This window comes from Camellia sinensis, chromosome 3 (assembly GCF_055761805.1).
Source record: "Camellia sinensis isolate YWXY chromosome 3, ASM5576180v1, whole genome shotgun sequence".
In the NCBI taxonomy this organism is placed as follows: Eukaryota; Viridiplantae; Streptophyta; class Magnoliopsida; order Ericales; family Theaceae; genus Camellia; species Camellia sinensis.
This window is the reverse complement of record NC_138963.1, coordinates 115,604,991-115,749,169: the sequence shown is the minus strand read 5'-3', so window position 1 is coordinate 115,749,169 and position 144,179 is coordinate 115,604,991. Positions and strand designations below refer to the sequence as shown.

Sequence of the window (144,179 nt, the reverse complement as noted above, 5' to 3'; positions counted from 1 at the left end):
TTGCCCATAATATATATATAAAAATATTAAAGGTTTCAAAAATTTTATCAAAAATTTGACCACATATCTTGTATATGAGATATGTGAAACATTTGATCAAATTTTTTAATAAAATTTTTGATGACCCTAACATAATTCATATATATATATATATATATATATATATATTATCCCATTCCATTTAGACTGCGTCATGCATTTCATTTTCTAAATACTAAGTCCGTATATCATCATGGGTCTAAAAAAAGTATTTTCTTTGTTTGATTTGGGTTTTCTAAGAATATTTTTCAGAAAATTCTATTTTTTTATTTTTCATATTTTTTTGTTTTTTACTGAATTTTTTAAAATTTTAAGCAATTTTTTAATTTTTAGACACACTTAACATAAATACACTTCAAAAGTATAATTTTCGTGAAAAAAATCTTTAAAAATTCACTAAACACCAAAAATACATAAAAAAAAACAAAAATTTAGTATATTTTTCGCATTTATTAATTCTTTGAAATATTTTTTTTACAAATATTTTATTTTTTAGATACATCTAAGTAAGATGGATATAAAAAAGTAAAAAAAATACTTAAAATTTTAAAAATATTCATTAAAAACACAAAAAAAAAAAAAAAAAAAAAACACAAAAACACAAAAAACAGAAAACTCAATTTAAAAAAAACTAAATTCAAAAAACTAAAACCAAATATACTAATTATTATTGTGAGGACTAAAAGGTCAGTGCCTTGGAGCCAAAGATAAAAATAAATACACTCTATTACGTATTTGATGAAGTCTAAAAGAGTATAGAGGAATATTTCAGAAAAGAAAGACAGTTAGACCTCCATTCCCTCATTTGACGACCTGTTGTTTTCTTTGAATTATAGTTTGTTTAAAAACATATGTTTCTTGGTGCCCAATCCACTAGTTTTGATAGCCTTTTTAATGCAACTTTGCTGCTTCTTCTTCAACCAAATACAGTGACACCCATGTTAAGTTTCAACTTTTATTACCTAACCATGAACATGGGTTACCCTAAAAAAGCCATGGATATGTGGAAAGGTTAAACAAGAATCCTGTATCAATAAGCTTGGTGGGTGATAACGAAAAAGAAGAAGAGAGATAGGAGGGAGAGAGAAAGAGAGGCCTTGTTTGGTTTCTTTTTTAGAGACAATTTTAGAGAAAAAATTTGAAAAATTTGTTTGGTTGAATTTTTTTTTTCGAAATTAAAATCATTTTTTTTCTCTATATCAATCAATGTCTTTTTCTCTCTCCTATCTTATTCTTTCATATTGTAGGCATTAATCAATCATTTTTTCTCTTACGCAATTACAAAAAAAAAATAAATTAAATTAAACTATTCCAAATTCCAAAAACTTCAAAATTATTTTCAAAACATGCAACTAAATAAATTATCAAGTTTTGTAAACTCTTTTCTAGGAAATCATTTTTCAAAATTATTTTACAAATACAAGCCAAAGATGGCCAGAATGATCATAAAATAATCATAAGAAAATGTTTGAGACCCACATAAAATTCTTACAATTTGACCCACACTGAGGTAGTATGATAAGTGTTAACTTTTGATTAGTTACATATCTAATAATATAAGGCCTACATTCCTTACCACGTCGTTGTAGGTGAATTTGTCGGTCTAAAATTTGGGTCAATGTGTGTATCATATGCACCCTGTTATGTATTTTTGTAATTTGTATTATGTATTTTTATATTAAATATTATGTATTTTTTTTTTTTTTGGTAAAGTTACAATAAATTGTGGTTCAAAAATAATGTTATGCATTTTGTGATAATATTACGTATTTTTTTATTTAAATCTTTTTAACCAAAAAATATGTAACACTATTACAAAAATGAGTAATATTACCATAAAATGTATAATTTCATTTCTGAGTCATAAACTGTCATAATTCTATCAGAAAAATACGTAATATTTATTACAAAAATATGTAATATGACCATAAAAATACATAACAAAGGTGTGTATGATACACACTTTTTTGAAAAGTGTCTACCATAATATTACCTTTTCTTAATGGTATTATTAATTTAATCAAATTAACACAAAGGTGAATAATAAAAACCAGCTTTTCAATGTCATTAGCATGTTTCGGGTGTTTGACTATAGAGGTGCAGTCCGAGGTATGATGCTGGTCACGTTGATAATTTTTTTAAAATTAATGGTTAAATTTTTTTCGCTTACTTGCAAGCAAAAAAAAAAAATCAGACCTAATATTTAATAGGTTAAATGGTAGATAAAATTTAAAGTTTTAATTTATGAAAAATGCTTAAATGGCACAAATCTGTTACTTTTCTCTTCAATTCAAACTCAGCATTCTCTTACCTAAATAAAAGTAGTGAAATGAAATGAAATGGTAATGAATAGAACAACAAAAAAAAAATTAAAAATAAATAAATAAATGAACACATACTTTAATTGCTTGTTTATATATATATATATATATATATGTATAAATCTCTAATGAACTATCATTTAACTGAGAGCAAGGTTTTGTGAATCAAAATTGAATTTTGAGATGACTAAATTTTTGTTCATGGCTCACTAATGTACTTTTAATCTCACGATTACATTTTTAGATTTTTGTGATTCAAAATGTCACTATAACAAAAACATATTTTCGTGGCACTACACTAGTTACATATTTTTAAAAAATGCCACAAAAAATGATATTTAGTGGCACGTTTTTGAAAAATGCCACAAAACGACAATCATAAAAGGCTCTAGTGACATTTCAATGAACAAGTGTCACAACACTACAACAAAAACATACTTTAGTGGCACTACACTAGTGGCATATTTTTAGAAAATGCCACAAAAATGATATTTAGTGGCACGTTTTTTAAAAATGCCACAAAACGACAAACATAAAAGGCTCTAGTGACATTTTAATGAACAAGTATCACAACACTACAACAAAAACATATTTTAGGGACACCATACAAGTGGCATGTTCTTAAAAAATGTTACAAAAAGAATATTTGGTGGCATTTTTTAGAAAAATGTCATAGAGCCACAAACATACAAGGCTCTAGTGGCATTCCAATTAAAAAAAGTGTCACTTCACTACAACAAAAATGTCACTACAACAAATTTACGTTTTAGTGACACTACACTAGTAGCATGTTTTTAGAAAATGCCACAAAAATAAAAATTGGCATTAAATGTTTTAGAAAAATGCCATAGAACCACAAAACATATAAGGCTCTAGTGGCATTTCAATAAAGAAATGTCACATCAATTTTATGACATTTTATAACATAATGACACAAAAAATTATGTTCGTGACATTTACCAACAGATGCCACTAAACTTTAGTTGCAATGGCATTTTTTAAAAAATTTCAGGACACTAGGTAGGTGCAAATTACTTTTTATGGCACTTAGGTGAAAAATGTCATAAACAAATATTTTATAGCATTTTGAGAAATGCCACTAAGCCAAAAACTTTCCAAGCTTATAATGACATTTTTGAAAAAATAAAAATGCCAATATATTTTCTAAATTTTTAAAATGCAGTAAATGATTAAAAATAAATGAATTAAACTTCATATACACTACAGGAAAAATCATATTCGGCGACTAAATTTCCTGACCAAAAAAATTTGGTCGCTGAAAGTATAGCTTTCAGCGACCAAAACAGCATTAGTTGCCAAAAGTAAAGCTTTTTGGCGACTAAACAATTTTAGTAGCCAAAAGTCTACAATTGGCGACTAAAACTAAGTTTGGTCGCTGATTATATGGGTTTTAGTGACTAAAAAATTTTTAGTAACCCAAAGTAAAGCTTTTTGGCGACTAAAAAAATTTAGTAGCCAAAAGTCTACAATTGGCGACTAAAAATAAGTTTGGTCGCTGATTATATGGGTTTTACCGACTAAAAAAATTTTAGTAGCCAAAAGTAAAGCTTTTTGGTGCCAAAAAAAATTTTAGTAGCCAAAAGTCTACAATTGGCAACCAAAAAATAAGTTTAGTCGCCAAAAGTGGTCATTTTTAGCGCGGGAGAACTAAAATCTTAAGGCGGGAATAAAATTTTTGGTGACCAAAATTTTGGTAGCTAAAAGTGCATCTTCGGCGACCAAATCCGATTTTGGTCGACAAAATTTAAGTTTTTTAGCAACTAAAAAACAATTAGTCGCCAAAAGTGGTCTTTTTTTTTATTTTGGTAGTAAATAATTTATTTTACATAAATTATGTTCAATAAAATAATTATGTTTATACATATACTTTTATATTAATATGGATGTATGCACTATATAAATAATATATGTTGCATATATAATCATGTGGTGGTATAGAGGTGTAGTGGGAAGAGTATGGTGTATAAGGTTTATGGTGCGGAAGGTTGACGGTTCGAGTCTCCGCAAGAGCGGATCAAATTGTTATATAACGAATTATCGTCATGAATGACACTTGATAGCGTCACGAGTAGTGCCTACCATGACATTAAAGTGTCACTGAAAGATTTTAGTCTTGATGGTGTAATGACACTTACAAGTGTCACTAACTCTTTTTTTAATGGCGCTTGATAGTGCCACAAATAATATCTACCATGACATTAAAATGTCATTAAAAGTTTTCAGCCATGATGGTGCAGTGACACTTGCAAGTATCTACCGTGGCACCGATAGAAGTGGCACTTGTTCAAAATGTCACAAGACCAAAAAATATCATTAGAAAAATAATTTTGTGACACTTTTAAATGTCACTAAACTAAAAAAATGTTGTAATGTGTTCACCATATTGCATGTTTAGAAGTGCATTGAGATAGGAATTATGAGAATATAAGATCCTTTGACCTATAAAAATTGATCCAATTTATCTATCTAATATTATGCTGAGTTCTGACTTAACTTGTACAACGATTTTATTCTCTTTTTGGTACATTGAACATCATAACCCATGGCATTGTGTTACCCTAGTATACTGTTAGTAATGGGCGCCCATGTGGCATGACTATTAAATTTGAATTTGAATCCTTATCCAAATAGGTTTTGAATTTGAAATCAAACCTATTTAGGATAACCACTCAAGATACAGATATTATCAGTTTTAACTGATATGGATAGATATAATAATATATTATATATCTGATATATGGTTATGGATAATCAAGTGAGAAACAACGTATAGTCTGTTTCTACCCATATACTGACTCTCTCCCAAAAACACAACGATCAAGTCTTTGCACTGTGATTTTGTGTGGGTGATATTCAATCTGTGATATCACTCCACTGCTGGGTTGATTTATCAATTTTCTGGAAGCACGTGATTTATCCAAGAAGGTTCTATCATCAAGAAGGTATGATCTGATTATTTTATCCACTGCATATTCTGTGTTTTTAGTTTACATTGGTATCAGAGCATGTTAATGGATTTTTTCGTGTTTCCTTTAATCATGTGTATACTTTTATATGTATATGTATACATTATACACATGAATATTTGTAGAAGAAAAAAATTTTTTATCAGATTAGGAGCATAAAAATAATTTTTTTATGTTCATTAATGTCTTTTTTCATATCATAAATAGTTTTATTTTGAAAAAAGGAGTCCGGCAGTACAAAAATCGGACCAGAAAACACCCTGGAAGGCGGCGCGTGGTCTGCACGCGCCACCTGACGCCGTGGGCCGTTTCCACGCGCCCCCACGCGCAGCCACGCGCCCCCACGCGCCAGCTGCTCAACTGACGCGCTTGCACGCGCTCTCACGCACACGTCAGCGGCGCAGCCACGCGCGCGCCCTCCGCGCCACGCACGCGCGCCGTGCTCTGAGCCGCGGGCTGAGCCGCGAGCCGAGCCGCGCGCCGAGCCGCGAGCCGAGCCAAGAGCCGAGCCGCGATCTGGGCCGCGTGCTGAGCCGCGCCGTTTTCCTCGACTGGCTTGGCTGCTGGCGTATTAGGCACTGTTTGTTTTGTTTTTAATTCTGAATTGCGTTAAATGGTCATAATTAATTCATTACATATTTGTTTTATGCGTGGCTTATACTGTTAGACTCAGAATTAATTTTTCTACATTCTGTAAAATTTTGAAAATTTTCAGAAAATATAATTTTTTTTTCCTGTGTTAATAATTCATGTTTTATGCTTTAAACTGCTTCTAGTATTGCATAAATAATTTTCTGGGGCTGAAATATTTATTGTAGACTTCTGAAAGGTTTTATTATTTACTGGTAATATTGTCTCATTTTATCAGTTTCTGGATTTTTTATTTCTAATTTTATGTGTATTTATTAGTCATTTAAAATTCCAGAATATTTCAGAAAAATTTCAGAATATTTCAGAACAATGTACATTTTAATTATGGCATAATCTGAATATTGTTTCTGTTTACTAGTTTTTGGATTTTTTATTTCTAATTTTATGTGTGTTTAATTAGTTATTTAAAATTCCAGAAAATTTCAGAAAATTCCAGAAAATTTCAAAAATGATGTACACTTTAATTATGGCATAATCTGCATATTAAATACAACATTTTTTTTTTTGGGTTTTTTAATATGTTGCAATTAAAGAAGCATGATTAATTATTTATTTGAATTCCATCATTAAATAAATATAGCATGAGTTGTTTGTAAATTTATATTGAGATGCTATTGTATGGAATTTATCATGCTTTGTATATGCCATAAATAGTGGGAGATTGTTTGATTATTTTTTGTGCATGGAATGAAATTAAATTTTGATAATTATCACTAGAGGCGCAAGAGATGATTACGAGCATAGCAAATTTTCGATCTTGAGACATGTGTAAAATTATCATTATTTAATTTAGATTCTTTTTTTGCTGCAAAATATTTTGTTTTGTGTTGCTATCATTAATATCCCCTGCGCATTTATTTACTCTGTATGTAGAAATGGCTGCTAAGACAGTGGTGGCAGACTTAACTAAGGGAGAGAAATTGGATGGCGACAATTATGACATATGGCGCCGTAAGATCCAATACCTCCTCAATGAGCAAGAAGTGTTGACCACACTTGAACAAGTGATGGTTGAGCCAGAGCAGGGCAATACAGCTCAACATCGTCGTGATCTTGAAGCTTTTCAGACTTGGCGTAACAAAGATCGGTGTGCGCGCTTTACTATGTTGAGCAGCATGCACAACGACTTGATTAGTGAGTTTGAGCATTGCCCGACTGCATTTGAGATGTGGGAAGCTCTCAAGCAAAAGTTTGGTATTACCTCTTTGGCAAAGCTACGTGGGCTGACTATGAAGTTTGACTCATATCAGAAAAGGGCGCATCACTCGATGAAGCAGCATTTGAGAGTCATGTCAGCCATGATACGTGAGCTTGCGGCTGCTGGGCATAATTTGACTCAAGAGCAGCAAGTACAGGCTGTGATACGCTCTCTGCCAAATTCTTGGGAGCAGATGAAGCAGAACATGATGTATAATGAGAGTGTGAAAACATTCGAAGACATATCGCGTCATTTGGAGCTAGAGGCTGAGCGCCTTGAGGTGGCTAAGTCTGATGGTTCTGCTATGGTGGTTGAGTCAAGCTCACGTAGGACTTCTCAGTTCAAACGTGGAAAAGCAAAAGGTGCCCCTAAGAAGCAAGCAGCGGCTGCGCTTAAGCCCAATGGCGCTAGAAATTTCAAGCGTAGGGGCAAGAGAGGTGGTAAGAAGGCAAAGGCTAAGATGACATGTTTTAACTGTAACAAAGAAGGACACTTCGCTCGGGATTGCCCTGAGCAAAAGAAGGTACTCCCTTACTTAATTTCTCGCATTCAATGCTTCGTGTCTAGTCAAGCATTAATTGCTCATTCTCCTCATTTTTGGGTTGTAGACTCCGGAGCAACAGACCACATCGCGAGGGACAGAGTAGGGTTCGTTGAGTATCGCCGAGTACCTGCTGGGAGCAGAAAAGTTTACATGGGGAACGAGTCCAGTGTGGAGGTGCTTGGCATTGGCACATTCAAGCTGGAAATGCGACGAGGGCGCACCTTGTATCTTCATGATGTTCTTTATGCTCCGGATATTCGGCGAAACTTAGTTTCAGTTATTAGCATGATGAGCCTTGGTTTTAGTTTTTGTTTTGAGAATAATGGTGTTAGCATTTATTTGGGAACGATTTTTTATGGTTTTGGTTATCTTTCAGATGGTTTTTTAGTTTTGGATGTGGATGATTCTAGTATTAATAAAAATGCCAATGGCTCTATTTCTAATATTGCATCTTTTTGTGATAATGATTCTATGAGATGGCATGCTAGATTAGGCCACATAGGACAAGACAGGATGACTAGATTAGCTAGAGAAGGTCTTTTAGGCCCACTCGCTAGAGTCACTTTGCCTACTTGTGAGCACTGTCTTGCTGGAAAGGCAACAAGAAAACCATTTGGGAAAGCCATAAGGGCATCTATCCCATTGCAACTTATTCATTCTGATATATGTGGACCAATGAATGTGAGGGCAAGGCATGGAGCCCCTTATTTCATCACATTTATAGATGATTGCACACGTTTTGGTCATGTCTATCTGATTTCTCACAAGTTAGAAGCATTGGATTGCTTTAGACGGTATGTTAATGAGGTTGAGAATCAATTAGACAAGAGCATTAAAGCTCTAAGGACTGACCGAGGACGTGAGTATCTATCTGAGCAATTTAAAGTGCTCTGTGAGGAAAAAGGAGTTATCAGGCAATTGACAATTCCTAGGACTCCGCAACAAAATGGTGTAGCGGAGAGAAGGAATCGCACATTGCTTGACATGGTTAGATCAATGATGGCGCAAGTTAATCTTCCAATTTCTTATTAGGGAGATGCTTTGTTGACTGCTGCCTACGTCCTTAACCGTGTGCCCTTCAAATCAGTTCCTTCCACCCCATATGAGATGTGGACTGGCAAAAAGCCTGATTTGGGCAATTTGCGGCCTTGGGGTTCGGCAGCTTACATACACAACGCTTCTCATAAGTTTGGGAAGTTGGGCCCTAGAGGAAAGAAGTGTATCTTCATTCGCTATAGTGAGCATTCTAAGGGCTATGTGTTTGTTGGGGAGCATCCGGATGGAAGTGTGACTGAAATTGAGTCGCGAGATGTGGATTTCCTAGAGGAGGATTTCCCTAGCAGAGGTGAGGTAACTAGAGAAGTAGAATTCTATGAGATGGAGGATCTACTTGAAGGCGCACCTAGTAGCTTAGTAGAGAATGAGGAAATAATTCCTCAAGCTCCTAGGGACAGTGGGAGCGATCTACCTACCCATGGATTAGATCCAATGGATGAGGATTCTCAACTACGTAGAAGCAAACGTGGAGCTATACCCCGTTGTCGTTTTGAGATTTAAGGGGAAGCATTCATGATTGCTCCGAGTGATGAGATGGAGCCTAAGAATCTCAAAGAGGCTCTCTCATCCCCTGCTAGTAAAGAATGGAGTACTGCAATGGAAGAAGAAATAGAGTCTATGAAGAAAAATCATGTCTGGGACTTGGTTGATTTGCCGCTAGGGCGCAAGACTATTGGGAACAAATGGGTTCTCAAAATCAAGCGCAAGGCGGATGGTTCCATAGAAAGGTATAAGGCTCGCCTAGTGGCGAAAGGTTACACCCAACGAGAGGGTGTGGACTATGAGGAAACTTTTTCACCAGTTGTAAGGTTTGCCTCTATTCGCCTAATCCTGGCCATAGTAGCTCAGTTGGACTTAGAGCTATATCAGATGGACGTTAAAACTGCATTTCTCAATGGAGAATTGGATGAAGAGATCTCTATGAATCAACCAGAAGGCTTTGTGGCAGTAGGTCAGGAGCGCAAAGTTTGCAAGCTTCAACGATCTATTTATGGCTTAAAGCAATCATCCAAACAGTGGAATCTGAGATTTCATCGAGCCATTGTTTCAAATGGGTTTACGATGATTGATGAAGATCACTGTGTGTACGTTAAGCGGTCCAAGGACATTTTTCTGATATTGTCATTATATGTAGATGACATATTATTGGCTGGAAATGACAAGGAGATGATTGTCGCCACTAAAATGTGGTTGTTCTCTACATTTGAAATGAAGGACATGGGTGAGGCGAGCTATGTGCTCGGTGTTAAGATCCTTAGGGATCGCTCTAGGAGACTTCTTGGTTTGTCTCAAGAGACTTACATTAAGACTATTCTAGAGCGGTTCCAGATGCAGAGCTGCAAACCCATTGACACTCCTGTTGCAAAAGGCGAGAGCCTAAGCCTTGATATGGGTCCTAAGACTCAAGAAGAAAATGAAAAGATGGCCCGTGTTCCCTATGCAAATGTTGTTGGAAGCTTGATGTATGCTATGATGTGTACACGTCCTGACATTTGTTATGCAGTCGGATTGGTGAGTCGTTACTAATCCAACCCAGGACCAGCTCATTGGAAAGCAGTTAAGAGGATATTACGATATCTTAGAGGGACTGCAGATTACACACTTTGCTACCAGAGTTCAGATCTACATCTAGTTGGCTATTGTGATGCTGACTGGGGAGGAGACCTAGATGAGCGTAAGTCTACTTCAGGATATGCTTTCATGCTTAGCGATGGTGCTATTTCTTGGAGCAGTAAGAAGCAATCCTGTATCGCCTTATCGACTATGGAGGCTGAGTTTGTGGCTTGTTCATCTGCCGTTCAGGAAGCCGTGTGGTTGAGGAGATTCCTTCAGCATTTGGATGTTGTCACACACACTTCAGACCCTGTGACTATCCATTGTGACAGCATGGCTGCACTCGCTTACGCTAAGGATCCTAAATACCATGGCAGAACCAAACACATTGATGTGAGGTTCAACTTTATCAGAGATATTTTGGCGCAGAAAGAAGTGATCCTGGGGCACATCCCTACGAGTCGCATGGTTGCGGACCCTTTGACTAAGCCCATTGCTAGAGATGTTTATCTTACTCATGTTAGGGCTTTAGGACTACGTAGGTGGTGATATTTTTTATGTGTATTCAGTTGAACTCATTTTTGGGGATATCTATGCCATTAGTATTCATACTTGTTTCTATCACACATTTATGTTTACTACTTTTAGTAATGGTTTGTGAATTAGCATACACAAAATAATTAAATTGATGTTAGCAGGCAAGATTGGCTCACTCACACGAGCAATCGCCCTTAGCGCTGGGTAGCGAGTAAGGATGAGACTAGAAGCTAAAATTATCCACTAGCTATGTCGCCTTGGTTGGAGCCAAGATGAGGTCTTGTTAGAGACCAACCATGGATATGAGAGTACCCATTTTTCCATGATATGTCTGTTATGGATAGCCAGATGCGAGATCTCATTTGATGCCTGAGAGGCGAGCAAATAGAGAATTCGAATTAGACGCTAGGAAGCGACTCGTGCGCTTAAGAGCAACTAGACTAAGATCTGTATGGTGTGTGAGTTTAACATCACTCTTTGGAAGAGTAACTCCATTATAACATGCATTCATACCGCATGTGCTTATCGACCCGTTAGCGAGGTGAAAGAATGGATCCCTGCTTCTTCACCGTGTGAGTCCTAAAAGTCATTTTTCCCTAAATGACTTCACTTTGTGCCTTTTGTGACCTTTGACTATGTCATAAGAAGAGGAGTTGATGTTCAGCTACTTTGGTATGTTGCCTGCAGTCATGTATGATTCGGCTTTAAGGGACATTACTGGGAAAGCGGTCAATTTCAAATTGAATGATATGAGGGTGAAGGGAAGATCATCTAGTTCTACATCTCTGCTCTATATTCACTGTCGACAACTCACATCGCTCTTTATAGGATGCTGATTGGGTGTGAATATAATGCGGGACCTAGGAGAGTCAAACATGCTCTTTGAAGGATTAGAGATGTTTTTGGACTGATGTAGCTAGATGGGTCTGGGTACATGAGACACTATTTCTATTCTTTTTGGGTTGATGTCTCTGTGCTGACTCATATTGAGTTTCTAGTATAGAGCTCCCACTTGCAGGTGTTCTCAGCGGTCGCACGGTGCATTGGCTAGTATGAGATTGTTCGTTTTTTGGGGAGATTGAGATAGAGATGTGGCAGTGTCATGCCAACTCACGTGCGAGTGGGAGATGTTAGTAATGGGCACCCATGTGGCATGACCATTAAATTTGAATTTGAATCCTTATCCAAATAGGTTTTGAATTTGAAATCAAACCTATTTAGGATAACTACTCAAGATACAGATATTATTAGTTTTAACTGATATGGATAGATATAATAATATATTATATATCTGATATATGGTTATGGGTAATCAAGTGAGAAACAACGTATAGTCTGTTTCTACCCATATACTGACTCTCTCCCAAAAATACAACGATCAAGTCTTTGCACTGTGATTTTGTGTGGGTGATATTCAATCTGTGATATCACTCCACTGCTGAGTTGATTTATCAGTTTTCTGGAAGCACGTGATTTATCCAAGAAGGTTCTATCATCAAGAAGGTATGATCTGATTATTTTATCCGCTGCATATTCTGTGTTTTTAGTTTACATATACTCTCCAACCCCCAAGTGAAAGTTGTCACGTGTTGAAGGATTGACTCACGGGGTGGTGAGGGTGATTGCTTTTTGTCTTCAACATTCAGCAAGTTAGAAGCTGCTTATGTGTAAACCAAATAATGAAACAAATCAAACAAATAAAATAAATTACTTATCGAATTTATTTTATGGAACCGAATAAATAATCAAAAGATTAAGTCGAGTGTGTGACACTCTGTCCTTAAGACAGATTCGCCCGCTACGGTGCTTAAGAATAAAAGACGTTTATCTCCCAGGATACAATGATCTCTACAAATTGTAATAGCACTCTAAACAATTTGTACGGAGAACCAAACCCGTGTTCTATACTCTCTTAAATATTTCTCCTAAAAATAATATGAAGAATAAATAATGCAAAAAGAGAACAAAAGGGAAGGGAGCAGATTTTCAGAATATTTGTAATTCTCAAAAACCTGCTGGAAAGTCCTTTATTTATAGACAAAATGATGACCAAACAATCTGTCCGAACAGATCTTATTTTCAAATGAATAGGTGCAACATATATAATTCAAACCTGAACAGATCTGTAGCAGTTTCAGATTTGAATCTGTTTGGGAAAAACTATCCAGAACTGCTGGACAGTTTCTGGCAGTTAAAACCTGTTAAAAAATAGTTTATCTGTTAGGAATTTTGGACTGGAAGAGGCACAATTATGGACAGAAAAAAAATTTGAATTCAAATTAAATTTTCACAATAATTTTTGAAAAAAATTCAAACAAACTTTATCCAAAAAATTAATGTTACGATCGATCCGACCCACACCCCACACTCGCGCCTAGTACAGCTTGGCCGATCGAACGGCGGCGGCATGCGCGCATGTGTGGTGGTTTGAGCCAAGGTTTACTTTGTACATAACTCCTCCTTTCTACAAACTTGGGATGCCCCTTGGGGCCCAACCTAAGATTGTACACCTAGAGTTTATATACTCACAAAAACTTACTTAAAGTTTCAATATGGGATAAGCCTTACAAGGAAACCCATATTTAATTCTTTAATTATCCATTCCACAAATCTGAAAATGACGTCAACTTCTCATTCCCTCATAAATGGTTTCCACGAACCGTCTTTACCGTGTGACTTGCCGTGCGGTAATGAACATGTCATCTCTTTGGATCCACCCCAAAAGATATGTGGGACCCACTCAATTTTGGGCTTAAAGTTGGCCCAAAATAAGCCTATAAAAACCAATTTTTCAACAATCCCCCACATGAATGGAATTTGACAGAGAGAAAATGCAACAACATGATCTAATTACAGATAGTACAGATATTGGAAATATTCTGTAAATGATAGGTAGCTTTTGGCTTTAAACCTTCCCTTGTGAGACACTACCGGATTTACTAGCTAACTAGTAAACATGATGCCTTGAACTGTTCAATCATTTGTGTAAACCAAGACAATAGAACTCACACAATATATTACCGAACACAGTTTAGTTCTCGCTATTGTGTTCATTTTAGCCTTGAACAACCTGGTTCTAAAGACTTGTAGCCTTTCACAAATCTCATAGAACAGGCCCAGTTCACACTGATATAGGTGATTCTTATGAAAAGTATCCTGCCATACTCCACTAGGTATACCTAAATATAAGAATCATTAAAAGTATTACTTAACCTAAAACGCTGCATATATCACTATTTCATCACAGAAACGGGTAGGAGTTTGACCCCCCAGTGATTCTTATGAGTCATACATAACTCGGTTGTCCCTTTGAACCTAGAGCTTGGGATCTCCAGTCAACTAGGTTGGGTTGCTGTTGTGGTAACTCTTATTTAATAGGCCTAAGTTTCATTCCCCTCGATGAATTCTCAACTAACTCTCTTGCTAACCATTTGGTCAGTGGATCTGCTATGTTGTCTTTAAACTTCACATATTCAATGGAAATAATTCCATTAGAGAGTAGTTGTCTTACGGTGTTATGTCCACGACGAATGTATCGCGACTTACCGTTATACATATAACTCTGTGCTCTACCTATTGCTGATTGACTATTGCAATGTATGCATATAGCAGGCACCGGTTTTGGCCACATTGGAATATCTTCAAGGAAGTGGCAAAGTCATTCTGCTTCTTCTCCAGCTTTATCTAAAGTTATAAATTCTAATTCCATAGTAGACCTAGCAATGCAAGTCTGTTTGGAAGATTTCTATGATACAGTCGTCCCACCAAGAGTAAAGACATACCCACTGATGGATTTTGAGTCTCTAGTATCTGATATTCAATTTTCATCACAATATCCTTCAAGTACTACTGGATATCTAGTATAATTTAGCCCAAAGTTACGAGTAAATCGGAGATATCTTAGAACCCTTATAATTGTTTTCCAGTGTTCTACTCTTGGATTACTCGTATATCTACTTAATTTACTTACTGCATAAGCTATATCCGGGCGAGGGCAATTCATCAAGTACGTTAAACTTCCAATAATTTGGGCATACTCTAATTGAGAAATACTTTCCTGTACATTCTTAGAAAGAAACAAATTAATAACCACAAGTGTTCTAGCAAAATGATCATCTTCTTTACTAAATTTATCAAGTATTTTCTCAATATAATGAGATTGTGACAAAGCATAACCTTCTGATGTTTTGGTAATTTTCATACCAAGTATTACATTAGCAATCCCCATGTCTTTCATGTCAAAATGTTTATTCAACATTTTCTTGGTAGTTTTAATCATTTCATTATTACTACTGTGTTGTCAATTTCCGACCACACTGCCAACTAAGTACTCAGCTGGAGAACACCGACAGAATAGATTATATAGCGATCCCGGTTGTCCCTTTACTGTTCTGTTGTATTCCGGACTCGGTTCCGTGAAGTTGGTAGTGGTATCCATCTTGTTGCCGTTCTTTAATTCCACTTGATTTAGTTTTAGGATGTTTTGAGCAGGGTTGCTACAGGTTGGTTAGGCCTTGGTTTCAATTCCTTGTTGTCCAGTTTTTAAGCGATCCACTCGAGTGGGTCTTCTTGCACTCGAGCGGGGATTGCACACCTCCAGTATTTCGTGTTCCTGCAAAACTTCTGCAGATGTGATTTTTACGCTCGAGCAGGTTTGTTTACGCTCGAGCGGTAGCGCTCGAGCGGGTTTGGTGGCGCTCGAGCGGGTAGTACTTTCTGGGTATAAGTTCTGGGAGGGGGAAATCTACGCTCGAGCGGAAGTGCTTTATTCTTGTGTCTTGGCGCTCAAGCGGGCCTTATTGCGCTCGAGCGTGTCCAGATTTTTGTTCTTGGCGCTCGAGCGTTGTGTTCTCCGCTCGAGCGGGTCATGCGTATATGAGTTATCCGCTGGGTGATTTTAAATCACTTTTTACTTTCCTTTCTCTCTCCTACTTTTTCTAAAACCCATTTTGAGAGCTCCTCTCTCTAAAACCTTGACTTCTCTCTAGGTATTGATTTAGTAGGAGTGATTTCCTTACCTTTGGCCTTTACAAAAAGGTTGTTGATCGTCGAGGGCTATCTTTTGAGCCGAGAAGTTCGTGGTTTGGAGCATTTTCGTTTCCATCATCTTCTTGGTTAGGTGTCATTCTTTGAGGTAGGGATAACCTACTCCTCACTATGGGCTTTGTCTTTAAATTTTAGTATTTTGAGATGTTGGGGTTGGTTTGGTAATTTGTGAAAGTTTGGGGCTTTTGTGTAAATTTACAAAAGTTGGGGGTTTAGCTATATAAAAACCTAGATGCATGTTTGGCTTGGAAAAGTGAAATAAATGTTAAAACATTAATGAAAATGGAACCTAAGGGTTGTAATGTTAATTATGGAAAATGCCCTAATTACATTGGTTAATTAATTTGCATAATTAATTATGAGAAATGAGGAATTGATTTGGAAAGGTATGGAATTAAAGGGTGTAGTTGGATTATTTATCGCTCACCTAGTTGAAATGTTGATTATATATCCATTGTTGCATTTATTTTCTGTATAGAAATAACCGCTTTGGGCTATCGGTGGAGGATAGTCTTGATTGTTGTAGACAATGCATGATGATTAGGCAAACTGAAACTAATCACTGGAATGCGTCATTGAGTATGACGGTTGAAAGAATACATTAAATTTATGTGTTGTGTGATGATGTGTATATTATTGTTTATATGCATTGTGTCGTGTTGGAGGAGATAGGGGATGTACTCCACGGTTTAGGGGAAGATAGGGGATGGACCTCTAAACCGGATATTGTTGGAAGGAGATAGGGGATGGACTCCATAGATAGAGCTCATATGCATATCTAGTAATGTGTTGAGATAGCTCATATGCTTGTCTTTGGAAGTGTGATAGTGCTCTTATGCATATCTATGGAAGTGATGATATAGCTTGTATGCTTATCTGTTGGTGTGTGATATAGCTAGTATGCTTATCTATTATGAAATGGGAAAGTGCTTAATATGAGTTACTGTCTCATATAAGTTGTTTGGCCAGGTTCTGAGTCATGGTTATAAATTGAGAATTGAAAAGAATTGGAAAATGGATTGTAACATGGACTTGTATGTCATGAAATCGTAAAGTGTGATAAGAAAAAGTATCAGTGTTGGCCATCTATCAACTGTTAATCTTTTAGTCATTGTTCATATTTGGTTTAGTGTATTTCTACTGGGCAGTGGCTCACCCTATATGGGAATATCATTTTCAGGTACAGGTAGCATGCCACCTCCAAGGACGTAGCTTGGGAGGCTTGAGGCGGGCAGACTTTTGTCGTTTAGTTTCTTTGATGTATTACATGTATATTCAAGCCAAGGGCTTAATGTGTAAATGAGTTAGCACTCTTTTGTTGTAATCAAGTGTTAACTTGGAAAGCTTTAAGCCTTTAGGGCATTTGCTTTTGTCGTTAACATGTAATACTTTTTGGTAATGGAACTCTGATGAATAGAAGAATGTGGAGCTTTTAAATATCAATGCATGTCTATATTGATGGGTTTAATGTTATTATTTTGACGGCGTTACAGATTAAGCCTGAACGACCTGCAACAGAAAGAAGAGATTCTGGCGGTAGTTCGTCCACCCGGGGGCACTCCGACGATCAAGTCAGTTAAATATCTCTCAAAGATAACCAATAGTGCTTTACTCACTAGACAGAGCATAAAAAGCATACCTTAGACCCATGGAGGTGCCTCTCTTTTATAGCCAACATAATCCTAGTCCCAATAGAAGCCTAGCTCTAATGGACTTAGGATTACTGCTAATCTTGGACTCCCAGTAGGATTAGGATAAACTCTTTAAGAGTCTTATCTTTACCCAAACTGAAGTCTTCTACCAATCTAGAACTTTTGTCCCTTATCTGCTTATCTCGGATTCCGGTATCCTCGCAGATAACCTCGGCCTAGCCGAGATCATCTCAGCATCATGACCAAGACACGTGACACCTCGGCTGACACTTCGGTGTCACCTCGGCCATGTGTTGTCATTCAAAAATTATGTCCCTACAACTGCCCCCTAGGTTCTATTACCTCGGCACCCTGAGGTGATGTACGTTGGCTAAGCTCGCTTCATTATCTATTGCCGAAGTCATAACTCGTCGGCTCAATATGACCAAGACCTATAGTCTGCTTTTATCAATGCCTTAGAACCAACGACCAAGTTTGTTCAAGTTTCTCAGCCGAAACCGTCCTCCTAGCTGACGTATTTGCTTCATTGAATCAAGAACTCCAAGAGTTCCAGCACGCGTATGAGCTGGCATGCACAGTATTTCAACCGTTTTTACCACGCGTCTTTCCCCTATTGGACCGTACCTGATACGTGCTATCAAGTCGCATTACTTTTGCGTGTGCTGTCTGACAAGCACGTCGTCCAAGGCACCATAATTGCCATTTTGCCTCCATTTCATGCTTTTGATTAACTCTCTCTCCGTCTTTTCACGTCTGCATCTTCGTTCTTGTTCAAACTTTCTCTCTCAAATCTGTCATTGCTGCTTTTGTGAAGTATTTTGCAACCAGTTTCACTCTCTTCCTCTAGTGAGACTTTCATTGCATTTTTTTGCTTACTACCATTGTCTGACACTGGCGAACTTCACACCGCCCTTTTTGTAATCTAAACAATCATTCTTCAATGTTAGGCCGAAGTGCCTTCTTTTCTTTTCTGAATGCATTCTATACTTAAAAAAATTTGCTTGTCTTCAAAATACACCTTAACTGTGCAATCTCCTCGGGGTGTAGCACCTCGATTGTACCCACTAATCGGTTTATCTTAGCCTCAGCTTAATACTTGAAAATATTTTTTACAATATTTTCACAAGTGTTATTTACAACTCGATACTTCACTCTTAGAAAGACTTCTGTTTTCAAATTTCTTCCAAGTCTTGGCAACATGGTAATCTCGGCAAGTATGTAGATATTTCTTTCAACATAACCTTGGCTTAACTTGTAAATTTTTTTCAAAATTTCAACAAGTGTTTAAACCAATCTTCTTTTAACATAACCTCGGTTAACAAGCGTTAAACGTGACCTCGGTTTAACTTCAACTTGTAAACTTAAATTTCAGCAAGCGTTAAACGTGACCTCGGTTTAACTTCAACTTGTAAACTTAAATTTCAACAAGTGTTAAACGTGACATCGGTTTAACTTCAACTTGTAAACTTAAATTTCAACAAGTGTTAAACACGTCCTCGGTTTAACTTCAACTTGTAAATTTTAATTTCAACAAGTGTTAACCACGTCCTCGGTTTAACTTCAACTTGTAAATTTGAATTTCAACAAGTGTTAAACACGTCCTCGGTTTAACTTCAACTTGTAAATTTCAATTTCAACAAGTGTTAAACATATCCTCGGTTTAACTTCAACTTATAAATTTTAATTTCAACAAGTGTTAAACATGTCCTCAGTTTAACTTCAACTTGTAAATTTTTAAAATTTTAACAAGTGTATAAACATGACATCGGTTTAACTTCAACTTGTAAATTTTTAAAATTTCAACAAGTGTTAAACATAACCCCAGTTTAACTTCAACTTGTAAATTTCAATTTCAACAAGTGTTAAACACGTCCTCGGTTTAACTTCAACTTGTAAATTTCAATTTCAATAAGTGTTAAACATGTCCTCGGTTTAAGTTCAACTTGTAAATTTCAATTTCAACAAGTGTTTAAACATATCATCGGTTTAACTTCAACTTGTAAATTTCAATTTCAACAACTGTTAAACATGACCTCAGTTTAACTTCAACTTGTAAATTTCAATTTCAACAAGTGTTAAACATGACCCCGGTTTAACTTCAACTTGTAAATTTCAATTTCAATAAGTGTTAAACATGACCTCGGTTTAATTTCAACTTGTAAATTTCAATTTCAACAAGTGTCTAAACCAATCTTAGCTTGTGAAATTCCAACTCCCAAGCATCATTCTTCAGCCCTTTGCTCCCTAATGTGAACTTAAGTTCTACTTGGGTTCTCATTAGGCACGTGGCTTTGACCTCGTCGCCGATGTAAGATTTGAATAAAGACTGGCCGAGGTTATTAACCTTGGTCTCTTTACTAAGGCACTTAGCTCCAATCTGTGTCTGATTTTGCCGATATGACAAGTCCAGGTTAACCCAACTTAGTTCAACTTTATTATATGCAAGTAAAGTTTCTACTCTGCCATATAATAAGTCTAAGTCATTCGTCATGTTTCAATCAGAAACATCGTCATAGGACTGGTCAATCTTATCGCATAGATTTCAAAAATCAAACTAGCACTTCAGCCGTTATGCCTCATTGCCGGCAACCTTTCGTAGGCTGAGGTCCCTAACTTTGAACTCTCTTGGGCTGACCTTTTTGTTGTAAGCCCTAGCAAGTTGTTGCTGGTATGCCTCAACCGAATTATTGTTCTGTCGCATGTTACAGGTGGATTTCAAAGCTTTTTCACGCTTTTTTACATAGGCTTCAGCTTCCTTTTGCATGTAAGGCCAAAAGAATCCCTACGATATTGCTCTATGGGCAAGGGATCTGCTCTCTGCATGGCTTCCACATACTCCTTTGTGGACCTTATATAAAAATTCTTTAACTTGAGCCAAGCTCTTCTCTTCTTGGACTTAATCATCTAGGCCGAGATCTTGTCTTTTGGGATCTGGGATTTGAGATCTGGAATCCGGGATCTGCTCACTTGGGCTAAGCTCTTGTCTTCTCATATCTAGTGTTATCTCGGCTTCGCTTCGGTGAACCATTTCTCTTCTCTTGTTTGGACGCCTTTGTCCCCGGCGTGTCTTTCTCGGCTCTGGCACACTTTTCTATCTTGGCCATCAGCTCCTCCATGCTTTTCGGCAATTTCTTTGCCAGTGATTTTCGAAGCAGACAGTCATCCTTCAAGCCGTTTTTAAATGACACGACCGCCACCTCTTGGTTGCATCCTGATATTCGGTTGAATATCTCATAATACCTTTTGGCATAGACCTTAAGTCTTTCATCCTCGCCGATCTTCAGGGCCATTAGGGCGTCCACCTTCAATGGCTGTAGCTTGTTTGTCACGAACCTGGCCACAAACATCTCAGCCAGGCCTTCCTAAGTTTTCACAGTTCCTTTCGACAACTTGTGAAACCAGTCCGATGCAATTTCTCCGAAGGATGAGGGGAACACCTTGCAGAGCAACGGCTCGTTCCCAGTGTACAACACCATCAAGTTTAGGTACAAGCCGATGTGAAGGTTGGGGTCCGACTTACTATCGTAAATCTGGAATCTCGGCATGCTAAACCTCTTTGGGGCTTCGAATTTGTCTAATTCTACCGAGAACGGGGTTCTCGACTTGACCGGGGGGGTTCTCGACTTGACCGGGGAGGTTACCTCAGCATCTTGTTGCTTCCTCTGTAGGTGATCCCCCAGATCTTCTTTGGTTCGTCCAGGAGCTCGGCTATCTCCTGACTTCAGCCTTTTCGGTGCACTACTCCCAGTTTTATTATGGGTCCTTTTGGACTTCCCTCTATTGGTTGTGTCGAAGCGCAACTCCTGCCCTTGAACATGCTGATGTTCTTTGGGGTCAGCTTCCATGGTGCGATACGTCCTCCTCGACTCTTCCCTTCTTGACTCTCCTCGCCCGACCTCCCTTGAAGGCCGGTGACAGTGTTTTTGGGTCCTGGTGTGCTGGGGGACTGTAAGGACTGTTTTCTGTCCCTTTTTTCAGGCATTCTCCTTTGCCGATGGAATCGGCATATCTTGTAGTGGAAACGATAGCCGCATGACGTTATTCTGTATCATGAAATTGACCACTGTTTGTAGGTCCGCCAATTTGTACACCCTGGCCTTTACCTCATCGTCCCTCCGTAGGCATTTTTCTTTCCATACCTGGAGGTCGTCCTCGTTGTAATACCCGCTCCGGTCCGTTTTATTTGGTACGTCGCTCTCCTGGCCGACGTCCTTTCCTTCATGATTCTTATCACGAGTCTCTTCGTTGCAGTTGACTTCTTCGATGTCAGAGTTAATACGTTTCCCATTCTCAGTAGGGGTGTCGTCCCTAACCTTCTCCTTCTGTCCGTCGTTGGCCATCTATTCTCCTTTCTTTCCCACAGACGGTGCCAAATTATGTGTGTCAATTTCCGACCACACTGCCAACTAAGTACTCAGCTGGAGAACACCGGCAGAATAGATTAAGCCCGAACGACCTGCAACAGAAAGAAGAGATTTCGGTGGTGGTTCGTCCTCCCGGGGGCACTCCGACAATCAAGTCAGTTAAATATCTCTCAAAGATAATCAATAGTGCTTAACTCACTAGATAGAGTATAAAAAGCATACCTTAGACCCATGGGGGTGCCTCTCTTTTATAGCCAACATAATCTTAGTCACAATAGAAGCCTAGCTCTAATGGACTTAGGATTACTGCTAATCTTGGACTCCTAGTAGGATTAGGATAAACTCTCTAAGAGTCTTATCTTTACCCAAACTGAAGTCTTTTCCCAATCTAGGACTCTTGTCCCTTATCCGCTTATCACGGATTACGGTATCCTCGCAGATAACCTCGGCCTAGCCGAGATCATCTCGGTATCATGACCAGGACACGTGACACCTTGGTTGACACTTCGGTGTCACCTCGACCATGTGTTGTCATTTAAAAATTATGTCCCCACAACTATCTATGATGAACATATCATCCGCATAAAGATATACAATGACATAACATTTGTCTGTATTTTTAATATAAACACATTTGTCACACTCATTAATTTTAAATCCATTTGACTTCATTGCTTTATCAAATTTCTCATGCCATTACTTTGGCGCTTGTTTCAAAACATATAATGATTTAACAAATTTACACACTTTCTTTTCTTTTTCTGGAACAGAAAATCATTCTAGTTGTTCCATGTAAATTTCTTGATCTAACTCACCATTTAAGAAAGCGATTTTCACATCCATTTGATGAATTTCTAGATTATACAAAGATGCAATGGCAATTAGCATTCTAATGGATGTTATTCTGGTAACTGGTGAGTATGTGTCAAAGTAATCAAGACCTTCTTTTTGTCTAAAACCTTTGACCACAAGTCTTGCCTTATATTTATCAATTGATCCATCCGCTTTCATTTTTCTAATAAAAATCCACTTGTACCCAAGAGGTTTACTACCTGGTGGCAAATCCACCAATTCCCAAGTGTGATTTTGCAGGATGGATTCAACTTCTCTGTTTACAGCTTCTTTCCATAAAAGAACCTCAAGACTAGACATAGCCTCTTTAAAAGTTAAAGGCTTATTTTCTAACAAAAATGTTAGAAAATCCAAACCAAAAGATTTTGTGGTTCTAGCACGTTTACTACACTTAGGTTCCTCTTCATCAATTTGATCAATTTCTTGATCTTGTTTTTGATCATGACTAGTAATAGCATCATAAGATCTTTTATTATTACTAGTCTCTTGTACAGTCTTATTTGGAAATACATATTCAAAGAATGATGTATTCCGAGATTCAATAATAGTGTTTACATGCATTTCAGAATGTTCTGATTTATGAATAAAAAATCGATATGCACTACTATTCTTGGCATAACCAATGAAAATACAATCAACGGTTTTAAAACTTATCTTAGTCTTTTTAGGACTAGGAATAACAACTTTAGCCAAATACCCCCACACTTTTAAGTATTTATAGTACTCTCACATGCCACAATTCATAAGGTGTTTGATGCACTTTCTTTCGGGGTACTTTATTTAGTATATAATTAGCAAAAACTATTATTTTTCTCCACAAGTTCTGAGGTAATTCAGAACTTATTAGCATGGCATTCATCATTTCTTTTAAAGTCCTATTTTTCCTTTCGGCAATTCCATTTTGCTGAGGTGAGTAAGGAGTAATGGTTTGATGAATTATTCCATATTCTTTACAAAACTCACCAAAAGGTGATTCATATTCACCACCTCTATCATTTCTAAATTTCTTAATTTTCTTACCAAGTTGATTTTCAACTTCATTCTTGTATTGAATGAAAGTTTTCAAAGTTTCATCTTTGGTTCAAATTAAATAAACAAAACTATGTCTAGTATAGTCATCTATGAAAGTGATAAAATATTTTTTTCCCACATCTAGTTTGAATTGATTTAAAATCACAAATGTCACTATGAATTAATTCAAGTGGGTCAGTACTTCTTTCAATTGAATGAAAATGATGTCCATATAAAATTTTATAATGGATGGATAATCATTTGGTAAAATAATTTCCTAGTTCTTTAATAGATGTCCATATAAAATTTTAATTATTCAACGCATCATTGTTTTCAGAGTACTGAGAAAATTGACGCTTCTATACTGCTGTTGTAGGAACACATTATCAACGTGAAATGTGGAGAATGTTTTTTCAAGTATATCCTTTTTAGTAATTTTTTCTCCATATAATTTTTATTGAGAGATAATTTTAAATAAAGCGGAGTTGTACTCATTAACTGATTTATAATCTTGCAATCTCAGGTGCAACTAATCATAACGAGCTCTTGGGAGGATTACGGTCTTCTGGTGCTTGTATCTCTCATTCAAATTATTCCACAAAATAAGTGGATCTTTTACCGTGAGGTTTTCAATTTTTAATTCTTGTTGGAGAGGGTGGCAAATGAATATCATTGCCTTCGCGATCCTATAGGAATGCTTTATTTTCATTCTTTATGGTATCTCCAAGATTCATTGTCCCAAGGTAAATCTTACCATCCAGAATCCAAGATGAATAATTTTTTTTTCAGAAATATCAAGAGTTGATAATTCCAATTTTGAAAAATTTGACATGTTTATTCACTATATATAAAATAATATATTTAGTATTACGTGAATATATTAAGAAAAATATAGAAGTAGCTTTAGAATTTATTTATACTTACCTTAACCACTTAGTTTTTTTTTCTTCTTCTCACCTGGTCAGAATGTCGTACTGATAACGTGTTATAAAACTAAATAAAGTAAAAATAGAGAGATGGAAATCAAATGAGGAAGATATTTCGCGATTAAGTAAAATTGGATACTTAATACAATCAACAAGTTTGTTTTTATAGGCAAACTGATACATGCATGCTGTAACATGCGCGGGGGGGTACCAGAGGGTGCTAAATAGTTCAGACCCTCAATTTCTTTGATCTAGTCTCACGAGTGCAATGTAAAACATAGATGAGAGTCCAAATCTGACAACTTTTATAGAAAATCCATTTTATTGCAAAACCTTTGCCAGAAATAGACTACGTCATCAGATCTCAGAGTCGCCACCTAATATTTCGGAAAAATTAGAAAACCGGTGACTTGTGTTGTGATAATATAATATAATGATACACCGAGGTTTAACTAGCGAATACATATCATTTTTAAGCACAAAATACAGATAATTACACTAAAAGAAAAAATTAGTTACAGATAAAATTCTTCAAGTCTTTAAATACAGATCAGTTCCTTGATACAAAAAGATTATCCAAAATACAAGAAATATAAAATCTAATCTCTAAGGCATCCGTGGTTCTGCAAAGCTTTTAGGGGTTCTGTTCTTGGTGTAAAACTCGCCTTCATCTGGCATAAAATGCCATGAGCTTGGAATTAGGGGTGTTCGCGGATCGATTTTGTGCAGTTTGCGGTTTGGTTTTGACCTACCTGCATTTATGCGGTTTGGGAAAAAGTCAACCCGCAACCGCTCGCAGTGCAGTTTGCGGTTTGTGCGGATAGGGTTTGCAGATGTGCAGGCGGTTGCGGGTGATTTGCGGTTTACACTTTTTTCTTTAAAAATTGATTTTTGAGTTTTTTTTTCCGTATCGAATTTAGGCATCAGATTCATTTTATATATTTGTGATCATTTGACAATAATTTTCTGATGAGTTTACAAATAAAAATTGAATATCAATGTATTAAATGAAAGTACCCAAAACAAATAGACCCTACACTAGCATTTTTGCCTTGAAAAAAATGTATATCAATGCATTAAAAAAATGTATATCAATGCATTAAAGGTTGTATTCAATTAGAATTGCCAGTTCAGTAATCAATAATCAAACTAGAAGCTCCATCGACCACCAGAAGGAAAATTTTATTAGGAAAAAGTGGATGAGTCACCAATGAAAATCATATAAGAAACCAAGTTTAGAACTTGATAATTCTACGGCATTAAGAAAGTTAAGAAATACTTAAAAATAAGGATCCTAGTATCATAGAGAACATAATGCTGCTCCTGTTAAAGTTACAAAGTTGGTATATAAATAATAATAATAATAATAATTAAAGTGCGGGCGGTTTTTGCGGGTTGCGGGTTTAACCCGCGACCCGCCCGCAACCCACAAATTTGTCATATTTCAAACCGTATCCGCCCGCATTATGTTTGTAAAACCGGCCATTTATATGCGGGTTGGGTGGTTTGAGCGGTTCGGATAAACCGTTGCCCACTCCTACTTGGAATGCCCAGTAAACACACACACCCCGATCCTTTTCCCATTCCAAATACACAAGTAACATAACGGCATGATCATAACATGCAGCGAAAGTAATAATTAAGCAGAGCTTATAATTAAATTTCAGTTCTCATGAATATTAGTCAATTTTAGTTAAAATATAGCACCCAGATTAAGATTTTGACATGAAATTGGACTCAAGATTATTTTTCTGGAATTTTATAAAAATAGAGAAAGTTGACTGTTTTTCTGGTTCTGAGAGTAACAATCTTAGAAAAATTGTTGAGGTTATAAAAATTCATCCTTAGGTCCTACCAAAATTATCACATACTCTAGACATACCAAATATTACACTCTAAAAACAGATTTCGAGTTCATGGAGTTTTGATAGGAAAATAAATTCAAGAGGGGGAAAAGATTTGCTGCTGGAAATTTAAGAAAGAAAAATAAGCATACAATTTCTTGATTAATACACATTTATACAAGAGTATAGGCCTAGACTACAACATATATATACAAACAGCATGTATTAGGAAAGAAAAAACAAGTGATAAAAGAACTTGAGAGAAGAGGTAATGTATGTTTACCGTTGTTGTACAAGACTCAACAAAATTTTTCTTTTTCTTCTTCTTTTCTCTCTCTCTCTCTCTCTCTCTCTCTCTCTCTCTCTCTCTTTTCCAAGATCACTCTCTCTCACTCCTCTAGTGTATGGCTGAAAAATGTGTAAAATGAGGGGGAGAAGTGTGCATATATAGAGAAAGGAATGGAAGGTTTCTTAAGGACTAAGTTTTCTAAATGCAAATTGTCAAAGTTGCTATTATGGCCTTTTCATCCATCACATGGTCAACAACTTGGGCTCCAAGACATATATATATATATATATATAAGATATTTGTATGAGATATTTGTGTTTATAAGCATAATACAATAGGCACAAGTACATTAATTATTAAAATATTACAATTAAGGATTAAAATGAAATAAAATAATATAGGGACCAAGTCTAAATTTATGAAATCTTGATATATGTTATTAATATACTAACATTAGAAAATAGTTAGAATAATAAATTTGGGTCCCGTTAAATTAAAGCGCAAACAAAGGCGAGAAATCAAGCAAAAACGGTATTACTGAAAATTAAGATTTTAAAGTGATTAATCTATAATTATAGGGTCTAATAATTAATAATAGGGTTTTAAACATGATTATTAATTTACGGGATCGATTTGAGTTTACTCGAATTAATTCGTGATACTTCCTGATTCTAGGGCTTAAAACGCAATTAAGTGAAAATTCAAGGGCTTTATTGAAATAAACTCAAGGTTAGGGATTTAATGGTAATTACAAAAATTAGGGTCTCTACACGTGCCAAGGCCACTATTCGTCGTAACCAAAGATGTCTCGATTCGGACCCATAGGTATGAGAATGGAAGATCTTTAAATAAGCACCCATGCTCACTCAATCAAAGATCGGGCTTTACTAAATCATAATATGAATTTTATTTACTTTATATATTCATGTTCTGATTATTTAAAAAAACCTAAAATTTACTATGTGAAACATATAAGCATAAACTATGTCATTCATTTTAGAATAACTTGATGTCATGTATTTAAAAGCGTTTTGAAGATGTACAATTCAAAAAAATTGAGTTTACAAACATAAAAAATGAACATCATTCCAAATTAAGCAACACAACCTCCATCCACTGGCATTCATAGAGTTATATCAAATAAGCAAATAGCCTCATAGTAGAATGCTAAACATAGTAAGGAAAACACACACAAGCGGGATGCTAAAGCATAAAAACTCACATATTTATCGACGTTTCATTAATAACTACAAAACAAAATTAGGAAATATGCATGATCTTATATACAAAATCCTAATGCAATTCACTAATAAAATTCAACTAAAGATCTGGCTATACGACATGTAAATCATCTCAAGATATGAGGTAGCGCATAAAATCACATAATAAACAATTAAATCCATAAATGTAAATTTAGCCGAATCTTAAGGCATGAAATATTAATGCAAAGCATAGATGTGATGAAAATAAAAACATGATGCATATTTACAAATAAGGAAATCGAGTAAAAGAACGGGATAGAAAGAAGCGGGGTGAGTTATTACAACACTTTGAATAATTATATATCCGAATAAGGGAGGACATGAAGAAAATATTACAACAAAATAAAACCTCACAAATCTATCAAATTAAAATAAAAATAGAAACTTCATGTGCTTTAGAGACCACCGGAAACTTCTCTGCTCGTCAACGAAAGACTACATGATTTTGTCTAGAAGAAATTGGTCGGCCGACCAAAAACTTAGTTGACTGGCCAACAAGGCTTGGCAAAATCCTCTTTTGCTGTAACACCAAAAAAGAACAAGCAGGGAATATATGGGTGGCTTAACTAACGACTTCTAGTTAGGTTACAACAAGTTTATAATATAAAATTAAAGCAAGAAAATTGATATAAGAAAGAAAATGAAAATTCACATTTCAAGGAAATGATAAACTTCTTGATTTCCAAACTTCCTTTTGGTCACCCTCAAGGTTGTGAATTATGTTCTTAATCCTCAATTTGAAAACTTCAAATTATTGCTAGAATGGTGACTCGGATTGTTTAACAGTCTGTGTAGGGGAAACTAATTAACTCTCTGATTTTCTTACTTTCAACCACAATCACTCTCTCTTTGATCAAGACTCTAGAATCTGATTATAATGAATTTTTGGATGATTTTGGTAATGAAGAATGAGCTATAACAGTGTATAGCCTCAAGAATGGAAGTTTTGGCCAATTTTTCAATCAAACAAGACTTCGCTCTTTCTCTCTATGTCACAACCCCAAACCGCCCCTAGTAGTTTGGTGCCGTGATGGCCAGTAATCCGAGATTACCGAAGGCCAACTTTCAAAAGTTTAACACAATCAGAGTATAATAAACGGGGCACACAAATGCGGAAGCAATAAATCAAAATATAAGTAGTCCATAAGAGCTGTGCATAAGTCCAATGATATGGCATACATCTTTACAACTTGAATACAACAAAGCAAAAATACGTATTACATCTTGATCAAAAGGCTTCTTGAGCCGACATATACAAAATACAGTGAATACAAGCCAAGAAGCATGATTTTCAAGATTCGCCGACATAAAAGAAATGACATCGCCGACGTGAATACAAAACAAAGCTGACAAGATCATGAATCCAAAACAAGCTTTCAAAAATACATTCTAGGCGTCGCCGACGTCCTGCTCATCACCTACATATATATAGAGAGGGTGAGCTTGGATACTCAATGAATGGTACTAGAAATAAAGGTTTTGCATGAATATAGCCGAGATCCTTCAAAACAAAACATGCCAAAACCATACGAATCTTAGCCGAGATCTTTTCAAAGCAAAAACACATCAAAACTTTATCAAAACAAGGGATGAACCGTATTCATCTATCAAGGTCTTACAAGTCTCAAGGGATGCTTACTAACATCGGCAAAACACAAATCAAGCTTTCGATGAACCGTATTCATCTATTAAGTCTTACAAGTCTCAAGGGATGCTTACTAACATCGGCAAAACACAAATCAAGCTTTCGATGACCGTATTCATCTATTAAGTCTTACAGTCTCAAGGGATGCTTACTAACATCGGCAAAACACAAATCAAGCTTTTGATGAACCGTATTCATCTATTAAGTCTTACAAGTCTCAAGGGATGCATACTAATATCGGCAAAACACAAATCAAGCTTTCTGAACAACAGATCCACGCGGTAAACCGTCAGTGGCAAAACAAAGGCTGTACGATCCGTAATCGATTAGTCAAAGGTACTGCAAAAGTTTATAGTCCTCCAGCACAAGGGACTTGTGTTACTTATGCCCGTAGCCCTTTTTAACACGATGGTCTTGTGTTACTTAGGCCCGTAGCCCGCTTTAACACAAGAGTCTTTCCAAGAAAGGACCGTATCCTTTTATGCTTAGTGCTGCGAAAGTTTAGAGTCCTCCAGCACAAGGGACTTTTATACTTGGTACTGCGAAAGTTTATAGTCCTCCAGTACAAGGGACTTTTCAAGAATGACATCAAAACAAAGCTTATACTTGATACATCAAACAGGCTATTCATTCATGCTTAACAAATACTTTTATCAAAACAAAGCAAAGCAAGATTTAACAAAATAGTATAACATAGCTTTATTAAAAATACCACTCACATAGTTCTTCTCGGGTGTAGGCTCAAAGCAAAGATCAAGGACCTACAATCACATGGCAATCACATTCTCAAAACAAGCTTTACATGCATGCAAATGATCTCGGCATTCTCACCAGATCCAAATCAATGACAAAGCGAAACATGCTGGGAGTTTAAACACTGCTCCCGTCCCATGAAAACACACTGGGTACCAACCAGGTCTTTGCTGAGGTCCCACACTTCCTTGCCGAGGTGTGGTCCCGTTGGCCTCATTCAAAAGCAAAGTCGAGAAAACCTGGGTTTCTCTTTGGAGAACATGAGGAACATGATGAACATGATCATGAGGAAGATAAATGTAAGTTCATAATTTGTTACAAAAATCTGAGATTTCATGCCATGAGTTTAAAACATGGACCTGGGTACCCATACAAGAAGGTCATGCAAGAACAAACACAAAAACATGGTTCTTGTTCCAAACTTTCAGATCAAAACGAGACTTTCTTCAAGAACACATGAAAACCAGTTTCCCTTTCCAAAACCAACTTCAAATCGATGCATGACATGCAAGACAGATTCGATCATGCAATGCAGCTAGATGATCAATGAGAACAACAAGAGTAGGTTAAGATTCTAACCTCAAAACTTGAATCCAACGGTTCAAACCTCGAAGATCAAGCTTGGAAGATCTATTCTCACTCAAGAACTTCTCCTCCTCTCTCCAGAGCTTCTCTCTCTAAAGGCAAAGATTTGAGACAAAATGATTTGTTTCTAGGTTTGCCGGCTGTCTTAACAATCAGCTCGGACACGTGGCGCTACCGGGTTGGTTCAACTCAAAAGGTAATTGATTGACAAGACAAGTCTATGACAAAGCATACGCAGCAAGCTGGGGTAAGACATATCGGCAAGTAATGACATCGGCTCAAGTCAAAGCTTCGTCAACAGGGTAATCAAAGACATCGGCTAGGGAGGACGACACTTGACTAAGCTGTGCCACACCTTGGCCGAGGTGTGCCACACCTCGGTCTAGGCCATGCCTGCCCAAGGACAAGGATTACTAAGTGCAAAACATCTCGGCAACAAGCCTGAGGTGAAGGTGGGATCAACCAAATGGTTCCAAAACAGCTCTAAGTACAAAGGTTCAAATGTGAACTAAGCTCAAGATGACCTCGGCTACACGCCGAGCAAAGAACAAAATCATGCAAGCAGTACTTAAACAAAACAAGGCAAGGCAAAACCTTCAAAACAACATAACAAGACAAGATCATGCATGAATGTATGCAAGTATGACAAGAGTAAGGTGAGGGTTGCTACACTCTATCTCTTTCTTAATCAGCCTCTCTCTAGTTTCAACAATCTGATCTCCTCATTCTCCAACCATTTGATCTTCTTTGTATAGCCAATGGAGGAAAACTTAATAGAGGATATGGTAAGAGACAAAGTGGAGGACAATGGATCATGGAGAATAAAGAAAGATGATGTGTTGTTGTTTTAACTCCTCTTTTTGTGAAGAGGCCAGCTATATTGATAATAGAGGCTGAGTGTATATGTATTTCGTGCATGAGTGGCCCAAAACATGGGATAGTGGGGTGGCCTATGCACACTAAACAAGAATTCTGCCAAAAATGCCTTGTTCTTGGAAAAAATTAGCCGGCCGGCAAAAAACTTGACTGGCTGGCTACTATTTATGCATTATTTGGCCAACCGGCTACTATTCATGCATCAAAAATTACAAGCCGACCATAAATGATAATTGTTTGCCTTTTATTTTATTTTCTTTTCTTTTTTCAAGTAAGAGTTCTTTCAATTGCATCAGAAATTAGAAGCTACCATCCTATGCGGCAAGTACATAACAAATAGGTTCTATTCACCCCATTTTTATTCCATGAACATTTTCACTAATTAACATGACCATGAGGTTCATAGAACTAGTTAGAACTATTTGTCCCCGTCCTACTCTCCCTGAAACAACCAGTCCTTTATAATCTCGATCATTCCAACTTGTCTTTGTTCTTAAAGATCTGAAAACGAGTCCCAAACGGTACAAATATCCTACCTTCTACAACCCATATGGCCTTAGATCGCCATCTTCTGATAAAATCTTTTAGCTCGCTGAACACATTGATGGTGTTTGGGAAGTGGGTTTTTATGTAGGTTTTTTTAGTTGTAGGTTTTTATTGGATAAAAAATTTTTGGTGTTTAGGAAGATAGTTGGGTTTTTATGTGGTTGGATGTGATGTTTGTGAGAGAAAAAGTGAAATGATTATGGGGTTGGATGTGATATTTTGTTTGGATGTGTTTTTTTTGGTTTTGTAAAAAGTTTGTCTTTTAGTGGCAAAAATGAGAAAAAAATTTGGAACCTAGGTTCCCAAACACCACCATTGTTTCCTTATCCACTGAAGAGCGTGTTTAAATCGGTCCAACTCTTAGGGAGAGACTCAAGCGTCCCAAGATGCACCCGATTTCAGTAGAAGACATAGATGTGGATCCCTAAGGAGGGTTGTCCACCACAAAGGCTGAGGAGAAGAAGGTAGAGAAAATGACATTTGATGTTAAGTTGGAGCAATTTGACACTGCTGATAAAATCAAGGTCATCAAAGAGGTTAGGGCTTTTACAAATCTGGAATTGAAGGAAGCGAAAGATTTGGTGGAAAAAGCGCCGGTTGTGCTCACACAAAGAGTCACAAAGGAGGAAGCAAATGACATAATTAAGAAGGTAAAGGCTGCTGGAGGAGTTACCATTATGGAATGAAATTTTATGCTTTTTTTTGTAGTTGTTGTGCTGTGTTCTACCAGTTACCATTGAAAGAAAAATGAAAATATTAGTTCTTCAAAATTTGAAGTATTCTATGGAATAATTGATTTGACACTTTGCAATGCATATGATTTGGATGAAGTTTTGGTTAAATATTTCAAAGAACTTAGTGTGCAATTGTGAATGTGTGTGATTGCTTGAAGGGCATATAATCAGACTGCATGTAGGTGTGTTTAAATCGGGTTTTGAGAGAATAAGATGTATGTACCCTATCTCTGAACATAGTTTTCGTAGCTCAAACTTGTGCCATAGATGATGCTAACAGTGAGCATTACTATTAGACTTTATGTTACAAAAGAACAAGGTAATGAACTATGTGAAGTTGCAACAGGAATAGGTGTGTGTCTATCTATATGACCCCATCACAAGCCTAATTAGCCCATTTGTTACCCTAATCTAATACTAAATTCATATTAGCTCCACTAACTTATTTTAATATATATATATATATATATATATGTATATGTATGGTATGTATATCCTCCAGTTTTCCGATAAAATGTTGTTTCCAACAAAGGGTGAGTTTCACTATTCATGCACTATTCATTGATATTTTTTTTTTAAAAGGGAAAACAGGGTTTTTCGATAGAATTATCATCCTTTCCTCCTATTTCCACATTGTTCTTTACTCAATTCCCTGAGAAAACATTTCATTTTAAAGTTCAAAAATGAGTCTCGAAACACTATGAAAATAATCGGAACAAAGCGCGAAAATAAAGTTTCAAAAGAGAGTTTTGAACAGGTCTTGAACATTTGGCCAAATAGGTTTAGGGTTGGGAACAAAGTACAAATTTCATCTTTCTTACTGAGGACATTGTGAGAAACACATTCTTATTTTCATCATCGGGTAATAAAAAAAAAAATGTTCAAGTCTTAGGACCGGTCAAAATGAAATATCTACACATGCCAATTAACCTTCTGTTCTAATTGCGGTTTAATTCACCACTTTAATCACAAGGGAGAGACAACCTTTGTCCTTTAGCGTAATTTCGTCAAGCAACTATACCTTCCTTTGGGTGAGGTGTTATCCACATATTATATAATAGTTTGGCCTAATATATGTATGTATTATGTGGTATTTTGGGAAGATGGTAAAAAGTTAGTTTTTTAATTTTTTTTGTGACTTTTTGACTTTTTTGATGTAAAAAAGTAAGAGATAATGTGACCTAAAAAAACTAAAAAGTTAAAAAGCTAATTTTGTACCAACTTGTCAAAACACATTGTTGAGTATGGTGGTTTGTTTGTAGCGATTGTTGGTTTTTTTTTTGGGGCTATGTTGGCGAGACTTTCTGGGCCAAATGTGGCCGAACTTCAACGCCTCATAATGGATTCTTAGGTTGGGCCTCTTCTTACCACGTGCGTGCCTTCCAAACTGCAATTGCTTCATTTATTTTTTTTAATTGGGGCTATTGTCCTATCAATCATGGGTCCAATTATAATCATTATAGTTGTTCATTTTGAGTTGTTTTGAGAAATAAGTTAAAAATTTATTTTTTTTTTTTTTGAAAAAATGTGTAAAAAAATAAAAAAGTAATGTGACTCAAAATAGGTCAAAAGCCAAACAATGACTTTTAGCCAAGTTCCTAAATCAAGCCTTTGTCATATCTTGTGTAAATCATCTATAGAAAAAAAAATTTAATAATTGTACCAAATAAATTTGAGATTTTGAGAATCGATCATTCAAAAAAAAAAAAAAATTTAAGGTGCCGTTTGGTAACACTTACGTTTTCAGTTTTCTGTTTATATTTACAAAAATTTAAAAAATTCAAATAAAAACTTGTTTGGTAAAATTTTTTATTTATAAATCAGTGGTCTCAGTTTATAAATTTGGCCAAAAAATGAAAACACAAAAAATGTGTTTCCATTTTGAGTTTTGAGTTTTTTTTTTTTACCACCTAACATTAGCCACCACCCGCCACCATTTTCCACCACCGTCTTCCGTCACCACCACTCACCCTCCACCACCACCTGCCACCATCGCTCACCATCCACCTGTTACCACCCGTTATCACCACCCACCAGCCACCACTCACTCGCCACCACCACCCACCTCTCGCCACCACCACCACCACCACCACCACCACCATCACCACCCACCTGTCATCCACCCGCCACCACCCACCACCACCCACCACCTGCCACTACCATTCACCGCTTGCCACCACCACCCGCCACTTACTTGCCACCACCACTCACCACCCACCTGTCACCACCAGTCATCCACCCGCCACCACCCACCACCACTTACCACCTGCCACTACCATTCACCGCCTGCCACCACCACCCGCCACTTACTTGCCACCACCACTCACCACCCACCTGCCACCACCATTCACCACCTACCACTACAAGCCACCCACCACCACCACCAGCCACCCATCCGCCACCACCACGACCATCACCCACCGCCCACCACCCACCTGTCACCCACCTGCTACCACCACCCACCACCACCACCCACTCGCTACCACTTACCACCCGCCACCGTCACCCACCTACCCACCCACCACCACCACCACTCGCCACCTACCTGCCACCACCCACTCGCCACCCACCTGCTACCACCACCCACTCGCTACCACTTACCACCCGCCACCATCACCCATCCACCCACCACCACCACCACCACCACCACCACCACCACCCGCCACCCACCTGCCACCACCACTCACCACCTACCACCACCACCCACTCGCTACCACCCACCACCTACCACCGTCACCCACCCACCCACCACCACCACCACCACCACCACCACCACCCGTCATCCGCTACCCACTTGCTACCACCACCCGCCGCCGCCGCCACCATCACCACCACCCACTCGCTAACACCCATCACCCGCCACCGTCACCCACCTACTCACCCACCATCACCACCCACCACCCACCTGCTACCACCCACTACCACCCGCCATCCACCACCCACCCGCTATCACCACTACCACCACCACCACCACCACCCGCCACGCACCACCACCCGCCATCGGCCACTCACCACCCACCATCTGCCACTAACCCGCCACCCACCACCACCCGCCATCCGCCACCCACCTGCCACCACCACCCACCACCCATCACCACTACCTCCCACTCACTACCACCCGCCACCGTCACCCACCCACCCACCACCACCACCTACCCGCCACCACCCACAACCACCACCCACCACTAGCTACCCACCACCCACCGTCACCACTTTCCACCACCGTCTTCCGCCGCCACTTGCAGCCACTTGCCACCACTTGCCATTTCTCACTTTTTTTTTATATTTTAAATTTTTTTAAATATTTTGTCAATTAGCAAACGCGTTTGTAGTTTATGTTTTTCTAAAAATAAACAAAAAACTGTTTATAAAATTTTTGTAAATATAAACTGAAAACGTAAACGTTACCAAACACACATGAAATCATTTAATTACCATTAGCATATTAATTGTTTTTTTTCACGGATAACGAACAACTCAAATCATTAAAATGAAACATGTAATAAAATTCATAAATTTTAATATTAAGAATTTGTAAAAAATCGCTAACTAGTCAACTTAGCACTAATTCAAACTGACTCAAACTCATGCGATTTAAACAGGTGGGCGAGCTAAATTACGAGGAGTGATTGTTAATCAATTAATCTGTGGATTAAAATTTTCACCTCATTTTTACTTATCCTCTTAACACATGATTAAGAAATTAAACATTTTTAAATTCAATCCTATATATAAGTATACTTGGACACAAAAGTCTTCAAGAACATCATGGAAACCAAGTTTCAGTTGGACTTTATTAATGTTTAAAATCACCCATAACATAGGAGCTTGATTTATATGATTGGAGGTTCCTCCAAAGAGACAACATCTTTAATGAGGTCCTAATGAAATGGAAGGTAATACATGCAAAGGGGACAAACCTAAGGGCCTCACTGTCGGTTTGTACATGAGAGAGATGTAAAAACATGAACTCTACATTACACTAAACTAAAATATAAAATAAAATAAAATTATAAATTCATAAATTGATCATACGATAGAATCAGACAAAAAAATTCTCCTATAAAGTGGGCTTCATTTTTTTATAGGTTTCACACTTATATAACAGAGTTGTCAGATTTTGTGATTGATTTTTATATTCTTAAAAAATGTAACAATTTAAACCAATGCTAAAAATATATAATGATGGTTCATAAAAAATTGCAAATTTGCAATAAAAAGTTATAATGAAACTCATGTTGTATTTTTTGTAACCCATCTTATACTAGTATATTAGAGCAATTCCAAACATATTCTTTGCTTTTTACTAGTTACAACATGAAAAACGTATGCAGGTGTTTGGAAAGTTGTTATTTTAGTAGGTTTTTTAGTTTTTGATTATTTTTGGAGATTAAAATTTTTGTATTTGGAAAGATAGTTGGATTTTTTGTAGTTAGATTTGATATTTATGAGAGAAAAAGTGAAATGATTATGAGTTTGATGTGACATTTTGTCTAGATTTATTTTTTTTTAATTTATTTTTTAACCTATTTTGTCTTTTAGCAAAAAATTAGCAAAAAAACAATCACTTCCCAAACACCACTTATATATTTTGTCTAATTTCTTTTTTATTTATGTATTCCAATGCTACTCTTTATTTTACTTATTTATTCATACAAATGTTTAAAAAACCTCTCAAAACTCTCTAAATGTAACTAGTTTTGAAGAATTTTATTAAAATAACTATGGTAAGATCAACTCCAATACTACTCTTTATTTTTCACTAGCTAAATTACAAAACCGGAATACTCTTTATTTTAGCTAATTATATTTTTATCTGTATACTATAAGGCAACTCTTTATTTTATCTATCTATACACAAATTGTTTAAAGAGCCTTACAAGACTCTCTAAATGTAGCTAGCTTAATTTTTATTTTGTTAAAATAGTTAATTTAGTAGCTAGCCCATTAGAAGAAATAATATAGGATGAGATTAGTTATAATAGGTTGTTTTGGGAAGTTGGTTAAAAATTAATTTTTTGATTTTTTTAAAAAAAAATGTGTAAAAACATATAGAGGTAATATAACTCAAAAAATATTAAAAGCCAAAAAAACTACTCTTAAGCTATTTACCAAAAGAGGCCGATAGCTAACAATTTTTTTTAAAAATAATTTATTAAATGATCTAAGAGCTAATCAATTGAAATGATTAAAATATGATGATCTTAACTATAATAACCAACCAATCTCTTTTAAAGATATTTAATTCATAAATTTAAAAAATAATTTAAAATAATAATAATAATAATAATAATAATAATAATAATAATAAATAAATAAATAAAATATAATTTCAGTTCCCCAACATCTCCCATCTCCTTCCTAAACCAAGCATTATACATAGAAGAGAACAAAGATCTTGTGGACCGACCACTTGGATTCGTCCAATCCATAGATAAAACTGACCGAGAGGGAATGTTATTGTTTGCTATATCAACAATGATTTATCCCACTAAAAATATCACCACTAATAGCACTAATGCATTAAAAAAGTAAAAAAAAAAAAAAAACACAACTCTAAAATCAAAACATCACATCATTAATGACGGGACCCACTACCACCTAATTAATGGGAGCACTAATTAGTGCTCCCAAATATTTTTCTTGCTATATATAGCCAGTTGTCACCAACGCTGCGCCCGCTTTCACCGCTGGATTTAGCATGCGCATAGACCATCTGCCATTGACCCATTTAGTAGATTAGTAGCGGTTGGGCGCACACGATGTGTGTGCAAATTAAATAAAGAGGAATAAAAGAAAATAATAATGAAATTAATATTATAATGTGTACTTAGCTTAAGTGGTATGAGTCTTCATACTTAAACCCATTGTCCATCTCTTTATTTAACTTTTTTTTTAAAAAATAAAAAAGAAGACTGCGACATGGCATGAGGAGAGTAAAGCATTTTAAAAAATAAAAAAGAAGACTGCGACATGGCATGAGGAGAGTAAAGCAAGCTTCAGGACACCATATTATGTGTTCACTTTATAATAGTATAGATAGATAGATAAATTATAATTTAAAAAATTATAAATTATAATTTTAATAAAAAATTATTAATTTATTTGATATAATTGTTAGATTATAGATTTAAATTATTAAGTTGTATTTATTAAATAAACTGTGAAATAGCTTTTTAAATTAATTTTTATTTTTTGTGATTCACTACTTATTTACATTTCTCATAAAATAATAATAATAATAATCCATAGTTCATTTGAGTCTTTTTCTATTTTTTAAAAAATAAAAAATAAAAAAATCTAAGAGTATAACCTTAAATTAATATGTCCACAATCAGAAGTAAGTAGCTTCTCAAAATTAATTTTTTTGAGTTAAAATAAGTTGTTAGAATCAGAAATTATTTAAAATAAGTTTAACCAAACAGTTCAAAATAACTTTTCCAAAGCTAGAATCTATAAGTTAGCCAAAATAAGTCACACCAATCACCATTGTCAGTCTCACTCGGTTGTGAAATTTATTTTAATAATTTAAATCGTTTTTGTATAATTTATTAAAAAAATTATTTATATAAATTTTTTTTAAGAGAAATATGATATGATTATATGATAACTAATATTTGATTCAATGAATTTTACAAAAATCAACTGCTCAAATCTTAGCTACAAGGTTGTTAAAATCGGGATCCTACGTTGGATTGTTGGAGGTATTTATAGGATCGGATCGTAGAATCGGATCGAGAATCATAAGATCCTATCGAAAAAGACAAATTACATAATAATTTAATTTAAATAAATATTTTTTATAAAGTATATACAAAATGAGCCTATATTCTATTAAAAAAAAGTGAAGATATTATGAAAAATATAATACTCCATGTAAAATGTACATATAATATTATACAATAAAAAATTCGGTGGTAAAAGTTTTGTATTTCATCAAAAAAGAAGGTGAAGAAGAAGAAGAATTCTATAACAAAATACTTTACGATTTACAATAATGCATAAAAAGTAAAGAAAAAATATTTAACAAAGTTGGATATAAAAATAGTAAGAACTCAAAAGAGTAGTTTAACCAAATGATAATGTTTGTTGTTAGCATCCCTGGTGGAGCAGATTCAAGTCACAAAAATAATCTCTTGTAAAATTGGGATAAAATTGCAATCATCTTACCTCCTTAGATTTCACTAAAGCTAAGTTTGTTTTTCTGACTATTTAATTTTCTTAAATTACCACAATATTTGAATGTATATTTCCTAATTTGTTTTTCTTAGTCTATTTGATTCAATACTACTTAATTTTTATTATTTATTTTAACCACATAAATTGGTATGTAGACAATAAATATAAAATTTACAACAAAATATGTCATATAATACAAAATAAGGCTTGTAAATTGGATCGAATAGGATTAGATTCGGATCGGGATTCCACGATCCTATAAGATCCTACTACTAGGATCGAAAGATCCTACCTATAAGAAGTTTTTTACATAATCTGAATTGATTGTACTTAAATAAATTATAAGATCGTAGAATCATAAAATTTAGATCGAGATTCTGATAACTATGTTAGCTAGGCTTCCGCAAGAGATACGACAGAATCCTACTTCTCTCCCTTACTGAATGCCTTATGAGCCACACAATCTCCTGGCCCCTCTGCATTTAAGAGCCTATACATGATTGTATAGTTAAGGGACATTACTTGACTTGGAATTTTTCTCACTTATCAGAGTTTTGTTCGGTCTAATTCTGCATCTCAAGTGAATTAGAAAATCAACTTAATTTTTTATTTAAATATTCCTCCCAATGTATTTTATAAAATAAACAATTTAAATCATTCAAAACTCACTCCAAAATGAACCTAGAAAGTACAAAAGCCACTCTCAATTAGATGACCAACATCAAACGAAGCCAGTAACAAACTTTTGAAGCTAACAGTATCATTTATCACGTGGTCCCTCAAAAAACAAAATGCACATATACAGGGCTATTTTAGAAAGATGATTATAATCAGTTTTTTGATTAAAAATTGTTTATAAACAGCTTATAAATAATTTTTTTTTAGAGAGGAAGTTAGTTATAATCTGAAAAGTGAATTATAATCCACTTCCCAAAATAGGCCATAGTATTATACTATCAAATGATTCCATCATTGAGCTGCAGCATGTAGGTTTTAAACCTTAGGAATTAGGATCAATTGGAAACTTAGGACTGTTTTTTAAACTTAGCTAAAAGTTAATTTTGATTTTTAATTTATTTTGAATTATGTTTTTTTATTTTTTTAAAAAATTAAAAATTTAAAAAAATTAATTTTTAATTAATTTCTCAAAACATGCCCTAACGGTGACCCTTACCTTTTTGTGGAAAGAGCTTAGGCTTACCCCAATGCAAATACTTTGACTACACACATTACGAGATGGGTTGGTTGGACCATATCATGAGATGGACCACATCTTATTGATGCTTGAGGTTCAGCCGTCAGATCGTATACACTTTAGTGATCTAATTTTGAAGACCTAATTGCAGATACACATTCTTTTGATAATGACAAGAAAAATTGTGATGAGTGCAATCCATTACACAGTGGGTGTTTGGGAATGAGGTTTTTTTATAGGATTTTTTAATTGTAAGATATTATTGGAGAAATTTTTCTTGTATTTGGGAAGACAATTGAGTTTTTTGTGATTAGTTGTGATATTTGTGAGAGAAAAAATGAAATAATTATGAGATTTGATGTGATATTTTGTTTGAATTTATTTTTTTTATTTTTTATTTTGTAACCAATTTATCTTTTAGTAAAAAAAATAAAAAATAAAAATCCTTCACAAACACCGCCATAATGTGTTAATCTGATATATGAGGGTGAAAGATATTTTTTTATTTGAAAAAGAAAAGATAAAGTGAATATGTATATTTCTGTTATTTGAAGAACATTTGAGTATGCTATAAATGGAACTTAATTCATAAATTTTCTTTTAAAAGTGTGACGTAGATAAGTGTGTAGAATAAATGAAAAGTAAACTAAAAACTGGAACAATATAAAAAAGAAAACAATTTCTTTGAAATTTTATTACTAAAAATTAAGCCAAAATTATAGAAGGCCAAAAAAAAAAAAAAAAAAATCCCCTCTAATTTGAAATCTAGAATTATAAAAATAAAATAAAAAACCGTAACTAAAATCAAATTTGTTTGGACTCCAAAATTAAGCAATCAAAATCTTTTCAAAAAGTGTAAATGGTGGAATTCACTCAAAATTCAAGTTATCACACATCAATGAGTTGAACTTGTTAGGTCATTTATAAGTGTCTTTGGCCTGATCCAATAGCTTTGAAAAATCAACAAAACTATCGTCAAATAACTGTTTCACAAAAATCACCACTAAATCAAAAAGTATAAAATCTTAGCTACGGCATAAAATACTAAAATTGATTATAAAATCTAGGGGTTTTACCCCTTGATTGGTGTCAAATCCTCCATCGACTCTTGTAGATTGGTTTGGAGTTTTCCAGTTGATTGGTTTCATCGTTCAAAAAAAAAAAAAAAAAAAAAGATTATAACTTGAAATGGGATTCACTTATGATCGAATTAAAGTAGATTAATCGCGGGCAAGACACAAAATGATATTTGATTATGCCTCAAAATTAGGTAATGATTTTAATTATATTTTAAAGTGATTTTGAAATTAGTTTTCAATTATATTCGTGTGGTGTAACACAACCGTCAAAAAAGACTACCCTGGAGGGAATGAAATTTAGACTGACATGCAAGCATTGCCAATGCCGAATTGGGATGCTCTCCTTGCACTTTCATCTTATAGGGTTTTTGGATTTACTTTTAGGCTCAATTTTGATAATCTGAATTGTTCATATTTTAAGATTTATTCAGTATATCATATCTGTAAAAAATCAAGTTGATCGGATATCAGAAAGCATGTGTTCGGAAAACTGTTTATTAAATTCTTTAAAAAAATAGTTTTTAGTTCAATTTTTCTGAACACATCCTTTCTGATATCTGATTAACTTAATTTTTTACAGATATGATATACTGAATAAATCTTAAAATATGAACGATTCAAATTATTAAAATTGGACCTAAAGTGAGCCCAAAAGTCATGCAAGGAAGAAGTGCAAGGAGAGGATTTGTGCTCGCCAATGCGATGATGCTTTTGGTTAAATGTGTGGTATGGATCCGATTCAGTGGTCCTCTTCACCACTGGCTTTGTAAGTTTCAATCTTCATGTTAATGTACACTAAACCTAACCCACTAACCTAACCCACTACATCCACTCCACTAAACCTAACACACTTACCATCTCCACTACCACCCACCACCTCCACTACCATCCACTACCACCACTCACCTACCTCACACCTCTCCTATATAATAGCTTGTAATATACAAAATCTATATACAACAATCTTGTAATATACAAAATCAATCAATTAATAATACATCTATTTCTTACATGGTATCAGAGCAAGGTTGAGAATCTGGTATTTTCGCTTCACCGGCGGGCGGCAGCCTCACCTTGGCCGCCCGCCGGACCTCTCATCCCTTCTCTCTCTCTCTTTCTATCACATGGAGGACGAACAGATTACCTCTCCTTCCTTGAAAAAAAAAAAAAAAAAAAAAAAAAAAAAGCTCAGGCACACCCTATGCCTCTCCTGCTGCTTCCGCGCCCACAGCTCTCCTCCAAAACCAGATTTCCTTGATTGTCCGGAGTGAGAAGTGGCAGATTGCGTCTGTGGAAAGTGGCAGATTTGTAGGGCTACATTGGCAGCCTTGTTGATCCAGATTAATGGCTCTAAAACCAAATCCATGTCTCCAAAACCAGTTCACTCAGGTCGAGCTTCAAAGCTTGCAATCTTATCGTAGTTCATGATGATGAGGACAAAGAATGATCTTCAACACACCACCTGCTACTGTTACTCTTTCACAGCCAACTAGCCCGAACCAAATCATCGGCTCCGGACGCCAAAGTCCCGTTCCCGCTCGAGCACGCCTTTGGGGACTCCGACTTCTCCGCCGCCGGCATCTTCGCCGCCCCCACCGTCACCTCCACTCCCCCCGTCGTCCGCAAATGGCTCCTAACCACTCTCTGCCATCGCCGCCGCATCCTCCACCATCTCGTCGTTGGCCTCGGCGTTCACTGGCTCCCAGGCTACCGAACCAGTCCCGCAGCCCCTCTCCAACTCTGCGTCGGACGCCGTTGCCTTCTCTTCCAGCTCCTTCACTCCCAGACTCCACCCACCTTCGCCGAGATTTGCAGAGGAGGCCACACCCTTCGCTTCACAATCCTCGGCTTCCACCGCACTCCCACAGAGCCCTATATGTGATTCATACACACACCTATTTTAATAAAAAAAAAAAAAAAAAAAAAAAGAGGCCATCTATCCACACCACATCCCGGCCTCATTATTAAGCACCCCACTTCACCTTTATTTCTTTTATTTTAAAACAAACAAACAACAAAAAAGGGGCTCTTTATCTCTCCCACTCGGCAGACGTGCACATGGGCACACACTCCACTCTCCCACCACCTCCAATTCCACTCAACTTTCTTTATTTTATTTTATTTTTTTTTATTTATTTTCTTTAAAAACACCAAAAAAAAAAAAGAAAAAAAAAAACCAAAACAAAACAAAAAAAAATACTCATATATATATATATATTCTGATTACTTTTCACACATCTTTCTTTCTCTTTCTTTCTTTTTTATTTCTCTTTCATTTTATTTTTCATCTTTTTTTTTTTCATTATTATTTCTTTGCACGAACAAAAAAAAAAAAAAAAAAAAAAAAAAAAAACAAACAAACAAACAAAAACAGCGAGGAAGAAGACGAACTGCACACCATCTTATTTTATTCATGTCGAGGAAGATTACTTTTCACACATCATTTTACACCACCACAAAAAAAAAAAAAAAAAAAAAAAAAAAAAACAAGAAAACAGGCAGAAGACGAACTGCATTCATACCCACTACACTCTTTTATTCACGTGGGGGTTCACCCCGATCCACATTTTACAAAAAAAAAAAAAAAAAAAAAAAAAAACAAAAACAAAAACAAAAACAAAAACACCCACAGTGGAATTTTTCTTCTCTACTCTGCTGCGGGTCGCTTCTTCTTGCCTCCATCCTGGGCGGCCCTTGCCGGTGTTGCCTCCGTGTTTCCCACTCCACTGGGCACGATCACTACTCCCTGCTCCTCCACTGCAGCATATGGCGGCCCTCCAAATCGGAACATCACGGTGGCCTTCCGCTTCAGCTCCTTGTTTTCTGCCCTTAGCACGCTTATCTCTGCTCGCGCATCCTTATACATGCGTTGGAGCAGAGCCAACTGGGAGTTTAATTGCTGCACCTCATTTGTCCTACTCTGCAGCCGGTGCGACAAGTTTGTGACCGCCGTCATGGACTCCACACATGCCTTCAAAGTATACTGATTCGCCTCCACATCCGTTTGCACTGCCATTTTTTGCTCCACCGACTGCATCGGAAAGTTCAGCGGAGCAAACCCAGCGGTGTTTGGTTGAGGTTCACTGGCCACCGCACCAGTTCTCTCTCCTGTGGACTCGTTGAGGTCGGGAAAGAGGGTGAGCAGCCCGCGGGACGACGAAGCCATTTTCTGGGCAACAGCAACAGAGTGTTACAGACTATCTCTCTCAGCAAAACGACCTCTCTTTCTCAGCAAAATGAAGAATTTTTCAGAGGTTTCTCTCAGTTTTTCTGTCTCAGTTTCTGCCTCCTCCGCTTCGGTTTATAACGACCATGACACAGAGACAGCCACGCGCATCGCGCGCCTTTTGACACCGACAACCTGGCACGCCTTTTCATGACTCGGGCACGTCTTTTGATGACACGCCTTTTGATGACACACCTTTTGAGGGCACGACTTTTGAGGGCTCGATATCTACATCCATGTATATCTTTTGGGCAGCCTATATACACACTCATACAGTGTCTTCTACACCAGCCAGCTTTATCAATCCTTTTGTTTCAACCTCAAATAGGTTTCTATCTTCACACCTATTTGAGTTTGAGGGGGGGTTATACACAGTATCATGTATAAGTCACTCATGGCGCACTCCCTAAGTCGCCCCCTTGGTACACCACCACAACATTCTACAACGGTCCGACATGACCCCATAAACTGTCCCGACATTGATTCCGGTCAGCTTCTACAATGGTCCAACATGACCCCATAAACTGTCTTCTACAACGGTCCGACACGACCCCATAAACTGTCTTCTACATCAGTCTGACACGACCACACAGTGTCCTGCTACAACGGTCCGACATGACCCCGTAAACTGTCCTGCTACATCGGTCCGACATGACCCCATAAACTGTCTTCTACAACGGTCTGACACGACCACACAGTGTCTGCTACAACGGTCCGACATGACCCTGTAAACTGTCTGCTACAACGGTCCGACATGACCCCGTAAACTGTCCTGCTACATCGGTCCGACATGACCCCGTAAACTGTCTTCTACAACGGTCCAACATGACCCCGTAAACTGTCCTGTTACAACGGTCCGACATGACCCCGTAAACTGTCTTCTACATCTGACACGACCACACAGTGTCTGCTTCAACGGTCCGACATGACCCCGTAAACTGTCTGCTACAACGGTCTGACACGACCATACCGTGTCTCCTATCCTGTTTTATTTTATTTATCAGTTTATTTTTCTGTTTTGTAACTCTCTCCAAACTCAAGTTGGTTTGTGTCTAACCTCCTTGAGTTTGAGGGGGGCTGTTAATGTACACTAAACCTAACCCACTAACCTAACCCACTACATCCACTCCACTAAACCTAACACACTTACCATCTCCACTACCACCCACCACCTCCACTACCATCCACTACCACCACTCACCTACCTCACACCTCTCCTATATAATAGCTTGTAATATACAAAATCTATATACAACAATCTTGTAATATACAAAATCAATCAATTAATAATACATCTATTTCTTACACTTCATATGCAATCAACATTTTGAAATTGGAATCAACATTTTGCACTCATTCTTTAAAACATCATCACTTTTTCCTTTTTTGTTTTTGTCGATAGGAAATTAATTATAAATATGAATATAATTATATCAAACTGAATAATTGTAATCTACCAACACATATCTACAAGCCCAACAGCCAACACAAAGAAACGATGTAGTTTTCTATTACAAGTTCTATATATATATATATTTCCTGAATTTTATTGACAATTTGAATTCGTGATTTTTAATACATTTGAACATGTGCATACTTTAATTGATTTTTTTGTGATAACGACACATGTCTATTCAATTTCTGCTGAATTTTTATTATAGTAGAAATGAATAATTATTTTTCTTTAAAAAAAAAAAAAGAGTATTTATATGTTACTTTTTTAATTTAGTTTAGCCAATAACGTATTTGATAATATTCACAATGGGATACGAATCGGGATCCAGCTCTTGTTATGTTGTGAACATTCTCGATTTAGTTTCTTGTAATAATTGTTGGTGTTAAGATTGTGGTTTGTCTGGTTGAACTTTCTTATATGATTGATTATCTAGTTTAATGTAATTATTCTAATATTTTAAATATTTTCCTACCAATTATCACACAAAAAAATTAATAAATTACAGATATAGTCTTGACAAGCTAAAAATTCTTATCAATATTATTGTAATTATTTTATCACTTTTCTTAATTAATTAATAGTAAAAAATCTAACCCAACAAGTATAAATAAATAAATAAATAAAAGAATCATAAGGAGTGTGTTTGGTAATGTTTACGTTTTCAATTTATATTTATAAAAATTTTATAAACTGATTTTTGTTTATTTTTAGAAAAACATAAACTACAAATGCGTTTGGTAATTGACAAAATGTTTAAAAAAATTTAAAAATATAAAAAAGAGTGAGAAATGGCAAGTGGTGGCGGAAGACGGTGGTGGAAAGTGGTAACGGTAGGTGGTGGGTAGCAGGTGGTGGTGGGTGGGTGACGGTGGCGGGTGGTAGATGGTAGCGAGTGGGTGGTGGTGGGTGGTGGGTGGGTGGTGGTGGTGGCGGTAGCGGGTGGTGGTTGTGGGTGGGTGGGTGATGATGGCGGGTGGTAGCAAGTGGGTGGTGGTGGCGGGTGGGTGGTAGCGAGTGGGTGGTGGTGGCGGGCGGGTGGGTGGTGATGGTGGGTTGGTGGGTGACGATGGCGGGTGGTGGGTGGTGGTGGTGGTGGTGGTAGTGGCGTTTGGTGGTGGCAAGTGGGTAGCGGATGGCGGGTAGGTGGCGAGTGGTGGTGGCGGTGGCAAGTAGGTGGCGGGTGGTGGTGGCGGGCGGTGGATGGTAGTGGCGGGTGGTGGGTGGTGGCGGGTGGATGGCAGGTGGGTGGTGCTGGTGGTGGTAGCGAGGAGTGGGTGTTGGCGAGTGGGTGGCTGGTGGGTGGTGGTGGTGGGTGGCGGGTGGTGGTGACAGGTGGGTGGTGAGTGGTGGTGGTAGGTGGTGGTGGGGGATGGGTGGTGGATAGTGGGTGGTGGTGGCAGAAGACGGTGGTGGAAAATTGTGGCGGGTGGTGGCTAGTGTTGGGTGGTATAAAAAAAAACTCAAAACTCAAAACTCAAAACGGAAACACATTTTTTGTATTTTCATTTTTTTGGCAAATTTATAAACTGAGACCACTGATTTATAAATCAAAATTTTTACCAAACAAATTTTTATTTGAGTTTTTTAAACTTTTGTAAATATAAACAGATAACTGAAAACGTAAGTGTTACCAAACGGCACCAAGGTAATTGATTTTTTTGTTTCATCACAAAATGAACTCTGCAAAAGGCTTAAACTTATAAAGCACAAACAATTCAAAAGCTACATTGGTTCTGTTTGGTGTAGCTGTTAAAACAGATTATAGATTATAACTTAACAGATTATAGATTATGACTTTAATCAGAAGCTGTTAATCTGTTTGGTGTAGCTGTTGGATTATAAATTTAAATTGCTGAGTATTGTTTGTTAAATAAGTTATGAAGTAGCTTTTTCAATTAACTTTTATTTTTTATTATTCACTATTTGTCTACATTTCTCATAAAAAATAATAATAATACTCTCTAATCCATTTGGGTCTTTTTCTATTTTTAAAAAAATAAAAAATAAAAAAATCTAAGAGTATAACCGTGAATTAACATGTCCACAACAGAAGCTGATAATCAGAAACAAGGGTTTGAGCAGCTTCTCAAAATCAGCTTTTTTGACTTACAATAAATTGTTAAAATCAGAAGCTGTTTGAAATAAGTTTAACCAAACAGTTCAAAATAACTTTTTAAAACCCAGAAGTCATAAATTGACTCAAAAAAACTCCACCAAACACCCCAATTAACAAGCTTGAAGCTCAAGATTTTCCACTTACTTCAGTTACCCAACAAAGATTGGGTCTTAAAAGTGATTTTTTGTTCATCAGTTAATAGAAGGTTGTTCCCCCCCCCCCCCCCCCCCTCTCTTGTGTTAATTAACTTTTGTAAATTTAATTGCATCAATTTTATTTTTTAATTATTCACGTTGTGTCGATTCAGTTTAATTAATAACATTCGCTAAGAAATTAAACAGAAATCAATAACAAAATGGCCTATTTAAAATTTGATGCGAAAATTTTGAATCACTTGGCAAGAGTGAAAGAATTAATTTACCCATTTTGGTTTCAGTCAATTTTTAAAATAGATATTATCAATTGAATAAAATTGACATAACGTGAAGAAATTAAAAATAAAATTAACACAATTAGAACTAAAAACAACTAAATTAATACAAATGACAAATTACAAGAATCATAAGTGTAATTTGACGTCAAAGGTTTGTTATTTTTGGAAGAAAATTCAAAATTAATTTATCAAATAAGTGTAATAGTGAGTAATAAATATATTACTCATTTTTTGAGTTGTATTCAGTGTGTTTAATTTCAATTTTCTAGATTCAATTTTTTAAAAATTGAGTTTTTTATTTTTTGTATTTTTTTATTGAATATTTTTAAAATTTTAAGCAATTTTTTTTTATTTTTTTTGGATGCACCTTACTTAGATATATCTAAAAAGTAAAATATTTGTAAAAAAATATTTTTAAAAATCAATAAATACAGAAGAATATAAAAAATGTATTGAATTATCGTATTTTTTTTTTTGTGTTTATGGTATTTAGTGAATTTTTTTTTATAAAAAAAATCACAAATATTATAATTTTTAAGTGTATTTATATTAGGTATATCTAAAAAATTAAAAAATTGTTTAGAATATTAAAAAAAATTAATGAAAACAAAAAAAAATATATGAAAAATAAAAAAAATTTAATTTTCTCAAAACTGAATGCTGAAAATTTTAAGCTAGCCAATGCCATTGTCTCTTTTGTGTTCCACACGCTATCTAAGATTCTAAAGTTATTTTGTCCCTTCGTTGTGATGCTACATTGTACTTGAAAACCAAATCTGCTTTGAGTATTTTTTGAAATTTTTAAAAATTAATTTGATAAGAAAAATTAAAAAATAAAAAAAATTATTAATTTCTTATAATTTTAAATTTTTTGGGAGTGAAACCAAATTTGTTTTTTAAATAGTTTTTGAAAATCAAACTAAATAGAATTTTCAGTCAAAGTTACTCATATATATATATATATATATATTTAAAGTTCAATTATAAGTTTGAAAAAAAAAAATACAATAAATATCATAAATTTAACATAATTATTTCAATTTATTTTTTAAAATAAGATTAAAACAAACAACTTAAATGCAAGTAGTACATAAAAACATGGATAATCAATAATGATATATAAATTTGAATATAAAAATGATCATAATATCATTTTTTTTTTCCAATTATACATGATCATAATATAAAAATGATCATATATATATATATATAATGCAATCCAAAATTTTATGTTGGACGTCGTAATTTACTTTTCTGAACACCTAGCCGAGTTGAACACCCATCTAATCCACTTTTTTGAACACCCAACCCAACCAAATTCATAACCTTTTAATCAATATTTTATGTTTTGGAACTTTGCTTCCTCAGCCTGTGCAAAGCACTGGTTTGGAAAGTTGGATTGGGTGGGTTGGGGTTAAAATAATAACACAAAAGGCAAAATAGGATTGTGTTTTTTGAAATTAATTTCACCTCTACATTTTAATGTTATGTTTGGTTTGAGTTTTTAAATCATGATTCCAAATCAATTTTAAAATACATTTTGAAAACATGTTTGGTAAAGTAGATAATTTTTGAATTTTTGGTCTACCTGGTCGTCTGTCCGAATATCCTCTTGGATGTTATGCTGGTTGACCGGAACAATAATTTCTTTTTTTTTTTTGCCAATCGCTACCTGTTATTTGGAAATATATATTTGTTTTTGATATTTTTTAAATATATAAATTATTTTTTTAGACCAAAATAACCAATTATTTTTTTGAATTGAATTTTAAAAAGAGTTTAGTTATGAGTTTTGAATAGAATTTTCAATAGAGTTTTGAGTTATGTGTTTGATTATGAGTTATAATTTTTTCAATTAAGTTTTAAAAATTCTTTTCAAAACTCATAACTAAATAACTTTTCTGATTTCATATGTCACACAAAAAATTCAAAACTCTTTTCAAAACTCATAACCAAATAAATTTTCTGTTTTCAAATTATAATACCAAAACTCACAAACTCAAAATACAACTTTATTCTCAAATCATAATTCTAAACTCTACCAAATACTATTTAGGTTTTTTAGGCCCAAGGTAAAAAATGTTACATCCAAATCATAAACATTTCATTTTTTTTCTCACAAAAGTCAAAAAAATCAAAAAAATTCATTCCAAATGAGGCATTTTAGCCTCAGACTAAAATAGTCAAAAAGTCAACCCACATTCCAAGCGAAACCAAAGTACCTCTTTGACAAAATTGTGTGATTTTACAATTCCCAACAAGTATACAACTTGACCAATTTAAAATTTATTTTATAACTTGTTGTACAAATCAGCCATAGAGAAATCAGACTCAAAAAAAAAAAAAAAAAAAAAAAGAAAGAAGAAGAAGAAGAAGAAGAAGCTCATTTTATCATGCTAGTAAAATATATTTTATGTAAATTTTTGTATCTACGTTTTATTTTTTGAAATAATGATATTAATATATTATTATTTTATTTTTTATTTATTTGTTTGTGATTTGAAGTCTTAAAAAAAATAAATTTTTAAATGTCTAACATGAAAAAAAATCTTAGAATACCCACTTTGAGAACCTTGAAAAAAATTTCTGAAGCCACCATCGCTAACGAATGACTAGTGGAATGGGTATGAGTTATGTGAGTCAACAATAAGGGGGCATTGTGTCAATTTAAGGAAAATGTTTGAGACCCATAAAAAGTTTTCACAATTTGTCCCACACTAAGGTAGTATGATAGGTGTTAACTTTTAATTAGTTACATACCCGATGATATAAGGCCTACCTTATTTGCCACATTATTATAGATAAATTTGTGAGTATAAAATGTGAGTTTCTGGCATTTTTGTCAATTTAATCATCACAATGTGTACGGGGAGGAAATATTCATCGCTCTCCATACTCCTCGTGTCTAAGCTTCGAATACCGTCGCTTAGCCTGAGAGCAGAAAGACGGTGAGCTACCCGGCGATGTGCTGCCAGAAAAACCCTCCGACGGTCAAGTTAGCACACTGAGAGAGAAGGAGAGAGAAAGAGAGACAAAGGAACATGTAGCTCTAATAACTAGATGTTCCAGACCTATGCATGGATATGCAGAGCCATTTATAAATTTTCCGCACGCTCCTCTTTGTCTGTCCTCCTTCTGACGTGTGGACATGTTCCTCTCTTACATTCCTCCACGTGTAAGTGCAAATACTACCAAACACCAAATGTCAATATCGCCGAACGGTATTGACGCGTACGGACGGTGGAGTCTCCTTCCAACAGTCAAGTCACGCTACGTAGCACACCTCGGCAAGCCAATATAAGCATGATTCCATAATCCTCCTTCAGTGCCACGCTACCTGCTCGGTGTCATCGATTAAACCTATTTGTAGGCCCAACCGAACTCCATAATCCTCGACCGAGCTCTTGCTGGTCGAATCTGACCTTTTGAGGACAAACTCCATCCTTTGGAAATGCACATCTCAAACCGGGCTAGCATCTCAACTAATCGTCGACTCGACCAGGCTGCGACCTCGGTCCAACACGTGTCCTACGCCCGATCGTGCTCAGACCCCGGTGTAGCACGCGACCTCATTCTATTCGAGTAAAAACCTTAACTAAGACTCAGACCAGCTCGACCCATTTCAAATCTTGAATCTCTCTCAATTGCCCATTAATTCTATTTGCGCTAGCGTGACGGGGATTACACTTAAAGGCCGAGCTCGTTTCTTTGCTTGGTTGTCCACCATTCCGAATTGGTTCGCAATTTCCTACCATGGTAATCCTCATGCTCGGCGACTCGACCTGCCTAGTTAGTGATTCGGCTTTCCAATCTGTCTTTTGATGACTGACACCGATCTCATCATAGATACGTGTCATTCTCCCATTGGCCCGCGCTGCCAATCCATTCATTCCACAGTGTCTTTTCATATTCAATTTTTTTGGCGCCCCTTTTTATTCCATATACATCACAAACGTACCCAACTCTTCGTTTCCACTGTTCATCACCCCTTCCATTGACGATCCAGAGCAACAACGTATCCAAGCCCTATTCTCTGCATTTCTCGTCCTCATCGTGGTGTCTTCATTATGGATCATGCACTGCCCTCGTTGTTGGAGCCCTTGCGTATCGATTGGAGCTTCAATTTGATCCCCACTTGTAAGTTTTCATATTTCTTCATGTTCCTCATTTATTCTTCATGTTTTTCTTGCGTTTTTGGACTCTAACTCCCACATTTGCATTTAGGGCATGATAACAATGGCCAAACAATGCTAAAAATGAGACTAGGCTAGGGTTTTACCCCTCTTTACACTGCAAGAATTTACACATTTGCCGACCACTTTTGCCGACCAAAAAAAATTTGGTTGCAAAAAAATGACATTTGGCGACCAAATATTAATTAGTCGCGAATGATCAATATTTTTGGCGACCAAATATGAGTTGGTCGCAAAAGGTCACATTTTGGCAACCAAAAATGAGTTGGTCGCAGAAATTGGTATGATTTTGGCGACCAACTACAAATTTGGTCGCGGAAGGTTACATTTTGGTGACCAAAAAAAATTAGTCGTCAAATTAGCACTTTTAGCGACTAATATTTTAGTCGCCGTTGATTGAGATTTGGCAACTAAAAAAGTTTGTTGGCGAAGGTACCTTTTCTGCGACTAATATGGTGTTTTGGTCGCCAAAAGTTTAGGAGGGAAATTTGAAACATGGAGGGGGGAAATGAAATTTTTTGGGGACAAAAAAAATTTGGTCGCCAATCAAAAAACGACGTCGTTTTTTACCTGGAAAACAAAAAAAAAAATTAAAAAAAGCCCTGATCTCTTCTCTGTCTCCAACTCGCTCTCTGTGTAGTATGTTCATCTGCCCTCTCCCTCTCTCTGTGTTCTCTCTCTCAATCGGTGCCTATTCTCTCTAGCTCACCGAAGTCCCTTACCACCATTGTTCACGTCCGTCGCACATCGCCATCGCCATTGCCATCGCCCTCTGTCTAATGAACTCCTCATTTCTGGGGGATCCTCACCCAATCTCACCTCATCGCTGACCAGCATCGCACGCCATTGCTAGCGCCACCGCCGCCACCGCATCCTCACAGGTTCTCTCTCACTCTCGGTTTGTCTGTCTGTCTGTCTCTCTCCGTTTCTCGCTCTCTCCCTCTCTAGCCTTTGGCCTCGGTCTCTTTCTGTCTCTCTCTCTCTATATATATAATGCGGTGATCATCCGTACGAAGAGAGGGATTTGAGCCCTGATTGATGATTTTGAAGAGGTTTGTCATGATTTTGCGGTATGATTTTGATTTTGAATGTGCGTTTCTCGCGATCTGGGCCGTGGTTCAATCCTCTGTTCGGTTCGAATCTCAGTAAGTTTGAGTTAAGTTGTGTGTTTTTTTAGTGATGTGGATGATGGCTAATTGAAATGGGATAATTTGATTTTAGGGTTTTTTGTTTTTTTGGGGGGACTGTTGAATTAGCTGCGATCTTGCTGGTTTTTAGCTTGTTAGTTGGGTTTTTTTTGGTGATATTGGATAATTCGGTTAATTGGGTTTTGATTTCGTCTTTGGATTTGGAATTGGGTTTGTAACTTTTGATCTGAATTGAAGTGCCTTCAAAGTTATGAAATTTAGTTGATTTTTTTTTTTTTATGGCAGTTTATACCATATGGCAGTTTGGATCATTGCTATTCCACACAAATATTAGGAACTTGGGAATACGTAGTTTTCCCCCTACTAATTAGTGATTGCATAGATAAATTCATCCGGAGCTCCCTCCCTTTGTATCTGGCTCTATATAATCTTTCATTTTATGCCCAACATGTGACCGAACATTTTTTGAATTAATTTGATAAAGGTTCTGCTAAATTTGTATGTTGGTTGAGTGCCTAAAAGAGTTATCTACTTCTTTAGAGATGGGACCCAACTGTGTATGTATAATACAGACCTTATACATAGGAAATGTGGAGTTCCTATATTGCTAAAAAAGTACACTGGTAGTTTGATAAAAAAAAATTTACTATCTTGGAAATCATCAGAAATCATGGTGATGTGTGATCTATTCTGCCTGAGTCATTCTTTTATTAGAATTTTTTTAATCCTTCTCATTCTTGGAGGACCACTTTTTTTCTTTGTAATTAAAAATATATATATGTAACACACTGGTATCTATCTTCATTCCAGACTTCCTTTCCATGAGTTGAGGCAAGTTCAATTATGGCAGACATACCAGGTTATGTAAGAGCTTGCTTGCAAACTGGGAAACTTGTTTTCTTGGTAATTTTGGTCGCTGGAGGAATTGTCTTGCAAGTTTTGGTTAGTTGCATTCTTTCATGTTCATTGCTCTGGGTTCACTATATGCAATTATGTTGCATATCCCTTGTAACAAAATCATTATTAGTTGCTTACTTCTACTTTTGTAATGCCACAGGCTTGTGCTTTGTACAATAATTGGTGGCCAATGCTAACAGGTAGGCAGATGCAAGATTTCCTTATTTTCTTGGGTTTTTTTATATGGCTATATTAGGTATATCTATGAATTGGATTATCAATTTTTTGGTTTGGATTCAAATTTGGGATTTTGACTATTTTGGCATAAATTCCTAAAGTATAAAAGAGTTTAATTTTTTTTGTTTGAAGATTGTTATGAATTGTTTTACAAATTGTATGGTTTGGAAATGAACTCATCAAAATAGTTTATGCACTTGTCATTCTGTAGTTGGTTTGATCTTGTTAAAAAACGGTTAATTTCTCTGTTGGCCCTTTTACTTGGAGAGTTCATTGAAATAGGATGTTGATTAATTATGGTCTGAAGCTTGAAATCAAACCAACTTAAATATTCTGAACTAATGGACAACAGACTTGTGGCATGTTTATGTATTGCAGTTTGATTTTAGTGATTAAGAGCATTGGGGTTTGAATGGCTTTCCTTTTGAAATTTTGATACTCAACTTTCAAAATTTTGATTAAATTTTAGTTTTTGTTTTACATGCCTTTTGTTTATCTGTATGCAGGATCATCATGAGAAAGCATAAAAAATCACAATTTACTTTGGTATTAATGGACAGATTAGGTCCTCGATGGATCAGGCCCCGTCCACCAAGGCTCCTAATATTACCATCGATGGAGAGGTAATACACGTATTAAGGGATCCTTATTCAATTAATTTGTGGAATGTATTCATTTTAAAAACTTATCCATGTCAAGTTTCTTCCAGCTCGTGTGGCTCAACCCTGGTAATAATCATGAGCTTTTATGGATTATGGAATGTGTAATGATACTAGCAGAGGGGCTGCAGTTAGATTACTAGCAGAGGGGCTGAATCTTCTAGTATGGCTTACCTCTCTCTCTTTCTCTCTCTCTGTATTTAAGCTAACTAAAATTCTTTATACTATTCACAGTCATTGTGGAAGCAATCAGCTCTATGGCTTACCTCTCTCTCTCTCTAAGGTGTTTGGAGTCTCACGATAGATTTTAATGGTTGTAGGATTACACAGAGCACAACGATGACACCACCGTACACTTTGAAGTTATTATGTCCGAGGAGAACTTGATCATGGCAAAGCAAGAGGGCTTGCTAAAGAAATTTAAACTCACCACAACTATCAGCATAAGCAACATGCATCTGTTCGACCCAACATGCGTGATTAAGGAATATGAAACCCCTAAACAGTGTCAATGTTGAATGTGTGTTCTGTCATAATGATGTTGAAACCGTGGAGCATATTCTTCTTGCATGTCCTTTTGTTTGGAGGCTTTGGTCAAACATTGTACGATGGTGGGGTTTTCAATGGGTCATGCCAGGTTTTGTAGATGACTGTTGCAGTGGTGGTATGAGTGTAGTATGTCAAAATTGGAGAAGAAAATCTGGATGGTCATTCCTATGACAACTCTTTGGTCTATCTGGAGGCATAGAAACGAGTGTGTTTTCAATGGACTATAACCAGATTTTGAAGCTCTATGCGACATTGTGAAAGTTCGAGTAGCTTTGTGGACTAAGGCATCGCTACTACAGGTGGCAGCTTCTGTAAATGATCTGGTGTACAACTTGCAGCAGGTCAAGTTATGCCTGAGGAGTGGTGGTTGAGTGTGTATCTGTTATGGGTGTTTTGTTCTGCATCAGAAAAAGCTACTGTCTGCTCTAGTGTCTTAGCTGTAGCGTATCAGTTGTTTGCTTTGCTGTCTGCTCTGTTATGCTTGTTGCTGCTCTGTTGACTGGTTCAGCTATGAGCAGAATGGTATAGTGGATGCAGATATGGTATGGGCTACTGGCTTTCTACTTTTGGTTTTTTACTAGTTGAGTTTGAGGCTACATAGACTTGGTGGATGCAGAGATGGTATGAGGCTACTTCTGAGTTTGAGGCTACTAGGTGGTTTTCTACTGGTTTTATGACTTAGCTGCTAGCATCTGTTGTACTACTGTGATGGATTTGGGTGTCTTGATTATGTCTGCTGTGATGATGTCTGGTACGGGTTATGGGCTATGTTGTGCTGCTGTGATGATGTCTCAAATATGGGATTGTTGGGATTGTTCTGTTTTGCCAAGAGCTTGTTCCAGCTTGGAGGTCTGTTGGTGTTGCATGGCATTGGAGGTCGGATTTGCTTGGGCTACCAATTTGTCTACTGTGAAGATATGGAGTGTGGCATTGAGTTTATCTGTAGGTATGCTATTGTGCATGGATTGTGGCAACTTAGCAGCTGTTGGTAATCCAACAGTAAGGGTATTAGAGAGATTGGAATAGAGAAATTGTGTATCTGCTGCTGAGTTCTGTGGTCAACTTATATCAGTCCAACCAGATTTGGTATCAGTCCAGCCTTTCTTCATTTTCTATTGAGTTCTGCTGAGTTCTGTTGTTTACAGGTGTTTAAAGCTCAAAGGTGCAGCTTGGCTATGCTAGCATATTGAGCTCTAGGATTCTTTCATTGATTAGAATTTTTTAATTTTAGAATTTTTAGAATTTTAGCAAAGGTGCAGCTTGGCTATGCTAGTTTAGAATTTTTTTTGGATTCTTTCATTGATTTTCCTTTTAATTTTTGTTCAATTACTTATTGGTTTTCAATGGATGGATGTTTAAAACTTGTCTCAATTAATGTTTTGAATGGAATGATTGTAAAGTTTGGGATTGAGCAGGAAAATATGATGAATTTTAATGTTATATTTGGGTTGGGTTGAATGAATTTTGTTCAATATTGGATTGAATGTTTATAAACAAAAATTGATTGTTAAAAAAAAAAAGAAAAAAAAAGGAGAGATTTGGCGACTAACTAATTAGTCGTTGATTGTTTAATGTCATTTGGCAACTAAATAATTGGTCGTCAAATTCTACACTTTTGCGACTAAAATCATTGGTCGGCAATTCCTTACCTTTTGGCGACTAAATTATTAGTAGGCGATTCCTCAACTTTTGGTGACAAAAACAGTTGGTCACCGATTTTTTGCTTTTGGTGACAAACATATTTGGTCGGGAAAATATTACTTTTCGCGACCAAAGTGTTTTAGCGACTAAATTAATTAGTCGCGGTAATGATATATTTAGCGACCAAAAATTTAGTTGGCAAATCCAACTTTTCCCAACCAACCAAAATTTTGGTCGCGAATTACTTTTGCCGACCCTCAATTGGCGACCAAAGTAGCGACCAAAAAAATTGGTCGCAGATAACTTTTACCGACCAAAAATGGGCTTTTAGCGACCAATTTTTTGGTCGGCAAAAGTGTTAATTCTTGTAGTGTTATGGTGTCAAAAAGTGCCTTCGTCTCCCGTCCCCAACACTGTTCATCATCTCCTGTGATGAACATGTGAGAATCTAGAACAGACCGGGCTATAAACCCCCATTTGATCCAAAATCATGATTTGATCGAGCAAGTTTAGTGTTTTCAGAACTTAGGAATAAAAACCGAGCTAGTAGATGCGCTGGGTCGCGTGACTAGGCTAATATCTGGTCCACATGAGCGACTGAGCCACTAAGCTTACCCGTCGAGACCGAGGTGCTATTGCGCCCAAAGCGACCGATCTAAAATCGAGCTCGTTTGCGCGACCACGCTATCACTTATACTTGGTTTTTAACTGCAGAATCCTAAGGGATCAGACACACCAACATAAGGGCTCTCAAAGATCGAGCAGCCACCATGCACAACTTTGCCAACTTAATTTTGCCAGGCTAAACAAACCGGCCTCTCATGGGGCACTATCGTTTCCTTATACACACGTTGGGTGCATTGGCTACGTTTTGAGAGGAATGCGGTATCCCAGCTGACGTACATTTAGAGCTTGGTGAAGAGGACATAAACCCGTGGGATAGATTGGAGTCCTGTTCCTTTACCGTGCTGAGCATAGTCGAATGAGGACTGCGCTTTCTAGTGTAGCTCTTAATTTGCAAATTTCTAAGACGCATCAGACTAGCTCCCACACAAGTATCTACCAATACATACAAAATCATAAACGGAGTAGCCGAGCTGAACCACCGGCTTGGCCTGAATCTGGGCTTGGCTGAGATCTTGCGCCAATACATGCTTGTTCACCCTGATCGGCAGACGGCTGCTCGGTTGAATCTTCATTGACAAAATGCTGCTTGGTTGAAGTTCTCCTGAGCCTCTTCTTCGACCAACCAGTAACTTGCTCGCTGCTGAGAGCCAGCACTAGTTCTCCTTCTTGCACGGCTGGCTTAGACGATTGGCCCCCAATTGTTTCGACTGGTTGTAAATCGCTCGGCTCACTTGTGATCATGGACTTGATAACGCAGATCTTGGCCATTTCTTGCTCGGCTGTTAGAGGTACAAGTCTGATCAGTGGGAGGTTTGGATCCCGCTCTGGAGAGAGGACACGGAGAAAATCGGTGACGTTGCTTTTACGCGATGCAATGTGTCGGTAGCTTGGTTCATATCCGAGCAGCTTTTGGGGCTCTTGTTCCTCGACTGGATACCATAGAGCAACTTTAATGGCCTCTTGATTGGCTCAGGAATAATCTTCCGCCAAGATTGTATAATATGCATAAAAATTCCAAATGTTAGATCGACAAAAACAGATCAAATACAAAAATTTAAGCCGTGCTAGCTACTCACCAGCGCTCCAGAAATTTTTGTAGGCCTTGGTGTCCTCATAATTGCCGGACACCCATAGAAAGTCATCGTCGTTTACTTCTTTGTTTGGGTTACCATTAATAAGTTTTGCTCGGCGCTTCCTAACTTTGAGGTACCAGCAAAAGTCGCCTTTATTTTTGCTAAGTGTATACTAATGGAATATCTTAGCTAGGTCGAGGTTCAAACCGAGGACTCGGTTCAGCGCGGCCATTTATTATCTTATAAGTATTATTGGACACTTGGGTTGGACACAATAGTCTACCTTAAAAATTCGCAGATCAAGGGTTGGACCGAGAAACGTAGGCCGCCTTCCACAATGGACATGACCGTGAAGAGGCAGACGTCTAATTTACCCCAAGGAGTGTCTCATTTTTTGGCTAGCTCAAAGTGGACGTCATCTGGAATGTTGTATTCTTTATGGAACTCAGCAATGACGCCTGATGAACTAACCATAAATCAGTATTTTCCCATTTATCCCGGTCTTTTTTTTTATGTGATAAATAGCTCAGCAACACACTCTGGTGATTATTCGCTCGGTCTTTGAACCTCACTGATTATGATGTTGATGTGTGCCTGGTTGGCCCTAGTTTGGTCTACATAATAGAAATCAAGTGCAAGTGTTAGCGCGGCATTTTCTGCATGGCTCCAAGATTAAAGAGCATTTTAGCTTGGCTATCAGAGTGAGGCTTGATAGCTCAGTTTAGGACCTAGGGGTGTTAGGCTGGTCTTGGGCCTTAGTCGCTAATATTTGGGTTCCTATCTCGGTTCGGTGTCCCTACAAGCTCCTAGCGCGGTCACCACCTCTTGGCAGGACCACAAACAAGTTGTAGCCTGGCTCAACCCTATTATGGATTTAAAAGTGGGATTTTTCTCGGTTTTACCCATAATTTGTGTTGTTTATCCTAAACACAAAGTTGCATACGGAAACTCAAGGGAGATGGGGGACACGAAGGCCCCGCACATATTCTCTATTTCGATTTTGCCTAATTTCTATAAACACTTACCAATATTACCCCAAAATGGGAGCATGGGCAGAGTATTGGCAATCCCAAACGAGAAAAAACTTGAAAAACACGAAGAACAGTGGTACCAAAAAAAAAAATAACAATGAGAACTTACGGATTCAGAAGCCAAATCGAGGTTCAATTAACCTCGTCCTCCGCTGCAACGTCCTAGGCGAGGGAAAACACTGGAAACAATGTTAACAGGAGCAACGGTAGTGACGACGATGATGGTGGGAGCTCAGGGGAAAAGGTTTTGAGCAAGAAAGAAAATGAATAGTGATTTAGATTTTTTGGCTTCTTGCGCGTATATATGGGGGGAAAACAAAAGGGCGGCAACCTTTAGAATTTTTGGCATAATGATGACAACTATGGGGTCGCACGAAGCAAATGGGAGAATACCACGTGGCAAGGAAATGACTGGTTGTCACTACGACCGAAGAGATGTCAGTGTGTCTGACTGATCGATGACAAGACAACCTGCACAAGTCTCGAAGACCGTACGCAATTAATAGCTCGGTAATGAAAGGTAATCCCAATCACGCTTAACGCGGATAGGATTAAGGGGCAATTGAGAGGGGGATTTACGCCGAGCATTGGGCTGGTCTAGGTATAGCACGATCGCGTCATCTGTTGGGCCTGGATTAACACGGGAATGATGTTAGGCCGAGCAAAGGCTGTACGACATACGCCCTGGGCAGCACCAAACAAGATTGACACTTGGTACTGTCGAGCTAGGTTCTTCACCATGACTGAGGGGATCGTTTTAATCGGAAGGGCTAGCAGTACGCCCTCATTCTACCGGCCTGAATAGATGCGAGCTACGCGGCAACCGAGCTATCGGTCGCTCACATTCAACCCGGTGTAAGGGACGTCCGGGTTGACGTAGTTCGGAAATGACATCGAGGAGACAGTCGATCAGATTTCCCTCGTTATTTGGAAAGTCAGGATTGGTGCTGTTTATTGCTAAGTAATAGTTTAGTCAGGTATTCCACGTGGACCAATAATGAGAAGAGAGAAATCCACTCCTGGTATGCGTCAATACCGTTTGAAGGTGCGACAAACACTGTTTGGTAGTTTGGGTCTTTACATGTGTAAGAAAGGTAGAGGGGAGCATGATTGCCTGTCCAGTAAAGGACAGCAGAGATAGTGCACCCACAATCTCTGAGACTGCATGGCCAACTTTGAAAATGAGGAGCAGGCAAACGTTAAAGGTAAGGAATTTCGAACTCTCACTCTCTAGAGTACTCTGTCTTCTCGCTTCTCTTAGCAAGCTAACTTGACCGTCGGAGGGGCTTTCTGGCAAACCCACCGACCGAGTAGCTCACCCTCGTTAGTACGATAAGCTTGATAGCAATGAAGTACGGAGCGAGGCAAATATTTCTCCCCCGCACACAATGTATAACAAGCGTTCTAATTTGGTTTCCAACCTAATTTTATCAATTGACATTGTTAAAATAAAAAATAAATATCAAAACTCACTTTAAAAAATTACGCTTTTGATCTCCAAAACATAACATCTGTATCATTAATATGAAATTTCATATGAAAAAATTACATTAATAACCTCTACAATATGTGATTTGTCAAAATTATACATTTACTTCTAACGTTAGCTATATTTATTGATGAAATTAGATTGAGAATCAAATTAAAATACTTTTTATTTATTAAAAATTAAAATAATATAATTTAAATATTACGAACTAAAATGACAAAAATTATTCATTGAAAACTAAAAATGCAATGAGTAATGTTACGGATATTAAATTTTTTACCAAATAAATGACTAAATGTCTCACATGAATGTAGACCTATAAAAAAATAGACCCTACACCCATATAAAATATTTAATTATTTATTTAGTAGAAAATTTAGAACCTATAATATTTTTCACATGCAATTAACCCATTGTAATACTAGATTTTTTAAAAAAAATTTAGTGAAAGGTGACACGTGGTGATCGGAAGAGAAGACACGTGAGAATGGTAGAATATATACTTTGCTTGCAAGGGGAGAGGAAGAGGGGTCCACGTTGCAGAAGTAGTTGGTTCCTTTCATTCTTTAGAGAAAGAGAGAGACAAGGTAGGTCCACAAGTGGAGTGCTCTTTCGGATTTGTTTCTCCTTGTTTTTGTTTTTGTTTTTTTTTTTTAAGAATAACTTACAAATGTAACTTTTAAATTTTATTTTAAATATGAATTATTTTTATATAAAAAATTAATTAACAGAATTAATAGAAAAAATAAATTTTTTAGTCACTCTTTTATGCATAAATAAAATTACTTAAATTATTAATTAAAACATATTTATAATATTATTAAAAATAATTAATTAAATTGATAATTTATTAATAAAAAAAATCATCTGTTGAGCAATTAAAATTTAAAAGAGTAAGTAATTTTTAGAATCACAAAAATAATTTATGTTTTAAATAAATTGTTGTATTTGTAATTTATTTATTTTAGTGTTTTTGTTTTTGCGGTCTTTATCGAAGAGCGGACCCAAATATTCTCTCACTTCTGTCACGTCAGACATGACATGACTTCTCTGAATACGACGCCGTGATTTCTGAAGTAGAAAATCCAACAAATCCCCCATCTAACGGCTCTGAATTTGGTTAAAGATCATGTGATTAAATCGTAACCGTTGGTTAATGCTAGCAAAGTCACGATCTAGTCAATCTGAGCTAAAGAGGGATTTTTTTTATTTAATTAAAAAGAGAAACAATTATTAAATACCTTTTTGATAATTTTTTGTTTCGGAATTTTGTATCATTTTAATTTTTAATATTTAAATTATGTCAATTTTATTTTTAATATATATAATTATTTTAATTTCATTCATTGTGTCAATTTAATTCAAAATATAAGAAAATTATTTTAATAAAGTAACTAAATTGAAACATTTTAATATATTATAGGACTAACTGAAACACCTTATGTATTGGGGACTAAATTAAAATAATTTAAATATTAGGAATGAAATTAATACACATTTATACATTAAGGTTTAAATTAATACAAATTAAATATCAAGATTCAAAATGACATAAACTTATATGTTAAGGATAAAAAATGTATTTACCCTTTAAGATGAATTTCTCCATATAATACCTAAGATCAACAAACAATAATTTTTTTGTTAATTCTTTCCATCATATGATTTATTGATATGACTATAATATATAGTAAAAAAATATATTATCATCAGTAAATGTAATCCACACTAATAAGTGTGGTTTCAGAAACTCACAAAAATTATTAAAAAATTCATCTTTAAAAATAATGTGATCTAAATTTAATTTTTTTTTATTGTGTGACTTACAAAATAAGGTCAAGTTTGGCAACTCAAAAATAATCTATCTTTTTATCTTTTTTTCATCACATCACCTCTCTACTTTTCTGCACATCTTTTCGTAAAAAGACAAAAAATACACTTATTTAAATTATCCTAAATAACTCCTAAATCTCAACAACGTAGTGTATATATATATATATATATATTGAATAATGCTAAAGACATTTAATTTTCTAATTAATAATTTACACACTATCATGTGGATGCCACACCATATAGTAGAAAATTAGGCGCACATACCATTTTTTTTTTTATTTTGATAAATTTTTTAATTCTCTAATATTTATTTTTTTCATCATCCAATCATATAATTCATAATACCATAAAACTTTTCATTGATTAGATTAATACTGACGTATGATATTACAATCATATCCAATATATTTAGTCCATTCAAACTTGAGAATTCTATAGATGAGACAATGGGGACAGTGAGGGGGCCCACTTAAGTTTCCACCGACGGTAGCATGCAGCCGCTAGCTAGGCTGCTCCCACCACCACCCACTCCCTTTTTCTTCCTTCTTATTCACAACTCTCACTCCCCCATCTCCCCAACCCTCCCATACAAACCACCAATCTTTCTCTCCCTCCCTCCCTCTCTCTCTCTCTCTCTCTCTCTATAGCACTCAAGGAGTGAAATGCATTGTTCTTGAAGAATTGGCCCGCTCATCAATTGCCCACTTCGCTCCAAGTGAAGTTTGTTCAATGGCTCTTACTTCTCTCCAAGTTTGCATGGATTCTTCTGATTGGCTACAGGTATATGTCACGCCTTCTCTTCTCCACAGAAGAAATTTTGTGGTTTTCATTCATAATAATATGAGACAGTAACATTCTTGCAATTAAGAGTACAATAATATTTTGATTTAAAATAAATTGACATAAAAGATTGTGTCATTCTATGCATTTTTATTTTGTTTGTAAAAATAAAATTATATTTGTATAATATTACCCTTCTCATCATGAATTTTTTCTCAACAAGTCTATACTTGCTACATAATATGTTCATAGAGACATGCTCATCTTTAATTTTGTCTTTCTTTTGTGTAAGTTTCTGTGATGTAGATGTTTGGCATTTTTAAAATGCAAACACTATGTGAAATGAAACCTACAAATTTCCCAATGCCCTCAAGATTTTTCCCATGTTCAATTTTAATAATCAACATTAGTCTAAGATTATGTGAAAGCTATGATTAAAAGATATACAAAAAGAGCTAACCATGTAGGCAATTAATTCAAAAAGCTAGTAGGGTTGCTTTTGAAATAGAAATGAAAGAAACACTAGTAATTCAAAGACATAATGGTTTACAGAAGTATTGGAAATTGAATTTACAAATAAGATTTATTCTGATTTTGTTCTCACAATAATAATTTGAAATTTACATCGTAAATTTCACGTTTGGAATAGTTTTCAGAATCTTTTCGAAGTAAGTAGCATTTCAGTTAATTATTTAGACTTATACCAATATCTCAAGTAGTAAGTAAGCAGTCTTATCTTTTTCTTTTTTATATATAAAGAAGTTAACTTTTGTAATTCAAAATAGTAAAAAATTTCACTAAATTTGGAAACTTATAATAATCTATTTGATTACTTACACACTTCATATAGGTTATGTGTAATGTGGGAATTTCTATCTTTGGAACTTTAGCTTATGGACATTTTGATCGATATAACTAAAATCACAAAGGATAAGTACTTGCACTATTCTGATGACAACTCTGACACATTTGCATTTCATGTCAGGACACTATCCACAATGAATCTCCAATGGATTCTTCTTCTCCATCTGGAGACATGCTCACATGCCCAAGACCCTTGATGGAGAGAAGGCTTAGGCCCCAACATGACCAAGCCCCAAAGTGTCCACGGTGTGACTCAACCCATACCAAGTTTTGCTACTATAACAACTACAGCCTTACACAACCGAGGTACTTCTGTAAGACCTGTAGGAGGTACTGGACTAAAGGAGGAACACTAAGGAACATACCGGTTGGCGGTGGATGTAGGAAGAACAAGAAAGTTTCTTCCAAGAAATCAAATGATAATCAATCGGTCAATCACCAAAACTCTGGCGGATCATCATCTCACAGTCCGACCGATCTGCAGCTTTCGTTCCCTGAGGTGCAACTTTCTCACCTCACTAACTTGCTAGGGAACCATGGAGGACTTGGAAACCCTAGTTTCTTGGAGAGCAAGTATAATGCAAATGTCATGTTTGAAAACCCTAGGCCCATTGATTTTATGGAAAGTAGATATGAAGGTTTGGTTGGAATTTCTAGAAATCATGATTTTATGGGGAGTGGTGACCTGGCAATGATGGGTGGGCTTGGTCATGACATGAGCCATGACCATGGGTTGACAATGACACCTAATTTTCATGGCTTATGCTCTCCTTTTGGAGAGAAATTATTCAGTACGCCTGAAGCAAATCTAAGTGATCAGGTACCTTTTATGGACACATGTCAGAGGCTAATGCTTCCATATGAAGGACATATTGAGGATCAAACCACAATGGATGTGAAGCCAAACACCAAACTTTTGACCCTTGAGTGGCATGATCAAGAAGCTTCTGATGTTGGGAAGGACTCTTTTGGGTATCTCAATAGCATGGGATCATGGACAGGAATGATGAACGGCTATGGATCGTAAGAGTATTTTACATAACACGTACAACATTGTAGAGTACTTATTTCTTTCACAAATATATAAAACTCACCTCTGTGGGGTTCATATATTTGTAAGAGAGAAGAGCACCACAATAATGTACTCATTACACAAAATACCACCTCTTATGGATCATCTGCAAAAATTAGTCTAAACCCTTTGTAGTCAATTGTCCGGAATTGCATGTTGCCACGATCAACGGCTGTGGATGAAGAAACCTAAACATAATCTAGGACTTAATATTAGTACTTCTAATTAAGTATGTGCCTTTGATGGAAAGGTTTTTAATGTTTCTTTCTGTGAAGGTTTTTCTTTTTTCCCCTCTTTAATTGATTAACCAAGTGTTGTTGAGTGTGAATGAGAGTGTGAGAGTTCAAAAATGACTGCTTTAGATAGTGCCTAAAGGTTGTTCTCTCCATCCTTTTATTTATTTATTCTGGTGTTGTTCAATCATATTCTATATTTTATATCTATCTTATTATAATTTTATCTTTGGTGTAAGGCATTAATTCGAAGTCTTAGGATTTAGTTGAGATTTCAAGGATATCGCTTTTTTAGTTGCATAAAAAGATGTTTTGGAATTTAGAGAACTTGGTGTATCTTTTTCTAGTTATATAACTTTTGTGTGCTGATGTGTTGAGTTTGGTAATTTTTTTAATTGCATTTACACTTAATACACTGAAGATTACATTGATATAAGGGTTGATTCCATTTTTAACACCTATACTTTTTCAAATTTCACTTTTATCCTTATAATTTTAAATTGAACAATATAGTCTCTGCACTTTAAATTCAATTTTAATTTGGTTATTCTGTCTAAATTTTCATTAATTTTTCCTATGTGTACATTGTAGGAGATTGACATGTGTTCCAAATCTTTAAATTTAACCTCTAACTTGAACTGAATGACCAAACAAAAATGAAATTTAAAGTGTAGTGACTAAACTATTTAATTTGAAACTATAGGGGGCTAAAGTAAAAACTATAAGCGTAAAAATGTAATCAACCTTGATATAATTTAAATATTAGAGACTAAAATGACAAAACTTGCATACTTTCGGGATGGAAAGGTAATTAACCATTTTATTTATTTATTGGCACCAATACATCCAAATTTAGTAATGTTCCCTGGTATGTAAATTGGCATGAAGCCCACGCACAGTTTTGGGCCCACAATACATGGCACAGCCCAAACCTGCACCCGATTGCGGGATTTAGAGAGAGATTTGGAAAGGAAAATAAAAAAAAGTAGATGAAATATAAATAAAATATACCTAAATTTCACATAATTTTACACACATTTTCTCTTTTCGTTTTTAAATTTCTACCAAAATCTCCTAACTAAATACAATATAAATAGAACTGGGTCTAGATTTAAAACTCGGCCCAGCGATCCACCAGATCCAAGCCCGCTAAGGTTCTTGTTGCAATAACAATATTTTATTTGGTTTTTGAAGTTGTTAAAGGAAATAGCAATACTAGGTATTATGAAAAGTCTTTTATGAAAGTGATCATGAAAGATTTGTGATCTTTGGATTACATTTAGAATAAAGCATTTCACACTAATCAAGATAATCTAAGGGTCACAAATCTTTCATAATCATTTTCATGAAATTTTTTTCATAATTCCTAACATTTCTCTAAGGAAAAAGAAAGGAAAGTACATGAAAATGATAAAGCAAAAAGAAATTAAATTATGAATACTATATGGATAAAGCGAAAAGAAAATGATAAAAGAGATAAGTAATTTTATTCTTCATTTTCTCAAAAAATTTAATATCCAAAATCATAATATCACATTGACTAAGAGCATCTCTAACAGTCTCCCTAGATCCACCTCTTACTTATTTTAAGGGATTGAAATCTCAAAATACACCTTCATCAGTTCTCCTAAATAATTTATCAAATACGAGTGTTGCTACAGTGACTTCTTATTTGTAAAGAGTCACTGTAGCTCACTTATATCTGATAAAAGATGTGAAGGGATGTCTTTCCGGACGTCCCTATGAATGCCTGCCCAGATGTCCTGTGATTACCCTGTAGCTAAAGAAAAAAAACACAAAATTAACTTGACCGGTCGACCGCTCTGCTTGCTATGTACTGCTACTTTGCTTTGCCTTTATAATGATTAGAAATATTATTTAAAAAAAAGTGATTCAGGTGCTGATGCTTTACTTTCATAATAATTAAAATTATTATTTAATAAAATAGAGAAAGAATATGGAATTGATTAGGAGAAATAGATAAAAAAAAATAATTCTTAAAATAAAAAATAAATTTTTTAATAATATTTTAAGATAAAATTTAAATAAACGGCTGAGATGCTCTAATGTGGATATTAAATTATGAATACTATGATCACAGTCTGTTACGCTGATTGAGGAGTGAGAGTGAATTATGAATGAAATGAGCCCCCACACAAACATTTTTGGTGCCATTATATAACTTTATCAAGCTAAGCTTCCTTTGACATTTGATTTTTTGGGGGAAAAAAAAAAAATAAAAAGATAAAATTAATTATATCTATATAATAAGGAAGGATAGTTTTTGAATTGTGATGGGACTTTTATCCCTTTGTCAAAATGTGAACCCTTAGATTAATTCAATTCAACAGCCACAAAATGTCTAAAGACAAATTATCTTTCAATGGTTGAGATTGTTTGCGCACATCCTACGGTGAATATACATTCTTTCCTTCCATACCTTTCTCTTCAGCTGACTCACTCTCTCTCTCTCTCTCTCTCTCTCTCTCATTCAAAATTCAAAATTCGACTCTCCCTCATCTCATTCTCAGGGCTTACAGATTGGAGGGGAGGATTTTCAATGTCAATAGGTCAGCTCCCTCTCTCTCACACACACACACACACACACACACACACACACACACGCAGTTTCTTCAATATGAAACCCACCTTAGCAGGGTTTTCCCTTATGTGTATATTTATTGATTACAGTTTTCCTTAAAATGTGTGTATATATATATATATATATGAGGATTGAAATGTGTATAGATATTTAGATACATATTTATTTTTCACTATTGATTTGTAGTATTGTTGTGTATAATGTATATGCAGGACTTGCGTTGCGGTCGATACTCGGATGTCGACTGGTTACAGTATTCTCTCTCGCGATTACTCTAAGATCTGTAAACTGTACGCTCTCTTTGTTGTTGTGTTTTTTATGTTATTGTATTTCTCTTAAGTGCTTATTATTCTGAATTGTAGTTAGATCAAGTAATTTTTGATGTGGGAATTACTTTTTTTTCAAACACTTTTCGGATTAATGTTATGAGGATTTTCCCTCTGTTTTTTTTTTTTTAGATGCATATAGGATTTTGGGTATATTTTTCTGGGTTTTGTTGATTTTTCTTATATATATATATATACACATTATCTATGTATATTAGTTGGTCTAAGAAGGGATATTACTTGGCAAAGAGAGGAGAATTGATTCTTGAGTGTTTTAACAGTGATTCTCAGCCCTTGATGGACATATTGTCAAACCAACTAAGAAAAGTCCGAGAGTGAGGGAATGGGAATTATATACTCCCTCCGTCTCAAAATATTAGTCCCTTATTCCATTTTTCATTGTCCAAAAATATTAGTCCCTCTTCAAAAATCAATTACAAAAATAATATAAATTTCCTATTTTGTCCTTCTTTTAAATTAATAAACAATATAAAAAGTACAATTATGACATTGATTTTTTCAAAAAATGTACTATCAAAAGGGTAATTTTGAAAAGTCAACTTTTTAAAAATCCAATGATTGTACTACCAAAAAAAGTTAGATTCCCCAAAAGGGACCATTATTTTGGGACGGAGGGAGTATCTTATTTGAGTTTTCTTCAATTAGCAATTACATCATTCATTTAAAAATCCTCATCAAGAACGAATTAAGGTATATATATATATAACAAAACATAAAATTGCGTGAGAGACCAAGAAGAGGAATAAAATAAGATTTCAGTCTGTTTAGTAGTACTACATATAGATGATAAAATAAACTAAATTCTCACAAATAAGATTGGAGGTGAAAATAAACTAATGACTACAATGAGAGTAAAGCAATATCTGAGAGTGAGGGAATGGGAATTATATATCTTATTTGAGTTTTCTTCAATTAGCAATTACATCATTCATTTAAAAATCCTCATCAAGAACGAATTAAGATTTTTATATATATATATATATATATATATATATCTATATAATAAGGGAGAGTGGTTTTTGAATTTTGATAGAACTGTTGTCCCTGTGTCAAAATGTGAACCGTTAGATTGAATCAATCCAATGGTGGATTTAAAATGGTGATTCAATCCTACGGTGTTCAAGAGAAGAGTTTCTTTGTTTTGATTCAAGAGGAGATCTCATTCAAGAGCAGATCTCTTCTTCCCTTCCATCCATCTCTCTCTCTCTCTCTCTCTCTCTCTCTCTCTCATTCAAGAGCAGATCGGCGACTTCGCAGATGGACAGTTTGTTGGGTGCTAGCCTTGCTAGATCGGTAGGTCCAAATCGGCGTCCAAATCGGTGAGGTTCATCTCCAAATTTTTTTGGCGCTTCCCATACCATCCCTTTGTTTTCTTTGTGTGTATATATATTGAAGCCACAGAGATCATCCCTGTGTGTATATATATTGAAGAGTTTGTTGAATACTTGAATTTGTTGAATACTTGATATCATGAAGTGTGCCCGATTTAGTATGATTCTGAGTTGTTTTACCCCATGTTCAAACCAGAAATATGTTGAAATCCCTGTGTGTATATATATTGGGATTATTGATTTTTATTATATAAATTTTCATGAAACTTTCCAATTTAGAGCTCATTGGGTTTCAGAAGCATTAATTTGTTACAACTGGTGTTATGAACGGGATAGCAGTTTTGCTAAACTACCTATTGAGTTTTGAAAATGCATATTCTTCCAAACATGATTTCCATGGAAGAGCTTTACAATTAGTTGCACCGAAAAGCTTTCTATTTTGCTTAAGTTTAAAAACCCAAAAACCCAATGTGAATGTTTATGTAATTTCTATTCTGTCACTAATCTGCATTGAAAGCTTTTATTATCTATATTTAAGTTTCAAACTTCATTTTTGAGTAATGTGCAGTAATATATGGAGAAGTATTAATTTGGAGTAATTGCACTGTAGTGGAATTCAGAAAAAAAAAATAAAAAAATAATATTCATGAAAAAATTTACAATTTTAATTATTAATATTTATAAAGTTTCTAATTGATGTTGTAATTATTGATTTTGATTTTTATTATATTGATTTTGATGGGATTATATGAATTTTCATGAAACTTTCTAATTTAGAGCTTAAAAACCCAAAAACCCAATGTGAATGTTTATGTAATTTCTGTTCTGTCATTAATCTGCATTGAAAGCTTTTATTATCTATATTTAAGTTTCAAACTTCATTTTTGAGTAATGTGTAGTAATATATGGAGAAGTATTAATTTGGGGTAATTGCATTGTAGTGGAATTTAGAAAAAAATAAAAAATAAAAAATAATAATATTCATGAAAAAAATTACAATTTTAATTATTAATATTTGAAAAGTTTCTAATTGATTTTGCAATTATTGATTTTGATTTTGATTATATTGATTTTGATGGGATTATATGAATTTTCATAAAACTTTCTAATTTAGAGCTTAAAAACCCAAAAACCCAATGTGAATGTTTATGTAATTTATGTTCTGTCACTAATCTGCATTGAAAGTTTTTTTTATCTATATTTAAGTTTCAAACTTCATTTTTGAGTAATGTGTAGTAATATATGGAGAAGTATTAATTTGGGGTAATTGCACTGTAGTGGAATTCAGAAAAATAATAATAATAATAATAATAATAATAATAATAATAATAATAATAATATTCATGAAAAAATTTATAATTTTAATTATTAATATTATAAAGTTTCTAATTGATTTTGTAATTATTGATTTTGATTATATTGATTTTGATGGGATTATATGAATTTTCATGAAACTTTCTGATTTAGAGCTTAAAAACCCAAAAACCCAATGTGAATGTTTATGTAATTTCTGTTCTGTCACTAATCTACGTTGAAAGCTTTTATTATCTATATTTAAGTTTCAAACTTTATTTTTGAGTAATGTGTAGTAATATATGGAGAAGTATTAATTTGGGGTAATTGCACTGTAGTGGAATTTAGAAAAAAAATAAAAAACAAAAAATAATAATATTCATTAAAAATTTTACAATTTTAATTATTAATATTTATATAGTTTCTAATTGATTTTGTAATTATTGATTTTGATTTTGATTATATTGATTTTGATGGGATTATTGATTTTGATTATTGATTATTGATTATTGATTATATAAATGCTAGGGTACATGCTGCTCTATTTGGTGCACTTTATGGGGTCAATTATAAACAGAAAAAAATATATATATTGAGAAAGAAAGGGATACTTTATTTTAGTCTCTGTTTTCATCCCTTTGTTTTTTTTCTTTAAAGCCACAAAGACCATCAATTGAAGAGTTGGTTGCACTTTCTATATATTGATTACAGATTTTTATCAATTTTTTTCTTTGTTTTTTTTTTTTCTGTGAGTATTATTTTTCTTTAATTTTGGGTGCACTTTTATGGGTTTTTGTTTATTTTTCTTATACAGATAATATATACACACACATATGAAGAGTTGGTTGGGTTTTTGAGTATTGTTTATTTTTATTTTTCTTAGTTTGATTTAGTAGGAATTTGTTGGTTTTCTAAGTTTAGGCTTAAGCTATAATGATGTTGGTATAGAATTGTTGGTTTTCTAAATTCTATACCTTTCAGATTCTATACGGCATAGAATTGTTAGCAAAATTCTAGAATTGTTGGTTTTCAAATTATATATTATTCTTTTCTCTTTTTTTTTTTGGACAAATAAACAAACTTTATTAATATGATGTGCATTCTTTTAAGAGTGGACATTATTAATTTTTCCTAATATATGAGAGATCAATACATGATAAATCAATATTTAGCCAAGAGAATGCATTAAAAAAAAGGACAAATTACATATACACCCCTCGAGGTTTGACTAAATTACAGATACCCCCCTGAGGTTTGAGAAATTACGAATTCCCCCCTGAATGCTATATTTGCATAAGAAATTAGGGGGTAATTTGTTATGAAATATAAACCTCAGGGGGTAAATTGTTATGAAAATACAAATCTCAGGGGGCGGGATGTAATTTCCGAAACCTCAGGGGGATATCTGTAATTTAACCAAACCTCGAGGGGTGTATATGTAATTTGCCCTAAAAAAATATATATATATTCAAAGAACAAGATTGAAACCTTAAACAAATAAACTATGAGTTTGTTGGGTGCTCTGTTCTGCAAAGTAAAAGTAACACTCTCATATCTTTCTTAATAGATTATTGCGTGTATATATATTAATTACAATTTTTTTTTTGTTTTTTTTTATTTCTTTGAAGCCATAGAGACTATCAATTGATCATTAGTGGAATAGAGAAAGAACGATTCCCAAAATCAAATTGTGAGTATTTTTTTCCTTAATTTTCTATATGCAAGTAATCTCTATTTTCTATATGTTTTTCCTTAATTCTATTTTAACTATGTTCATTGTGGAATCTAATCTCTATTTGTTCTTAGTATTATTGATTGGTAGGTTGTTGATATTGACATAAAACAGTGCATCTTTAGCTTAAATTTTATATTATTAGTTTGGCATCTGCATATGTGTGTGGTTTTGATTGATTGCTTGAATTAGATGGTTTGATTCTTGGTCTAAAGAAACTAACAAAATGCATAGGAAAACAAAGTGCAATAGCTCATATCTTTGTCAGATTGATTCAATTCAGTTAAATTAATAGTATTGGGTAATAGTAAAATGAATGTATAATGTCTTTTGGGTATAAATAGGACAGCTTCATGATTTCATTGTAAATTTTATCATTTTTACTTGAATAATCAAATGAAATTGGGAAGTTTGAACTAATTTTTTTTGTGGATGGGGCTGTTTTGTTGAGTGTTGCTCATTTGGGACATTTAATTTTGTTTTTGCATGTAACCTTTGTTATTAAGTGATTTTGAATAGAGCTTCAATAGAATTGTTAATAGTTGTTGATTCACTTCCTCATTCTCTCAACTAAATCTCAATAAGGGAGAGTGGTTAAGGCATGTAACCTTTGTTTCAATTTTATACTAGTTTGGTTTTGGATTCAATTTGTGTGGAATTCAAAATAGAAAATTGTTATTTTTTTAAGTTGAATTGAAGGTGTGAGATGTTGTGGTGATGATTGAAATTTGGTTTTGGAATACTTGCCACCATTGACTGAATTTCATCATAACTTTTCTAGCATTTTCTACTATTGATCTGGTTTCATTTGTGAGTTTTTGATTAGATCACGTTTTTTATTAGATCTATAGCGATCCCGGTATTCCCTGTTGTTGTATAACTATAATCTGGACTCAGTTTCGTAGATTCGTTGTTGTCTTATCCTCATTTCTATCCCTTACTCTTTGTTTTAGAGTTTTGGGTTGTGTTGGGCAAGTTGGGAATTAGTTGGTTGTGTTTTAAAGCTTTGAAATTTTGCCCAGGTTTTGGTCTCTCCGCTCGAGCGGCGGTTTTGTGCTCGAGCGAGCTTTTGTTGCTGCCTTTACGCTCGAGCGGCAGTTTGGACGCTCGAGCGTGAATTTCCTTCTCTCAGCATTTTGGTCGTCTGCAGAAAATTCTGGGAGAGTGCACCCGGCGCTCGAGCGGATCGTTGGACGCTCGAGCGTGAACTTGTGTCTGTACGCTCGAGCGGGGTGTTGTACGCTCGAGCGGACCGGCTTTTATATCAGTTCGTGAAACCACCTTTTTGATCACTTTTTGATTTCCTTTCTCTCTCTTACTTTTTCAAAACCTCCATTGGAGAGCACCTCACTCTAAAACCGAACTTCTCTCTTAGGATTGATCTACCTAGAGTGTTTTCCTCACCTTGGGCCTTTGTAAGAAGTGTGTTGATCGTCGAGGGCTTTGTTGAGATCTGAGAAATTTGGGATTTGGAGCACTTCTGAGTTTTACTCATCTTCTCCCTTGGAGCTCTGAATTTGAGGTAGGGATATCCTACTCCTCTCTATGGATTTTGTCTTTAAATTTTGGTAATTTGAGATGTTGGGGTTGGTTTGGTAATTTTGTGAAAGTTTGGTCCATTTGTGTTATTTTACAAAAGTTGGGGTTTTATTTGTAATAAACCTAGATGCATGTTTGGTATAGAGAAATGGAATAAATGTTGAATCATTGATGAAAATGGGACCTAAGGGTGGTAATGGTAATTATGGAAAATGACCTAATTACATTGTTTAATTAATTGAGATAATTAATTGTGGGAAATGAGGAAATGAAATGGAATTGCTGAGATTGGGAGTGCATGGGGTTAAAGGGTGTAGTTGAATTATTTATCACTCACCGAATTGAAATGTCGATTGAATATCCATTGTGCATTTATTTCCTGCTTAGAAATAATTGCTTTGGGCTACCGGTGGAGGGTAGTGTTGATTGTTGTAGACAATGCTTGATGATTAGGCAAACTAAAACTAATCAATTGGATGTGCCATAGAGCATGTCGGTTGATAGAATACATTAATTTTATGTATTGATTGATTGCATATGTGATTCTGTGTTTATATGCATTACTTGTGTATGGGAGGAGATAGGGGATGTACTCCACGGTTTAGGGGAAGATGGGGGATGTACCTCTACACCGGTTAATGGTTTAGGGGAAGATGAGGGATGTACCTCTAAACCGGTTGTTGGAATGTTGATATAGATCATATGCTTATCGGTTGAAGTGTTGATACAGCTCATATGCTTATCTATCGGAATGTTGATACAGCTCATATGCTTATCTGTTGTAGTAGTGATATAGCTCATATGCTTATCTATTGAAAAGTTTGTTTGATTTGATATAGCACTAAAATGTATATCATCATTGTTTGCGAAGTATGGGAGTAGTTTATGTGCTATTGATACAACAAAATAATGTGTATCCACCTTGGATTTCGAAAGTGTTCTAGTGATGAACTATAATCTCATCAAACGTTCTGGCCAGAGTACTGAACCTTGTTTTCAAACTCAAAGTTGAACAAAAATGAAAAGTTAATTGTAACATAGACTTGGCTGTCATGGTAACGTAGGGAGATGTAAATGGAAGTGTCAGTGTTGACCATCTATCAGTTGCTAATCTTTTAGTCATTGTTCATGGTTGGTTTAGTGTATTTCTACTGGGCTGTGGCTCACCCTATATGGGAATATCATTTTCAGGTACCGGTAGCATGCCACCTCCAAGGACGTAGCTTGGGAGGCCAGAGGCGGACCTTTTTGTTGTTTTACTTTTGATGTATTACTTGTAAATTCAAGCCAAGGGCTTAACGTGTTTGAGTTAGTACTCTTTTGTTGTAACCAAGTGTTAACTTGGAAAGCTGTAAGCCCATAGGGCATTTGCTTTTGTTGTTAACATGTAATACTTTTTGTAATGAAACTCTGATAAATGAAAGAATGTGAAGCTTTTGAATATCAATGCATGTCTTATTTAATGGGTTTAAAGTTATTATTTTGAGGGCGTTACAAGATCACCATTTGTGGATTGTTGAATGGTGAAGTCTGAACACATTCTCTTTCATGTCTTTTATTCTTTTTCCCTGGCCAATATTTAGTGTCTTGGGCCTTAAGAAAAAGAACCTAAAGATTTTAAATGCTCAGATTTTTCCATATCTGAGCATTTAATAGGTCTCTATAGAAATACTTGCAATTAGCATTGATGTGTCATTATTGGGGGCTAATTAGAAATATTGTTTTCATGTTTATTATCTCAGTAACACACATAAATTGCTATACTATTTTGTTTAATTTGACTATCAAAATCATTCTTACATGGATCTTTCCCTCATTAGTGGTTAATTATACCCATTATGACATGGGTGAGTTTTGTAAATTGTTGCTAAAATTTACCCACAAACAGGTGTTATGCATGGATTTTTGAATTGGTGCTAACATTCTCTTTCCTTAGGATTTTTGAATTGGTGTTAATTATGCACTAGGATTGTGTTATGACATTTACCCACAAACAGGTTATGTAAATTGGTGCTAACATTTACCCACAAGCAGGTTATCTTTCCCTAACGTGTTATGTTTCACTAGGATTGTGTTATGCATGGATTTTTGAATGGTGAAGTTTGAGCACATTCTCTTTCATGTCTTTTATTCTTTTTTCCTGGCCAAGGATGCTCTATTTTTTATTCTTGATGGGACTTTTGTTTAAATTTACAATATTTATTCTTGATGGGACTTTTTTATTATTACTTAAATTTACAATATTTATTATTCTAATCAGATTATGTACATATACACATATGTATAATATATTTATTCCATAGTGACAATCTTGGGAAGTCACCTGATTTTGTGACAGACCAAACTAACTTATCAGCTTGAAGTGTAAGGAATAACCATTTCATTGCATCTCATCTCATTCCAGTGAACCAAATAAAGCATAAATGAGATTGAAGTCACCTGATTACTGTTTTGATAAATGATTTGGGTGATTTTGATAAATATGTGAATTAGGTTTCCTTTTTTAACATAAAAAGTAATGTTCTGTGATCTTTTGTTTTTATTTGATTGTTAAAAATTAGAATTATAGTGAGAAAGAAATAGCCCATTGTATTTAACTTATGGCACAATTAAGTAATCAAATAGTTATTGTACAACCCATCGTTATTTTAACCCAATCTATTTATAGCACTATTAAATGAGTTATTTCTTCACTATAGGTCTGTGGTGTTTCAATCTTTGATTAATCTCATAAACAAAAGTCTTCTTATGTACATAGAATCTTCTAATTGGTTGTTTATGATTTCATCATTATCAGTTGGTTTAACAGAGAAGCCTTCTATTTGTTAGTCTACTTTAAAATTCTATTTTTTTCATAGTGTAATTATTTAACTATGTTTATTGTGGAATCTAATCTCTTTTTGTTCTTGGTATTATTGATTGGCAGGTTATTGATATTGATATAAAGCAGTGCATCTTTAGCTTAAATTTTATATTATTGATATTGGCAGGTTTAGAATTTTATATTATTTTGTGTGTGGTTTTGATTGATTGCTTGAATTAGATAGTTGGATTCTTGGTCTAAAGAAACTAACAAAATGCATAGGAGACCAATGTGTAATAACTCATGTCTTTGTCAAATTGATTCAATTCAGTTAAATTGATAGTGTTGAGCAATAGGAAAATCAACTTATATTGTCTTTTGGGTATAAATATGATAGTTTCATGATTTCATTGTAAAAGAACAACATTTCATCGTAAAAGAACCACCTGTGCCTGTGACACTCCAAGTTTATAAAATAAAATAAAAAACCGCATTCAAGTTTTTTTTAGGGAATGTTTTAGATCACAACTTTGAGCACTCAAGTACAATCTCATCAATCATTCCAGTTTTTTATCTTATTGAGGTGGTGGTAATTTTCACTTTATGGTTAAACCTTCTAATTGTTGAATTTAAAAAAGCCTTCTAATCGTTTCATTAGGCACTACCTAAATATAAAACTTTATTACACATAAATTGTTCGATCTCTTCTCATCACTAACATAAATTGTTTTTTTTTTTTTTTTTTTTTTTTGTGAATCCTTGGGACTCAATTAGAGTGATATATTTTGACTTTGACTTTTAAATTTGTTTTTTCCTTCAAAATTCAGGTGTATAAAAGTGGCAATTGTCCATGATATTGCAGAAGATAATATCTTTGTATTTAAATTTTTTTATTGGATTTTTCATTACGCATTCTTTCGCTGTGATGAGTATATTAAAGAAAAACAGTGATAATGAGAATTTTGAATAAATTGTAATATAATAATTAATTGGGCAAAACTTTTTGTCATGAGCCTACCTGTAATGGGATTCCAAATTAGATGTAATTATTTATTTTCATTTGTTTTCATGTATTATCTAAATTGTTAAATTCTTCATGTTCAATTGGAAAAGGAAAAGAAAGAAGAGTTATACTTAGCAATTCATATTCATTAAGCAACAACAGGTGAACTCACAAGTTATGATATACACTAATCAAGAGACTTGGGAACTAAATTGAAAGGTGCTTGATCATATGTTTAATTCTTATAAATTCATTGTCATTCGTTTATTTGTTTTTCAAAGGTATTTTGATATGATTGTTTTTTTTAATTGATTTTTTAAAGTGAATTTTTGTTGCAGGTGACTAATCTACCTTACAAATGTTGGGATTGTGTTGTTTTTCTATGCGTGTTGATGGTTGGCTCTTTCATTCTAAATTGGATGATTAATTTTTCTTCTTTTTTATTTTTTATTTTTTTAAAGCTAGGATGGTTACTCTTTTGTACCAAAATGTTCACTCAGTTATAATACTAAATTAGACATTCTTTTATTGAAGGATGCCTCATTTTAATTCACTGTACATGTGTTATCTTGGTGTAAATATCTTTGTTTATGTTGTACACAACATTTTTATATTATAAATTTGCTATTTAAACTTTAATTATAAAGTTTGCCAAAACTGTAATTTGCTATTTCGACTTATGTTTAAAGTTTTATATTGCAATGAAATTGTTGTCATTTTAAATTAATTTATTACAGTTGATTTCTGTAGCAGTGAAATTGTTACCATTTTGAATTGATTTATTTTAATTAATTTTTGTAAAGTATGTGATACCAACATTATTTATACCGTGCCTTCAGGCACGAAGGCACGGGCATCCACTAGACTATATAATAAGGGAGAGTGGTTTTTGAATTTTGATAGAACTGTTGTCCCTGTGTCAAAATGTGAACCGTTAGATTGAATCAATCCAATGGTGGATTTAAAATGGTGATTCAATCCTACGGTGTTCAAGAGAAGAGTTTCTTTGTTTTGATTCAAGAGGAGATCTCATTCAAGAGCAGATCTCTTCTTCCCTTCCATCCATCTCTCTCTCTCTCTCTCTCTTTCTCTCATTCAAGAATCAAACCATCTAATTCAAGCAATCAATCAAAACCACACACATATGCAGATGCCAAACTAATAATATAAAATTTAAGCTAAAGATGCACTGTTTTATGTCAATATGAATAATCTACCAATCAATAATACTAAGAACAAATAGAGATTAGATTCCACAATGAACATAGTTAAAGTAGAATTAAGGAAAAACATATAGAAAATAGAGATTACATGCATATAGAAAATTAAGGAAAAAAATACTCACAATTTGATTTTGGGAATCGTTCTTTCTCTATTCCACTAATGATCAATTGATGGTCTCTATGGCTTCAAAGAAAAAAAAAATTGTAATTAATATATATACACACAATAATCTATTAAGAAAGATATGAGAGTGTTACTTTTACTTTGCAGAACAGAGCACCCAACAAACCCATAGTTTATTTGTTTAAGGTTTCAATCTTGTTCTTTGAATATATATATTTTTTTAATGCATTCTCTTGGCTAAATATTGATTTATCATGTATTGATTTCTCATATATTAGGGGAAATTAATAATGTCCACTCTTAAAAGGATGCACATCATATTAATAAAGTTTGTTTATTTGTCCAAAAAAAAAAAAAGAAAAGAAAAGAATAATATATAATTTGAAAACCAACAATTCTAGAATTTTGCTAACAATTCTATGCCGTATAGAATCTGAAAGGTATAGAATTTAGAAAACCAACAATTCTATACCAACATCATTGTAGCTTAAGCCTAACCTTAGAAAACCCACAAATTCCTACTAAATCAAAGTAAGAAAAATAAAAATAAACAATACTCAAAAACCCAACCAACTCTTCATATATATGTGTATATATTATCTGTATAAGAAAAATAAACAAAAACCCATAAAAGTGCACCCAAAATTAAAGAAAAATAATACTCACAGAAAAAAAAAACAAAGAAAAAAATTGGTAAAAATCTGTAATCAATATATAAAAAGTGCAACCAACTCTTCAATTGATGGTCTTTGTGGCTTCAAAGAAAAAAAACAAAGGGATGAAAACAGAGACTAAAATAAAGTATCCCTTTCTTTCTCAATATATATATTTTTTTCAGTTTATAATTAACCCCATAAAGTGCACCAAATAGAGCAGCATGTACCCTAGCATTTATATAATCAAAATCAATAATCAATAATCAAAATCAATAATCCCATCAAAATCAATATAATCAAAATCAAAATCAATAATTACAAAATCAATTAGAAACTTTATAAATATTAATAATTAAAATTGTAAATTTTTTAATGAATATTATTATTTTTTGTTTTTTTTTTTTTGAATTTCGCTACAGTGCAATTACCCCAAATTAATACTTCTCCATATATTACTACACATTACTCAAAAATAAAGTTTGAAACTTAAATATAGATAATAAAAGCTTTCAACGTAGATTAGTGACAGAACAGAAATTACATAAACATTCACATTGGGTTTTTGGGTTTTTAAGCTCTAAATCAGAAAGTTTCATGAAAATTCATATAATCCCATCAAAATCAATATAATCAAAATCAATAATTACAAAATCAATGAGAAACTTTATAAATATTAATAATTAAAATTGTAAATTTTTTCATGAATATTATTATTATTATTATTATTATTATTATTATTATTATTATTTTTCTGAATTCCACTACAGTGCAATTACTCCAAATTAATACTTCTCTATATATTACTACACATTACTCAAAAATGAAGTTTGAAACTTAAATATAGATAAAAAAACTTTCAATGCAGATTAGTGACAGAACATAAATTACATAAACATTCACATTGGGTTTTTGAGTTTTTAAGCTCTAAATTAGAAAGTTTCATGAAAATTCATATAATCCCATCAAAATCAATATAATCAAAATCAAAATCAATAATTACAAAATCAATTAGAAACTTTTTAAATATTAATAATTAAAATTGTAAATTTTTTCATGAATATTATTATTTTTTATTTTTTATTTTTTTCTAAATTCCACTACAATGCAATTACCCCAAATTAATACTTCTCCATATATTACTACACATTACTCAAAAATGAAGTTTGAAACTTAAATATAGATAATAAAAGCTTTCAATGCAGATTAGTGACAGAACAGAAATTACATAAACATTCACATTGGGTTTTTGGGTTTTTAAGCTCTAAATTAGAAAGTTTCATGAAAATTCATATAATCGCATCAAAATCAATATAATCAAAATCAAAATCAATAATTACAACATCAATTAGAAACTTTATAAATATTAATAATTAAAATTGTAAATTTTTTCATGAATATTATTATTTTTTATTTTTTTTCTGAATTCCACTACAGTGCAATTTCCCCAAATTAATACTTCTCCATATATTACTACACATTACTCAAAAATGAAGTTTGAAACTTAAATATAGATAATAAAAGCTTTCAATGCAGATTAGTGACCGAACATAAATTACATAAACATTCACATTGGATTTTTGGGTTTTTAAGCTCTTAATTAGAAAGTTTCATGAAAATTCATATAATCCCATCAAAATCAATATAATCAAAATGAAAATGAAAATCAATAATTACAAAATCAATTAGAAACTTTATAAATATTAATAATTAAAATTGTAAATTTTTTCATGAATATTATTTTTTTATTTTTTTATTTTGAATTCCACTACAGTGCAATTACTCCAAATTAATACTTCTCCATATATTACTGCACATTACTCAAAAATGAAGTTTGAAACTTAAATATAGATAATAAAAGCTTTCAATGCAGATTAGTGACAGAATAGAAATTACATAAACATTCACATTGGGTTTTTGGGTTTTTAAACTTAAGCAAAATAGAGAGCTTTTCGGTGCAACTAATTGTAAAGCTCTTCCATGGAAATCATGTTTGGAAGAATATGCATTTTCAAAACTCAATAGGTAGCTTAGCAAAACTGCTATCCCATTCATAACACCAGTTGTAACAAATTAATGCTTCTGAAACCCAATGAGCTCTAAATTGGAAAGTTTCATGAAAATTTATATAATCAAAATCAATAATCCCAATATATATACACACAGGGATTTCAACATATTTCTGGTTTGAACATGTGGTAAAACAACTCAGAATCATACTAAATCGGACACACTTCATCATATCAAGTATTCAACAAATTCAAGTATTCAACAAACTCTTCAATATATATACACACAGGGATGATCTCTGCGGCTTCAATATATATACATACAAAGAAAACAAAGGGATGGTATGGGAAGCACCAAAAAAATTTGGAGATGAACCTCACCGATTTGGACGCTGATTTGGACCTACCGATCTAGCAAGGCTAGCATCCAACAAACTGTCCATCTGCGAAGTCGCCGATCTGCTCTTGAATGAGAGAGAGAGAGAGAGAGAGAGAGAGAGAGAGATGGATGGAAGGGAAGAAGAGATCTGCTCTTGAATGAGATCTCCTCTTGAATCAAAACAAAGAAACTCTTCTCTTGAACACCGTAGGATTGAATCACCATTTTAAATCCACCATTGGATTGATTCAATCTAACGGTTCACATTTTGACACAGGGACAACAGTTCTATCAAAATTCAAAAACCACTCTCCCTTATTATCTAGATATATATATATATATATATATAAATCTTAATTCGTTCTTGATGAGGATTTTTAAATGAATGATGTAATTGCTAATTGAAGAAAACTCAAATAAGATATATAATTCCCATTCCCTCACTCCCAAATATTGCTTTACTCTCATTGTAGTCATTAGTTTATTTTCACCTCCAATCTTATTTGTGAGAATTTAGTTTATTTTATCATCTATATGTAGTACTACTAAACAGACTAAAATCTTATTTTATTCCTCTTCTTGGTCTCTCATGCAATTTTATGTTTTGTTATATATATATATATAAGTTAATTCGTTCTTGATGAGGATTTTTAAATGAATGATGTAATTGCTAATTGAAGAAAACTCAAATAAGATATATAATTCCCATTCCCTCACTCTCGGACTTTTCTTAGTTGGTTTGACAATATGTCCATCAGGGGCTGAGAATCACTGTTAAAACACTCAAGAATCAATTCTTCTCTCTTTGCCAAGTAATATCCCTTCTCAGACCAACTAATATACATAGATAATGTCTATATATATATATATAAGAAAAATCAACAAAACCCAGAAAAATATACCCCAAATCCTATATGCATCTAAAAAAAAAAACAGAGGGAAAATCCTCATAACATTAATCCGAAAAGTGTTTGAAAAAAAAGTAATTCCCACATCAAAAATTACTTGATCTAACTACAATTCAGAATAATAAGCACTTAAGAGAAATACAATAACATAAAAAACACAACAATAAAGAGAGCGTACAGTTTACAGATCTTAGAGTAATCGCGAGAGAGAATACTGCAACCAGTCGACATCCGAGTATCGGCCGCAACGCAAGTCCTGCATATACATTATACACAACAATACTACAAATCAATAGTGAAAAATAAATATGTATCTAAATATATATACACATTTCAATCCTCATATATATATATATATATACACATTTTAAGGAAAACTGTAGTCAATAAATATACACATAAGGGAAAACCCTGCTAAGGTGGGTTTCATATTGAAGAAACTCTGTGTGTGTGTGTGAGAGAGAGAGAGAGAGCTGACCTATTGACATTGAAAATCCTCCCCTCCAATCTGTGAGCCTTGAGAATGAGATGAGGGAGAGTCGAATTTTGAATTTTGAATGAGAGAGAGAGAGTCAGCTGAAGAGAAAGGTATGGAAGGAAAGAATGTATATCGACCGTAGGATGTGCGCAAACAATCTCAACCATTGAAAGATAATTTGTCTTTAGACATTTTGTGACTGTTGGATTGAATTAATCTAAGGGTTCACATTTTAACAAAGGGATAAAAGTCCCATCACAATTCAAAAACTATACTTCCTTATTATATAGATGTTCACACACACACACAATCAATTCCCAACTCAACCTAACTCACAACCCCAAAACATCTCATTCAACTCTCTTGCTGCTCCTTGCCTCTGCCGCTACTAGCGTTGCCAATAGCTGCCGTCGGTGGTAGTGTCGCCGTCTGTGGCGGTGAAATCAGCGGCCGTGGTTCCCCAAATGGAGCTTACAATTGGGTCTCCGGCAGGTACCAATTTCGGGCCCCCCTCTTCAATTAAGAACTGAATCTTGTTTACGTTGAATCAGAATATGTGAATTGTTTGCCTTCTTCACTGTTTTAATGTTCAAATTGAAGCCACTAAACTAAACTTTAAAGTTGCAATTAATTTTCTGAATAAAATATGCTACTCTGTAAATGTTAATCTAAGTTGTGTTTGTGAATTTTAAATATACATATTTTTTCCCCTTTGATTTTGATGATAGTTTATTAATTTGCGTTTGTGGTTTGTTATATTTTATGAATCAACATCTATTTTAATTTTGACTATTTTAGTTAATTTATAAATTACCTCTTTTTACTATTAGATTCAATTTTTGTAATTTGAATTATATATATATTTTTATAAATCGCCAATCTGTCCGAACCACCAGTTTTAAAATGGCAATTTCAAATGACATTTTTAAAATGACATTTTTCTCTTACACCGCACCGACCTGCACTGCGCACACCCTAGCTATGCCTAACCGATATGCGTATGAGTTTTTGTTTTTTCTCGGAAAATCCATTGTTTGGCAGCTGAAATGAGTTGTATTAAGCCACTAATAGCTCGGTCGTTCTATGTGGATTGTTGTATTAAGTTTGAACTTGTTATCTGTTAATAATCTCTGCATATTTGATTTCTCTGTCTCCTTGTTTTTGCTAGGTTTTCTGAGGATTATTTTTATTATCAGAAACCTATCAAAAGTATAGTACGTTCATGTTTTGTGTTTTCATTTAAGAATAGACATATTGGTGCCAAACACATTACTCTGTTATACAACAAATGGAATGAAATGAAACGAAATTTTTGTTTTAATAAAAGGGAGATGATAACTGTATGTGTGAAAAAATGTATTTAAATATGTGAAAAAAGTGTATAGAAATATATAAAGATTGTATGAGAATATGTGAAATGTGTATTGGAATTCAAACTTTTCTTTTTAATGTTATTTATTCCTTAACGAACACCCTAGAAAGAAGCAATGCAACTAAATGCGTTGTTTTTTACTTTTAGTTTCTTTTCTCTTTCTATATGATAGAGTGGGATGAAATTCCTTGGATTCTTGTTTCTTGGATTTTGATGAATCTAAGTTGTGATATTTATCGTTGTCATTATTCTTTTAGGTAGCCAAATGAATGTTAAATTACCTTATTTTGTTGAGCCATTTTTTTTTTTTTTTGGATTGGGTGGCACGGGAAGGGATATTCTTCTGGAAAAGGTGATGATTGTTTGGCTTATATTTTCTTTTCTTTTCTTTTTCAGGTAAGAGTTCTTTCAATTGCATCAGAAATTAGAAGCTACCATCCCATGGTTACATCGATATGGCAAGTACATAACAAATAGGTTTTATTGACCCCCTTTTCATTCCATGAGCATTTTCACTAATTAACAAGACCATGAAGTTCATAGCACTAGTTAGAACCATTCGTCCCCATCCTACTCTCCCTGAAATAACTGGTCCTTTACAATCTCGATCATTCCAACCTGACTTTGTTCCTAGAGATCCCAAAGCAAGTCCCAAACGGTTCAAATATCCAGCCTTCTACAACCCATATGGCCCTAGACCCCCACCTTCCGATAAAATCATTCAGCTCGCTGAACGCATTGCTTCCCTACCTACCGAAGAGCGTGTTCAAATCGGTCCAACTCTTAGGGAGAGACTCAAGCATCCCAAGATGCAACCGATTTCAGTAGAAGGCATGGATGTGGGTCCCCAGGGAGGGCCGTCCACTGCAAAGGCCGAGGAGAAGAAGGTAGAGAAAATGGCATTTGATGTTAAGTTGGAGAAATTTGACGCCGCTGCAAAAATCAAGGTCATCAAAGAGGTTAGGGCTTTTACAAATTTGGGATTGAAGGAAGCGAAGGATTTGGTGGAAAAAGCGCCGGTTGTGCTCAAACAAGGAGTCACAAAAGAGGAGGCAAATGACATAATCGAGAAGGTAAAGGCTGCAGGAGGAGTTGCCATTATGGAATGAAATTTTATGCTTGTTTTTGTAGTTGCTGCGCTGTGTTCTATCAGTTCCCATTGAGGGGAAAATGAAAATATCAGTTCTTCAAAATTTGAATTGTTCTATGGAATAATTGATTTGACACTTTGCAATGCATATGATTTGAATGAAGTTTTGGTTAAATATGTTGAAGAACTTAGTGTGTAACTGCGAATGTGTGTGACTGCTTCAAGGGCATATAATCAGACTGCATGTAGGTGTTGGGTTTGGAGAGAGTAAGATGTATATATACCATCTCTGAACAGAGTTTTCCTAGCTCAAACCTGTGCCATGGATGATGCTACCAGTGAACTTTACGATTAGACATTATCTTACAAAAGAACAAGTTTAACTTTGTGAAGTTGCAAACAGGAACAGGTATTTGTGTCTATCTATATGACCCCTTCATAAGCCTAACTTAGCCCATTTGTTACCCTAATCTAACACTAAATTCATATTAGCTTCACTAACTTATTTTCATATATATAAATGTATGGTATGTATATTCTTCAGTTTTCTAATAAAATGTTGTTTCCAACAAGGGTGAGTTTCACATACAACTTTTGTCTCACATTTATGTTTCATGATATGAAAATCTTTTGCGTTCATACCACAATTGTTAGCTAACTAATAGGATATTTTCGAATTCTAACTAGTAGGGAATTTTGATTTTTTATTTTTGGTCATAAGAGAGTAACTTTTTTAAAAATAAGAGAAATAAAAGTACAGAAACAAAGTTGGCATTGGCCTACAAGAATCGAACTGGGGACCAAATCCTAATACACATGATAAAAAGATAAAACCAGAGCCAGCAAGGTTTAGGGGCATTCCGAGAATCGAACTCGGGACCTCTCGCACCCAAAGCGAGAATCATACCACTAGACCAAATGCCCTTCTTTTTGTTGTTTTTCTGTGTATTGTTATATTATATCAATTACATTAAGCAATCTCACTAAGAAAATATTGACAATTAATTATATTCATGAATAATTTTATATAATGCAGGTCCATTGTTGTTTTGTCTTCAGAGTTATTTATTCATCGAGATTGTCTTTTAGGTTTTTTTTAATATTTTTTTTATAGCCATATTCTCCATGGCATTGAATCCAGTCATTAAACTATTTGAATGAGAGGCATTGGAAACTATTTATCATTGTTGCATGTATATTGTTGAAATGAATTCACTTCAATTCAAGGGGCAGTCATAAAGAACATTTGTTGAAGGACCAAAAATAAAATAAAATAAAAAAGAATGGATCATGTTTGATATTTTCTAAAACAAAGTGGGATGAGTTTGCTTCAGGTGTTTTATAGTCGTCTTAGCTTATAAATTGTGAAAAAAATATACATATATATTTTTCACCGTTGGTAATTTTGTTTAAAAGCAAAAGCAAGCGTTCAAATCTTGATCACAGCAATTGCAACCAACTGAAGATAATTCAAATGAATTTGTAGACCAAGGGACTGGCCGAGCAGTAAAAACTTGAGAAAACACCGAAATATCCACAACCCATACTTATTTCGAAACCTTTCTGGTACTGTTTTTGAAAACATTATCCTAAATCTTGAAAACAGAAGCACCATAAAGTACAGTGTGTTGTTTCACTAAATTACACATTCCAGTAGGCAAAAAAGTACTAAAATTTGCATGCTTCGGAAATCAGGTAAAGCACGAGGCCAGTGAAGTAACTAAATAACTAAAAATGAAAACAAAAAGATGTAGAAAACAATATGTTAATCCAAAGATTTAACCGTCAAAGACAAATGATTTCATCAAGGTTGATTAACAGAAACTTGATGACGAGCTTTGATCTCCGGCAGGTTCATATCTGCAGACACATTCGTATATATTTCCTTTAATCAACTTTTCCGCCAACCGCTGATTCTTCACCATTGCAAGCTGTAAAAGGAATGTTCTTGTTAGACAACGAGTCTAAAAGACCTTGAAAATCTGCCTTTGGCACTCCTAATGCAGCCAGAAACTTAAAAGGGACTTTTATCACTTTTTTAATTCAAAATTAAACAAATAGTGGATAGACAAACTTTATTCCGAAACTAAGGTAAAACATAATTAGCAACTACATTTTCATACTAAACATGTTTTTTTACTTAATGTAGAACACCATTTGAACAACCTTTTCATGTTCTATTTTTCTCCATGTGTTTACATTTAAGTAAAAAATATTGTTACAATAACGCTTTTCAAGAAAAAAAAATTGATTAATAATCACATTTTATTGTAGTTTGGAAATAAAGTTTATTCGTGCACTATTTGTGGTTAAAGGCCTTCTAAAGCAGACACAGTTCTGAGGCATTTAGAGAGCAACAAATCTAATGCACCAAGTCATCACATTGTTGACTGATGATCTTACGTGTGAGGCCTTCTAATATTTCTACTCATAAAAGGTAGACAAACCCTTCAGTTTTATAGGTCCGAAAATCTCATTAGTTGGACAATTTTCATTGTTAGACCAATTGATAGGAACACGCGAAACCACCAAATGCCTTCTATCCTTGCATTCCAAAAATATCACAGAATGGTAGACTCTTACCTTCAAAGCATCACATTTAAACCGAGCATTGAAGTTGGTATGTAGAGCTCGACCCATCCCTTCCAATATGATCTGCAAGAAAAATTCTGAGTCATATGATCAAGCCAACATGCCTATACATAACAAAACAAAATCACAAAGTTAGAAGAAAACAGCATTGTACCAAATCAGCGTCTTTCGCAGCAGCAGCTAGCTCTGAGCTAACCTGCCTCAAGTCTATGCAGGGACTTCCACAACCATTCTCAACAACCATCAAAGGAACTGCAGAGACGGAATTTTCCTTGGAAGCATCCTGGATGTTAATCATTGCATCCACTAGTAGGCCTCCAGCTTCAGCTGCCCTGTGAATAATGTCACAATGCTGTGGACCAGAGGAATCAGTTTCTTGTGTTGATGGGCAGAGCAAACGAGCCTCCAGAATTATGTGCAGAGGTATAATGGGAACTCAAAGCAATAAATCATGAAGTGGAATATCAAAAATGGCTAACATGGTTCTGTAGTTACATGGGCAAGCAATGTTTACACATCAATTACCTTGAATATTGGTATAGATCAGAAAACTTGTTTCACTAATTAATCCAAATTTCTTTCAGTATTTTGGTGCAACTTATGGATATCACCATGTCACATGGACTTAGGTATAGGTGTCAGGTGTGGGAGTTTATTTAAAGGATGGAAGCCCATCAAACCTCAAATTTAAGAGTATGTGTATTTGGAAAAAAAGGGTCATTTTACATGTTTAATCTATTATGTGAGATTAAACAGTGATAAAATGTAACATACTATGTCAAAAATTACTCATTTAATAACAATCATACAACAATATATACATATAATGATAGTGTTAAATACAAATTTATAAAAAGTGTCCAATGGAAAGTATTATTTATAAAAAATGTCTGATGGAAAGTATCATATATATATATATATATCCCGTACTATATAACATAGGATATCACATAGAACTTCCACATCAGCATAAATTATTAATAGCTACATGTCTATGACACACCAAAAGAAGAAGAAGAAGAAGAAAAATGGCAACATTACATGCTATTTTTAGTTGGTGGGTCTCTTACTAAACTACATCATGATAACTAACACCAGGATTCAGTGGAAGAAAATAATTGGTTAGCATTTATGCATATAGTCCATCACTAACCTCGGCAGCCTCAGCCACAATATCAGGAAGCTCCATAGCAGTAACATCATTTAGTGCAGGGAGTGAGTTTGCAACCAGAACAACCTGTAAAAATATCCTTGTTACTCATGGCAAGCATGGAGACAACACTGTTAAAGAAAATGTTAAGCCTACAAAGTACAAAGTAACACCAATGGTAGCTGTAAAGTTAGTCCTAAGTTCCTTTGTTTCAGGCTCACACCCTAATCAACTGGGCACAACCTGAAAATTCAATACGATGTATATCACATAGTAGCCATTTATCATACATTTACTAGTCATTTCATACGATAAAGTCCAAAATGTCAAATATGTTGTTCAATAGTGTAATGCAATCCTAAGATCCTAATTTCATATCCTATGGTTTTGACAACAGTAACGTGGTAACATCGATCATTTGAACAGCTGGATATGCAATCCTTTGCAAAAAAATCATATCAACTTTCATCAATCATAATGCATCTATATGTCTCCATATCCTCCTCCTCTGTCTCCTCCTGGAGGGGGTGGGGGGCAGGGGAGAGATTGGTGAATCGCATCTTCATGATCCCATTCTCACAATTACCAATAAACCTTTATTAAATCAGACTTCACAAAGTGGAGAAAAGCATTCCTAGATTGGGGTTTCTATTAATATAAACTTCAATTAAAAATATTCAGAACCATTTCATTAACACTACTGAGAAAACACTTACTTCAGTTCCCCGTCGGAGGAGTTCCCGTGCTAGTGGCAGCATTCCCAGGATCACATCAGCACCTGAGTTGTCCACAAAGAGTAGTGCTCTTTTATGTGGTGGAGGTTTATTGTCTCCAGACCCTAACATTCTCTCCTTAAAAAGATCAAAATCATCCACCTAAAATACATGAACAAAAACCTTCTATTGATTATCCAACAATTAATTTGAAGGAAAGATATTCTATTGTTAATGTAATTTTTCCCAAAAGAATTTTATTTTCAGTTCACCTACCCGCCATGGTCTTTGCATCTTTTTGCGACTCATTCTATATATTTCAATAATTGTTCCTTTATGATAGAGATCAACACACGCACGGGATCCCCAATCAAAGATGTTTGCAGCAAGAACACCTTCAATTAGGGTAAGCAGTCTTGTTTCCTGCAATGAAGGAATGCTTCAGACAATCAGTAGAATAATGGTAAGGGTGAAAAACAATGCAACATATTTCCATTTATTTCAGTGATGGGTCCACTCCAATCTCAACAAAACTTTTGCGAGATTCAAATCTTCACACTTACAGTTCCAGTAGTTACGCAGAGATGCATAGTGATATAAGAATTTGATTAGATTAAAGAAAGAACACAGTATGCATTAGTTTCCATAATAAAGCAACTTTCGCTTTCTTCTTCCAATTTAGGGGGTAGGGGGAAGGAAAGAACATGTTTAAAATTTACACAAACCTCATTCATGCTATCAATCTCCATTAGCAGGTCAGGCAGAACAGCAAGTGATGCCTCATTTTCCCTATCACATGCCAAGAAGAGGAAATTAGAGGTTGAATAACCAACAAAAAGATAAGAGGCACGTCATTTTGTGACCAGACACAAATTGTATGTGGTTAAGAATGATGTCACAAACAGGAAGAAACTATATTCAAATAAAAATTAACTCTCCAAATGTGGATGGATACCTTTGTTTTATGCTTCTATAGGCATCAACGAAATAGAACTCCCTCAAGCACTCTTCCCTTAGTCCCAAAAGGTTGGCCAGCCCCAGCTTTCCATATGCAGCAGGCTCCTCCATCAACCTATTTCACAAAATAGGAGCTTGTAATTGAAAATTTTAATAACTGGAACTCATTTATGGAGTAGTTCAAAAACTACTTTTCCAGAAAGAATGTCACACAGTGACAACTGCCAAAAGCTTTTCAAGTTTCTTATACTTTCATGGCTTTTGGTCTACAACTATGATCTATGACATCCTTTTAGATGATCAAATAATGCAATTGTTTATCAGTTTGTATATACCTTGCCAAGTGAGCAGAAAATGCACGAGCGAAAGCATCACCCCGCCTTTTAGCATCGTCGGTTCCACCTTCACTTGCTACTGCCTATATAATTATTCAAGTGCTCCTAGTTATAATCTTAAGAATTTTCTTCACTATTAAAATTTTCAAACAAATACATGAAGAATTCAATTTTAAATTTTTTTTTTTTTAATTTATTTTTTTTTTTAAAAAAAGGCACATTGAGAATATATCAATGAACAATGAAAAGAGAAAAGCTCTAGCACACAAAGGACTTTGACTTCATAAGATTAGCTTGGTTGCCAATTTTTTTTTTTTCATTGCCTTATATTTTACACCTTCAACTGAAACATTATGCTCAGCCTGATTGCCAAGTAGAAGTTAAAGAAGAGAGGAAAAAAAAAAAAAAAACTACGAATATTATATTTAACATTCGAATGCCAACTTTTTATTATGCATTTCTTAGATTTCATTTCAAATTCTAATGTCTTCTTCGTGCATTCAGCTTCACAGATAGGTTTTGTCACACCCCAAATCCGGGCATGACCGGCCGTGGCCCACAGGGACTTAGCCCAAGGCACACGTAAGCCTAAATACGAATCCAATCACATTGAACAACTGAACAATAGTCCAATAATAAATAACCAAAACTCAATCCAGACATGCCACAATTATAAACGGCAAAATCAACCGTAATCAAAAGTCATCCAAACTTATGGGATATAAACAACCCACAAAATAAAATAATTCTAAATAAAACGCAATCACAAAGTATGCACAAAACTCGACAAAGCAACCTAAAAGAAAATTAAATAAATGCCCTAGAGGTCCATGCAATTGAGTCCCCGCTATGCCATGAGTTCACTCTAAGTCCATCTAACACCTGGAAATGGTACACAACTAAGTCAGCTGATAGCTCAGTGGGTAGCAACATGGATAGTAAATACAGTTTTGAAAACAGGGTTCAATTCCAAAATAAGATATATATCACAGAAACTAGATTGGCATACAGTTTGGTAAATACAATCTGTTTCAAAAAGAAGGTTCCACAGATCAACACTTAAAATACTCATGTCTCGCAAGAACATGATAAACGACATTTTTCACTTAAAACAGATTATAACATGAACACCAATAATTTTCTGGGTACCAAGAAAAACAAATAATCTGCCACACATTTCTCAGGCTATAAGCCCCGTTGGATCCAAAACCGAACTAAGAGTCATCCTCAGGGTGGCACCTGGGCCTTTTCTCAAAGACGATCCGATTGAAGGTCACCTAGTTGTTTTTAAAGGTCTTTTCCTTACAATCGTTGAGCACTAGAGTCATCACGGCCCGACCCGGATCTGTTCCCTAGTGGCCAGAGTCACCACACACAGTGGAATAATTTCCCTGGACTAAATACACACATGGTCCCAATAATCAATACACATCAGTTTTCGCAAAACATGGTGGTTCATCATTATAAACATGAGACCAAAACAAATAGTTTACAGTATGCCAAGTTCACACATGTTTCAGAAATAATTTGAATCAATTGATAATATAATAATTTATCAAAACAGTTTAATCTTGAAACAACAATTTAATTTTCCAACAGTTCAGGGTAGGGGAACATTTATAAAAATACGTAGCATGAAACTACTCACCTGGAACGAAATAATGTAATCCTCGAATAGAGTATGAAAGTCCAACTAGTGCCCTGAACCAATATGAAAACTACACGTCACTGCTAATTTAAAAATACTAAAGAATACGAACTGAGTAACCCCAAACTAAAGCGCACTAACACGGCTCAACCCAACTCACCGTTACTCTTAAATATTACCTAAGTTCATGTTCTTCAAGGTCTAAAATCACCCAAGACATAGGTTCCGATCGAAACTTAACTAAAAATAACTTTAAGATAAAACAGTGTTTTAAACTAGTTTTCCCAATCTATTCGCTAACTTTGAAAATTACAAAACCCACTCCACGCTATTCAAAAAATTCCAATAACCTCCAGATATGATCTAATATATCCTAAGTTTCAAACCCAATTGGTTTCACTTGATTTGCTTATCAAAATAATTTTCTACAATTTATTATATCCAAACAGGTTGTTTTCTGCAGCACTTTAAAGAAATTGACGGTTCTCTTAATATACACGAGCAATCAATGCAAGGCCAAAAACATACGAAACTAGTCTCGTAACCGGTTCTGATGACACTAATTTGATAATTTTTGGATTTATACCCAAAGAGAACAACAATCCCGAATTTACTGTTTCGGACTGGTTTCCTGGACAGATTTGAATACCTCAATTTATATGGATTTCGACTCCCAAAAATTATGAAAAAATTCAGATATTCAATTCAATGTGTAATTGATCTACTGTAAAAATTTCAGATTAAAATTCATCCGTTTGATATGGTTTCTTGATTTTTAAAATTTGTGACTTTGTACAGAATTTTTGGACTGAAAATTACACCCAATCTTTACACATAAATTTAGCTCCTCAAGTTTCTTAGCCTCCGTTTGGGAAGTGGGTTGGCTTTTTGGCTTTTTGACTTTTTGGCTATTTTAGCCTGGGCTATTTTAGCCTGGTTTGGGAAGGGCTTTTTGGCTTTTTGGCTTTTTTGGCTTTTTTTGTGAGAGAGGATTGTAATGATTAGGGGTTGGATTTGATGTTTTGTTTTTTGTGACTAAAATAGCCTATTTTGTTTTTTGTGGCTATTTTAGCCCCAAACCCACCCAAACCTTCTTGCCAAACATAGGCTTAATAGGATATCTATATACACAATACATAAACCTACAACCTCTCCATCAATGAACAAAATAATTATAGAATAAGGATGAAGAACAAAAAGAAGAGAAGAAAACCAAGGAGGGCTAACCTTTGATGATCACACACAACACAACACACCCAAAAGTTCTTTGATTGCAACATCTTCTTCTTTTTTTTCCTTCTCTCTAACCCTCTCCCGTGGCTGCTGTTGTTGCCCTATGTGGTGAACAAATAATAGAGTAGGGTTTGTGTTTATTTTATTTTATACTAGTGGTGGGCACACATAGGTCAAATAAATAAATAAATATACAAAATACATGTATAAGTTATATGTAACTCAAATGGTAGGAGTTAACATTGTGGTCTAGAGTTCAAGTCACACCCTCCTCTCTCTCTCTTTTTATTTTTATAATAAATCTTGCCTCTAAATTAAATGTTTTCACCACAAATTTATTTTAAGTTTAAAATTAATTAAAACATCCTCCAATAATATTTAATTTGCACCTTAGAATTCACCACAAAAATATTTGAGATTGTAATATTATTATTTAATTATTTACTTAATTTTTATATTCGGGTTCTCACAGGTTTTATGGGTAAATTGTATTTTAATAATTTACTCCATGAATGTTAAATCACGAAAACCTATAAGGTCCCAAGGGAGTTATTCCATACAGCTTCAAGCGGTGACAGAAACACTTTCATTTTTTCAAACCAGAATATATCTTTTACTCTGAATTATGGCACGATGGCCACTAATGTAGAAAAATCTGAAGAAACTAATGTTTTAAATTCCTTGATGGAAGTTGGAAATGCTGGATCAATGGTAGTACTTGATTAAAATCAGAATGTTCATTCATCCAGATCTTTTCATTAAGGACTGTTGTTGATCGGCAAGTCTAGCTCGTAGATCCTCACTGTTCCTTCATTTGTGATGACTTCAATTTGAGAGAGAGAGCAAGGGTGGTTTGAGGAGGATATGAATGTTTAGTGTATACCTTATCAACAAGGTCTGGTAAATGCTCTGACAGCACAGTGAACCAATACCTACAGCGAAAGACATCCAATAAAAGCAGAGAAATACTTGCAGTGTCAACAATTGCGACTGTATCCAACTATCATAAAAATAAGTAGCAAATTAATAGCCATTGACGCACTCTAGTTCACTGTGATCAGAAAGATCTATAGTGTTGGGCTCGTACCTGTCGGAAAGGAAGTGAATAAATATTAGGCCAAAACATGGTGAGATTACTGACTTTTTGTACAAATTTAATGGTTTATAAGAAATAGTCAACAAATAATTGCAAATTCAGATTCACCCAGGAGTAAATGCAAATCTACAATAGCAACAACAACAAAATATAAAATGAAATAAAATGGAAAAAGCACCCATAATCTCACAATTGACAGCTGGAAGTAAAGGGAAGGCAACAAATATCCTAATCAGAAAATATATCAAAACATAAACTGGTTTTCCATTATTTTCTTGCTAGTGTTTGGATTGCATCAATTGGTTGGGAGTATGAAAGATTATCTTTTTGTCGAGAGAGAGAGAGAGAGAGATTCACAGAGAGAGCAGCAATGTAACAAAAACTTGATTTGAAAACTTAAAATGACTGTTACCATGACGAGAAAGAGGAACTTTATGAGAACCTTTAAGATATAATACCTAACCACTAAAGTAATAAGCAACTAATGAAGACAAGTGATATAACACAAGATATCATTACCAGAATGAAAAATCCAGAAGTACTATAAAGATTTCATCTACATCTTCTGAGCCATTTCTATGGGCTACTAATCCAAAAACAAGGGCCACTAGGTGAAGCATTGAACAAAATTCATAGAACGAAAAAATAAGCAATGCTGCTTTAAGAATTTGCATACGTTTTTGGATCCGCCAACAATGGAAACACCTCCAAAGTGGGTACAAGATGGCGAACACCAACATTTAGATTACTTGCATCAGAACGCAAAGTATTTCCCCTGGATGATGGAACTTCGAAGCCACCAAGGCCAGTGGTTCCTGGTGGAGCCATTGGAACTGGAGCAGTAATCTCAGTTCCCTTCTGCACAAACTTTTCCATCCATGATATCTACATTAACATGCACAAGCTATGTCAAGATTAATCCCAATTATTGTGTATATATGCCAACATGATTGCTTGAAGAACATATTCTTAAAGAACAAATTCTTTCTTTGGGGCCTAAAATTCAGTATGTGAGAATAATAGTGAAGGATATATTCTAGAGAATCATTAGTATGAAAATATTCTTTTGCTTTTATTTCTGAAGTTAATTATTTGAAACTTCTGAAAGACTAGGAAGAAAACTAGAAGCTAATAAATAGTGGGACCCTGTGTGTAGCCTTCTTCTTTTCTTTATCTTTTTTTCCCCTCATTTTGGAAAGGCTTGTGTGTGGGTGGACACTTGTGTGATACATGGACTATAAGGAAAAAGTAACCTACATGAGCAACATTTTAGCTCTCAAACTGAAACATCTTCGTTCTTAAAAAAATAAAAAAAATAATAAAAAAAAAAGAGTGAAACATCTTGACTAATATAAGTATAAAATTAGAGAACACTTATGTTATCAACATTCAATCCCAAAACACATGTATGCATAATCAAGGAAGATTATAGGTTACACAAAAACCAATCCCCCTAGTTCAACACCCAATTCGAATCTGTTAATTTTTAAAAAATCAGAAGGTCAGCCTCAAATTTTGCCATCACACAGCAAATACTTGCCTTTTTGTTCAAATCCCCTTGTGGAGGACCATGAATCTTTCCTCCAATTTATGGTGCATCCATTGGGAACCTTTCTACCAACTGATGGACCATCAAGTCATCCAAACCATGCTTTTCCTAACTCATGAATGCACCTAAAGCTCCCAGAAACCCTTCATGCCTAAAAAACATCGCTTGCTCATTTCCCTTCGACCTGAAAAAAGAAGAATAAGTTCAACTTCAGAATCACAATATAAACCATAAAACTAGGAGAACAATAATGAGACTCCTAGCCTAAATTTCATAGTTAATACTATACTTAGTTGTTACCAGAATTGAACTGCAAAAGAGATTGTGTCCATCGTACAAGCATGACCCCTCACAAACAATCCTCCAAAAAATATCCGCTTAAGCCCAAACCGCAGTGCATTTAAGTAAGATATCTACAAAGAGAAAACTTGTATCAGAGGCATCATATAATAGTCATCAAGCAGTAGGTAGCACAATCATGGCTTTTCTTCTCTCTCTCTTTTTTTTTTTTTCCCTAAAAAAGTTGGGGAGGGGAGGAGGAGGTATCTGACACAGATGCCAAACATATCAGTCATAATGAAAACACACTCTTTTCTCATAATAGCAATTGCTTTTTCCCCATTTCAAATACATCCTTTCTGTTTTCCCCTATCATACCCCCAAAATGATTGAGTTTTAAAATTTCGCCTGGTGTATAACATTTGCAGACAAACATTTTTGACCATTCATTTCCATGTATTGCGTGATAAAAATCTTTTCTTCATGCAACTCACCTGTCCAATTTGTATGAAATCATTCGCAGGAGGGATAGAGAAATATCTTCAGATCTGTAGTCTTGAAGATCCTTGTTTTCAGAAATTGCTTTGCCAAAACTAGAAGTGATTGTTGATGCAGAGAAACCGATCTGTGATTGTAAGATAAATGGGTACTCAGTCACTCTTAACAAAATGACAGGAACAAACTTGAGGCAAACTCCACCTCTGAGACATGAAGGTGACAAAAACATGTACACAACACAATCATTTAACTGTCATTGTCGTTCTAGAAACCTAAGATACATCAAAAAAAAAAAAAAAAAAAAACAACAAATGGCACAAAAATCAAGACTCTTGACGTAAAAGAACATATACCTTCGAGTAATCCATACCACCATAGATGTCACCAACAAGAATGTCTATGGTTCTATTGTCTCCTCGTTGACTCAGCTCCAGCAATTCATCAAAACTGAAATGAAAATAGCTGGGAAACCTCAATTCAAAATCCTACATTTGGAAGAGGAAATTGAGAAATGATACAAAATCAACCAGAAGATTAAAACAACCTCTTGCATTTTGTTAACAGCTTTCCCAACCCCAATATGTACCACCTCCAACATTGGTCCCTCTAACCCACTAAAACTTTCCGTCCCCATCGACCTATCCCAATGCGAAACTAAAAGATTTAGACAAACGTCATAAAAGTTTTTACGATGTCTCAACAACAAATAAAGTGAGAAATGAAAATAGTACCTTGATCACGCTAACACCAGATCCGATATTAACAAGAAGGTATGGAAATAATTCATTCTGGTCACTCTGTACGAACTCTTTTTGACCCTTCATGTGCGTGAAAGCTTCATGATGAATTGCCTACTCGAAGCACCCCTAGAACGCAAGATTTTGCCATACAATAGTAACAAACTTGAGGAGGTAATGAAAAATAATGCATTAAAGGCTAAAAATTCAAAAATAATATCTATATGTGTTTTCCAAATATTGCACACAGTTCGCATTATGACAATCATGAGTTCCTACTACTCTTTCATGTAACATTAGAAAGACAATGCATCATCATTATCATTATCATTTATGAATCTCCTACAATTAAATTAAGCTCAAAGTTATAACTTTTTTATGACAAACTTGAAGCATGATAACAATTAAGTAGATGTATCCTTTCTAAACTATTTTTCATCTTTTCAGCATTGCAGGTGAAATCAAAGAAAACAAAACTCATACTACTTTCCATCAAGAGACTATTATACATGCATATATATATACATATATATATATATATATAGAGAGAGAGAGAGAGAGAGTCTAGGAATGTCAATGTGTGGTAGCATTTCAAGTATCTACTTACTCCTCTATCTCCCAAATTCAAAATTTTTAAATAAAAAATTGAAAGATTCTTGTTAGGTCTGCTGCTATTTGTATTTACAATTTTAAGCTTCAGATAGATTGGGAGAATCCCTGCCAAATCCCTTCCCACACATCCACATATTTTATGGCAAAAATTAAAGAATTATTTTAGTTCCTTCATGCTTGTGCATCCTCCTGCAGGAACAAATTATGTGGCAGATGACTATTTTCATTTCATTTTCACTCTATCACTATTATAATCGCCTTTTTTTTTATTTTTTATATTCAATTCGAAAACCACACATCCACAACCATAATTACCAATGACATTTTCCATTAAATGAACAACAAAAATAAGCATATAATAAAAAACCATGCATAATGAGATCAAAGAAGCAACACTAAAAGCCAAGATTGGAACTCCATTATCAAAACCAAATTTGAAGATCCAGAACTTAGGAAGAACATTAAACAACTGAAAAGTAAATAAATAAATAACAGCAATAATCCATTTAAAATTTGATGAAGAACGTTAAACAACCAAAGAAGAAGACTAAGTACCAGAGGTCCATTTTATATACATCCAAATGCTAACTTTACCAGAAAAAATAAATAATTGTAGTAGAATTGCACCTTGAGCAAGAAATTTGCATCAGCCATGAGACAATTCATTTCGCCTTCCTTGTCTATACTAACCCCAAGCCTTTCTTTAAAGAACCTGAGTTGCACGTTGCTGTTAGATCTATGGTGTTTGTTAACTGATGAGATAATATCAGCATCACCAGATCAAGAGCATCAAGATCATAAACAGAGGAATCAAGAGTTATAGCTCAACAGTTGGTTAGTTACATATTAACTCAGCTCTTGTAAAGTAGTTGTAACTAATTTCAGTTATATAGTTAGATATATAATAGATACATTCGGTTATATAGTTAGATATAGAATAGATACATAACTTCTTCAAAGATATTTTTCATTCTCTATCATAACTTCTTCATGGTATCAGAGCTTCTCAACTCCAACGAGTCAAGCTCCTTCAAGGTCCTTCAATGGCATCTTCTACAATAACAACAATGACGTCTGCATCTTTATCACTTCCAGCAAATCTTGCTCTACTAATCAACAATCTGAATTCGTTTGTCACAATCAAATTGGACTCTACAAATTATTTGATCTGGAAGAGTCAATTTCAAAACATGCTTCGAGCTACAAATCTTATTAGCTACATTGATGGCTCTTCTCAATGTCCTCCTTCACTGATTCATGATTCTAATGGAAATGAGATCACCAATCCAGAATTTCTCACATGGAAACAAGTTGATTCTCATCTGTTATGTTGCATAACTGCAAATTTAACTCCTTCTGTGTTTACATCAGGTCTTCAATGTTCCACAAGTTATGAAGTTTGGACTCTTCTCACTAAAAGGTTCACCTCTTTGTCCAGATCACATATTCATCAACTCAAGAACAAACTCAATCCTATCTCAAAGAAATCCTTATCAATGGAGGATTATCTACTACAGATCAAAACCATATCAGATCAGCTAGCTCTTGTTTCTTCTCCTGTTGAGGAAGAGGACCTAATTCTCGTTGTCTTGAATGGTCTTCCAACAGAGTACAATGCCTTAAAGACAGCAATAAGAGCAAGAACTGAACCAATCACAATGTCAGATTTGTCCTCTCTTTTGTGCTCAGAAGCTTTGCATGTTGAATCCGAGGTGAAAGTTTCTTCTTGTCTTTCAGACCTCACTGTTGCATATTCTGATACCAAAGATCAAGGATCTAAGTATCAGTGTACTTCTGGATTTCGGGGACACAAATACTCCAACTACAGAGGAGGATCTTCTAATAGAGGTGGAAGGTACTTTCATCCAGGCCATTTCAATCGCAGAGGTGGAGTAGGAAGATTTTCATATCCATCACAGCAAAATTCCTCTCATAGTTCTCTGATTTGTCAAATTTGTGGCAAACCTAATCACACAGCCATAGATTGCTGGTATAGGATGGATTCTTCTTATCAAGCCTCTTCTTCATCTTCCTTCAAAACTGGTTTTGTTGCTACTGCACCTACCTCTTCTCCAGCTGCCAATTGGTATGCTGATTCTGCAGCCACAACTCATGTTACTCCAGACCTTAATAATCTGCAGCAATATCAACCATACTATGGTCATGACCAAGTAACTGTGGGAAATGGCAACTCTATTCCAATTCAACATACAGGTCAAGGTATTCTTCCCACTCCCTCTCATCCTTTTAAGCTCAGTCAGATTCTTCATGTTCCTTCTCTGTCCTCCAATCTTCTTTCTGTTCATCAATTAACATCTGATAATGATTGCATAATTACATTTGATGACAAGTCTTTTGCGATTCGGGACAAGACTACTTAGATCCCTCTCTACAAAGGGGTCCATAGTCATGGTCTATATCAAATTCCATCTACATTTTCTTCTCCAAAGTCTTCTCTAGAATCACAGACTACATCATCTCCTGTTGCTTGTCTTGCCACCAGTTCTGCTTCCCTTACAGTTTGGCACACAGGGCTAGGCCATCCTTCATCTCAAAGCTTCATGTACTGCTTAAGCAATATCAGTTACCTGTTTCATCTCATCATAATAAGTACTTGTGCACACATTGTGCTGTAGCCAAGAGTCATAGACTCCCTTTTACTTTGTCAAATTCATCTGTTAATAAGCCCTTATCTCTTATTCATAGTGATGTACGGGACCCATTTTCTTGTTCTAGTTCTAGTTTCAAATTTTCTGTTTGTGGATGAATTTAGCAAGTTTACTTGGGTATATCCTATGTGTTACAAGAGTGATTTCCATTATCTAGCTGTTCAAATTTCGAGAATTTATAGTGTTTGTTGAGACTCAATTTGACACTAAACTTAAAGGCCATGTTTGATTCACAACACTAATAGTGAAGTATTAATAATCCCATCAAATTAGTGTGGTATTAACTATCTCATCCCTACCCCATTACTAATAATCCTACAAATTTGTTGTATTAATTATCCATTGGATTAATAATCCTAAACCAAAATGTCAAAACAAACATAGGATGATTGGGCCCACGGATTAATAATCCTAATCCCATGCTTTAATCCTTCCAATCAAACATGCCAAAAGTGTTTCAAACTCATGGTGGTGGTGAGTTTACCAGTACTCAATTTGAACAATTTCTTAAACAAAATGGTGTTCTTCATCAGCTCTCATGTCCTCATACTCCTCCCTAAAATGAAGTAGCTGACAGAAAACATAGGCATTTAATTACTACTACTATTGCTCTTCTTCATCAATCAGCTCTTCCATTATCTTTTTGGTTTGATGCCTTAGCCACTTCTGTGTTTCTTATAAATCGATTTCCTAGTTCCAAATTGCAAAATAGGACTCCATTTGAGATGTTATTTCGTCACTCTACTGATTTTAGTTTTCTCAAGAGCTTTGGTTGTCGTTGTTTTAGTTGGTTCAAACCTTACAACTCTCATAAACTCCAACCCAGGTCTGTGCCATGTGTGTTTATTGGCTATCATCCTTCCATTAAGGGATATAGGTGTCTTGATCCCCTTTCATTTCAGGTGAGGTCTTTCTTTCTAGGCATGTTTTTGATGTGACTTTATTTCCTCTTGTTTCTCATCCTATTCTTCCTCCCTCTACTATTCCTACTTTATCTCAAATTCATTCTTTCTTTTGGCGGCCTTCTTCTCCATCTCCTTTCGTCCCTCCCACAAATCTGTCATCATTTGCTCAGCCTCCTTCTGTCCTGTCTACATCGGGTCTGTCTGCACCTGTTCTTCCTTCTTCTGCTCTACACTCCTCTGCATGCCTATTCTCTGTCTCCCTATTCTGCCCCTATTGGTAGGTGTTCAGTTCCTACAGCTACTGCTGCTGTTCCTGCACCTGCTGCTGCTGTTTCTGCCGCTGCTAGGCCTACTGTTCCTCCAGCCACTGCTATTGTTTCTGCAGCTGCAGCTGCTGCTGTTGTACCTGTAGCTCCATCTGTTTGTCCCTCCTCTATTCCTATTGGTTCTCTTCAAGTTGATTTAAGTTCTTATGCTCCCTTAGTTCTCTCTCTTAACACTCATCCCATGGTCACTCGTTCTAAAAGCAGCCATCAACTTCATTTGACTGTCTCTTCTTCTAGTGATCCATCTTTGGTTGAACCTCAAACATGGCCTGAGGCTATTACTATCCCTGCTTGGGCTGCTGCAATGACTGAAGAATTTCAAGCCCTTCAATGCCAAAAGACTTGGGTTTTGGTTACTGCTCCCGTTCACAAACATGTTATTGGTTGCAAATGGGTGTTTCGTCTCTATTGCTCGTCATAAAGCTCGTTTGGTTGCTAAGGGTTATCTTCAAGAGGAAGGGATTGACTACCATGAGACATTCAGCCCAGTGGCCAAGCAACCCACAATTTGCATTTTTCTTATTGTTGCTCTTCATTTTAATTCGCAAATCAAACAATTGGATATCTCCAATGCATTTCTCCATGGTATTCTTGAGGAAGAGGTGTTTATGGTTCAGCCTCCAGGTTTTGAAGATTCTTCTTATCCCTCTCATGTTTGTAAATTGGAAAAGGCTCTTTATGGTCTTAAACAAGCTCTACGTGCTTGGTACTCCACTTTTTCCTCATTCTTAATCACTTATGGCTTTGTTAATAATCGATCTGATTCATCATTATTCATTCATCACTCTTCTTCATCAATCATTCTTTTTTTGGTATATGTGGATGATATTCTGATTACTGGGAGTGACTCTGTTCAAATTGCCACACTTATCAAACATATGCACTCTACATTTTCCATGAAGGAACTGGGCAATCTTTCCTATTTTCTTGGCATATCTGTACTACCCACTTCTGATGGTCTCTTTTTGTTTCAACACAAATATGCTTCTGAGATACTTGCCAAAGCTGGGATGACAAATTGTAAATCTTACTTTTCTCCTATGGCTACTAAGGCTTCCTCTTCCATTGATATATCCACTCCCTTTGCTCAGCCTGCTTTATATTGTAGCTTGGTGGGTGCCTTGCAATAACTAACCATAACAAGGCCTGACATTTCTTTTGTTGTGAATCATGCTTGTCAATTTAGGCATGCTCCAACTGAGGCTTACTTTAATATTGTGAAGAGACTTTTGCGTTATCTTCATGGTACTTTGCATTATGGTCTTGTTTTCACCGCTGGTTCTTTAGATCTTCATGCATTTTCTGATGCGGATCGGGCCGGTAACGTGCATGACCACAAATCTACTACTGGCTGTTGTGTTTTTCTGGGATCCAACCTTGTGTCTTGGATTGCTAAGAAACAAAGTACTGTCTCTTGCTCCTCCACTGAAGCTGAATACAGCTTAAGCTGCCTTTGAACTCACTTGGCTTCAAATGCTCCTCACTGAGTTGCATCTTCCATCTGTCATGCCTACTCTTTTGTCACGCCCCAAAATTTTAATTGCTCGGAACATTACCAAAAGCCTTTAATTTAAGTCCCTTTTTATTTTTATTTTTATTTTTGCAAATATCTATTACCCTTGAGTAATAGAAACATAACAATACATGTTCTCTCTCTCAATGAATACAACAATGACAATAATACATGCCAAGCTTCCATTACGGAGCTACAAATAAATAATTACAAACATTAATGTACAAAATTCATTTCCTTCACATCTACAATGAGATTACACATAAGAGATTCATGGACTTCTCAACTCCTCAACTAATGAATCCAAATTCTCTTCTTGAAAAAAAAAAAAAAAAAACAGCGAGGGATGAGCACTAATGCCGAGTAGGAAATCTCATAGTTCTAAAGCAATAACTATCACATAGATAAAAATGATCATGCATGCAGGGTGATACAATATAGTAAGGTGACGTTTTGTAACTTCAAAATATTATACGTAGAGTATTTTTTTCTTAAAACTCCATTTGAACCTTTAAATGCTGTCTCTCATAATTAGGAAGCCATAAATTCTTTTTGAAAACAAGTACACTTAAGAAAGAACGTCATCTTAAATTTATTAATCCGATTCCAAATTATTCCTCATTTCATTTCCATTTTAATATCCCTCATTTCATTTCCGTTTTTCCCTTATACTATTTCCAATTACTATACTCTATAACATCAAAACCCAAAGGATTAGAGTTCAAACATAACATAAGAATAACAAACCCTTTTTAATTCAATTTCTCAATTATTTACAAAACAAAACTCATAATCTTCCCTTATAGTCAATCACAAGCAATCCAGTGAGTTCATCATCACCAACCCCTAATCCAATTACTATTTCATTTTCCATTCTTTCAAATAATTTCATATCAATTACTGGATTCATTAACAAGTTCATGAGTCACACGCTTTACCGGTCACAAGTCGGAAGGAACACAGGACCTCACGCTTTACCGAGTGCTACTCTAGAAGGAAGGCAGAACCTATTTTAAGCGCCACGCTTTGCCAACTCAAATTACGGTGGGAAACGGACCCCGAAACAACATTACATTCCATAATTTTTCTCGAATCATCCGTCATTGTGATTAGTGGGCAAAGCCAACACATCATCCATAATTCCCGTAACACATTAGTTCAATACACATCCACCATATGTTAAAATTCCATTTACAAAACAAGTACACATATGTTTCACCACCTTCTCTATTATCCGTCAAATCATTCATTGTTTTTGTTTAAAAAATATAACAGTACATCCATAGAGGCTAGAGACATAAAGACTCATCTTTAAAGTGTTCATAATTCTTGGATTCAAACTATTTCTTTACTTTTCCATATTATTATCAAGTTTTCAAATTCAATTTCCACAACACATTAATTATCAACTACTACCCATGGCTATAAATTAAACCTCCACTATTAATTTCTTTGACACAACTCCTTCATATAACACCTTCATATTTCACAATATCCTATTTATCATTACTCATACTCATCTTCACCCAACCTAGACTTAACACAATTTAACATAACTCAATGCAATTCAACATAACACAATTAAATTTTTAAATATTCACTTCATTATTTTATCACAAATCTCATATCATCCATACCATTAACAATTCATTTACCCAAATTTGGTTTCATATTATAACATAATTTAAAATATCAACAATAAGAGTTCAATCGCAACTTTTACATAAATTTCCAAACACTTTCAAAATTCAATTAAACTTGTAAATGTGCAATTTAACACCTCAATTTCATAACACTGCTTTCAATTTAAGCAAAACCATCATCTATCTTCATGAACCAAACTAGGTTTTTAAGAGAAATTAAAGCTTTTCACAAAAATACTTTTTATTCCAACTCTTCTATTGCTTATACACCCTAAATTCATAACCCAAAATCATAACCCCACAAGTAAACCCCAACACTTCAAACCTTAAACCTCCAATCTCATGATTTTTCACAATATGCTTAAAAATGTAAATTTTGTATTTGTATAAGGAAAATACCACAAATCTATCTATAAATGAGAGTATTGAAGGAGAACTAAAAGTCCCTATCTCAAGGATCAAGCAAGAAAGCAAGGTTTTGATGAGGTTCCTTCATAAAATCAAAATCCAATTGGTAGCAAAATGAGATCTTTATGTATTCTTCACTTTTTGGTGAGAGATCTTGGCCAAATCTTAGAGAAATGAAAGGTATTTGGGTCGAGAAATCAAGGGTTTTTGGACTTAGGATGAGAGGAAGGAAGAGAGAAAAGAAAAGTGGAGAGAATGATCTAGAAAGGCACTTTTAAACTGCTGAATTCACGCAGTCCGCTCGAGTACAACTTCTTGCGCTCGAGCGCACTTACTTCCAACACAGATACCAAAACTTCAAAAAGGCATAACTCTCTTGTCTAGACTTCATTTTAGGTCATTCTTGGGTCCAAATCGAAGCCTCGGAAACAAAATTTCCAATGGTTCTAGCCTCACATCCAAATTCAAAGTATGGAGAAATAAAAGGATAAAAGAGTGATGGCTATTCATAGGAAAATTATCCAAATCAAAGTTTTTGGTTCAATCTTACTTTGCCATTATGTTACCACTTTAATCAATATCCCAAAATAAAATAAGGAGGCTCTAGATACAATAATAAGAATGTCAAGAGCAATCCCACTAGTCCTGGAAGTACAAAGTGCTACACTACACTCGAGCAAACAGACACAGACAAGATAGACTGCTTGAGCGGCAACTCCTGCGCTTGAGCGTAAATCAACCACTCTCAGAATCTTGGATAGACCTACAAAAGTATTGGGAGCCTCACAAGACCGCTCGAGCGTCAACTGTTGTGCTTGAGCGAAGGAAAAAAAATTTATGGAGTGCTACATCTTTGGTGTGACAATCTTTCTGCTATTAGTTTGGCTTTGAATCTTGTGTTCCATGCTCATACTAAGCATATTGCTGTGGACTATCATTATGTTCGTGAACAAGTTGTGTCCAAGAAGCTTGTTATCAAACATGTTGCCTTTTCTGATCAGCTTGCTGACATTCTTACAAAGCCATTTTCCTCTGTACGTTTTGCTTATCTTCAACGCAAGCTCATGGTTCGTGCCTCTCCTCTTCGTTTGAGGGGGCCTGATGAGATAATATCAGCATCACCAGATAAAGAGCATCAAGATTATAAACAGAGGAATCAAGAGTTATAGCTCAACAGTTATTTAGTTGCATATTAAGCTAGCTCTTGTAAAGTAGTTGTAACTAATTTCAGTTATATAATTAGATATAGAATAGATACATCCGGTTATATAGTTAGATATAGAATAGATACATAACAAACTCTTTCATTGTATAAATATAGAACTTTGTACTACAGATTTTAATCATCAAAGATATTTTTCATTCTCTATCATAACTTCTTCATTAACATAGTAGTCAACCATAATTCACGTAGAAGTGAGGAACCTAACATGTGCCTATGAAGAAAAACTTTCACTAACATGTTTAAAGATAACCTAACCACTAACAAATGATTTGTGGATGCTGCCTTAAGAAGCATGGATATGGACATAGAACATGGATGATTTGTGGATTCCAGTTAAGAGAAATTCTGGGAAGGGTAAGCAAGTAGTTCAAGAGGACACTCATGATGAACCTGGGCCAAGCATGTTGATTTGTGAGGTAGTAGCTTCATCCTGTTGTTGTACTTATTTAGTTTATTGTAAAAGGGTTGGGGAATCTTCTTCCACAACAGTTTTGGATGATTTGTGGATTTCAGTTAATAGAAATTTTGGGAAGGGTAAGCAAATAGTTCATGAGGATACTCATGATGAACCTGGGCCAAGCATGTTGATTTGTGAGGTAGTGGCCTCATCCTGTTGTTGTAGCTGATTTAACTGTTGTAAGGGGTTAGGGAATCTTCTTCCACAGCAGTTCTGGATGGCCAAGGGTGTGCTATTGCTGGCAATACATTGTACGGGGTCTGGCTTAATGGAGGTTGGCATAAATATGCCTAATTTTGGTTACACTGATATTGTCTGCTGAACTGTGTTGGAGGAGGCTCAAGTGCTGGAAGATATTCTTTCTGTAGGATCTAGGTCTATACAAGATATTGGATTAGTTCAAGGTAAGAAAGTTAAAAAGAAACCCCCTGGAAAAGGTGGAGGTGGTAGGAGAGCTAATCATAAACGATGATGAAGATTGGTGCCTGGAATGTTAGGGGTCTTAATGGCCCTGTTAAGCAGTTAGAGGTTAAAAGAATGATTCATGCTAATAAGTTCTTTGTTTTTGGTATTATTGAAACTAAGGTAAGTAAGGTTGATATTCCTATTGTGTTGAAGCATAGTTTACTTGTGGATTGGAGCTATTTGAATAATATTGATACTGGGAATGTAGCTCGAATTATTTTCACTTGGAATACTTTTGTAATGACCCCAAAAGGCGTATTAGAAATTATATTTATTTAATTATGGGTTAATGTGCTTTAATTTAATTATATCTGTTTGAATTGAGGAATTATCTGTTGAGTTACGACCTTGAAACTGAAACTGCCGACTTTTAAGAGTTCATAAACCGAAATTGAGTACATGGGTATGTTAATGGGAATTTTTAGAGCTATTTGGGAAAGTTAATTGAAAACTTATTTCGTCTGATTCGTTAAGGTGTGTTTGGGTGGTTAACTTTGTATTGCAAATTGAAGGCCTTAGAGGCTTCAAAAATCAGAACAGAGTACATAGTTATGATCAACATGATTTTTAGAGTCATCTGAGAAATTTAATTGAAATTTGATTTTGTTCGATTCGTAAGGGTGCGTTTGGCTCTCCCTAATTGTGATAAGCTGTGGAGAGGTGGTTCGGAAATACTCTTTGGACCCTGTAGGACGCTCGTGATCCTCAGCTAGCTATCTGAAAAGGAATGAACACTTCGGTCGGGGGTGTCGGAATTAGCACTCCGACGGATAAGTTAGTGTATACTATTTTGGTTGCTTATATCACAAGTTAGATTTTTTCTCACACCTCTCTTTGGTTGTTGCTCTTCTATTTATATACGCTCATGGTCCTCAAGGTAGGACCCACTCTTAATCCGTCGTGTGATTGTTCACTCAGCCCTCCTTTTGTCATATTCCAGATTTCACTTGGCTCCTTGCTCAATTGGCTTTATAGCCGATTAGGATACTCGACATCTAGGACGTACATGACGGGAGGAATATAGTATATCCTGATTTTCTAAATATGCACTCGGCCTAGCTGTATCCCCTGATATTTGGCTCCAACAATTGCCCCCCCAAACACCCCACTAACACCAGTTAGTCGGCGTGTTTGGTTTCGAACTTGTAAAGTCAAAAATACGGCGGTTAACCTCATTCTAATGTGTGTCAGCGCACACGCTTTTTGTTTATCATTACAACTTCCCGCCCCTTCGTACGCTTCCTCCATTTAATGTGATTTAAAACTTTGTCTTTTCGAATGTATGTTTTGAATACTCAAGAGTTTCTGGTTTGCCTTCTAGTGCAACTCCTTCACTTCGCGACCTCTGCAACTTCCTCCTGTTTCTCATTTTCCCTTCTGCTTCCTGTAAGTTTTCTTCTCATTCACCTCTAATCCCGTTTCCTTGTTTACTTTTAGTTTTTCATAATCCTTAGGCTGGCTAGGATGGCAAAGCATTTAAAAGAGCTCCTTTCTGCGAATCGAATTTTTGGCTTTCAACGCCACTATTACATCCCCGACGACGTCTATCTGTCACTCTTGGCAAACAGCACCACTGATATGGAGAGGACTGATGAGAGTATAATCATTTTACCTTTCCTATCGATTGCTGAGGGCGGAGTCCGTTTTCCACTTCACCCATTTTTAAGGGCCGTCCTCGACACTGGGGTCTAATTCCTTCCCAGCCTAACGTGAATTTTTTCCGTATCATAATGGGGATTATAGAGTTGAACCGACGTCTTAGGATTAACCTAGGTATACCTACAATTTGGCATTGTTATGCCTTAGTCAAGTCTAGGACGCTATTTTCTTAGGGCCAAGGATACCGATCATTACCTAGTGACTATGCCTGCCAGCTCTGGCAAGCGTGTTGACGACGTGACGGTCGTTGTCCGAGGCAACTGGGAATTCGGCAAGGGTGAAGATCGCCCAGATCCTGTGCCAAGGCGAAAAGGCGAACCAGGTGGTCGTATAGCTCACTTTTGTTTCTTTTATTACCATATATGTATTCGGCTCTCCTTCCATGTACTTACCGTTCTGTTTATGCAGGCAACGATTTGAAGAAAGTGTTGGCTTCAGCCGATGACGCTGTACTTGCGAAAATAAAAATCGCACTACAGTTTGTCGGCCATCAAAACCTTTAGAAATAAGGAAGGGCGGCCCACATTCTCTTGAGGTACGAGCCGACTTACGCAATGTTTTCGGCGGCTGAAAACATTCCAATTTCGAGAGGCGAAGATCATCTTACAGCCCTTATCTTCCCCAGCTTCAAAAACCTAAGACAGATTGGTCTAGAAGCTTTCGATTCGGAACACGTGGAAGAACAAACAGCCGAACCGGTCGCCGAGGACCCAAACCAGTTGGAAGCCAAGGTAGACGAAGCTCTTAACTCGCCCTTTGAGGAAGTCGAACTCAATTCGTTTGACGAAAGGATGGCTGTCAGGGGAGAGCTGAGGTCGTTTGATTAGAAACTCCACCTGCCACGGTCGACTCTTCTCCACCTGTTATTGTGGAAGAAATGGCTCATATCGAAACCGCCGAGATGGAGCAGGTATAACAGGCAGATGAGGCTGAGCAAAGGGGAGAAAAACACCCCGCCGAGCAAGAAGTCGTACACGATGAGGACCAAAGCGATAAACGGCCACGCATTGAGGAATCGGACTTGGTTGTTTCGTTCACTGTTCAATTGAGGATAAGGAACATGTCGATTGCCTCTGATGCGTCGGCTTTGAAGGACCCAGCTGTGGCCCTAAGTATGGCCTCCTCAATATCCCTGCCGGTTGACAGAGCCATATTTCGCGCGGAGCCAGATCTAATGCTAATTGCTTTGACCGCTCAATCGGCTTTATTGGTATATTACTTGCCTTATCTGTAGTCTTCTGTCTAAATACATGTATATATATAAATGTTTTTCTTATTATTTGTTTGTTGTAACTTTATTTCCTCGTTTTGTAGACGGTGGGCAGGATAACTGAGATCGGCTGCCGTCAACATGACGCGATAGAACAGATCGGCTTCTTGAAAGTCGAAATTGACAATGAAAAGAACAAGGTTGTGGTGGCCTCTGAAATGGCCGGTTATGAGGCATCGCGAGCAGCGGAGGAATAAGCAAGAGATGACTTTGAGGCCGAACGAGTGAGGAATTTCGACCAATTAAGGCTTGCTGCCAAGGAAAGGGCAAAGGCGAGCGATGATGCGCTCAAGTTAGCCCAGGAGGTAATCGCCAAGCTGGAAGCCAACTTGGAATAATCGAAGAAGGCAAAGGAAATAGTCGACTCTGAGACTTCCAAAGCGTTCCAAGCTGGGAAGGATGCCGCCTTGGAAAGCTACGTAGAAGAAGTGCCGAAATTTGAGAATCGAGGCTTCAAACACAGCTGGGTCAAAGCCCTCACTGCTGCGAATGTGACATTGGTGTAGCTGATTCCATACGAGCAGGTGGACGTTGAGCTGCTGGAGTTTGACCTTGAAGATTGATTGAGGCATATTTTGGTTTTTGGTAGGCATCTTAGATGCACAGTTTTTGTAGGTTTTTTTAGTAGATTTTCATTTCTTTAAATGTAAGCTAATTTTCATGTGTAAAATGACTGCTATTAGCGCTCAATTTATTAATGAAAATTCTCTATGCTCTCGAGTTTACTGCATCTACTATTTGTTTTTAATTCATTAATGACAATTCTGTATGCTCTTCTGTTTGTTATATGCGTAAATAGTATATCCGATAGGTTAACTGAATCAATTAAACATCCTATCTCTTTGCTCTTTAGCCGAATAACTAAAAGAATCAGCAGTTAACAATTTGTAAAGGTGCATGAAAATTCAATAGACTAACAAGCAAAATGGCTTAAGGTTTCGGCGTCGGGCCAATTAGGTTAATGAGTCTGCCTTTGCCCTAGCTGGTGCATGAACTTGGGCGCCGAATGATATTAGCTCATGGAGCGGCTGGGGCACTCAATCTGTGCGGCGCAAGGGCTTGCCCTATGGCTGACTAGATTAATGAATCTGCCCTTGCCCCAGCTGGTGCATGAACTGGGGCGCCGAATGATATTAGGTCATGGAGCGGCTGGGGCACTCAATCTGTGCGATGCAAGGGCTTGCCCATATGGTCGAATATGTGATAACCTTGTTCCGTATTATGCTAATTGGTCCTTATTATAAATATGATTATGCGTTTGATATGATTTTGTGTGCCATTTATATGAATATATGTGGTTTTGAATTTCTATCTGTTCACCGTAGGAATATCTGTTTGATTATCTGCTTTGAAAATTAAATTGAAGGCCTTATCGGCCACGAAACCCGAAATTGATCACGCCATTGTGATTAGCATAATTTTTAGAGCCTACGGTGAAATTTAATTGTAAATTGATTCGGATCAAATTAATTAGATTAATTTAATAGTGTAGTGCTCAAATTATTTAATATTAATAAGTATAATTGAGGGAAATTATAAGTGGGGCACTATGTACTCAAATCTCCTCTTTAGCATTCTATTTGGCTGATTCTAACTCAAGAAAAGGGGAAGGGCCGGCTAGAGAGAGAGAGAGAATAGTTGGAGTTTGATCATTGAAGCTTGAAAATCTTGAAGATTAAGCTCAAGAATTGGCTAAAGCTTGGGTATTTGAGGCTCCTAGGTGAGTAATCAACCCTTGACTCATGGATTTTAGTTTGTAATTTGTAGATTCTAAGTTGAATGATGATAAAGAACATGAGTTAAGTTGGTTTTGTTGAATTGGAAGCCAATATGTGCATGCATGTAAGAAATTTCTTTGAGTTTGCATATTTGAGCTTGAATTACATGACTCATGTCGAATTTTGATTAAAGTCCATGTATTTAGTCATCTCTTCACCAACTAAGTTAAGGATAATGGGTATCTCCCACATGCATGTGCAAATCATGGATGTGTGAGTGTTAAATGTTTGAATTTAATGTGTTGGTGATGAGTTTGGGTTAATTTGAGTCATGCATGTAAGTAATTCTTGGAATTGAGCTTCATAATGTTGTAATTTGGTGTTTATACCATGTTAGTATATGTATATGTGAAGTTTGAGCCAAAATCATGCATTTAGAGCCTTTGAATATCAAGTTGAAGCTCAAGAACATGTTCTGGAAAACCCAGAATTTTTGATGTCCGCTCGAGCGAGGGAAACGCCGCTCGAGCGGGAAATATAAGCTCCCAGTATTTTCTGCAGGCATGACATCTGCTCGAGCGGGGAAGTTCACGCTCGAGCGGGGAGCTATGTAGACCGAGTTCGCGCTCGAGCGTCTGAGTGCACGCTCGAGCTTAAATTTGATGCATCCAGTACTTTTGCAGACCTCATGGGTCCGCTCGAGTGGGGAAGTCCACGCTCGAGAGGGGAACCTGTTTCTGAAAATTTTAAAAAGCCATTTTGTGTTTCATTTTCTGTTCTTTTTTACTTCTAAGTACTCTTAGGCATACATTGAGCATTGTAATTGAATTAAAGGGATAAGAATAAAGCCTAAAGAGGAATATGTGAATTAAGGAACATATTGAATCATTTGTGACCCATATGTGTTATGTGGTGTGTAGGGTCAAGCTCCAGGGCAAATCAACCAACCGATCACTGTGAGTAATATCTTGACAAAGATATCTGAAATATATTATTGTCCAATTGCTTACTTCTATGTAAGTTTATAAGCTTGTTAATTTGAATGGTGGACAATGTTTGCTATGCCAAATGAATGGGCCAAAGGCCAGTTTGACACGAATGAATGAATGAACGGGCCGAAAGCCAGTTTGACATAAATGAATGGGCCAGAGGCCAGTATGAGTTTGAATGATAGAATGAATGGGCCAGAGGCCAGTATGAGTTTGAATGATAGAATGAATGGGCCAGAGGCCGTATGAGTTTGAATGACAGAATGAATGGGCCAGAGGCTAGTATGATCTGAATAAATGAATAGGCCAAAGGCCAGTTTGACAAGAAAGTCTGAATGGGCCAAAGGCCAGTTTGACATGAATGAAAGTTTGAATGGGCCAAAGGCCAGTTTGACATGAATGAAAGTCTGAATGAGCCAAAGGCCAGTTTGACATGATCGAAAGTATGAATGGGCCCAAGGCCAGTTTGACTTGAATGATACGAATGAATGGAGCCTGAGGCCGTATGATGTATTTGGAACCGTAATCACTTGACCTATATTTATATATGTTAGATAGAAATACGAATTGGGCCCAAGGCCGTTTGAAGCACGTTGTTCTAAATACCATTTGTGTAAATTCCTTATTTGATATTATTCACTGGGCTTTCGCTCACGCTCATTCATGTGTTTGTAGGTGAGCCAAGAGAGGTCCAAACCCAGCCTCAGTGAAGTTTGGAAGGAACAACCAAGTTTTGAAGAGTTAGCCCTAGCGTCTCACGCACGAGACTCGTCTCCGCCTTTTTGTTATCCTATTTTATTTTGTCATATTAGCGAGGACTTTGGATACGTTTGTATATAGTTTTGATTGGCTGACTTAGACTTATATGATCCCGCATGTACAGAGCTTTGTGTAGTACGTATTTTGATGTGAGTTATTAATATGTCTATGTATGGTTTGTTATAACGTGCCATGTAAGTACAACTCTATGGACAAAGTTTTAAATTTTGCTTTCGTTTGGCCCCTTTACTCTGATGAGTTACGTTTGGTTTGGTTTGAGGCCGTAGGTAATCTCAGGATTACTGGCTGGTTATGTCCTTAACCCATAGGGGCGGGTTCGGGTCATGATAGAATAGATTAATGAATCTACCCTTGCCCTAGCTGGTGCATGAACTGGGGCGCCGAACGATATTAACTCATGGAACGGTTGGAGCACTCAATCTGTGTGGCGCAAGGGCTTGCCCTATGGCTGAATAGATTAATGAATCTGTCCTTGCCCTAGCTGGTGCATGAACTGGGGGGCCAAATGATATTAGGTCATAGAACGGTTGGGGCACTCAATCTGTGCGGCGCAAGGGCTTGCCCTATGGCCGACTTGATTAATGAATCTGCCTTTGTCCCAACTGGTGCATGAACTGGGATGCTGAATATCGGTGGCTCATGGAATGGTTGGAGCACATGATCCAATCAGCGTCAGGCGTTTGAAGTTTTAGCATTAATGAGATTGCCTCGGAGGTGCTACACTCATAGGGAATGGGTGGGGTGAATGCTTCGTGCACGTAGGTCCCATTAGTGTGTTCAAACTCGACTTACCCCAATCTATTGAGGAAGGTTAGATAATTGTGAATGTCAAATAGACTATTCTTCAACAGCAGAGAAGAGGGGAGGACATTGGCTGAGCTGGACGCAGAGATGAATCAAAGTAACGAGCCTGTGCGCACGGGCAATAGGACGTCGAGGGAGCGGGAGAGACGCTAGTCCCCACGTCATTGAAGTAGGTCACCCAGAAGGGAAAAACAACAACGGGGCAACTCCCCTCAACCGCGCTCAAGGGAGAATCTGCTGCGACACCGTGCTCGTTGAGTTTTGTGATTTTTGTGGGGAACAAACCAATGACGGAGGTGGATTCAATTGTTCATGACCCAAATGTGGCAGTCGAGTTCGCTCGACAATTTTTTCCATTGGAAGTCCAGCAGTCGATGGTCGGTCGATGGGATTTCAAAGTGTTTCGGGAAGGCATCCATAGAGCGGTGAGAGGGCTGTGTACCGCCTATGAAGTCAACATGCATCTACGTGCCGCGTAGCGGGAGATAGAGCAGAAGGATGAACGCATTCAGAACTTAGAAGCTCGTGCAGAGAAGGTTGAGCACGAACTGAGGAAGGCCAAGACTGTCGAGACACATTCGGCCGGCCCAGCTAACCTAATTGTGGAGGAAAGGGTGACCCAACGGCTGATAAGTCATGCGATTGCTGATCGAGATACGGCAAGTATGTTTGCAATAGGGACTGCGAAAGCCATGACCTATGAACGAGGCTTTCACGACGGCCGAAAAGTTGGGATAGACAAGACGAATGAAAAACTCGCCGAGGAAGTTTGCCGACGCGAGAATTGGGGATTCAAGCACGGGTGGGTTAAGGCCCTCCGTGCCGTGGAGGCTCTCTGGGTAGCAGGCATTGACTCGGCGTCACTGTTATACCAGAGCAACGATTTTCCTTTTGCGGCTTACGAAGTCGAAAAGAGCGACGACAAAGGTGACGCCGTGTAAAGGCAAATCTATTGTAGCGTTTTTAACGCAAGTTGAACGTAAATTATGTAATCTTGATCAATTTAATAAAATGTATCATTTTAAATGCTAGAATGTTGTTTCTGCTACTTACCATTTTTCGTCTATTACGTCTATGCTCGTTAATCTTAATACAAATGAAAGAAACGCCGAGTTCCGAGGCGTCTTGTCTCGGCCAATTGTGATTTCTACGAGGGGTGCTCCAAATTCGTAGACTTATTCGGCCCAATCGTGTCTTACACGGATGGGGCTCTGAATCTGGAGGCTTATCTTAACCAATCGTGATATCTACGAAGGGCGCTCCAAATTCAGAGACTTATTCGGCCCAAGGGTTTCTTGCACGGATGGGGCTCCGAGTCCGGAGGCTTATCTCTTGGCCAATCGTGATATCCACGAAGGGCGCTCCAAATTCAGAGACTTATTTGGCCCAAGCGTGTCTTGCATGGATGGGGCTCCGTATCCGGAGGCTTATCTCTTGGCCAATCGTGATATCCATGAAGGGCGCTTCGAATCCGGAGTCTTATCCGGCCTAAGCGTGTCTTGCATGGATGGGGCTCCGAATCTGGAGGCTTATTTCTTGGCCAATCGTGATATCCACGAATGGCGCTTCGAATCCGGAGTCTTATTCGGCCCAAACGTGTCATGTACGGATGGAGCTCCGGATCTGGAGGCTTATTTATTGGCCAATCGTGATATCCACGAAGGGCGCTCCAAATTTGGAGACTTATTCGGCCCAAGCGTGTCTTGCATGGATGGGGCTCCGAATCCGGAGGCTTATCTCTTGGTCAATCGTGATATCCACGAAGGGCGCTCCGAATTCGGAGACTTATTCGGCCTAAGTGTGTCTTACACGGATGGGGCTCCGAATCCGGAGTCTTATTCGGCCCAAGCGTGTTTTGCACGGATGGGGCTCCGAATCTGGAGGCTTATCTCTTGGCCAATCGTGATATCCACGAAGGGCGCTCCGAATTCGGGGTCTTATTCGGCCCAAACGTGTCATGCACGAATGGGGCTTTGGATCCGGAGGCTTATCTATTGGCCAATCGTGATATCTATGAAAGGTGCTCCGAATTCGGAGACTTATTCGGCCCAAGCGTGTCTTGCACGGATGGGGCTCCGAATCTGGAGGCTTATCTCTTGGCCAATCGTGATATCCACGAAGGGCGCCCTGAATCTGGAGTCTTTTTTAGCCCAAGCGTGTCTTGCATGGATGGGGCTCTAAATCCGGAGGCTTATCTTTTGGCCAATCGTGACATCCACAAAGGGCGCTTTGAATCCGGAGTCTTATTCGGCCCAAACGTGTCATGCACGGATGGGGCTCCGAATTCGGAGGCTTTTAACTTGGCGCATTGAATTTCTTGGTAAGGGAATAAGAAACTTTGCATTGTAAAAGTGAAATTTATACACGGTGGACATTCAAAACAAGCATCATGTCCCACAAGTCGGGTTAATGATAGAATTTTTCGCAAGTGCGTGGAGTTCCAAGGACGTGGCAGACTTCTCCCAGACATGTCTTTGAGCTGATATGCCCTTGTGTCGGTGATTGACTCAATCTGATAGGGGCTGTCCCAGTTAGGACCCAATTTTCTGTCAGCCGGCTTCCTGGCCGCTGGAAGTACTTTCTACAGGACCAATTCTCCTGGTGCATAGCGGCGTAGCTGAACTCACTAATTATATGACTTAACAAGCTGCTGCTGGTACCGTGTCACGGATGCTAGGGCACGGTCTCTTCGTTCTTCAATCAGAGTCAAATCTAAAGCCAGCATCATATCATTTCGGTCCATATCAAAAACTTTTGATTTCAAGGTTGGGAGGCCGATCTCCATGCGGATGATTGCCTGGGTTCCGAAGCATAAAGTGAACAACGTTTCCCCAGTGGATCGCCTCGGAGTCGTGTGATGAGCCCACAACACACTCGACAGTTCTTCAACCCATCTGCCTTTAGCTTTCTCCAACCTCTTCTTGATGCCGCCCAAAATGGTTTTGTTGGAGGCTTCAGCTTGACCATTGCTCTGTGGATAGGCCGGGGTGGAGAAGTAGGACTGAATACTATACTTGCTGCACAATTCTCAGTAGACGCCACAATCAAACTGGGTGCCGTTGTCGGAAATCAGTGCTCTTGGAATGTCGAATCGTGCTATGATATTTCTCCATACAAAACGCTTCATATCTATATCTCGAATGTGTGTTAGTGCCTCCGCTTTGACCCATTTTGTGAAGTAATTTGTCACGATAATCAAAAATCACTTGTTGCCCGGGGCGCGAGGTAATAGTTCAACAATGTCAAGTCCCCATTGGGCGAACGACCAAGGATTGGTTATAGAGCTTAACTCTTCAGCAGGCAAATGAGTTAAAGGGGAAAACTTTTGGCACTGTTTGCACTTCTTGACGTAACACTCAGTATCTGCTCTCATTGTCGGCCAGTAATATCCTTGTGTCATAGCTTGATGAGCCAAAGAGTGTCCGCCAGAATGGGCTCCACAACTACCTTCATGTATTTCAGTCAGGAGTTCTCCGACTTTATCTGGATGAACGCATTCTAAGTATGGACCAGAAAGGGATTTCTTGTAGAGCTTTCCTTGTGGATCCAAGTAATATCGTAGGGCTTTGTTTCCCAGCTTGTGTGCTTTTTTCTTATCCGTCGGGAGCTGTTCGGAAGATAGGAATGTAGCGATAGGGTCCATCAAACTCGGCCCTGATTCTATAACATTGATCTAGATTGACTCCAAAGGGCCGATGCTTGGTTTAGGGATGAAACCTACTTCAATTGTCCGCTTAATCTTTGAGTTAATGGTGGAGGCTAAGCAAGACAGGGCGTCTGCATGTGTGTTCTGATCTCGGGTTATTTGGTTCAATTCATGATGGTCGAATTTTCCCAGCAAGGAACTCGCCGTTTTCATGTAAGCTGCCATACGGTCGTTTTTGGCCGCGTATTTCCCCTTTAACTGATTGATGACTAACTTTGAGTTACAAAAGATAAGCAGATGCCGAGCACCCAAGAGATGTGCATTCCGTAAGCCAGTTAGCAGTGCTTCATATTCGGCCTCATTGTTTGATGCTTCAAAGCTGAGTTTGACTGCTTGCTCGATTATTGCCCCGTCGGGAGCCATGATTACTACACCCACCCCACTGCCACGTTGGTTGAATGATCCGTCACAGTACAACTGCCAAATGCCCCCCCACATAAATTCTCCAATTCGGCTTAGGTTGAATTTGATCAGACTTATAGTCGACGAGGCATCCAGTGAATTCGGCCACAAAGTCAGCGAGCACTTGCCCCTTGATCGAGGTTCTGGGCAGAAATTGGATATCATACTGGCTGAGTTCCAGAGCCCATTTTGAAACGCGCCCTGATGCTTCTGCACTACAGAGTACTGACCGGAGGGGGTAGTCCATGAGTACCCCAATGGTATGCCCCTGAAAATAATGCATCAGTTTTCTTGCTACTATGACGAGAGCAAGGATGAGTTTCTCCAAAGGAAGGTAACGTGTTTCAGCATCAACCATTGCTTTGCTCACATAATAGACTGGCCGCTGCTCCTTAAGTTCTTCCTTTATCAGTACGGCGCTGATAGCCTGGTCGGAAACTGCCAGATATAAAATGAGCGGATCACCTGCCGAAGGTGTTGTCAAGAGTGGAACTGATCGGAGGTAAGTCTTCAAACCGTTCAAGGCGGCTTTGCACTCGGAGGTCCATTCGAAAGCTTTACCCTGCCGAAGGGTATGAAAGAATTGTTGGCAGTGATCTGTGGAACGATTGATGAACCTGTTGAGTGTGGCGGCCATCCCCGTTAGCTTTTGAACCTCTTTGACCGACTGAGGAGAGCTGAGTTCCAGGATTGTTGTGATTTGCCTCGGGTTGGCTTCGATTCCGCGGTGGTTAACAATGAAGCCAAGAAATTTGTCGGATCCAATCCCGAATGCACATTTGGAGGCGTTCAGCTTCATTTTGTACTTGCGTAGAATGCCGAATGTCTCTTCCAGATCGGCCAGGTGAGTTTGCTCTTCTTTGGACTTGACCACCATATCGTCAATATACACTTCCATAGTACGGCCGAGTTGCTTCTTGAACATAGTAGTGACTAGTCTTTGGTAAGTTGCCCCTGCATTCTTCAGCCCGAAAGGCATAACCTTATAGTAATAGGTTCCTCTCGGGGTGAGGAATGTAGTCTTCTCTTGGTCCTCTAGATGCATGGCAATTTGATGGTAGCCTCTGTAGGCATCCAGGAAGCTCATATGTTGATGATGTGTGGTGGCATCTATGAGTTGGTCTATTTTGGGGAGGGGAAAGCAATCATTGGGACAAGCTTTGTTTAAGTCCGTGAAATCCACACAAACACGCCATGTCCCATTTTTCTTCTTTACAACCACAATATTTGACAACCATGTGGGATAGGTCACTTCCTGGATCGCCCCGGCATCAAGCAACCGGTCAATTTCTTCAACAACAGCAGCAGTGTGTTCTGCGGCTGACCGCTGACTTTTCTGAATAATCGGTTTACATTTGGGGTCAACGTTTAAACGGTGTTGAGAAACAGATGGATCCACCCCCGGTATTTCATACGGCGACCACGCGAATATATCAAGGTTGCCGAGTAAGAAGGAGATTAGTTGCTGCTTGTTGACTTTATTCAGGGTAGCGCAACCATGAAGAACTTGTCAGGATTCCTGTCAATTTCAACTCGATCCAGGGCCTCGGTTGCCTTTTCACTTGGGAGCCGCCCAATATCGTCAAGGCTCTCTCGATCCGGTACCTCAATAGAATTCACTTCCAGCTCTCTTGGCGTTTTTGCGGCAAGAAGATAACATGCTTGTGCCGATTTCTGGGAACCACGAATTTGTTCAATGCCTCGTTCAGTTGGGAAGCGAAGTAGTTGATGATAGGTGGTTGGCACGGCTTGCATGGTATGCAGCCAAGTTCGTCCCATGATAAGATTATACGGCGAAGGAAGCTTGACAACCAAAAATTCCACATCCACTGATCGGGAGCCCGCTCGGACTGGAAGCGTGATTTTGCCCAATGGATATTTCGAATTAGCGTTGAAGCTGAAAAATGAATTATGAGCTGGAGACAGGTCTGACTCAGTGAAGCCGAGTTTGATGAAGGTCTTGTAGTACATAACTTCCGAAGTGCTCCCCTGGTCAATGAGAACACGTTCAACGGTGAATCGGTTCACATGTAGTTTGATGACCAAGGGATCAATGTGGGGGAGCGTTACACTGTCCAAATCTGAATCATTGAAAGTAATACTCCCAGCTTCATTGGGCCATTTTGCTGGAGTGATTTGCTTATGGGGACTGGGATGCGACTGAATTGTGTGTACGATGGATGTTGTTGGTAAGCTGTATATCATGTGGATTACGCCGAGCGGAGGTGAATCCTGCCATAAAGCAACTGTTTTGGTTGAGTTGTTCTTTCGGCTGTGTTGCTTAAGTCGACCGTCTTGTACCAACTCCTCAAGGTGATCTTTCAAAGGGTAGCAGCTGTCGGTATCATGACCATGGTCTTTGTGATATTCGCATTGCCTATCCCGTCTCCTTGTGTCAGGAGGTCCCACCATCTTGGGTGGCCATTTGAAGAACGAAAGATGTAGAACTTTAGACATAACCGTGCTGATCGACTCTGATAACTCCGTATATTTCTTGTCCGCGCGCCTTATGCGCCTGCTATCCACTTGAAGTTGTTCATTAGTCCGGTGTGGACATTGGTCATTTGATCGGCGTGAATCTCGTCTTTTGTCTTGTTTAATCTGATTCCGTGGTTCAGGGCTCCGTGATGGTACATAATTTATTGGTTGAACGATTTTAGATGGGGCTATCTTGTTGGCCTTGTGCCCGGCTTTGACCCGCAAAGCGTCATCTTCCACTTTGTAGTATTCCTTGACTTTCTTCATTAACAACCAGACTGTTTTAGGGGGCTTTCTGGTCAAGGAACTGCGGAGGGCACTATCAGGATGCAACTCCATTTTAAAGGCGGTGATGGCCATGGAGTCATTGTAGGCATCATCTACGAGATTAAAGCATTCCCAATAGCGCGCCGAATACGCACGTAAGGTTTCCCCCGGTTGGATTTGCATTGCCCAGAGAGAATCAACTTTCTTCGGCTGGACCTCATTGGTAATGAACCTTGCCCTGAAGGATTTTTGGAGTTGATGGAAGCTCTTAATCGATGCTGGTTCCAATTTATAATACCATCTGATGGCCAATGGTCTCAAATTGCTCGGAAATATTCGGTACATGAGGGCCTCATCGTCTGCATGTAGCGTCATGGCTTGCTTATAATGACGGATGTGATCAGTGGGATCCGACTTCCCATCGTATAGGGTGAACGATGGAGCTTTGAACTTTTTGGGAAGTACTGCCCTTGCAATCCGTCACACAAAGGGGTCATGTTAATCCTCTTCGTTTGAATCATTTCTTCTTCACTTATTCCGTGCACTTGAACTTCCTTCAGAAGAGGTGGAGGTTTCGACTCGTCCCTTCTTTACAAGTTCTGGGGATGATAAGTCAGGATCACTGCCACTATCGTGTCTCCGAACTCGAGGTTGTCGACCGTCCTTCCTCAGAGGTCGGCCCGGGTCTTGGTGTGCAGCTTGTTGGGATTTTTCCACCTCTAAGGCCAAATCCTGTCGAAGGCGTTCGTTCTCAGCCATCATGTTTTCCAACCTTTGTTTGTTTTGCTTCGCTTGATCCATAATCGCTTGCATTGTCTCATGCACTGAAGTCGAAGGTGAGTCGAAGTTTAAGGCCCTTCGTGCGGTAATGTTCTCTGGTCCAAGCATAATGCTTGGAGTGGTATCATCTCGTGGTGTAAGGTTTTCAGCGACTACCGGAGGATCTTCTGTCATGCCCGCCATGCATATGCTGGAGTATTCCCACAGACGGTGCCAATTATGGAGAGGTGGTTCGAAAATACTCTTTGGACCCTGTAGGACGCTCGTGATCCTCAACTAGCCACCTGAAAATGAATGAACACTCTGGTCGGGGGTGCCGGAATTAGCACTCCGACGGATAAGTCAGTGTATACTATTTTGGTTGCTTATATCATAAGTTAGATTTTTTCTCACACCTCTCTTTGGTTGTTTCTCTTCTATTTATATACGCTCCTGGTCCTCAGGGTAGGACCCACTCTTAATCCGTCGTGTGATTGTTCACTCGGCCCTCCTTTTGTCGTATTCCAGATTTCACTCGGCTCCTTGCTTAACTGGTTTTATAGCCGATTAGGATACTCGGCATCTAGGACGTACATGATAGGGGCGAATATAGTATATCCTGATTTTCTAAATATGTACTCGGCCTAGCTGCGCCCCCTAATATTCGGCTCCCACATAAGCTTATGTATATATATATATGATATATGAGTTGAACTCATCACTTTTGAGCCCAAAAATATCTGAGGGATAGAGAGAGAACCGAGAGAAAGAGAGAGAAAGCTTCTCTAAGAGAGACAAAGCTCAACATTCATGGGATTTGAAGACAAATTGAAGAGATTTAAGAGAAATGAAGAAGGTCAACCACGAAAGCTTGGAAAAATTGAAGAGTGTTAAGGGAAAAGCAAAGATTAAACTAAGGAATGGAAATCTATCTTGAATCCTTATGATGAATTCATCAATTTCATGAAATCATAGTGAGATTGGAAGATTTGAAACCCATTTGGGTTAGGGTTTTGTGTTATGTATTTAATTGAGCTAAATTTAAGAAATTAGAACTTGGGTCCTTTGATTTTGTTTATGATTGGAGCTTAATCTTGTGAATAACATATGAAATGAACTCTAGATTATCCATAGAACAAAATTTATGCAAGGATCAAGTGTGTTTGTGGGTTGTGTTTTGGAAACTTTCAAGATTATGAAAGATGAAACATTGATCTTGAACTTGAGGCAAAGATTGATTTCTTTGGAGATGAAATTACACTTGAACGATGTTAGTTTATCATGTTATGGGGTAATTTTACATGTTTTTGAGTGATTAGAGTTGAAATCTATCTTAGAAAGTGGAAAAACAAGTGTTAGAGCCAACAGGGATTTTCGGATAGTAGATTTTCCCTAGAGTCGCATGTGTGGCGAGACTTCCCGCACGTGCGGCCCTGTTTCCCGCAGGTGCGGGGCACCCCTGTTCCAGCCCACTTTCAAATGAGCATATCTCTCTCATTCAGACTTTGTTTTAAGTGATTCTTGAGCCTAAATTCAAGCCTCGGAAGTCTAGTTTTCAATGGTGGTGGTCTCATATCCAAATTCTAAGTACAAAAATAGATATTCTCAAATTAGTGAAGGTTGTTCACTTTCTATCTACTGGTTTTGTACCATTTCTTCTTCTAACCCATTTTCCTTTCGTTTCCTCCTATTTTCCTAGACACAGATTATGACCTATTGAGGACTAATGAGTTTAGAACCAGCATAACTAGTTGATTAAAGAGAACAAAGAAAGGGATCGATTATATTCATATGTTGTGTTATGTAATTGTGGTTGTAGGTCAAGACGAGGACATCGTCCAACTGCTACCAGAAGCCCATTACTGTGAGTAATAGTATAGTAAAGATATGTTTTTCATTATCTACCTTGATTTATATATAACATGATTATCTAAATGTTACATTTTATTTAAATGCACAAGTTTCCAAGAAATGTGAAATAAGTTATGAACAAGAAATGTGAATTATTTATGATATGATATGGTGGGCCCAAGGCCGTTTCGCTTATCCGTTTCATTTATGCTATGGCATGATTGTTTGGTCTTTAGGACCTATTGACTTTTGGTATGGAACAAAGTGCTATACGAAACTAAATGCTACAGTGAGAGTCACCTCTAGAGTCCGTACGAGTCACCTCTTGGGTCCATACATACATGAATTAGGCCTAAGGAGAGGTGGAGACATGTTGATGTTTCATCTACTCCATGATTAGATACAGTGATATGGTATGATACGTTTGGACCTAAGGTCATTTTGATATATGATTGGACCTAAGGCCGTTTTGTTATACATGGACCCGAGGTGTAGACCGCCTGGAACTCCGCTTCGCGCGCGAGGGCGCGAATCGTTGTTCTTAGCTACTACAGTTAGGACTCATGTCACGGTTCTGAATCTAGTCTTACAAAGTGCAATGTAAGACTGATAAATCACCAAAGAGTCCAAATCCGACAAATTGTTTTGGAAAACTGGTTTTGATTAAGAAGTGCCAAACAGGGACTGCTTTGCCAGATTTCAGAGTCGCCACCTAAATATTTTATTTTGGGAAATTTAGGAAACCCTGACTCGTGTCTAAAGCCACGTGTTCGTCATCACCAAAGTTGCCTCGGCTCGGGAACTTGGGTACGAGGGAGGAAGGTCATGAAATGAGCACCCCCGCTCGCCCGATCAAAGGATCGGCCTCTACTAACATGATATGTTGTTTTTGAAAATACATGTGTCCTTATTTCGGTTTATTAGCTAACCTTTACTACGTGATGCGCACAACAAACAAGTATAGACTCAATCACGTGGATTGGAACAAAACAAATCATGTTTGTTTTTTGAAAATGGTTTGAAGTTGCTACTCGCAAGTAGGCTAAGACGCGGATTTGCCACCCTCACGTGGGCTTAGGAAAACATGATTTTACCACTTCAAGTGGGCTTAAAACCCACAACCATTGAGTTGTTCCAATCCAGGCAATCAAGCCTTCACCCACAGGCATTCAAATAGTTAATCACTTAAGCAATTAGCCTCATGGCAAGCATGCTATCATGGCAACACTTACACGCATGCAAGGATGCTAAAGCGTAAACCATCACAGTGTACTCCGAGCCAAAACAGAAGCTATGTTAGAAAGAAATGCATGCTCCTAACCATGTCAAAAATGCCTAATGCAATATATGCAAAATGCAACTAAGATAGGCTCGGCTATTCTAAGATGTCATATGAAATGCAACAATTGATACATGTATTCAAATTGGAATTGAAATACAATGTCGTTTGTATGATGCGCCGAGCCTGGTGCATGCAAGATGAATGAATGAATGCAAACATGCGAAGCATAAGTATGCTAATTGAAACATGCCCTAAAACTAACCATCAAAAGCTAATAAGTAAAAGGGAGAAAGAAATGGGGGTTGGAAGACATGCATCACACACACGCACACTTATTTACAACATCGCCCTCTCGGAGGAGGGTCCGAATGAATAATACAAACCAACTAATTAACTAACTATCCTAGCGAATTAATTATTACAAAACTCTTAACTAATTAAACAAATTAATTAAGTTACAAAACCAACTAAGTAAGAAACTAAATAGGCTACCACAGCTCTGCCTCGGAATGATGAATGATGTATGCTCTGTCGCGTACTCCCGGAAATCCACTACCGTGCCTTATGATGCCTCTGTTTGCACTGTTTTAGACCTCTGAAAACTGTGCCAACCTCCAAAGTACTTCTGATCAACCTCATGGACATGCTGAGAGGTCATCAGCCAAGGGGGGTGGCCATTGGCCAGAGTTTATGGCTATCGGCCAATTTTTATAGCCGATCGGCAGACTAATTGGTCGATCAGCCACTGCTTCCTGCAAATTCTTCCTTTTGCTGCAACAGAGCACTAACAGAGGCATGGCAGTGTATTTACAAGAAAATGTGTGTGCAACTACACTCCTTATCATGTCTAAGGCTCAAAGGAGTGTAGTGCTTGGCTCTCGAGCCATCAATCATGCATCTCAATGCATGATGGCCAAAGAGGCCGAGTTGCACAAATCAATGTCAAATGAATGCACAAAAACACATAAATGCCTTAACCTCTATCATGCATGATCAAGAGGGTCGGCGACCGAGAAATGAGGCACGTTTCATCACTTCAAGTATGAAACGTCCTTCGTTTCCCGTGTTTGGACTAACACCCTATCCAAACACAATGCAACACAAGTATGCCAAATACAATGCAATGCTTGCAAGTGAACAACAATGCAAACAACAAGCATGCAAACAACGTGCAATGAAAACAACATGAGCAATTTATCAAAGCTAATGGCATGCAAACTTTATTGAATGCAACCTAAGTATGCAAGCAACAATGCAAACAACAAGCATGCAAACAACATGTAATGCAAACAACATGCAAGATGGACTTAAACCAGATATGGAAAGACCTCAATCATGTCCAAAATAGTGGCCAATAGTGCTGAAATGATGGCATGAAAAGCATGAAAAGGCAAGACGAGCATGCATGCTAATTGGCTCAAGAATTAAGGCATAAAGATACAACTCTTAAGAGCACTTAAAGAGTGAAAAACATGGACGTGTGACAACACTATAAGCTCTGAAATCATGTAAGGAATGATGCCAAATCACTCAAACAACACAAGTATGGCATACAAGAGGGCTCAAAGCTTGAAGCTAGCATAGGCACTTGCACTATAGCTATACAAAACACAAAACATATGGCCAAGACAAACCAAATCAGTCCTAGAACATGCCAAAATGATACTAAAACATGCATGGACCAAAGCTAAAACATGCTAGCATGAAGGGCATGAAGCATGGAGTATGCAAGGCCAAAATGGAGGATTACACTACACCTACCAAGACCAAGCATGAGATGGCTTCGCCAACAAAAATCAGAGTTGTATCATGGCAAAACAAGACCAAAGATACACTGAAATGATAGCCCAAAGGCATAGGCATGGTGGCATACACAATGACTCATGTTTAAGGCATAAAGAACCAACCTTCAAAAGGATTGAAAGAGTGAAAGATGTAAGCACGTGAACACACTACATGCACTGAAATCACATAACATATGATGCCAAATCATGAAAATAGTCCTAGTAATGCATGCTAGTGACTTGGAAACTCAAAGCTAATGAGCTAGATTGAACCATGGCTATACAAAGCAATGCATGCATGACTAAAACAACATGTGACAGAGCTAAAACATGATAAAACATGAACAAAAGCTTCTTATAGTTGAGCCAAAAGCATGCTAGAATGATGGTCTAAAACATGATGCATGTTAGGCCAATGAATGGAATTGCATTACAAGTGCAAGGAGCATGCAAGCGGCTATCAAACTAACCCAAAATAGAGTCATGGCATGCTAAATAATGACAAAAAACATGCTGAAATGGAACCAATACATGCTAGACAAACATGCTACTTTGATGAGCCATCTATACAAGCATGCAAGACATAACGCGAGGGGATGACCCTCTCCTATTTAAGACCTCAAAATACACTTTCCACCACTAAAATTCTTCTGGAATTCAGTGGTAGAAAGGTCATGCAAAGACTAAAATAAAAGCCTAAAGAAGTGGCCCAAAACAAGGCAAAACAAGACACAAATGGAGGTAGACCACCCCCAACACCAACAAGACCTTAAACGATCATTTCAAACAAATGAAAATGAAGCTTTTTACAGTTGAGAGTTAATCCAAAATAAGCATGCAAACAAGGCTAAATAAGCAATGAACACAAAGCTTAAAATAGGGTTAGTGACTCACCCTTGTAGAACAACTTCAAAGAGGCAACTTTAGCAACTTTCTGAGCTAAAAACCAAAATTTGAGTTCAAACAAAACCCTCAAGTACCTCAGCAACAAGAGTATGGTGTTTGAGTAGGTGCTTTAGTGCAAAAGTGTGAAGAAAGTACACTTTTGAGCACAAACAAGTGCAAATATAGAGAGAGAGGAAGAAATATAGAGAGAGAGTGATATATAACTTGTATCTCAATTTTTCAGAACCTTTGGAAAGGGAGAGGGGTCTCCCTTCTTATAGAAAATCGAATCTCAAGCTTGTTGAGCAAGCTTGAGACTTGTTTCAATACCTCCATACATGTGTGTGGATGATGAAATCTGTGCTCACCAGTTGTCACAGCTGGCACAAAAATATCTGCAAAAGCAAACAAAAAGGCCTCGGCCAAAAGATATGGCCGATTGTCCAAAAAGAGTGCCGATCGACCATCACTGATGGCCAATGACAAGAAAACATGGCCGATAAGCACAAGGCTTGGCCGATGGGTTGTAGGGCTGGCCAACGAGCCACCCTCTTCCCTCAGAAACAAAACCATAAGTCCTTGGTCTACAACCAAGCACAAAACAGACAAGTTGAGAGGTTCTAAGGCAAGGCGCGCAGTCGAGACCTTCGGGAACTCAAACGAACACTAGCATGGATGATCATCGAGGGTCGTTCAAAACATATGATAGGAATACAAATGTTTTACATCGCTATATGACTCATGTTACGATGTGTTATTTTATATGTATGAATGGATGCCCTATTTTGAAATGTGCTTTTAACCTTTTGTATAAGTGGGCATACCACGTACCACGTAAAATGTTTTGTAATAGTTTCAAATATGTATTCCATTTGAAAAGGCATGGATTATGATATGATAAATGTTTATTTTGAAATGATTTGAGATACGTTTTAGAATTGTGAAATATGTTTTCTTAATGTTAAGGACATCATTCATTAACCTCTTTACTTTAATATCACTCATTGGGCCTTAGCTCACCATTTTGTTTTTTATATATATGTTGGTGAGCCATCGGGGACCAACACTAGAGTTGTATCGAGGCCTGTCTCTCTGTCTGTCACTTGGTCTTTGCGGATGATCTTTTTGTTCTATGTGGGGCTGATATTCAGTCATTCAGAATTATAAATGACACTTTATGTCAGTTCCATTTATAGGCTGAACTTTAACCTAATCTACAGAAGAGTGAGGTCTTCTTTGTTGGGATTCTTTCTATTTTAAAAGCTGTGTTACTAACTGTTCTTCCAATTCTTAAGGGTCTATTACCTGTCAAGCATTTGGGTGTGCCTCTTATTTCCACAAGATTGAGGTATGAGGATTGTCTTCAACTGAAGGACAGAATACGCTCGAGAATTCAATTGTGGGAAAATAAGCTCTTGTCATATATTGTTTAGTGTACAAAACTACTGGAGTTCCCTTTTTATTTTACCTCAAAAAATCCTAAAGGAATTAGAAAGTTTGATTAGAGCCTTTTTATGGTCGGGTGCTGAGCTTAAGCAAACAGGGGCCAAAGTTAAGTGGGAGAGTATTTGTGTTCCTAAACAGGAAGGATGGCTAGGTTTTAGATTGCTAAAAATTTAGAATAAAGCCAATATGCTTAAACACCTTTGGGCTATAAGTATGAAGGCTGATTCACTATATTTTAAAGGATCAATGCTTTTGGTTTATTGATGTACCAAATGATTCCTCATGAACTACAAGGAAGATATTCCAGCTTAGAGAGATTGGGCAGCCCCTTATTCATTACAGAATATGGGATGAAAGATCTACCTTCTTATGGCTTGATAACTGGCATCCAATGGGGTGTCTTTATCAACGTTTTGGAAGTAGAATTGTGCAGAATATTGGCAAAGCTCTTTATGCAAAGGTTGTTGGAATGTGTCCCACATTACCTGGAGTTGCCCCATCTGTGCTGGTTATAAGGCTCCAGTTTCTCTCTTCTTAACACTTGGGTTTTAAGAAGAAGTGTGGGCTGGGCTTTTTAATTTGATATTAGAGCTTAGTTGGGCCTGTGATTGGTGTGCCGTTTGTCCGGCCACTGTATGTTGTGGTCCAGGAGGGTGTGTTGGAATGTTTCCCACATCACCTGGAGTTGTCTTATTTGTGCTGGTTATAAGGCTCTAATTTCCCTCTCCTTAACACCTGGGTTTTAAAGAGAAGTGTGGGCTAGGCTTTTCAATTAAGGTTTCAAGTATTATAGCTGTTAATGGCTAGTATTGGCCTAGATTAAGAAATAGAGTAATTCAACAAGTTATTGCTTTAACCCCTCATACCCTCATTCCTAATCTAAACAGATTTGATGAAGCTGTTTGGTTGCCTTCAAAGAGTAGTACCTACTCTTATAAATTTTCCTGAGAAACTCTGAGGCCATCTAGAGCAGTGGCCCAATGGTGTTCTATTGTTTGGTTTAAAGGAAATGTGCCTAAATGGCCTTTTGTGCATTGGCTGATTTGCTAACAAAAATTAGCTACCAAGGATAGATTATTGAATTGGGGTATGTAGATGGACCCTATGTGCAGTTTGTGTAGAATAGTAAATGAATCTCATGAACATTTGTGCTTCTCTTGACCTTCTACTATGAGCATTTGGGCAAAGATGCTTAGGTTGAATCATATTGCTAGAGATCCTTCGAGTTGGTTTGGGGAGATTCAATGGGCTATATCCTGTTGCACTACCATTAGTTTGAGTAACACTCTGTTCAAACTTTCCTTGGCTTGCACTTTATATCATGTATGGTTGGAAAGGAATAGGAGAATTTTACTCAATCTGTTAGTCACAAGGAAGTGATGGTGGCTGGAATGGTCAAGGAAGTTAGAGCTAGAGCTTGTTCTTTCAAGAGAGTTAAGAATTCTTTGCAAAATCAGCAAATTTGTATGGACTGGGGGCCACCTTGCAATGTTTAGGAAACCGGACTGGATCAGATGGTCCACCTGGTTGAGCCCTCACCCGGTCTTGATTCCGGTTCGGACTAACCACTAGAATCGTTTCTAATAGAAAATCGACCTATTTATGTAAAACCGCTTATACCCGCAGTTAGACCGTCGAATCGGGTGAATCGGAGCTGGTTCACCACAACCACTCAGTTAACACAATTGCACATATTATGTAAAAAATACGTGCTGCTGGGATTCAAACCCAGACCTTTCTTAATAGCAAGATGCATGTTATCCACTATGCTATTATTACAAGTTGCTAGTAAATGGAAATTATATATTATTTATTATATGATTCAGTTAACAACAAATATAATTATTTCATTTTCAAATAATCAATACAAAAATAAAAATAATTTAAATAAATATATTTATGATATTTTTTGTTTTAGAAATAAAATAAAGCATTAGAAAATTATTTAAGAAAATTTAAGTTTTTGGGTAATCTTTTTTGTAAATTTAATATTTATTTTTAAAAATTAATATATAATTTTTAATATATTTATGACATAATTATGACATCACGGCTTGATTTCGGTTGACATGACAGTTGAACCAGTGAACGTTAACCTAGTCTTTTTTCTGGTTTGATCAATGGTCCAGTTTTCAAAACATTGCTGCCTTGTTCCATTCTATAGACTTGATAAATAGATTTTCTAGCTTTGTTTTGTTTTGTTTTGTTTTGGTGTTGATCTATATTTTTTGTTTCTAGTGTGTAGGGGCTGGCCCTTGTTTCTTGTGTTCTTTGTGTTTTGTGTGGAATAAAATTTCAAGTTACCTAAAAAAAAACATGGATATGACATGATACGAACACGTTGACATGGACATTTTCAAACAATCAAGACATAACAGGACAGGGAATAGAACAAAAACGTATATATATAAAAGGAAAAATTAGTCTAGGGTCCCTCTCCCACTTTTCGTAATGGAAGAGATCCACAAAATTATTTTTTGATATCTAAGGTCCCTAAACATAGATCAGAGAAATTTGACTCTTTGTCTCTCCTCCTCTATTGCAGAGCAGCACTTCCTCTCTCTCTCTCTCTCTCTCCGAAACCCTAGAGAGAAGAGATGGGCAAAGCAGCACGAGGAGCCGAGGCTGTAGAGTTGGATAAGCTCGTCTTCAAAATTGAAAGCATATCGAAGACTCGGATTGATTCTATCAAAAAAACGAACGAGGGTCGATCAGCTCTCCATCAAATGCCGTCGCCGAATCCGATTCCTCCACCAAACCTCACCGCCGCTCAAGGAGTCTCAGTCGCTTCTCCTGGCTCCTTCCGGACCCCCCTGAATTCGCCGACGCTCCAAGAGGGAGATCATCACCAAATCAGACCTCCATCGGACCCACGGTTTTGCAGATGGTTCACTCACGCTCGAGTTCGCCTTTTGGTCGCCGATGGGAGTACGAAATCGCACAAGATGTCCACATCACATAGATCCAGCATTTGACCCTTCTGATGTCCCATTCAGTTCCATGAATTTCTTATATTCAAAACCATCCATCCAAACTTGGTCTGGCCCGTTGGTGGACCCTGGTGCTGTCGGTGCTCCCAGAAGAAAGAAAGAAAAGAAGTCTGCTCGGATCAAGGGGAATGAAGGGTTGTAATATAATCTCTGGTTCTTACGGGAGATACAATTCATGAATTTACATGTGTTGCTCAACCAATAGGCCTTTAATACAAACCAGAATACCTGTTAAATTGCATTGAGAGAGTAAAATATCTTGTGTGTCATATTTCTTTTATGTCCTATTTTTTGGATTGGCAAGAAGCTTCTCTGAGTTGCAAGAGTTCGTGAATCATGGTGGGGTGATCTTCAAAACCTATGTGGTTGGGGACTATGAGAAATGCGTGAAGAGGATTGTATTCTTTGTTATCATGATATTTGTCTTCGAGTGCTCGCAGTCGCAGCAAAGCAGGATTCTGTGCTCATGGTTTATGTTCTTCATTAATTGATTTCTCTTTGCACAAAAACACATTTTAATATATATATATATATAGGTTGCTATTGTTGCTTATTCACTCAATGAAATGATCTTCTCTCTCTGCTTTGAACTGAAATTTCTCTGGATTAGTCAAGAGAAATTTTCTGGTTTGAACTGAAATTCCTTTGGGTTGGTCCAGAGAAATTCTCTGGTTTAAACTGAATTTTCTCTGGATTGGTCTAGAGAAATTCTATGGTTTGAACTAAAATTTCTCTGGGTTGACCCAGAGAAATTCTCTGGTTTGGATTGAACTAGTCCTCAATGTTGTCCAGAGAAATTTGGCAACCTCTTCTTTTCCAACTTTCTCTGGATTTCCAGCAAGAGCAAAGGTTGCTTGAAGAAAGGGTTGCTACGTTGTCTGGAGAAATTTTCAAAATTTCTCTGGAAAGTCCAGAGAAATTCTGAATTTCTCTAGACCAATTTTCTCTGGACTAATTTTCTCTAGACCAATTTTCTCTGGATCAACTTGAGGGACTTTAGACATTATGAAAATATTAGATGTCCTTTATCCTATAAAATCTTAATACAAGGGACCTTAAAAAAAAACCCCTATATAAAATATATACATGAAAATAAATTAAATAATACCAATTTCTTCATTTTTATGGTACAATTTCTTAGAAGTATCTACCCTTCTTAGGTAGTGCCTAGTGGCTGAATTGATGAGTGGGCCCAGTAAATTAAAAACAGTGTATCCTCAGGTTCCCTCTCAATTATCAATATGAATGATCCTAAATCAAGATTTATCAAAGATACTTCCACACAAGTTTTATTCATAACCAGTTGATGTGAAAGATGGACTCTTTTCAGTTTCTATTGCTCAATGAATTATATTTTACCTGTCGCGCCCCAATCTCCGTGACAATGCCGCACACTCATTGAAGTGAGCATGCAAGGCTAAGAGTCAAACACATAACCAACAATGTAAAATACTCCAATTAAATCCTTAATTATCATAATGCTAAAATCCATAAAAATTGATTATTCTTATCGTATGAAATTATCCACCAAGTCCACTAATAAAATCCATTAACAAAACAATAATCCAAGTACTTAAATCATAGTCCTACTCTCGGCACTCCCATATGTAAAAATCCCGCGCAACTCTACTCTTCAGAATCTGAAAAAAAATAAGGGTAAGCTAGATAGCCCAATAAATAACCAACCATCACTGCTAGCTGGATCAAGTATACAATAAATAAATAAATAAATAAATCGATAACCAATAAATATAATTTTTTCGATAGTTCAATAAATGAACAATTATTTGTAAGATGGTTTCATAGCTAAAAATAAACAATGTACAATACATTTTAATTGAAAAGACAACAAGATAATTCAAAGTAAATTCGTCGTTCAAATCGATGGTTTAATATTCAGATGGTTCAATATTCAGATGGTTCAATGATTTGATTCACAAAACCCAAGTCTTGGTGACTACGGTCACTTACCCCGTGACAAGGCCCAGAACCACACATAGGCCAGTGGTAAAGCCCCAAAAGAAACTAGTTTCTATGCCAATAAATAACCCCCATTGGCTAGGGTCCAAATCATAGTCAGACTAGAGTGATGTTCAAAATTTAAACAATAAACAAATTTTAAATAAATATTCGATATTTTCAGAATAAACGTTTAGTACAATTTTCAGAATAGTTCCACAAAATATTCAAATAATTTTCATAATAATATTCGATGTTGTTTTATACTTGACCCATATTTTATTTTAAGAGAACATGAAGGCTATAAATAAATATTTATGATTTTAAACGATTCAATAGGAATAAAAATGAACCAACAGTGATAGAGGGTTACTTACCTCAAAGGCTTAGAAATAACACTCCAACACCAACTCCAAACACCCAGCTCCACCACTTCAATCACATAAACTTAATAAATAAAACCTCAAATACATTAATAATTTTTACATATTACATACACCCACAAAAGCCCCACTAAATTAGATTAATGTATTGCTTTAATATCCAAGAGATCAAACCATTAAACCCAACTTTATAGCCAAGCACACCCTTACCCATGATACAAAACTCCATTGTTTCTATTACCCACCCAAAGTTACACTTACACATTGCACCCAATTCTCAAAACTTAAGTAGGCACCTATAGATCTTCCAAATCCTCTTAATGCATTGATTGTTAAATTCCTCAACATAAACTTAATAATTAACAGTAAAGACAGGTTTTACCTTAACCAATGGGTATCCCAAAATCACTAACGTGCTGCCTCCAATCCCTATTGTAGCCTCACTTGAACCTCTCTTCTCTTTTTCTTTTCTTTTTTCTTTTACCTTCTCAAACCCTAGCCGCCTATGGAGCAATTCACAGCCTCTGTTTTGTTTGTTTTCCAAGACTTAAAGCCACAATAGGTGGGCTTATTAACCTAATTTCTCAAAGTTATAAAATTACCCATCTAAGTAATAGGAAATATAACACCATTTCATAACTAATTCTTTGATATTAATAAATGACCCATATAAATTAATTTCATTACTTATCTATCCAATAAAATAATCCTACACACAACTTGGGTTTTACATTCTTCCCCTCTTAAAAAAATTTCGTCCTCGAAATTTGACATACCTGTAGTCTCAAAAAATTGTGGATACTTTTGTCTCATTTCATCCTCAAGTTCCCAAGTAGCTTCTCTTACCGAGTGATTGCTCCATTGAACCTTAACGTAATGGATGACTCGACGCCTCAAAACCTGCTCCTTTTTATCAACAACTGTTACAGGGTGTTCTTCATAGGTCAAATCCTCCTTAAACTGCAATGGTGCATAATCAGTCACATGATTGGGATTCGGTATATACTTTCTCAACATCAAAACATGGAAGACATTATGAACTCCAGCTAGTGAAGGTGGTAGGGCAAATATGTAAGCTACCTCTCCAATTCGATCTAAAACCTCAAATGGTCCAACAAATCTAGGACTCAATTTACCACGAACACCAAACCTCATTACTCTTTTCATAGGAGACACCTTAAGGAACACATGGTCTCCAACCCCAAACACCAAATCGCGTCTCCTGTTATCTGCATAACTTTTCTGTCTACTCTGTGTAATGCGAAGTCGCTCTCTAATAAGATTGATCTTGTCCACTGTTTGTTGCACAATCTTAGGCCCTAACAACTTCCTTTCGCCTACATCATCCCAACAAATAGGTGATCTACACTTCCGTCCATATAAAGCCTCATATGGTGCCATCTGAATGCTCGCATGATAACTATTATTATAAGAGAATTCCACTAAGGCCAAATGCTCATCCCAAGAACCTCCAAGATCAATAACATAAGCCCTCAACATGTCCTCAAGAGTCTGAATAGTTCTCTCTGACTGTCCATTAGTTTGAGGATGAAAGGTAGTGCTAAAATTCAAACTAGTACCCAAAGCTGTATGCAAACTCGTCCAAAACATAGATACAAATCTGCTATCTCTATCAGACACTATGGTCACCGGAATACCATGCAACTTCACAATCTCCTTGATATACAATTTTGCAAACCTCTCTAAGGAGAACCCTACCTTAAACGCTAGAAAGTGAGCGGATTTGGTCAATCGATCAACAATAACCCAAATAGCATTGTTACCACCTTGGGTCCTCGACAACCCTGTCACAAAATCCATGGTAATATGTTCCCACTTCCACTCAGGAATAGGAAGAGGTTGTAACTTACCTGCAGGTCTCTGATGTTTAACTTTCACCTGTTGACATACCAAACATTGAGCAATATACTGAGCAATTTCCCTCTTCATATTATTCCACCAAAAGTTCATCTTCAAGTCTTTATACATTTTAGTGCTCCCTGGATGTACAGTATACCTTGAATTGTGAGCTTCTCTCAGGATTTCTCTCTTGAGCTCTAAGTCATTAGGCATGCACAACCTCTCTCCAAATCTCAAGGTTCCATCTTTATGCATACAAAATTCCATCTGTAGCCCTATTTCCATTTCAGCCTTAAGTTTTTGCAACTGAGGATCTCTTCCTTGTGCATCTTTAATTCTATCAATCAATGTGGGTTGAACCCTAAGGTTTGCCAACTGCACTCCATAGTTGTGCCATCTAATCTCACTATTCAACCTTCGCAAGTCCTCCAAGATATTCTTTTGGTCAGTGATCAAGGTAGCCAAATTACTTGGGGTCTTTCTACTCAAGGCATCAGCCACTGCATTGGCTTTTCCTGGATGATAATTGATAGTCAAATCATAGTTCTTTAATAGCTCCAACCATCGCCTTTGCCTCATATTCAATTCTTTTTGAGTGAAAATATACTTTAGACTTTTATGATTAGTGAATATCTCACATTTCGCCCCATACAGGTAGTGTCTCCAGATTTTCAATGCAAACACCACTGCAGCCAACTCCAAATCATGCGTAGGATAATTCTGCTCATATGGCTTCAATTGCCTAGATGCATATGCCACTACCTTATCATTCTGCATCAGGACACAACCCAAACCCATCTTCGATGCATCATTATAGATGGTAAAACCTTCATCTCCATATAGAACTATAAGTACTGGAGCAGACACCAATCGACTCTTTAGATCCTGGAAACTCTTCTTACAATTATCAGACCATTCAAATTTAACCCCTTTTTGTGTTAAACGAGTCAAAGGCATAGAAATTCGGAAAAATCCCTCAACAAACCTTTTATAATAACCTACTAAATCCAAGAAATTACGAATTTCAGTGACACTAGTAGGCCTATTCCACTCTACCACCGCCTCCACTTTCTTGGGGTCAACAGACACCCCATCTCTAGATATCACATGACCCAAAAATGATACACTCTCCAGCCAAAATTCACACTTCTTTAATTTAGCAATTAATTTCTTCTCCCTTAATATCTGCAACACTATTCTCAGATGTTCTTCGTGCTACTCTTTACTTTTCGAGTACACAAGAATTTCATCAATAAAAACTACCACAAACTGATCTAAGAAGGGTTTAAATACTCTGTTCATTAAATTGATAAAAGCTGCAAGCGCATTGGTCAACCCAAACGGCATCACTAAAAATTTATAATGCCCATACCTAGTTTGGAAGGCTATCTTAGGTATATCTTCCGCCTTAACCTTCAACTAATGATATCCAAAACGAAGGTCAATCTTAGAAAAGACTTGTGCTCCTTGCAATTGATCAAATAGGTTATTTATCCTAGGCAAAGGATATTTATTTCGAATTGTCACCTTATTTAACTCTCGATAATCAATGCAAAGGCGAAAACTACCATCCTTCTTTTTCACAAATAAAACGGGTGCACCCCAAGGAGAAACACTAGGCCTAATAAAGCCCTTATCTAGTAACTCTTGTAATTGTTCCTTCAACTCTACTGGGGCCATCCGATACGGAGCCTTGGAGATAGAACCCGTGTCGGGTATCAATTCGATGGCAAACTCAATCTCTCTATCTGGAGGCAACCCCGGTAAGTCGTCAGGAAAAACATCAGGAAATTCCTTTACAACTAGAATATCCTCTAACTTCAATTCAGTCTCATGAATATCTCTCACAGAAGCTAAATAACCCTCGCAGCCATTCCTCAACAATCGTCTAGCTTGCAAAGCTGAGATTACCAAAGGAGGAGTGTTAACTCCACTACTCACAAAACAAACTTCTGGTTGATCAGGAATCTGAAATACTACCCTTTTGCCTCGGCAATCAACAGAAGCACAATTGGTTGCCAACCAATCCATTCCAAGAATTATGTCGAAGTCCCGCATATCTAAAATAGTCAAGTCTACAAGCAATCTCCTGCTATCTATACTAACCACACAAGATTTGCCAATGTCTCCTCGTGTTCCATTGCAACCTCTATGCATCAATAATAAAACCTCATCTTATTCTATTCTCAAGTCCATATAACATGTAATTAAAATTAACATTTTTTTTGGGGTAAGTAATTAAAATTAACATCACACTAAATTATAAGCGTTCCCAATCCTACATTTACTCAATCTCACTACTATTCTATACCAGCCTTTAAAATTATAACCTAGCTCTGATACCACAAAATTGTCACGCCCCAAGCTCCGTGACAACGCAGCACACTCATTTAAGTGAGCATGCAAGGCTAAGAGTCCAACACATAACCAACAATGTAAAATACTCTAATTAAATCCTTAATTATCATAATGCTAAAATTCATAAATATTGATTATTCTTATCGTATGAAATTATCCACCAAGTCCACTAATAAAATCCATTAACAAAACAATAATCCAAGTACTTAAATCATAGTCCTACTCTCGGCACTCCCACATGTAAAAATCTCGCGCATCTCTACTCTTCAGAATTTGAAAAAAAATAAGGGTAAGCTAGATAGCCCAGTAAATAACCAACCATCACTGTTAGCTGGATCAAGTATACAAAAAATAAATAAATAAATCGA

At 36.4% G+C, this 144,179-nt stretch overlaps 5 protein-coding genes, 3 long non-coding RNA genes and 1 other non-coding gene across 11 annotated transcripts; 4 read left to right on the top strand and 5 right to left on the bottom strand.

The window, feature by feature from the left end:
• Window positions 1-56,106: 56,106 nt before the first annotated feature.
• On the top strand, window positions 56,107-59,079 carry LOC145821109 (uncharacterized). Its single transcript, XR_014363149.1, has 5 exons — window positions 56,107-56,239; window positions 56,355-56,394; window positions 56,938-57,054; window positions 57,141-57,253; window positions 57,411-59,079. It is a non-coding gene; the product is annotated as an uncharacterized LOC145821109 (long non-coding RNA).
• Window positions 59,080-65,889: 6,810 nt separating this feature from the next.
• On the top strand, window positions 65,890-68,511 carry LOC114320790 (dof zinc finger protein DOF5.6). Its single transcript, XM_028267853.2, has 2 exons — window positions 65,890-66,116; window positions 67,102-68,511. The coding sequence occupies exons 1-2, from the start codon at window positions 66,066-66,068 to the stop codon at window positions 68,005-68,007; spliced, it is 957 nt and encodes a 318-aa protein (XP_028123654.1). The 5' UTR covers window positions 65,890-66,065; the 3' UTR covers window positions 68,008-68,511.
• An 18,141-nt stretch (window positions 68,512-86,652) lies between these two features.
• Window positions 86,653-89,358, top strand: LOC114320788 (uncharacterized). Its single transcript, XM_028267852.2, has 2 exons — window positions 86,653-87,201; window positions 88,478-89,358. The coding sequence occupies exon 2, from the start codon at window positions 88,612-88,614 to the stop codon at window positions 89,188-89,190; it is 579 nt and encodes a 192-aa protein (XP_028123653.2). The 5' UTR covers window positions 86,653-87,201; window positions 88,478-88,611; the 3' UTR covers window positions 89,191-89,358.
• Window positions 89,359-90,023: 665 nt separating this feature from the next.
• TRNAP-UGG (transfer RNA proline (anticodon UGG)) lies at window positions 90,024-90,095 on the bottom strand. Its single transcript has one exon. It is a non-coding gene; the product is annotated as a tRNA-Pro (tRNA).
• A 607-nt stretch (window positions 90,096-90,702) lies between these two features.
• On the bottom strand, window positions 90,703-99,881 carry LOC145789304 (pantothenate kinase 2-like). 3 transcript variants are annotated; one of them, XM_082920555.1, is made up of 12 exons: window positions 99,572-99,881; window positions 98,842-98,886; window positions 98,683-98,731; window positions 94,919-95,001; window positions 94,582-94,698; window positions 94,352-94,415; window positions 93,903-94,049; window positions 93,630-93,788; window positions 92,917-93,000; window positions 91,918-92,115; window positions 91,755-91,826; window positions 90,703-91,102 (listed from the first exon to the last, which is right to left on the bottom strand). In XM_082920555.1, the coding sequence occupies exons 1-12, from the start codon at window positions 99,769-99,771 to the stop codon at window positions 90,986-90,988; spliced, it is 1,335 nt and encodes a 444-aa protein (XP_082776681.1). In that variant the 5' UTR covers window positions 99,772-99,881; the 3' UTR covers window positions 90,703-90,985. The 3 variants fall into 3 exon arrangements, with proteins under 3 accessions (XP_082776681.1, XP_082776683.1, XP_082776682.1); XM_082920557.1 differs by lacking the exon at window positions 93,630-93,788 and having other exon boundaries at window positions 99,572-99,819; XM_082920556.1 differs by lacking the exon at window positions 98,842-98,886 and having other exon boundaries at window positions 99,572-99,818.
• Window positions 95,665-97,907, bottom strand: LOC145822738 (uncharacterized). Its single transcript, XR_014364425.1, has 3 exons — window positions 97,794-97,907; window positions 96,567-96,619; window positions 95,665-95,800 (listed from the first exon to the last, which is right to left on the bottom strand). It is a non-coding gene; the product is annotated as an uncharacterized LOC145822738 (long non-coding RNA).
• Window positions 99,882-100,431: 550 nt separating the features above from the next.
• On the bottom strand, window positions 100,432-101,350 carry LOC114320798 (uncharacterized). Its single transcript, XR_014364426.1, has 3 exons — window positions 101,218-101,350; window positions 100,745-100,857; window positions 100,432-100,628 (listed from the first exon to the last, which is right to left on the bottom strand). It is a non-coding gene; the product is annotated as an uncharacterized LOC114320798 (long non-coding RNA).
• A 113-nt stretch (window positions 101,351-101,463) lies between these two features.
• On the bottom strand, window positions 101,464-103,236 carry LOC145789069 (pantothenate kinase 2-like). Its single transcript, XM_082918357.1, has 5 exons — window positions 103,198-103,236; window positions 102,886-103,039; window positions 101,766-101,875; window positions 101,575-101,706; window positions 101,464-101,493 (listed from the first exon to the last, which is right to left on the bottom strand). Exons 1-5 carry the CDS (start codon window positions 103,234-103,236, stop codon window positions 101,464-101,466), a joined length of 465 nt encoding a protein of 154 aa, XP_082774483.1.
• A 401-nt stretch (window positions 103,237-103,637) lies between these two features.
• Window positions 103,638-107,927, top strand: LOC145821788 (uncharacterized). The gene is made up of 4 exons (XM_082918356.1): window positions 103,638-104,920; window positions 106,426-106,822; window positions 106,911-107,582; window positions 107,694-107,927. Exons 1-4 carry the CDS (start codon window positions 103,638-103,640, stop codon window positions 107,925-107,927), a joined length of 2,586 nt encoding a protein of 861 aa, XP_082774482.1.
• The last annotated feature ends 36,252 nt before the right edge of the window (window positions 107,928-144,179 follow it).

What these genes read in the sequence shown, in the direction of transcription:
- LOC114320790 (XM_028267853.2), top strand. Translation starts at nt 66,066, where the DNA reads ATGGCTCTTACTTCTCTCCAAGTTTGCATGGATTCTTCTGATTGGCTA. An exon ending in ATTCTTCTGATTGGCTACAG is followed by an intron (nt 66,117 to 67,101) that starts GTATATGTCACG and finishes ATTTCATGTCAG; the next exon opens with GACACTATCCACAATGAATC.
- LOC114320788 (XM_028267852.2), top strand. Translation starts at nt 88,612, where the DNA reads ATGAAGTTCATAGCACTAGTTAGAACCATTCGTCCCCATCCTACTCTC.
- LOC145789304 (XM_082920555.1), bottom strand. Translation starts at nt 99,771, where the DNA reads ATGGAAAAGTTTGTGCAGAAGGGAACTGAGATTACTGCTCCAGTTCCA. An exon ending in AGATTGATAGCATGAATGAG is followed by an intron (nt 94,050 to 94,351) that starts GTTTGTGTAAAT and finishes CCTTCATTGCAG; the next exon opens with GAAACAAGACTGCTTACCCT. An exon ending in TTGTGGCTGAGGCTGCCGAG is followed by an intron (nt 92,116 to 92,916) that starts GTTAGTGATGGA and finishes TCTGGTCCACAG; the next exon opens with CATTGTGACATTATTCACAG.
- LOC145789069 (XM_082918357.1), bottom strand. Translation starts at nt 103,236, where the DNA reads ATGAATTGTCTCATGGCTGATGCAAATTTCTTGCTCAAG. An exon ending in ATGCAAATTTCTTGCTCAAG is followed by an intron (nt 103,040 to 103,197) that starts GTGCAATTCTAC and finishes TTTACTTTTCAG; the next exon opens with TTGTTTAATGTTCTTCCTAA. An exon ending in CTGTTAACAAAATGCAAGAG is followed by an intron (nt 101,707 to 101,765) that starts GTTGTTTTAATC and finishes TTCCAAATGTAG; the next exon opens with GATTTTGAATTGAGGTTTCC.
- LOC145821788 (XM_082918356.1), top strand. Translation starts at nt 103,638, where the DNA reads ATGACGTCTGCATCTTTATCACTTCCAGCAAATCTTGCTCTACTAATC. An exon ending in ATAATTACATTTGATGACAA is followed by an intron (nt 104,921 to 106,425) that starts GTCTTTTGCGAT and finishes CCCTATTGGTAG; the next exon opens with GTGTTCAGTTCCTACAGCTA. An exon ending in GCCAAAAGACTTGGGTTTTG is followed by an intron (nt 106,823 to 106,910) that starts GTTACTGCTCCC and finishes TTGGTTGCTAAG; the next exon opens with GGTTATCTTCAAGAGGAAGG.